General features: G+C 36.1%; 3 protein-coding genes across 24 annotated transcripts; 2 read left to right on the forward strand and 1 right to left on the reverse strand.

Annotated features, from left to right (window-relative positions):
* Positions 1 to 228: 228 nt before the first annotated feature.
* LOC18428445 (binding protein) lies at positions 229 to 39603 on the forward strand. 17 transcript variants are annotated; one of them, XR_016056159.1, is made up of 8 exons: positions 229 to 446; positions 624 to 752; positions 863 to 978; positions 5653 to 5734; positions 34465 to 34524; positions 34680 to 36290; positions 36518 to 36563; positions 39243 to 39603. XR_016056159.1 is itself a non-coding variant. In XM_011622941.3 (8 exons), the coding sequence occupies exons 1-8, from the start codon at positions 384 to 386 to the stop codon at positions 39440 to 39442; spliced, it is 804 nt and encodes a 267-aa protein (XP_011621243.1). In that variant the 5' UTR covers positions 229 to 383; the 3' UTR covers positions 39443 to 39603. The 17 variants fall into 17 exon arrangements, 7 of the variants coding, with proteins under 7 accessions (XP_011621243.1, XP_088723879.1, XP_088723875.1 ...); XR_016056158.1 differs by having other exon boundaries at positions 34680 to 34871; XR_016056164.1 differs by having other exon boundaries at positions 34774 to 34871.
* Positions 39604 to 60765: 21162 nt separating this feature from the next.
* On the forward strand, positions 60766 to 68901 carry LOC18428443 (DEAD-box ATP-dependent RNA helicase 37). Its single transcript, XM_006837760.4, has 6 exons — positions 60766 to 62043; positions 62206 to 62289; positions 64563 to 64805; positions 65174 to 65341; positions 65472 to 65585; positions 67966 to 68901. Exons 1-6 carry the CDS (start codon positions 61249 to 61251, stop codon positions 68473 to 68475), a joined length of 1914 nt encoding a protein of 637 aa, XP_006837823.1. The 5' UTR covers positions 60766 to 61248; the 3' UTR covers positions 68476 to 68901.
* A 3086-nt stretch (positions 68902 to 71987) lies between these two features.
* On the reverse strand, positions 71988 to 119346 carry IYO (RPAP1-like, carboxy-terminal protein). 6 transcript variants are annotated; one of them, XM_088867754.1, is made up of 10 exons: positions 118814 to 119346; positions 115709 to 116852; positions 105908 to 105990; positions 85519 to 85709; positions 81936 to 82041; positions 81507 to 81767; positions 77299 to 77487; positions 73957 to 76233; positions 72593 to 72805; positions 71988 to 72478 (listed from the first exon to the last, which is right to left on the reverse strand). In XM_088867754.1, the coding sequence occupies exons 1-10, from the start codon at positions 119036 to 119038 to the stop codon at positions 72299 to 72301; spliced, it is 4869 nt and encodes a 1622-aa protein (XP_088723880.1). In that variant the 5' UTR covers positions 119039 to 119346; the 3' UTR covers positions 71988 to 72298. The 6 variants fall into 6 exon arrangements, with proteins under 6 accessions (XP_088723880.1, XP_020519410.2, XP_020519409.2 ...); XM_020663751.2 differs by having other exon boundaries at positions 81507 to 81806; XM_020663750.2 differs by having other exon boundaries at positions 105908 to 106035.
* Positions 119347 to 144179: the final 24833 nt, after the last annotated feature.

The following is a 144179-nucleotide window of genomic DNA, read 5'->3' on the forward strand; positions in this document are numbered from 1 at the left end:
AATAGGTATTCATTACAATATTCTAAGTACCGTATAAAATGGGGTATTTATTACGATACTTAATAGATCTTTCTTGGTAATGCGAGTGAAGGTCATTTTGGTCACAAAATACCTAAAATTGAAGAAAAATGGTGTGGATGAAAGTTATGAAAGTTGGTTTTTTATTTTTTTATTTATTTTAAATACACCAAAATTAGATATATTTTTTATAATTTTCCTAAAATATTCGGAAGGTTGGAAAGAAATATAAAATATTTGGGCCGAAATTGGAACCACTTCCTACTAGATATGCCGTAACAGTGTCCATGTAAGGCCGCTAAGAATCTGAAACCTCTCGCACAAACGTCTTGCTCCACTTGAAGGCAGGATTTTCGCTGTGAACAATGTTCAGATATCTCTACAGATCCTCTATACGCCCCACCCTTCTCCCTTTCACCATCCTCCATGTATTGCCACTGTTTCCACCTTTTTCTATTCCAATCTCATGCAAATTTTCCATCACAACAATACCTAATTTTTTGTGTTCTTTTTTCTCTTCCTCTTCTTTTGGCTGTTATTTCTTTCTGTTTTGTCCTTGATTGAATTGTTGTGTTTTTGTTTTTTTGTTTTTTTTTCTGGAGAAGAGGGATATTCATAGTAGGAACAAGAAGGCAATGGAGTTCATAGCCAAAGGATGGAGCGCGTTGCAGGAGGTTGACAGGGTTATCGATTATGCAGATTTCAATGACCTAAGACTCATCCCTCACCTCAGGGTAACAAAACCCACAGACCTGTTATTATAGTCTCTCTCTCTCTCATTCTCTATCAATTTCCTTTCAATTTGTCATAATTTAGTTTCTAAAATCATCAAGTATAAAAATAGGCAGCAAAGGAAAATTTTGAACTGGCATTGGAAGCCGATAACTCGAACACCCATGCCAGGTACTGGCTTTCTCGGCTGCATTTCAAATACCATGTGCCAGGAGCTTGTAAAGTAATGTGAGTTGCTCATTGGTTCTTACCTCCCATCTTCTTCTCCTCTTACATTTTCCCTTTGGGTTTGTTTATCGAAATCTTTCTTTCGTATTTGTTAGTTTTCTTTGTTTTCTAGGCTTGTATCGAAGTTCATGATCCACATTTAATTTTGATTAGGAATTCATGCATTTTCCCAATTTATGTGTTGAAATTGGGATGTCAATTTTGAGTAGTTGTTTGATTCTTTAAAAGGAAATTTTTCTTTTATGTTATTTGGAATCGTATGCATGTCATATGTTCTTTTTTTACATTGATGTTGTGTAACTAAAGTTTCATAGAAAAAGATTGATCCGTCAAATTAATCTAGAGGTCATTTCATGTGGTAGCCAGTGAGAGATGAACAAACCGATGGGTTTTAGGTAAGTTGGAGAAGGCCCAAGTTTTTAATAAGAAAAAATGTCTAGGAAGTGTTTGAAGAAGTGAGAGGAGAAACAGGTGCGGTCTCAATTTTCATTTGTAGAGCCCTTAAGAGAAGTCGATTATGCAGTCAAAGCTCTGGGGTCGTCATTATCGTATCCAGATTTTTTAATGCATGAGACTTGTGGAATCATTCATTTCCTGCTTGGTATTGCAAGCAACACCGATTGTGAGATAGATTAGAAAAGATCCTTGTTTATATTGTAAGCTTGCAAGTTGGTTTTTAGGGTTTTTCTTTTATAAAGCAAGTGTTGGACAAGAAAAAGATAGAGAAGAGAATAATTGATTTTGGGTCTTGTAGAAGATCTTTTTGGGTGGACTCTTTAGATCCAAAGAGAAGGTATAATCTCTCAACCTTGTGTTTTTTCTTTAGCTCATATAACTTTCTTTGCCCTACTTCCTTCCATCAATTCGTATTAGAGCCTTGAGATCCATGCATCATGGTACCATAAAAAACACGCAGTTATCCATTTATGGAATGTCATGGATCAAAAATTTGAGAGAGACAAAAAAGACCTGAAAGAAAGCCTTGGAAAAATAATGTAATAACTATGACCAGAACTACTCTAACAAGAATATATAGAAGTAGAAGACAGAAAATCAATCTCTAATCTCAAAAAAAAAAGTTAATCTCTAATCAAAGCATTAATCAAACATTTGTGACCTTTTTGTTGTAGAAAACTGTGGACTATAATTGGTATTTAAATGTTAAATAGATTAAAGGCTGGGATTTAATTGTGTTTAGGATTTCTTAAGAAACAAGTTAGGTTTTAGGCTTTTTCTTCTATAAAATATATGCGCACTGGACAAGTAAAAGATAGAGAAAAGAGAAGAAGAATTGATTTTGGGTCCTATAATTAGATATTTTCCTATGGTAAGATCTTTTTGGGGAGGACTACCATGCAAACCTAGAGAGATGGTCAAAATTTGTCAACGTTTATGGTGGACTCTCCTACAGACCAGAGAGGGTATAAAAATCTCATCTTTTATTTTATTTTTGTTTTTATGATTTATTTATTTTGCTTGTCCCTCTTCCCTTTATCAATATTAAAAAAGAGTGAGAAAATGGGTTGAGGGCAAAACCATACAAAAGGAAAAAATTCTAGAAAAAACAAAATATTACTTGAATATGTCAGGTGAGAGATCTAGGTTTGCTATGGCCTTTGGGTGAACATTGTCCTTCTAGCTATTAGCCTGTTTCCCTTTTTAATATTCATGTTAGGCAATGTTCAGAGAGGAAAAAGAGGAGGAGGGGGGGGGAGGGGGGTTGTTGGAGTTTGTTCTAAAGGGATTGCACTGACAAAGAGAGAGGGATTTACGGAGAGAACAAAGGAATTTTGAGAGAGGCCCCTTTGTCAATTGAGAGTGAGATTAGAGGTTGGTTGAGTGAGAGTTTCACATACACACACACACACACACACACAGATAGGTTTTGTTGAAGAAGTTGAAGGTGGAGTTCAATTTATGGTTTTTATTGTTTTGAGTTTATCTTCTTCTTCTTCTTCATTTTTTTTTTTTTTTTTTCGGTTTTGATCTTGGAATTGGTTTTGTTAGTTTTGAATTGGATTTGTTAATATGAAATCAATTAGTTTTGTTAATTTTAATGATTTTGAATTGGTTTTGTCAATTTTAAATTAGATTTATTTATATTAATTTTGAAAGTTAGTGAAGAAATAATTTTAAAGTATTACATATATTAAGAGAAATTTACACTAATATCCCCCAAATTACCGATATTGAAAAAATCCCGTTCAAAATTTTGTTATTACGCTCATACGAATCTTTTTCTTTTCCTTTTTATTTCTTTTAAATTGGCCTATTTTTGGACCTTGCAGTTCCGAAATTGAGTTTGCGGTTTCTGACAACTTCGGACCTTCAAGGTCCAAAGTAAGGGCAACATGGAAAAAGAAAAAAATAATAATGAAAAAGAAAAAAAAATAATAAAAAAAAATTGGTATGAACGTTATAACAAATTTTTGGGGTGAAATTCTTAAATAACTGATATTTGGGGGGATGTTCGCATAAATTTTGCTATATTATGTGATCTATAATACTACATAACTTATATAGTCTATGGCGTGTGTATATATATATATATATATATATATATATATATATATATATATATATATATATTCGGGCTGGGCCAAGGTAGGCTTGGGCCCCACCCAAACTTAAAACATGCCTTTGAAGCCCAGCCTAAAACCTTAAATTTGGTGTGAACCCTGCCTGAATACCACGCCCTTCCCAAAAGCCTGCTGGCAGATCCAACACCTTGGCAGTGTTACTCATTACTTGTCATAAAAAATCTCAAGTCATCTTCTGCAAAAAATTACAAGAAAAACCTTCTTGATAATATACATTTTTTTACATGCATACATACACAAAATGTGAATGCCAGAATACATGTATGTATGTGTATATGCGCATCTATGTGTATATGTATGTACATGCTCATGCACACTCACACAACTATGTATACAAGTAGGTATATGTGCATCTATGTCTCGGTATATGACTATGAGTATTTGATGAGGTATGTTTAACACAAGAAGAAAACCATCATGCGAAGTATGTATTTGAAAAAACAAATCGCACTCTAGGCCAATTGGTTATACAAAAGCTTATATAGCATAATAGTTGATGAGCTATGTTTCATTGATGTTCATGTTTGCAATTATATGTGATGAGCTAGTTTTTGCCACTGTTGAGAAACTCGGTGACCTGGCTCAGGACTTAGCTGGTCTGGGATGAGTTAAATTGTCGAATACCAAGTCAAATAGGCAAGTATCATCTTGTAAGACTCATATAATCTTCAGAACGTTCTGTAATTTCTTGAAGGACTCAGACGAGATCTGAGTAATACCCAACCGACTCATATAAGACTACGTCCTGCCAAAAACTCAGTGAGTTCCTAGTTGAGTCTACTTGTTTTAGGACTATGTTAGGTGCCCAAGCCAAGTTGACTGAAGCAATTTCTAACTCCTAAATGTAGGGTCTTTGAACAATAATATATTGTGGATCTCATATTTTTCTCTGCAATCCACATGCATGTACTTGCATCTCTCTCAATCGATCCTGTTACCATAGGATCAATTTCTGTTGTCTCTTAACAGATTGCTATTGGTATGCCTCCACTTTATTTTATATGACATGCACATAATGCATACATACTTTTGCACAAACATACTTTTGCATTATAGTTGATGAGCTATGTGTTTCGTTGATGTTCATGTTCGCAATTATATATGATGAGCTGGTTTTGCCAGTGTGGAGAAACTCATGACCTGGCTCAGGACTTAGCTGGTCTGGGATGAGTTAAATTGTTGAATACCAAGTCAAATAGGCTAGTATCATCTTGTAAGACTCATATAATCTTCAGAATGTTCTGTAATATCTTGAAGGACCCGGACGAGATCTGAGTAATACCCAACAGACTCATATAAGACTCAGGTCTTAACTACGTCCTGCCAAAAACTCGGTGAGTCCCTAGTTAAGTCTACTTGTTTTAGGACTATGTTAGGTGCCCAAGCCAAGTTGACTGAAGCAATTCCTAACTCCTAAATGTGGGTCTTTGAATAATAATATAGTGTGGATCTCATATTTCTCTCTGCAATCCACATGCATGTACTTGCATCTCTCTCAATCTATCCTGTTAACATAGGAACAATATTCTGGTGTCTCTTAACAGATTGCTATTGTTATGCCTCCACTTCATTTTATATGACATACACATAATGCATACATTTGCACAAACATGTGTGGTTTCAAGAATATCAGAGTGGTTATTTGCATACAGCCACTAATATGTATGCTAGTAGTTTGTGGAACTTTAAAATACAAGACAAACAAATTACTACTCTGCAAGTTCACACCACTCTTTAGCTGTTTTACATCCCACAATACTTGATTAAATGGGTTTTCCAATAGGAGAGGAAAACCATAGTTAATGTGTGCTCTGCATCAGTAAATATTTTGATTGTGAAAACTATTTTTAAATGACAAAAAGGAAGCCTTCAGTGGAGATATCATGCTCCTTGTGAGTCTGTCAATGACTGTTTACACTGGCTGCACCTTTATCTTTTGGTTGACATTCACAACGTTTAGTTTGGCATGTAGATTTGCACTTCCCTTTTTATAATTGTAAACAATCAATATTGTTGACTGATATTTTGAAATGTTTACATCACTGATTTTGTTGTTATCATCCCCATTACATAGTGGGGCTGCACTACTTGTTGATGCTGCGGACATGGGGGATGCAGATTCACAGTATGAGCTTGCTTGTCGTTTGCGAGCAGAGGTTGGTAACTTGAAGATGGTTCCAACTTCAATAATATGAGTCTTATTTTGCTCCCTTAGATACAATAGGTTTGATATGGTAATAGAAATTCATGAGCCCAATTTTCTTTATTCAGTATGGCTAAATGCTTTATTCACTCTTATATTGAGCGTCTTACTTAAATTTCTTTTTGATTGGAAAAGGACCTCTAACTTCAATTTCTATGCTACTATACCTAGTTTTTGTCAGACTTCAACTTATCTTGATTTAAATTTATGATATATGACATCCATGTAATATATTGGATCTCAAAATGGAATTGCTTTGCATGGTCTCATTCTGTAAGCCTGTAATAAAAGCCTTGAGAGGTTTAGTTATGATAAAACGAAACCTCTAATACTTATAGTGAGACCTAGAGCAGGATTTGTGAAATATTTGTCAATAAATATCAATTGCCAATAAAATGAGAAGGAACATAATTTGGAAGGCTAGATGATAGTCGGTGGGCTTCACTATTCTTGGAAGCAGTACTTTGTCAAACATTTCTAAGGCTTAGAACTAGAAGGATAAACAACATTTGATATGGGAAGGATATGCATATTGGATATTGCAAGTGTGCTGCTATTTTGTACCTTGGGGGTTGTTTCATTGTATTTAGGGAATTATGAGTTATTTTGTAAGATTCCCACTAAATGGACGAATTACATTCAGGATTTGAGTCCTACCAGTGTTTTAAAATGCGGGAAGTGGCCCGATGCGTTGGGGGGCTCAATGCGGTCTAGATGCGGGTGCATCACCCCGATGTGGTCAATAAATATAAATAAATTCTAAAAAATCTTAAAAAATAGGTTCATGCATAGAAAAAAATATGGAGGTGATTTATGTGATAGTAGGCATTTCGTTTATTCATTAACTCCAAAAGTCCTAGCTGTCGGAGATTTTGTATTCACTATCCCCTGACAGATCATAGAAGACATTAGAAAGTAGAATTTAGAAACTTGAAACTAGCTTCATAAATCATTCAACAACCATAATCACAAATTTGCAACTACAAACTTTAAAGTTACAAAATACAAACCAAAAGTCCATGAAGATTAAAGAGTTCAAAAGTAAAAACAAATCATCATCATTCTCAAGTCTTGAGATTCTAAATTTCAAATTCAAATCCTAATCTGACAAGTCTTAAGAGTTTCCATGTGCATCATCATCATCACTATCATCCTCGACAGCCTCCACATATTGTGTTTCTTCCTTGGTCTCCTATGAGTCAGCCTCCTCCTCCTCCTCCTCCTCGACCTCTAGAGTTGATGTGCAACTGGAGCCAACTCTTCTCCTTTGTGCTCTACTGGTAGAAAACAAGGAAACAAGCAAAAGTAACAGATGTTATTGTCTTGTTTCTACTTTCTACTTTTACATTTCTTAGATATGTTAGATTTTAGAAAATTGAAATTTGAAATCCAAGAAATAAGGATTAAGGACTTACATGCTCAAATGCACTCCAATTGCGTTTGCAACCAGATGAGCTACATGTGAGACTCAACATTTGAATACCGAGACATTGTAAATTTGGTCTCGCTTCCATATTTTGCCCACTAGTACCCGTATAACATTTTATAATTTAGATTTTAGATAAATGTTTAATTATTTATATAAATGGAACTATACATTATGCAAGTAAAAAATTGTAAAGCAAACAAAATAGAAATTAGAAAGGGTACTTTACTTTTGGCCTTTACATGGATCTGTAGTGTCCCTGTTTAGAGTAGCAATCTCTCTCCCAAAGTTTCCCAATGCTAAATTGAACTAAATCAATTCTTGGCTCTGGATATCATCTTAGATATCTTTGTTACGGACCAACCTCTCAAGCACATATAAGAACCCACCATTTTTTACACAATCAGACTCAATGGATGGGTGCTTGTAGTGAAGAGATGGATTTAGAAAGTAATTGGCTGAATGTAGGTGCCTGTAAAGCTGGTTATCCCATCTCCTATCAATAATTCCAAGTATAGCTTTGTATTTATTTTCATCATCCTTTAAAGCGTTTTTTATCTCTCCTTTTACCGTAGTCATTGCCTCATGTACGTAGCCCATGGTGGGCTTCACTTCATAATCAACCAATCAAAACGCTCTCACTAAAGGGCTAGCCACCTCCAATGCATGACATATCTGATTCCAAAGACCTGTATTGAGAATAATTTGTTTAGCCTTTCTCCCATCCCGATGCTTTGACCACTTACCTTTACTTCATTGCTTTAAATCAAACATAGTCCTCAAGGCATTTTTTTGCTTGCATAGGCTTTGAAGAGTGAGAAATGATGTGGCAAATCTAGTGACACCCGGTCTCACTATATCTCATTTCTTTGTAAAACTCGTCATCATGCTAAGGACTGTGGTGTGATTATAAATAAATCCAACAACAAACATAGCTTTTGAAATCACCCCACTAAATATAGATGTTGTACCCATTTCCTTAATTATGAGATTAACACAATAAGCTGCGCAAGGAGTCAAAACATATGCGTCCTCTTCAAAGTCAAAAAATGCCCAGCTGCAGCGTAATTGGTACCATTGTCTGTGACAATTTGTACCACATGTATCTATCGAACAAACTCTACAATCTCATCCATCAAGTCAAATAAGTAGCATCTTGTGACTTGTCTGATGCATCAACGGACTTGACAAAAAAAGTACTTGTTGGATAGTTAACCAAAAAATTAGTGAATGCCCTTGACTTTCCATCGGACCATCTATCACACATAATAGTAGCCCCAAGGTTATTAGGCTTAGTATATCTGAATAGGTCAAAGAATAAACTTCGCCAAAAAAAAGTTAGCTTTATTTTCTCTGCTCTGTTGTTTTTTACTGCTTCGAAGGGCTTTGGCCAGCCTTTCTTCCGTGGAAGAGCCAGAGTACTTCTCCCAACCTTCTCTTTGAGAAATCAAAATTTTATTAACATTGGATATAAAATCCTTCAATAAGGGCTCCCTAATTTCTTGTAGTGTAGGAGGAATAAGTCTTAGGCCAAATTGCCCAATTGCTTGGACCATACATGCAAAACTATCAAGGGCTAGAGTATTCAAATGAATGCCAGCCATGTAAAATCACTTTGCAAAGTACTTACATACGTTTCTTTCTCTCTTCTTTCTTGTATCGATTTTCAATTGTGGTTTTTTTTTATTCCCTCCTCTCTTGAACCACAATTTCGGGGTCAGGGGTGAAAAAATTATCCATTGGCCCCTTAGAGAGGTTTTTTTTTTTTCTAACATTACCACGAATATTTATAGCCCTCTCTGTTGACATTTGAGCACACCTTTGCCTCATTCCAACTTCTAACATTTCCGCCTCATCTTATCATCATTAAATAATTGAATTTCATCAATTAATTCTTTTCGTTTCTTTTATTTTCTTCTCTTTTTAATTTTTTCAAGCTATCCATGTATTCTCTAATCTCCTTTTTTGCTTTGGTAACTTGTGGGCATGCTCTTACATTCCCAGAAATACCGGCTAATTGTTCTTTTTGCCGCAAAATACCCCCATATAAGTATTTCCACAAAGCATACAAATAACACAATTTCGGTCTTTCTTTTGGATTTTTTAGTTTTGTATATTTTGAAGCCGGATCCTTGTTATTAAAACATAGTGAAGAAGACATTGCCCCAAAATAAAGTATTACTATAGTAGGAAAACAAAATTACCGATTACTTGAAGCAAATATTGATTGTTTCTCGGCCCTTGAAACCCTCAATGTGTTGTCAAAACTTAGCTAAAACTTCCTCAAATCAACACCCAAAATACACATATCAACATTCAAAGATCAACCAAGACGAAAATCTAAGAATTTCACCAAAATAAATTTCCTCTTTTTTTTTTTTTTTATTGATTTGATGAAGTAAAGGCCATGGATGTGGCTATTTTTGGTTGTTTGGGGGGTTTAATACCCCCCCCCTTTTTGGAGATCAAAAAGTCGAAAATACCCCTTCTTGAGGGGCTTTTTTTAACATCACTCGATGGCCGCATATGTGCCCTATGCGGAATGCGACCACATATGCGAAGGGATGCAGCGCATCCCTCCAGAGCACATATGCAGCCTCATGGACTACGGATTTTATATGGCTGCTTTGTAAATTTAGGCCGTTTAGGGAGTGAGATCCACACTAGACCCTTGTGATGAGATTCGAAGGGTTGTATTCAAATCATATGGTCTTTGATTGAGCTGAAATTTGGGATTTTCCCTATTTCCATCATACCTTCTTATCATAAAAGCTTTGAATCATTTGGCCTTGGATTTCATTTTTTCGAAACTGTTAACTCTTTACTGAAATGAAAGTGAAGATACAAAGGCAGAGCCCCCCAAGTTGGGGGCAAAAATAAAACAGACTAGGATAGGTAACCCCAGAGAGGACCCAATAAGAAAGCTGTAAAATCTAAAACTCGTAAATGAGACCGAAAGATCCTTCCACATGCTTTCCTAATCTTCCGTTGTGGAGGTGCTAGAGAATGACACATGGGTGAGCGTGGTGGTGTTCGTGGAAAGTTAGAGAGAGAAAGAGTGTTAAATTCAAATATCAACGACTACCTAGAGAGAGAGAGGGGGTGTTGTTTAGAGAGAGGAATACTTTGTCTTATGGTATGTGCTAAAGTCAAAAAGAAAAGGGACAACTTCTAGAGAAAGAGAGAAGGAAAGAGGGTGGGGTTTAGTCTTTAGAGTGAGATACACTCTATCTCCATTGGTTTGTTGGTCTTGAGGGTCTTGTGGTAGAGTGGTGGTGGTGGTGGTGGTAGCTAGGCGATAATGATGGTGCAGTGGTTTGGTGGTGGTAGAGTGGTGGGTAGGAGGTGGTGCTGGTCGTGGAAGCCAACATGCAACAATGTTGGTGGTAAGAGTAGCGGCTAGATTGTGGTGGTTGGGCTTGCAGCGGTGGTGATAGTAGTGGTGGTGGGGTGGGTAGCAGGATAGATGTGGCTAAGTGGTGGTGGAGGCTTCATTAGGGCCTTTGGTAGTGGTAATAGAGTGATGGTGGCAGAGAGCGAGATGGGAGTGGTTGGTGTCAGGGTACGGGTCGGGTCTCGGGTCCTGGGTTTCATTACAGGTACAGGTACGGGTACTAGTACAGGTATATGGTTCTTTGGACCCATTGGGTCCGGGTCCAGGTCTGGGTCCTGGTATGGGTCCATCACTGCCTATTCGGATTAGGGTCCGGGTTCAGCAGGACCCGACCCATTGCCACCCCTAGTGCTACCATCGAGGCCCAGCATATGACGTTGCTAGAATCTCCTTCGACGATGAGGGGGCAAGTCCAATGCTCGACAAAAATTCACAAACCTTCAAGACGGGCAAGGGCTTCCGCTGATTGGGCGTCGGAATGACTGATTGATTTGGAAAATGACGCAAGAATGAGGCCCTCATTGTTCCGGAAGAGGCCACCTATGCCTGCCTGACAGGGTTACTCAAGGAACGTGGATTTCGTAGGGACCCTTTGTAAATTGGGGGCTGATTTGGATATCCACACTGTGCCTTTAACTTCACAGGGGCAGATCTTGATCACCTAGCGTGGGATTGGCCTGATTTTTAAGGGGCAGCCTTGGATTAAATATCCAACTGTCAAATTGCGGTCCCGAGCAGGATTGACCCAAGTTTTGAGCATACTCTCTTCTAGGCCGTCTGATTGCCATCCTAAGCACCTAACTGGCTCCGATTTTCTTCATTCTTGGCTGAGGGATTCCTTTTATCCTCTTAAATGCGCCACTTTGAGCTCAATCTGAGGTTTTTTTTCTTGATTGTACCCAATTATGATGGTTCATTCAATATTTTGGCAGTTATCGTGCTTGGTCTTTGTTCGGCTGATAGGCCTCATGGGTTTCTCCTAGCAGGCTACCATTTTGACTTCTTTCTTTATTTGGGGTGACAAAAAGGCCCTAAAAGAAAGGTAGGAATCCGGGGTTTCACTTCCTTGGGAGCATAGTCCAGTATTATGCTCCACAACGACAACTACTACCCCACAGTGACTTTATTTTGCTTCAAAATGCCCCTAAACAACTGGTTATGGACATCCTTCATGTGTTTAATCATACTGTTAGCATCTAAGTGTCCTTGCCCATTAACTAGTAGAGGAAAGTCCTAGTGTCTCTTCTTGTCACCTACTATGCTCCAAAGTAGGTAATTAAGCGTTTTGCTTACACCTCAGTTTGACCATCAATTTGTGGATGATAAGCGCTGCTGAACTGTACTGTAGCTCGGTACCCATCTTGTGCCATAAAGTTCCCCAAAAGTGGCTAAGAAATTTGATGCCCTTATCCAATGCAATCGCTTTTGGAGTACCATGAAGTCTCACCATTTCACAGAAACATAAGTTGGCCACATGAGTAAGTATGCCATGGGCAAACAAGAAGCAATCTACAGTCGTGTTGTCATCCACAGAAGCAGAATATACAACGGCCATGATGACCACATGCGAAAGTACGTGGTTGACATAATTACTTAAAGGAGTTTGGAGAAGCCATGGACTACGATGTTCTAATTCATAACGATACCATCAATTCGATCATGCTAGCATCAAATCTAGTCTTCAATAGACACATGAAGCTCATCGAGGTGTACTATAACTATATTCATGAAAAAGTGTTAAGTGAGGAGGTTGACTTAATACACAGTTCAACTAATGAACAAGTAGCTGATATCCTCACTAAAGCATTGAATTAAGAGAAGACAATAAAATTCAAAGCAACCCTTAGGCATGATAGATACTGAAACAACTTAGCAATGAAGGGGGGTGTTAAAGATAAGCATTGCTAAGATTAAGGTGCTTAGGGTGGAAGTTTTGAGTGTTGACGGATACGGATGTAATGCACAACACAAGAAAAAATTAGTGCGGAGAGAGAATTTTTATTTCAATAATTCTTTGGCCTTGGTGGACTGTTGCACACTCTTTCTCTCTCTACAATTTCTATCTAGGCTCAATGGCCTCTCTCTTTCTCTCTACAATGGCATGATGGCCTCCCTTCTCTTTTATCGAATTTTCTCTTTCTAGGCTAAGCCTCACGATGGTGCTCCCCATCTATCTACATGACCCAACTTTGACTCCACAAAACCCATGCATCTCCGTATCAGCCTCACGTCCCTCCACCTATATATATACTTCTAACTTTTACTAATCCTAGTAGGATTAGGTAGAAACCCATGCTTATCCTAATCCTAATAGGACTTTATTTAAATAACCCTTGACATATGGACTTCTCGTGAACCCGAACTTTATCTTGTACTAATTATCCATGGCATAGATCTCTTTAATCTTATCCATGTTTATCTTTAACGCCCCTTTCATTGCTAATTTGTTCCATCATCTTTCATGCCCAAGGCTTACTTGAATTATCTTTCTTCTTCTGATTCAATGTTTTAGTGAGGATATCAGCTACTTGTTCATTGATTGGAAAGTGTATCAAGTCAACCTCCTTGCTTAACTCCTTCTCACAAACGTAGTAATTATGTACCTCGATGTAGTTCATGCGTGCATGGAAGATTGGATTTGATGCTTGCATGATCTAATTAATTTTGTCACAATGAATCGGAACACTGCAGTCCATGGCTTCTCCAAACTCCAATGTGTAAACCACATACTTTCGCATGTGGCCGTCATGGCTGCTCTATGTTCTGCTTTGTGGATAACAATGCTACTGTTGACTGCTTCCTACTTGCCCATGACACACTTGCAAAATCCAAATTGAAATTGCATCTAGATATTGAGCGACAAGTGGTTGGGCATTCTGCCAATCTGCATCACATTGACCTTTTATCTTGATAGGAATTTCATGTTCTATAAAACATGCCTTCATTGATGGTTGTCTTCACATACCTCCATATTTGCTTCACTGCGTCCATGTGTGGTTTCCTTGGCTCTTGCATAATTTGACTCACAATCCCAACTGGATATGCTAAGTTTGGTTGGGTTATGGTTAGGTAAATCAGGCTACTTACCATCGCTATATTGTCTAGCATCTGCAATGAGATCACTATAATTCTTTGACAACTTGTAGTTTGCATCAAGTGGTGTTGCAATTGCCTTTGAACCCATCATCCTGAGCTTTGCAAGTCGATCTAATGTGAACCATTGCATGACCAATATGCCTCTTTCATCTCTTATAACTACAATCCCTAGAAAATATTGAAGTTCACCTAAATCTCTCATTTCAAATCTTTGAGAGAGAGACTCCTTAATTCTTTCAACTTCACTTGGGTTGTTGCCCACAATGAGTAGATAATCAATAAAATCACACAAGTATTTGTTCCTCTTGAAGAATGATTGATGAATTTGCAAGAATCTCGTGTGGAGAGAATAAATCCTTGTGAGTGAAAGAACTCTCTTACTTTGTCAAACTACGCTCTAGTGCTTTTTTCAAGTCATATAGAGCCTTCTTTAACTTGCACAAATATTGAAGCTTCATAGGATCTTATATCTTGCTAACTGATGCATATTCACTGCTTTGTCAATTCTCCATTTAAGAAAGCATTTTTCACATCCATATGATGGAGCTTCCAACCTTTCGCTGCTGCCAAGGCAATGATCACACAAACACTTGTATACTTTGCAGTTGGGCTACGTGCCTCTTCATAATCCTCCCCATATGTTTGAGAAAACCCTTTGGTCATCAACCATGCCTAATATTGCTCAATTTAATCACTGGATTTACATTTTATTTTGTAAATCCACTTGCAACCAATTGCTTTCTTGCCATATGGAAGAGGACCCAAATCCCTTGTTTGATTCTTGGAAAGTGCACTCATCTCTTCTTCTATAGCATGTTGCCACTTCAAATTACACGTTGCTTCCCCAAAGCTTTTTGGTTCATGCTCATCTATGACCTACACCATGTATACATAATGCATAATATAGACATCATACTTATTTAAGCCTTTTAATAAAATACCGATGCCTTTCTGGATATCACTTGATTTGTTCTTGAGTCTAGGAGCTTGTGAGAGTAATATCCTTTTCTTTTGATGGTGAGGGAATAGCTGGCTTCGAGGGGGACTTTGGATTTTCTGTGGTTGGTGAAGATTCCTCTTCTTCTTCAACTTCTTGTAGATCTTGATGCCATTGTGCCTACTCATCGAATTTCATATCTCTGCTTTCATAGATGTGGCAGGTTACTGGATTTATGGATCAATATGCTTTTCTTTCTGATAAATATTCTAGTGGCATTGTCATCAAGTTTTTCATGATCCTCATCAATGCGCTTTACATAGGTTATATACATGAAGATGTGTGATATATGGTTTCTTCTTGTAGAGTACCTGATATGGCACCTTAATTCCATCTCTAAGAGGCATGCGATTGATGAAGTACACTGCATTGCGCATTGTTTCGGCCCAATATACATTAGGCAGATTCATTACGTTCATCATTGCACGAGTGGCTTCCATGATGTGGTCATTCTTCCTTTCAGCGATCCCATTTTGTTAAGGCATCCCAGCATATGTCAGCTGCCTTCTAACTGTTCTTTTTCAAGAAATCATCAAATCCCTCTTCCATGAACTCCCCATTATTATCTGTCCTGAATTTCTTGATTCTTGCTTTGAACTCATTCTCTACAAGTGGTTTGAATTCTTTGAAGTGCCTAAATACTTAAGATTTGTTTCGCAGAAAATAAATCCATGTATACCTAGAATAATCATCAATGAAAGTGATATGGTGCCTCATGCACCTATGAGATTCAACTGAACTTGGATACCACACACCACTATGGATGTTCTCCAGTAGGTATCTTGTTGTAGTGGATGATTGGATAAATGGATGCTTTGTAGCCTTTGCAAATGCATATGTTTCATAAATATGATTCCTATCAAATTGTATCATAGGCATATTCTAGTCACTAGTTCTTCCCTGTCATATCTTTTAGCTTAGGAGATTGCAATGCCTCATTCTCTTGTGCCACATGTCTGAAATATCAGTAAAGGAACTCTTCATAATAGAGGGCAAATCCATGCTCATAGTAAATAAACGACCGACTTTCTTTCTATAAGCAACAATCCTTCCGTCTTCTTTTAATCAGATTTCACAACCTCTTTTACCATAAATTACGTTAAGCCTTGATCTACCTATTGTCCCCATAGACATAAGTTTTTTGGTAAGTTTTGGAACATAAAGAACATTGGAAAGGTGCTTGATATTTCTATTGGGCACTTGTAATGTAATGTTTCCTCTGCCTTTAACTTATAGAGTGTTGCCGCCCCCCATCAAGACTCCAAGCATATCAGACAAGGCTTCTTTGGTGGTGAAGAGATAACCTCTTGGTGTCATATGACTTGAATGTGTTGAATCTATGTGTCACTATTCTTTGCTCTCATGTCCAACATTAACACAAAGTACTTCAATTTTATCCTCATAAGCTTATTTTTCGTCCTCTTGTTTTCCTTTGGCAACATAATTTCCTTAGTTGTACCAACAATCTTTGGCATAATGTCTGACTTTTCCACAAGTGTTGCAGGAATTTTCCCTTGATCTAGGGCTTTACGAGACTCACTTTTCTCATTATTTTGTGATTGTGGTCAAGATTCTTTATTATTTTAGGGCCTTCTTGAACTATGATATCTTCCTCTACCTCTTCCATGGGAATTAGTAAATAAGGCCTCATTCTGGTCTTCCATTTTCTTGAGATAATTTATTTACTCTAATTTCCTCCTTTCAAGTAGTGCTTCCTCTTAAAGCAATAGGCTTATAGCTTCTTTCATGTGTGGCTTGGATTTTTGAGTCATCACCTGCATTGCATCAATCCCAGTCCTTAGATTTTCAAAGATGATAGCACGCGGGTGTCATTCTCCATCTTTATACCAATTCCTTCCAATTGATCACTTAGATCATTCACTTTTCGGGAAAATTCTGTGATGGAGCCATGATCTTGCTTATATGCCTGTAATTCTGCTTCCAACAATGCCTTCCTAATGCCGCTTGTCTATTTGTGCACAGTGGCCAACTAATCCCAAGTTTCTTTTGTTGTTTCAACATTCCTCACATGCGAGAACATATTGGCACACATGCGATCTAAATTGGGGGCAGAGCGGTGCCATTCTATTTCTTCCATGACACAAGTGTATCATGAGCAATTGGTCTAGGTTCAGATCCATTCGCTACATTCCATAAAACTTGCCCTAGCAAATAGCTTCTTAACCACATTTTCCAATCTCCATAATTCTTTGCACTTAAAACTTTGAGAACAATGGCACTTGATGTTGACATGGCAATATTTCCTCTCTTTTTTTGTCGTTTCCTTCCTTGTTTTGGAAATAAAAGAAAACCAGCTGCAAAATATAATTGAAGATTTGAATGAACAACTAACTTCTAATCACAACTCCCGTATCTTAAGAAGTTGGCTTTGACACCATCTTAAAAGTACGTGCGAAAGCTTTGGGTGTTGGTGGGCACGATGTGATACACTCAAAAAAAAAAAAAAAAGGCAAAGAAAATTTTTATTTCAATAATTCTTTGGCCTTGGTGGCTACGTACGCTTTCTTTCTCTACGCTCAATGGCCCCTCTCTCTACAATGGCACGGTAGCTTCCCTTCTCTTTTATCTAATTCTCTTTCTAAACTAAGCCTCACCCTCACACTACCCCTCTTCTCTTTTCTTTACATTACCCAACTTCACCTCTCTTACAAAACCCATGCAGTGTATCAACCTTATGTCTCTCAACCTATATCTATACTTTCCACTTTTCCTAATCCTAGTAGGACTAGGTAGACCCCATGCTTATCCTAATCGTAATGGAACTCTTTTTAAATAACCCTTGGCGTATGGACTTATCTTGATCCCAAACTTTATTGTAAAGATAACCATACACTTTGTGCACGAATAGTGTGCGTTGAGTGGCTTGTGTTGCGCATGATGCGCAAGTGCACAAGACTGCGTACTAAGTGCACTTATTTAGTATTTCATGCGCATCTGTTTAGGAAACATAGTGCAAATCGTATAATGCATAAGTGCGTAACGCTCGTCATAAATGCGAGCAACATCGCTACACTTTGCACACGAATAGTGGGACTCTATCTAAATAACCTTTGGCTTATGGACTTATCTTGATCCCAAACTTTATTGTAAAGATAAGCATTGCTAAGTTGGGAGTCCTATAAGCATGAGGCTAGGATCTAGGATGTAATGGGATTATCTAGTTGCAATTCTATTGGTATTAGGATAAGCATAGGGGTCTACCGAAGCCTACTAGGATAAGGAAAAGTAAAAAGTTATAAATAGGTGATGTGGGTCGTACATGAGGTACAAGGGCTTATGGAAAAAGTAAGAGAGAGTATGGTTTAGAGAGTTGTAATGTGAAATGAGGTAAAAAAGAGGTACGTGAGGGTCTAGTGTGAGACTTAGTCTAGAGAGAAAATTAAATAAGAGAGAAGGCTAGCTACCGTGCCATTGTAGAGAGAGAAAGGGAGGCTTTTGAGCCTAGAGAGAGAATGTCGTAAGAGAGGTGTGTAATAGCCCATAGAGGCCCCGAGGGTTTTTGAAATAAAAGTTCTCTTTCTACCTTAATTTTTTCTTGTGTACATCACATCGTGCTTGTCAACACCCAATGCTTCCGCATGTACTTTCAATATGGTATCAAAGCCAACTTATTAAGATTAAGGACTTGGCATTGGAGGTTAGTTCTTCCTTTAGATCTTCAATTATTTTTTTGTACTTGATTTTTTTATTACCAAAAAAATGAGTAAAGAGAAAAAGGGGGAAGAAAATGAGAAAAGAAATATTGCCATGTCGACCCCAAATGCCATTGTTCCCCAAGTTTTGACTGCAAAGAATTATGGAGATTGGAAAGTGTGGTTGAGAAGCTATTTGATTGGACAAGGTCTATGACATGTAGTCAATGGGACTGAAGTACTGAACTAGACCAACTGCCCATGATAGACTCGTGTCATGGAAGAAACAAAATGGCATGGCTCTAAACGCAATTCAGATCTCATGTGGGCAACATATGTTCTCCGATGTGAGGAATGTAGAAACAACAAAAGAAGCCTGAGATTGGTTAGCCACTGTGCACGAACATGCAAAAGTAGTTCTAGGAAAGCATTGTTGGAAGCAGAATTATGGGGATTGTCAGCAAGGTAATGGCTCCATTGCAAAATTTTCTTAGAAAGTGAGGGATCTATGTGATCAATATGAACGTTGTAGAGATAGAAAATGACATACAGAATTGTACGAACTATCAAGGGATCAAACTTATGAGCTATACAATGAAGCTCTGAGATAGAGTGATTGAGCAACGACTAAGGCATGAAACGAGTTTATCTGGAAACCAATTTGGTTTTATGCCAGGAAGGTCAACAATTGAGGCTATTTTCCTACTTAGGCAATTGATTGAGACGTTTAGGGCGAAGGGAAAAGACCTTCACATGGTCTTTATTGATCTAGAGAAAGCATGTGATAGAGTACCTCGAGATTTGATTTGGCAGGTGTTGGAAAAGAAAGGAGACTCCAGACATTGCATCGACTTGGTGAGAGATATGTACGATGGAGTACTAACTAGAGTACAAACAACTAGTGGAGAGACAAGTACGTTTTCAGTAGGGTCAGCATTGAGCCCGTACCTCTGTTTTAATTATGGATGCCTTAACTAAGCACCTACAGGTACGGTGGTACATGTTGTTTGCAATTGACATAATTTTGATCGATGAGACTTGAAACAACGTCAATACAAAGTTAGAACTTTGGAGGAATGTCCTAGAATTCAAAGGTTTTAAAATTAGCCGAACTAACATATAGCATATGGAATGCAAGTTTAGTAATAATAAGAGTGGAGATGAAGAAGTAGTTTAGATTGACAGTCAGGAAGTACAAAAAAGACCACATTTTCAATATCTTGGGTCGAAAATCGAGAAAAATGGAGAGATTGAGGACGATGTCGCACATGGAATTAGAGTTGGGTGGGTGAAGTGGAGATGTGCAACTGAAATTTTATGTGATCGCCGCATACCAATGAAGCTGAAGTACAACACCTGTTAGGAGGTGCGAGTTAGTTCAAGTGAAAGGATTTAAAAGGGTTAGGGGTAAGCCCAAAAGGACGTGGTTGGAAGTAGTCCAAAAAGATATGGGGACTTATGGCCTCATTGAGGGTATGGCCTTTAATAGAGCAGAATGGTGGACTAGGATTCGTGTCGTCAACCCCAATTAATTGGGAAAAGGCTATGATGATGATGATAAAAGATAAAAAAATGACACTCGAGTTGACATCATCTCTGAAAATCTAAGGACTGAGTTTGATACAGTGTGGATGATGATTCAGAAATCCAAATCACCCATGGAAGAAGTGTTAAGCCTATTAATTTAAGAGGAATTACTACTTGAAAGGAAGAAATTGGAGTCAAATAATTATCTCGAGAAAGTGGAAGGCTTGAATGAGACCTTGTGTACTAATCTCTACAAGATGTCTCATGATAGAGGAAGATGTCGTGGTTCAGGAAGGCACCAAAATAATAAAGAATCCCGATCACGATCTTAAAATAATAAACAAGGTGAGTCTCATAAAGCCCAAAGATCAAACAAAGCTTCATGCTATACTTGTGGGAAACTCAGACATTGTGCTAAAGATTGTTGGCGTAACAGAGGAAATTATGTTGCTAAAGGATAATAGGAGGGAGAAAAAGATGCTTTTGAGGATAAAATTGAAGAAGCTCTTTGTGTTAGTGATGGGCATGAGAGTAAAGACAAGTGGTAAATGATCTCGTCACCTCCAAAGAACCTTTCTCTGACTTGTTTAGAGTCCTGACATGAGACAACACTACTCTACAAATTGAAGGCAGAGGAAACATTACACTACAAGTGCCTAATGGAAACATTAAGCACCATTTCAATGTTCTACATGTTCCAATACTTATGCGAGTCCGATTAAGAGATGGAAGGATTGTTGCCCGTGAAAAGAAAGTTAGATGTTTATTTGCTATGAGCATGGATTTCTCATCAATTATGAAGAGTTCCTTTACTTATATTGTGGACTTGTGGCAAAGGAGAGTAGGGCATTGCAATCTCCCTAGGGTAAAAGGCATGGCAGGGAAGAAGCTAACAATCGGGATGCCTGTGATACAATTTGATGAAATCATATTTGTTTAGAATGTGCCTTTGCAAAAGCTATAAAGCATCCAATCATCCTCTACAGTAAGATACCCAATGGAGATCATCCATAGTAATATGTGAGGTCCAGGTCCAATTGAATCTCATGGGCTCATGAGATAGTATGTCACTATCATTGAAGATTATTTTAGGTACACATGGATTTATTTTCTGTGAAACAAATCTGAAGTATTTGGGTACTTCAAAGTTCTTTAAAGATTGAGTTCAATGCATAGATTAAGAAATTCAGGTCAGATAATGGTGGAGAATTTGTGTTAGAGGAATTTGATATTTTCTTGAAAAAGAAAGGCCCTAGGAGGCAACTGACATGTGTTGGGACACCTCAACGAAACGGGATTGCTGAAAGGAAGAATCGGCACATCGTGGAAGCCACTGGTGCATTGATGAACAAAAAGAATCTGCCTAAAGTATTATTGGGCCGAAGTGATGCGCATTGCAGTGTACTCGATAAATTGCATGCTACTTAGAGATAGATTGAAGATGACATATCAGCTACTCTACAAGAAGAAACTAGATATCACCCATCTTTGTGTTTTTCGGGTGCATAGACTATGTGAAGAGCAGTGATGAGTATCATGATAAAAATGATGGCCAAGTCATAGAGTGTATTTTCCTTAGATATTTCATCAGGAAGAATAGCATATCAATGCATAAATTCAGTAACCCGCTGCACCTATGAAAGCGGGGATGTGAAGTTCGATGTGCAAGCACAATGGCATCGAGCTCTATAAGAAGTTGAAGAAGAAGAGGAATCTTCACCTCCCAATGAAGATCCAAACTCCTCCTTCAAGCCGGGTACACGCACACCTTCAAAAGAGAAGAAAACTTTTCCCTCAAGCTCCTAGACTAAGGAGCAAGCCAAGCGATATCTAGAAAAGGCATAAGTATCCAATTAAAAGGCTCAACAATTATTATGTCTATAATATGCAATATGCGTACGTAATGTAGGTCATAGATGTGCAAGAATCAGAAAGCTTTGAAGAAGCAACATGCAATCCAGAGTGGCAGCAGGTATTGGAAGAAGAGATGAGTGCACTTTCCAAGAATCAAACATGGGATTTGGTTCCTCTTCCAGATGGCAAAAAAGCAATTGGTTGTAAGTGGATTTACAAAATAAAATGTAAATCCAATGATAAAATTGGGCGTTATAAGGTGCGTTTGGTGGCCAAAGGGCTTTCTCAAACTTATAGGGAGGACTATAAAGAGGCATGTAACCCAATTGCAATTGCAAAGAATACAAGTGTTCGTGTGATCATCGCCTTGGCAGCAACAAAAGGTTAGAAGCTCCATCAAATGGACGTGAAAAACACATTCTTAAATGGAGAAATTGATAAAGAGGTATGTATGCATCAGCACGAAGGATATGAAGATCCTATGAAGCATCAATATGTGTGCAAATTAAAGAAGGTTCTATATGGCTTGAAACAAGCGCAGAGAGTGTGGTTTGACTAAGTAAGAGAGTTCTTGCACTCACAAGGATATATTCTCTCTACAACAAATTCCTACATATTCCATAGTATTCTTCAAGAGAAACAATTATTTGTGGTGTGGTTTGATGATCTGATCCTCACGAGCAGGAGCCCAAATGAAGTTGAAAGAATTAAGGATTCACTCTCACAAAGATTGACAATGAAAGACTTGGGAGAACTTCAATATTTTCTTGGGTTTGAAGTTTTAAGAGATGAAAGAGGCATATTGGTTATGCAGAAGAAGTTGATACTAGTTCTACTGCAAAGTTCGGGATGATGGGTTCAAAGCCAATTGCAACACCACTTGATTTGACCCACAAGTTCTCAATGAATGATGGGGTTCTCATTGCAAATGCTAGACCATATAGAGAGATGGAAGGTAGCCTGATTTACTTTAACCATAACCCGACTTAGCATATCTAGTTGGGATCATAAGTCAGTTAATGCAAGAGCCAAAGAAACCACACAACCATCAATGAAGATGTGTTTTATGAACACAGAACTCCTATCATGCATGCAAGTCATTGTGATGCAGAGTGAGCAGGATGCCAAACCACTCATTGCTCAATATCCAAATACAGTTTCAATTTGGGCTCTAGGATTATGTTGTAGGCAAGCAAGAAGCAACCTACAATAGCATTATCATCCCCTGAAGCAAAACATAGACCAGCCCTGGTGGCCACATGCCAAAGTGTGTGGTTGACAATTACTTAAGGAGTTTGGAGAAGCCATGGACTAAATGTTCCAATTCACAGAGACAACATAGTTTGATCACGCTAGCATCAAATCCAGTGTTCCATGCACCCACAAGGCACATCGAGGTATACTATCATCGTATTCGTGATAAGGTGTTAAGCAAGGAGGTTAACTTGATACACATTCCAACCAATGAACAAGTTGACTAATATCCACCCTACAATGTTGAATTAAGAGAAGGCAATAAAATTCAAGCGAGCCTTAGACATGAAATATGCTAGAACAACTTAGCAATGAAGGGGTTTGTTAAAGATAAGTGTTGCTAAGTTAGGAGTCCTATAAGCATGGGATTAGTATCTAGGATTAAAAGAGTTCTATTGGTATTAGGATAAGGATATAGGTCTACCTAGTCCTATGAGGATTAGGAAAATTAAAAGCTTATAAATAGGTGATGTGGGTTGGGCGTGAGGTACAAGGAGCTTATGGAAGAAGTAAGAGAGAGAAAGACTGTTTAGAGAGCAATAACGCGAGATGAGATGAAGAAGAGGGGCAGCTTGAGGCTTAGTTTAGAGAGAGAAAATTAGGGAAAAGAGAAGGGTGGCCACTGTGCCATTGTAGAGAGAGAAGGGATGCCATTGACCCTAGAGAGAAATTGTAGAGATTTTTTGAAATAAAAGTTCTCTTTCTGCTCTACTTTTTTCCCGTGTGTGCACATGATATTGTACCCATCAACACCCAAAGCTTCCACACGTACTTTCAACTAGATTTTCATTTTACATGAGCCATGGTCCATAGTGTGGCTCATATCATGGCCTTCTTGTCTCGCTAATTTCTGCCAACAATAAACTGTTTAAAAATGAAGTTGCATAATCGTGTACCTCATTCCTTACTGCTTTATTGCCTTTACAATATTGTATTGAGAATATGGCATGAGCATATAAGGATCGAGCATATTATGCTTTCTCTATTATTGGGCGTCAGCTTTCCATCTCTGGCCGTTTTACTATCATCAAGCTTGCGCCAACTCCACTGCTCCACCCCTTCTATGCCATGCTTATTGTGATAAAGAGGTGTGTTGCGTCCTCTTTCCATTAGCATATATTGAGCCTCCAAATCCTCTTAAAAGTTATAAATTTCTCTTTTACCTGCCCCAAAATCAATCTCAAAACGTTCATCCTCCTAGGTATGGGACAAACTTCCTATTACGTGTCATTAACTCCTACTTGTTTAGCGTATATTACTTAATGGCCACCATGGATCAAAGCGAACCAATAAGAATAATGTGCCATTGTAGAGAGAGAAAGGGATGCCATTGACCCTAAAGAGACATTGTAGAGATTTTTTGAAATAAAACTTCTCTTTCTGCTCTACATTTTTCCCGTGTGTGCACATGACATCGTATCCATCAACACCCAAAGCTTCTACACGTACTTTCAACGAGATTTTCATTTTACAAGAGCCATGGTTCATAGTGTGGCTCATATCATGGCCTTCTTGTCTTGCTAATTTCTGCCAGCAATAAACTGTTTAAAAATGAAGTTGCATAATCGTGTACCACATTCCTTACTGCTTTATTGCCTTTACAATATTGTACTGAGAATATGGCGTGAGCATATAAGGATCGAGCATATTATGCTTTCTCTATTACTGGGCATCAGCTTTCCATCTCTGGCCGTTTTACTAATGTCATCAAGCTTGCGCTAACTCCACTGCTCCACCCCTGCTATGCCATGCTTATTGTGATAAAGGGGTGTGTTGCGTCCTCTTTCCATTAGCATATATTGTGCCTCCAAATCCTCTTAAAAGTTATAAATTTCTCTTTTACCTGCCCCAAAATCAATCTCCAAACCTTCATCCTCCTAGGCATGGGACAAACTTCCTGTTACGTGTCATTAACTCCTACTTGTTTAGCGTATATTACTTAATGGCCACCATGGATCAAAGTGATTCAATACGAATAATGTGCCATTGTAGAGAGAGAAAGGGATGCCATCGACCCTAGAGAGACATTGTGGAGATTTTTTGAAATAAAAGTTCTCTTTCTGCTCTACTTTGTTCCCATGTGTGCACATGACATCGTACCCATCAACACCCAAAGCTTCCACACGTACTTTCAACTAAATTTTCATTTTACATGAGCCGTGGTTCATAGTGTGGCTCATATCATGGCCTTCTTGTCTCCCTAATTTCTGCCAGCAATAAACTGTTTAAAAATGAAGTTGCATAATCGTGTACCTAATTCCTTACTGCTTTATGCCTTTACAATATTGTACTGAGAATACGGCATGAGCATCTAAGGATCGAGCATATTATGCTTTCTCTATTACTGGGCATCAGCTTTCCATCTCTGGCCGTTTTACTAATGTCATCAAGCTTGCGCTAACTCCACTGCTCCAGCCCTTCTATGCCATGCTTATTGTGATAAAGAGGTGTGTTGCGTCCTCTTTCCATTAGCATATATTGATCCTCTATATCCTCTTAAAAGTTATAAATTTCTCTTTTACCTGCCCCAAAATCAATCTCCAAACCTTCATCCTCCTGGGTATGGGACAAACTTCCTGTTACGTGTCATTAACTCCTACTTGTTTAGCGTATATTACTTAATGGCCACCATGGATCAAAGCGAACCAATAAGAATAATGTACTAGAGAATGGTCATGGGTATGCATAGAGATTATATCAGCTTCGCAGATCATTTGGTTGATTCAGGATTGCTGGGGTCCTGTATGAGAATTCTGGTGGTCTACTTTTGCACTTCAGTTTATGTAATCCCTCACCATTTCACTTACCAACAATAAATTGATTGAACTTTACTTGTATATTGTAACTTTCTCTGGTTGGCAAAGAGTATAAAAGAGCTGACATACTTCCTAAGTTGTTTTGCGTACGTCTATAATTGATGACAATATGAGGGATCACTGATTAAAAGCTGCGCCTTCATTCAACACTCTTACAGTTGGAATTTGGATAGAAATAAGTTAGGAGCTCCTATGGCTATTGATTTTTATTTCCAGATACACGAGATCAATGAGGGATACCATAGACAAGGTTTATGCCTATTTTGTATATCAAGTTTGGGAAAATTATATGATAGTCCAATGGGTATTGAAGACCATACATGGTTTTGCTCATTGCATTCCAATGAAGTGATAAAAGTTGATGGCGAAAGAGTGGTACACACCATCCTGGTAATTGATGAGGACATTTCCCTTTTTCCTTTTTTAGTTAATTATTTTTAGTTTCCTAAGTGTATATTTATCCTTTAGTCCTTTAATATTTTATTTTAATTTAGGGTATTTTATGTTATTATGTTAAGAACATATTCTATAAGAAGGGAGAGAGGAACACCAGCCTCTAGGATATTTTTTTTTTTAGAACTTCTATAAAAATAGGAAAAAGAAATAGAGAATGGCTTCTTGAACTCTTTGATTGAAGGTAATTTTTTTTCCCTCTATTATGACTAGTGGGTTTATGTGCTTTGCATGTAAAAAAGAAATAAGCAACAATGTAATTAATCACGTAAATTTGCAATCAAGACTATGCAGATATGTAGTATGCATTCATGTAAATAAACTCGTAAATATGCAATGGAATAGTACATTGATATGCATTAAACGATCACGTAAATAATTACATAATTTTTGAATGGGAGAGTGCGTTACATATAAAATATATTCAATCTTTAATTATGATTCTAATTATATTTGCATAATGATTTTGATATTTATTATAATATTACAATCACATTATTAATGTTGATTCTAATATTATTATAATAAAAAAGGTTAACTATAATAATGAAAATTATTATGTTATAATTAAAATAATTATATATACAAATTTATATATATATATATATAGATTGTATTTGTATTATTTGAATATATTAATAATATTTAATTCTAATTATAATAATTCTGTATAACTATCATAATTACAATTAATGAAACTATACTTATTATGTCATAATACATGAATTACTACATAAATACTAATAAAATTGTAATAAAAATAAATATGTATTGGAATATTTATAATTAGAAACATATAATTATGATGAAAGACATCCTCAGGTTAAATTGGTTTATTAATTATTTTATTTTTAATTTTAAGTTATAACTATAATTTTCATAACACCTATAGTTTTAAAGAATTTGAGTTTTTAATAGTATGTTCATAAAATTTGCATCTTTTAAAATAAATATTGGAAAATAATGTTTATTTTGGATTTTATTTTGTACTACTTTATTTATGTGTGATTAGGCCTCCCATGTTTTGAATGTGAACATCCCTTCATAGATGGCCCTATATAAAGGCTTTATTCCAAATATCATTTCAACTTCAATTTTCTGTTCAAGATCCATTTTAACTGGGATGACAGTTAATTGTAATATTTTCCCTTTGAAATTAATTTTAACTTTAACTTAGAATGTTGGAGGAGGTTAATTGTAATATTTTCCCTTCTTTAACTTTAACTTGGAAGATTGGAAGAGAGTAATAGTAAGTCTACTTGGAATCCACCTCGTAAAAAAAAAAAAGCTAGAACTTATCCCTCTAAGACTTTCCTCTCTTATCGCACAACCTGATAGTACTTTCCCACATCCCCTATTTCTCTCTTGAACTTTCTCCTAAATCAATCTATTCTTTAAGATTTTCCTGTCTCGCACCTTCCCTTCCCACATTGAATTAAATCCATATCCCTCTTGCTCCCTTGAACTCTCTTGTTCTATCTATTCTATTCTCTCATACAGAGGGACCTAGAATTTAAGGAGAGAAAACTAAATATGCATTTTCAACCTTTTAATTTTATAAATAGGTATTTTCAAACTTTCTATATTTTCACACTGAGTTCTAATCCTTTGAAACTTACTCTATTGTTACAAAGAAAAAGGAATAGAAAATCAAAGCATAGTGAAGAAAAAAACCTTTTAAACTTATCTGTTCTGGAAGGTTAAAAAAAAACGGAATAAATATTATAGGAAAAAAATAAAGGAAAAAAACCCTTTAAAACCTCTTCTTGAACTTCCAAAAAAAGAAGAAGAAGAAGAAGAATGATGGAAAAAGAGAAACAAAAAGAGAAGAAAATAGTTTAATAATTATCACACATTCCCTTCCCATATTAAATTAAGACTTAATGTAGTCCATAACCCCTCTTTCTCTCGTCAATGCTCTCCTTAATCTATCTATATTTTCTAATATAGAGGACTCTAACCAAACCCTGTCCATATTCTCTAATATAGTTATTTCAAACTTTTATTTTTATTGCCGCTATTTTTAACCTTTCAAACTTAACCTATTCTGGAAGATTAAGAAAGGATAAAGGAATAGAAGATCAGAGGAAAATGACGAAAAAATGCTCTTCAAACTTCCTCGGAAAAAGTAGAAAAAAATCATAGGAAAATAAAATGAAGGAAAAGGCCCTCTCAAACTTCCTCTTGAACTTAAAAAAGAAGAAAAAGAAGTAGGAAATCAGAGAAATCATGAAAAAAGATAAATTGAAAAAAAAGAAAACAAAATAAAAGATCAGATAAAATGATGGGAAAAAAGAAACAAAAAGAGAAAAAAGAGAAGGAAGAGGGATAATAATTCAGAGAGGGGTATTAATGAGACTTTGTTTTCCACTGCAATCTCTTTCAACTCTCCTCCCCGTAAAGGGAATAATAATTCATAGAAGGTATTGATGAGAGTTTCTTTTCTATTGTAAACGCTTTCAACTTTCCTCTCCTTAAAGGGAATAATAATTGCGAAGGTATCAATGAGACTTAACATGTTTTCAACTGTGAACTTTTTCAACTTTACTCTCCTTCAAGCTTCACAAATATCTCTTCTTTGCCACTTCATTGGGCTTTGAAATTAGGTTTTGCAATATTAAAACTCACGAATAAAATATGATTAAAAGTGTTTTTCAAAATGAACGTTTTCCGAAATGAACATATTTAAAATAATAGAATATGGTACATATTATAACAAAATGGTAGCAATGGCTCTCTCTCTAGGTTGGCAAGGAGATGCAACGATTTGAGGAAAAGCCCTTTCTTTCTCTCTAGATAGCAAGGAGTTGTAATCCTTCGAGGAAAGGCCGTGACTCTACGATTTTAGAGTTACCTAATCTTTATTTCTATATATCTCTAAAAATGGTTGGTCTCTCTAAAACTGTTGGCTTCAATATTCTCTCTAATGGTTATCTCAATTTCCTAAGCATCATCTCTCCCCTAATAGTTATCTCGATTTCCTCAAGTAATACCCTCCCTTAACTCCTCCTATCTAAAGTTACTTGTGTACCTCTAGGAATTGAGTCCTTTTTTATTTTCTTGATGTGCGTCCACCCCTTAACTGTGGCTTAATAATGTAGTATAGATATTCTTCTTTCTTCCATTTTCTTCCCTTAAATTCTTTTATCGTCTTCTTTCTTTCCCTTATTTGTCTTATTTTTTTATTTCTTCAAATTTTTTATTTTATTATAACCCTCCAAACAGCAGACCTACACTATTTGAAGAATCCATTATAACCTAAGAAGTAACCCTTATGTTCTTCCTAGAATTAATGCTAAGTAAAATCCCTTGAAGCCTTAACCCTATTTCGCATCTAAAGTCAAAACCTAATTTCTTTGCACACCATTAACTTCAAGACCTTAGAACTAGTTATGGAGACTCTTGGGTATTAATTTAAAGTTATTCTAAACCCACTTTTCTCTTGCAGGAGAGCTTTAAATTTTATTGGGAAACAATTTTCTTTAGCTGATTTTTCTTAAATGACTGATTTCAATCTATTACCGATTCAAAATCTCATCTTTTGTGCATTAAAACAAATTCCTAAAATTGCATGCTGATTTACACAAGCTTGCTTATTTAGTTTTCTGGATGAAAACCTGCTGAAACTGTTGATATTTAGCCTTATTTGAAGATAAATTTTTCTCCAACCGTGTTCTATGGCCTTTTAATTGAAGATTAATGAGTGGTTGATCTTAGGTTAGATCAGTTTGGTATCAGAGCAAGTTGTCCTACGGCTAGAGGTCTTTTTAAATTGTTTAGGGTCTGTCCTACAGTTTTAAGGTGTCCATTAGGTCTTTAAGGTATTGTCCCTTAGAGTCTGTCCTACTTTGTGGTATAGCCTTCCTTAGGATTTTAGGTGATGTCTTAGGATCAATAGAGAGTTTGTGAGTTTTTATGGATTGCTACCTAGGGTTCCCAGGTTAGGAACATTGTTCATGTGGTCATCTAGAGCATAGGAAGAGTCCCTCCTTAAGTCTATGAAAGTTCTATCTTTAGGTGAATTTACATTCCATGGCAGATCAAGGGAATGTGACCAGGGTCGTTGTCAAGGCCATGTCGTGGCCAAGCCTGAAGACATGGTGCAGCCAAAGGTGATCGGAAAGAGTTCATCCTACAACGACGTGATCATTATGACTCCCTCGAGCAGATGAAGGAGCAAGTGACGCAAATTGCGGAAGCTGTAGGTATTTGGACTATGCTTCCCCCTAATCCTCCACCGAAGCCTCACGAAGATGCTACTTTGCATGGTTCTGAGAGGAATCAAACACTACACGAAGAACATGGAGAGAATGATCGTGATTCCTATGAGGATCTAAGGCAGTATCATGAAGACGTATGCATCTCGAGGATAGATTGAATAGAGCTGAACAGAGTGTCATCTGAGGTGGAGAGTAAGGAGAAATGGACAATGTAACCTCTTGTAGCTGAGGAAGAGATGGAGAGTCCACCAAATGCATGAGAGCTTCAGCCCCTCTAGGAGGAATTCAGTGAGCTCACTCCAGAAGAGCTTCCTTATGGCCTTCCTCTTAAGGGAGATTTAAACTTTGTACACCTGGAGCTGGCCTCCTACATATGGCCCACTACTTGATGAGTCTAGTGGAGCATATAGAGTTGCATAGACATGTCAAAGAATTGCTAATAAAAGGACTTATATGATAAAGCTTGAGTCTGTGCATGGTCCCTATACTCTTAACACCAAAAAATGATGGTACCTAGAGACTGTGTTTTGATAGTTGCGCAATCAATAACATCACCATCAAGTATCGGTTCCTAGACCTAGGCTTGATGACATGCTGGATATGTTAAGTGGCACTCAAATTTTCTCCAAAATTGACCTTAGAAGTGGACGCCATCAGATTTCTATTTGACTTGGTGATGAATGGATAACAACCTTCAAGACTCATGAGGGTCTTTTGGGTGGTTAGTCATGCCCTTTGGTTTGTCCATTGCACCCAGCACACTTATGCCCACAAAGGACCAAGTTTTATGACCATTTGTCGAGGAATTTGTGGTTGGATACTTTGATGATATTCATACATGGAATGCGAAGGGACAAGCTCTATGTCAATATTAAGAAATATTCCTTTTTAACCAAAAGTTTGATTTTTCTGGGCTACATTGTTTTGGCAGAAGGGACTAAAATTTATTTAACTAAGGTGGAAGACATTAATAGCTAGCCAACCATGAGTTCCATGGGTGATGTATGCAGTTGTCACAGTCTCACTTCATGCTATGGGAGATTTATCTGAAATTTTAGCAACACGATTGCCCTGGTCACTAATTGCATGGAGAAAGGGACATTTAAATGGCCTCCACAGGGCAAAGTGATTTTCCAGCTCTTAAAGGCCGAAACGTTGAGTGCATCGGTGTTTGTGCTTTCCTGATTTTGAGAAGGTCTTTTAGGTGGATTGTGATGCCTCCCATGTTGGGATAAGAGTTGTTTAAGCCAGGAGGGGCATCTGTGGCATTCTTTAATGAAGAATTGAACGACATTCATTCCTATCACTCTGCACATGATGTTGAATTTTATGCAATCATTCAAACTCTTCGATGCTGGAGGCATCGTTTTGTTCACAGGGAGAGGGATTGAGATATATTAACTCTTAGCATACAATAAATAGTCAACATGCCAAGTGCATCACATTTGAATTCTCTTCACGAGACATCATTATTGAGCTACCTAGTGGGGGTATTGTTGGACTTATTGATCTGGCTAAGACTATTGTGTTGGTAGAGAGGATGTATTTTTGGCCTAGATTGGGGCATGACATGAAGCGGTATGTGGACCATGGTCAAGTTTGTTAGATTTTTAAAAGTCAGTCATGGAATATTAGCCTCTACGCTCCACTTCCCATCCTAGATGCTCCTTAGGAAGATGTCAGCATGGACTTTGTGTTAGGTTTGCCTAGAACTTCCAGGAGGTATGTTTTTCTGTTTGTAATGGTAGACCATTTTTCAAAAATGATCCATTTCATTCCCTATCAAAAGACCTTGAATGCATCTCATGCTGCAAATATATTCTTTAGAGAAGTGTGTCTTCATGGTGTACCTAAGTCGATCACCTATGATCGAGATACTAGATTCCTGAGTGAATTTTGGAGAACGTTGTATAGTTGAATGATCATATCATCCTCAATCTGATGGCCAGACTGAGGTAGTCAAATTGTAGCTTGTGAAATTTCTTGAAATATCTTGCAGGTGAGAGGCCGAATTAGTAGGATCTGAGTCTTCCTCAAGTAGAATTTTCTTATAATAGCTCGGTTAACCAATTGACCGAGAAGTTTCCCTTCATGATAGTTTATGGTCACTCCATTTCTCATACATATTAGATTGTGTTCATTACCTTGTGTGGGGAGGAGGAATGCCAAAGCCTGTGATTATGACCAACAATCAAGGAAATACAGAAGGAAGTCCTTGACAGGTTGACAGCCAATTATGCTGAGTATGTTGCAGATAAGCATTGATACGGTAGATGTTTTTTGTGAGGGACTCTATCATTGTACATCACAACATCTAAGGCATGAGAGATGTCCAATCGATACCTACAAAATGTTAATGAAGGTTTGGGCTATTCCGGATCTCAAGAAGTTAGATGACATGCTTATCTCTTAGACTTTCCTGGGTATCTTCCTATCTAGCCAATCTTTGATATTGCTGATTTTTTACAAGTTTGGCTCCCTGTACATTTGGTATTGGTTTGCTGGGGACTGCAGAGCTACTGAGAGCAACTCAGGACAAGATAGAGGATGTGGTGGATGTTTGGACTGCCGATACACGTCGTGGTTCATAAAAGAGACACTTGATTTGTTGGAAAGATCACCCATTGGTTGACTGTTCCTGGTATGGAGGATGAGGAAGGATCTTTATCAGCACTGATGGAGGTGTGCTCGACCGGGTTGAGTTTTTGGAGAGTAAAAATTAAGGTTATTGGTCTTTTAATTTATTTAGTGGGAAAAAGGCGATGGCAATGATGACGATGATGATGATGGTCTTTTAATTTATTTTAGTTACCTATGGGAATTTATGTCTTGGGGAGTTGAGAATTCGAGGCTAGTTTAGTCCATGTGTGCTTTATTTTAATTAAGGGTATTTTTTATCTTTGTGTTTAAAACAAATTGTCCAAAAAGGGGAGAGAGGGACAACCATCCTCTACAATTTTTTTTTTAGAGAGCATTGTAAAGGACAAGAAATAAAATAAAAAAGAGTAGATAAAGGGCTTCTTAAACTCATTTATTGAAGGCCATAAAGAAGGCTTGGTAGCACCTCCCAAGGCGGCAATATAATACTCTTTGAATTCTTTAATATTCTTTCTTTCTTTTTCTCTGTCTCTGTTATTTTTTCTATTTTTCATCTTTCTATAAATTTGTTTCCTTTTATTATTACCCTCCAAGCACAAACCCATCCCATTCAAAGAATCCACCAAAACCTTAAAAGCAACCCACAGGTCCTTCCTAAAATTAACCCTAGATAAAATGCCTCAAAACCTTAGCCGTAATTTTGCATCAAAAGGCAAAAGCCTAAATTCTTTACACCATTAACTTCAAAACCCTAGAACTAGTTGTGGAGATCCTCCTGAATCAATTCAAACTTATTCTACACCCTCTTTTCTCTTCGGATTGTAGGCTAGTTTTAAATTTGATTGGAAATCAATTTTATTTAGGGAAATTTGCTTAAAAGACATATTTCAATCCATGACATATTCAAAATCCCATCTTTTGGGCATTAAAACAAATCCCTAAAATTGCATGATGATTTACACAAGTTTGCTTATTTTGATTTGTAGATGAATAGCTGGTGAAATTGTACATGTTAAGCCTTTCTTTAATTTAACGTGTTCTCTAAGCGTGTTTTAGGGTCATTTAATGGAAGACGAATGAGTGGGTGATCTTAGGTTACGTCAGTGACGATATGACCTGCTGGGCTCCACTCTCTCACCATCATCCCTTATTTCATTTTATGATGATAGCACTAATTGATTATGAGTATACTGTAGTCCATTGGATTGTAGCATAAACCTACCTATAATTTTTTTTTTCTTTTTTCCTCTTTTTCCTTTTTTTTTTTTTTTTGATAACCAAATCCAATAGTGCCTTCAACTTGATAGTTATTTGTACTTTTATTTTTGTGATTGTTTTCTTTGAATTTATGAAAGCATTTCTGGTGAAGCTAATTGTACTTTTTTATCTGGATAGGATGAAGCTGTGCATGCTGATCAACAAGCTTTCTATTATTTGGAGAAAGCTGTTGACCAGGTATGTTTCATTCTTTAACTCGCAGAGAATAACTTTTTGAGAACCCAATACATGAACTTACTTAGCTTTGAGGACATCGAGACCATGTATGTCTTGATAATATTGATTTGTTTTGAATATTTGATGTTGTAATATTTTACTTTTTCATTATACAGGAATGGGGCCCTAAACCTGCATTTTATACAAGAAAAAGAATGTTACTATTCATTCATTACTAAGAAGGACCTTTTGTGCTCTAGTTGCATCCAGGGGCTTTATACCTACTCGGTGCAGTGTATTTGACTGGGGACTGCGTGAAAAGAGATCTTGCATCTGCATTATGGTGTTTCCATAGGGCATCAGAGAAGGTGATTGTTCAAAATGCTTCATTTGGCCAAGAGAAGTGGTTTCTTGACCAGCTTAACGTGTTGGCTAAGCATGTGTGTTTCGTTTTTTTTCTTTTAATAGCTGAAAATGATAGGAGTATACATCAAGGCCCAGTTCATTTGGACCATTTATTTGGAACAATTCAGTGCCTTTCCCTACCTATAATACGAAATGTGTTGTCCACTCTAATATTCATGAGTAAGGCCCCTTCCTTTCTCCTACTTATTAAGGAAATACCATAAAACTTCCCCCACCCATTTAAGAAACTAGAAATACTCATGTTTATAAATATAAATAACCCATCCATAACAAGAAAGATGGGACCATTGAAACTGGGCCACAATTGCACTTAGTTCATACAGATAAGGAGATGCAAATGTAAATCAACCAAAAACAGCTTAAAGACAAATGGAACTTAGTGTTTGTTATGTACAACGTGTCAAAAACTGACATATGTCAATGTCCTTTTCACAGAGTTTGTGAGTCAATATCATCCAGGAGAGAGAATGTGGAAACATCAATCGAGCCCAGCTGAGCTGTTTGAAGCTGAATAACAGTCAGCTCTTATAGGGAATATTTGCATGTCCTCTTGGATGTGATGTGGGTTTAATAGAGTGGCTAGTTTGGCCACCCACCTTTTTAGCAGTCTCCCAATCTAAAAACATGGGTAGATAACTAGTAATGGAGTTTTGTTTGCCATCCATTGCTTTGGGTGGATTATTAAAGGGATATGTGGCCAAACTGGGCACCTTTAAGAAGTGCTTGAGAATTCATAGGATTTAATTATTGTCCAAATCAACCCCACTTGATTGTTTAAGAGTTGGATTCAAATCAAACTCAGGGTGACTTGTGCAACTCATCTGCATGCTGTGTACTCAGATGAAAAGCCATTAGTATCCTCGACAAATCACATATTAGTATTGCGGTGTCGAGATATTTTGCATTCAACAAATGTGGAAATATTATTCTATAGTGAATTAGGAGGCACTTATCCTGATTTATCAACCTTGTCATTTTCATGAAATCAACAATGTATGTGAAGAGTTAAATGGATATTTGTTAGCAATAGACATAGGGAAGCCAGCCAAATTGGGGACTACCTTCTTAACCAACATGTTGATTGAGTGAACTCTTCACTTGGAGAAGCATAGTGTACTTTTGTATTCTCTCTTCCATGTTCAATGCTCTTGATAAGATATCCAAATTGTTAGCCTCATTTGGATACATGCCTTGAGCATAGTGACTGATTTCTGGCTTTAATTGTTGGTTTACATGTGCCTAGTGTGCCTAGAAGTTTGATAGACTAGGTATACTCATAATCCGTCAGGTCACCTATGTCCAATGTAATTTATGGTGATGGAGCGGGAGCAGGATCTGCGAGAGCTGGGCATGATCCAAATGTAAGTCTAGCCTCTCGCAATCACCATCCATTATTTCATTGTATGGTGATGTTCCCAATGGATTATGGTTTCCCAAGGTCCTTTAAATTATATTGTACCCATGTCTTTAGCTACAAATTGGTTTGCAAAAAAGCATCTATTAAAGTTTGGGCAAATAGAAAATCGGATATGAGGGAAGCTATCATTTAATCAAAGGAACTTTGATTGTGAATTTTGAAAATCTGCAGGGACATGCAGGTGCTGCAATTGCATATGGATCACTTCTTCTAAAAGGTATGGTTTTAGGCTGTTAGCATTATGTTCTTACAACTTATTTCTTGCTGAAAGTGAAACAGAAAATAAGATCCAAATTTACAATGGTATTTAATTTTTTTGCTAGTGATAAGGCTCGGATAATGATGATGATGGTGATTTAATTTTTTGCTAGTGATTTATGTCTCTATGGAATTATAATTCCAATATGATAGCCAATTATTATGTGCTAGAGAGGCAATGTATATCAGTTTTTTTTTTGGGGAGTAGAAACTGACTTTTATATTAAAAGGATGTGCAAATTGTGATTGATATTTGATGTAGAAAACTGTGTTGGATATAGGTGGTTTTTGCAAAATGGGGCTAAAGGTGAAATTATCCTCATTAGGCTTGAGGCCTGTGGATTGTGAGGTTTGTACTTGAAGCTGTCTTTCTTGAGGGTGTTTGTAGCTTGTTTGTCTCTCTCCCGGAGTGTCCAAAAGATGCTTGAATGGGGTGGCATTTGAAAATCTTCTCAAAAATGGGGTTCAGTCTCCAAGGATAGGGGGCAGTTTCTTTGCCCAGTATATCATGTTCTTAGGGTCCCCTTCGACCAACAAAGGGTTTCCCAACTACTCAAACAGTTTGAGAGGGATATTGGCTTCAGCAATGGTGGAGTTGGCAAAATCGATTGTACCTATGTAAAATTACTTGGGCAAGCAGGTTGATACCCCCACTCCCAGCCAGACTAGCATTGCCAAGAGAGCAACCATCAAAGTTGAGTTTGATTATGCCTAGGGTAGGTGGGATCAATTGGTGGCTCTAGAGATGGGCTTCAGTTTGGACCATAGGAGCTGTTGCCAACTTGCCATTGCTGTTTGAAGTCCGTTATTGAGTATGCACTAACTCTTTGCATTTGTGTACCCAAAGTCAACATGGGCTATAACACAGCTTTAATCTCATTGGTGCGGGATCTGTGACTTTTGAATATGCACTTGTTATGCTCTAGCTAGATCGTCCAGACTAAAGCTAGGAGAGGAGCCCACCAGAGTAGGAGGCCTGAAGAGGAGAAAAGGGCTGAGAGAACGAGAAAAGGTGTTGGGCGGTCTTGGGTGTCACCCAGACCCAGCCAAAAAGTTTTAGAACAAAGTCCCAGATTTTGCTTGTTACTTCCCAAAGAATTAATAGATGATCTTGCTGTCCTTGCACATGGTGCACCTGTCGGGAAGTGGATTCCTTTTTCACTGAATTTGGTTGAGGGACTTTCTGGATGTGATGACCAATTAAAGGCCTGAACTTACGTGGGATGGAGGGAAAACCAGGCTCTTGATGCTAGTGACATCGTCAGGTTGGTTGGGATCAAGTCCAAATGGAAGGATATATAGAAAAGTCCTGTGGAGAAAGTCAATATTTTTTGAAGTAAATATGTGAAGTGGAATACAGAGAAGATGTTGTTCTTGGGGAACATCATTAACCATATATTGCACTAAAAGGCATTGTTATAAGATTCTATGCTTCCATAGAAGCATTTCCTCCCTCACTCCCTCACTCTAGGAGTATTTCTAGGCCCCCAATTATGGGGATGTAACCTCTTCAAACTGGTGACCAACCTCAAAAATAAAAAGAAACTCAAAACACTGTGTGTGTCTTCACAGAATAACATCTTAATATTAATGAGAGACCCCGATTTTTGGATGGCCAGACAGAAGTGTAAGTAACTCAAAATTCAAATTTTATTTTTTTGACAACATTTGGTGCTTATGTGGGTCCAAAACTCTCTGATTGAAAAAATTTTCCAAGTAGGTATTTCACCCTAGGGAGTAAGTGAACAATATGCTACTGAGGGAGCGTAGTATATGGCCTCAAAGGAATTAGTATGTAATTTTATCCCAGCTAATGGCAACTATGACCATTCGAAGTCTCAAAATCAGAAGTTAAGTTCATTTTTCTTTGTGCCCATGTTGTTCAATTTCTCTACCAATGGGCACGCCTCACTATGATCACATATCGAAATGCACAATTTTCCTCATATTTCTTGTGAACCCCACATCCAATAAATATTAAAACTAAGGAGATTATATCTAATTTCAAATAACCCACCACATGACACATTAAAATGGGTTTTGAAAATTTTCAAATTGCAGTCAGGGTAAAATTTAAAGTACAACTTTTTGCTGTTTTTTTTCCATTCTTTTAAAATATATATATGATAATACATTTATCGCAAATGGGACATAGCTTAGAACGTATTTCATTGATAGACCTTAGAAGGATAAAGAGGACATTGCCTTGTTGGACACTACATATTAAATATCAAAACAATTGGTAATGCCACAACAAGCAACTCAAATTGAACCATCATTTGAATAAATTTTGTCTACATTTCATGTTCCTCAGTATATGTAATTACCATGAAGAAGCCAGTTGCATATTGGTTAAAGCATGTTATAGAAGGATATCAAATCAAAATCTATCTCAACTGAAATTATTAAAAGAACAAAAATATCTGGTTTTCAGTGCCAGAATTTGTGTGTGTGTGTGTGTGAGAGAGAGAGAGAGAGAGAGAGAGGAACCTATTGAGTGGAGTCATGATTGAGAAAGAAATCAAGCCAACTGAACTTTTAGAATGTGGTCTTGAAAACATCGGTTCCTTTTCATCAGAGAATCTTTTACTCTTCCTGATTTCTTATTGTTTAGTGATGCCCATGGTGAATGTTTCAGGTGTTGAAGTCCCAGAAAAGATCAACAAATTGGGACGTAGGCGAGGCCTTCCAAAGAGAGTGATGGAAAAGAGTGAAGAAACCTGCGGTGAGTCATCAGTCGAACAAGCAAAACGGCAATTCCAAATTGCTGCAAAAGCAGGCTGTGATCTTGGTTTGCAGTGGCTTAAAAGACTTGAAGAGAGAGAGAAGTCAGTCTGAATTGCTTGTGTTGCCTAAGATGGATGTTAGAGAGGTGTATTATTCTATTTTTCTAGTTATGTTAATGATAGTATTGTAATTTGGATGAGTTTTTGTGTTCCAGCCGACCCACCCTCTTAAGGGCCCCTTAAAATCCATCTTAGGTAAATTTTAGACCTAAAGTTTCACTAGTCAATAATCTCAACCACTGCAACCACACATCTTTAAAAAAGAAAAACAAAATGATGAACTGTGTCTCTGGAATGTTCATCTTAATTCTTCATGGATCACCAAATTTGCTATATTTTTTGAAGTTGCAGAATCAATGATCTGATGTAGAAATCTGTCTGAAGTAACATAGGATGCGTTTCATATCCTAAATCTATCACTAAGATTGAATTTTTGACACGCTTCCACAAGAGTTTGTATATCAACTCCCTGGGGCTTTATCGGCCATTGGTTAGAGAAGACTCTTCAAAAAAAAACAAAAACACTGGCCCAGTTGCCTCTCAAAAATAAATTGGGTGCAAGCAGTGTAGGGAAAAATGGCCGGTCTATCGGGAACCAGCCCGTTGGAACGGAATTGGGACCTCCCAGTTCTGGTTAGCACCAATTTTGGGGTACTGGCTTAAGGAAAATCTCCCCTCCCCCTCCATCGGTTTTTTAACTTATCGGTTGGTTTTTAATTGGACTGGACCGGTTATTTTAAAAACACGTTATAACATGTTATCACACCCGTTAGAAACAATGTTGTTATTTGCAATAGAGCTCATGATTTTTTTTGTTTAATTAAATTTTTTCACCTTTTTCAGGCGTTTTTAGTCAAATATTGAGTGAAATAATTGATTTTCTAGTATAAAATGAGGGATTTGCAACAGAAAACACGTCAGAATTCAAAACTTTTGAAGCTGTTTTTTGGGTGTTCTCGATGGTTTTTAAAAAATCTGCCGAGGTTGAGATTTTTGGCCTCGTTTTTTAATTGTTTCTCTGTCAAATTTTGGGGATTTTGTAGATGTTAGAGTTACTTAGTTTATTGAAGTCCTAAATTCTTCAAAAAGCCGAAATTTTTGACATATTAAGTTATCATCGCAGTTTTTCTTGACTAAGTTGAAAAATCTGCCGAACGCGAGATCTTGGGCATGTTTTTTATCCTTTTTCAATCAAATTTGAGGGATTTTGTAGATGTCAAAGTTATCCAGGAGATTGCATTCAGTATTTTTTATTTTCTTTTTTGTCAATCTACTTGCTTGTAAATTGAACTACATATTTATGTGTGTCCGTCACAAGGGCCTTTTATGCCTCAAGTCATTTCTTTCTACTTTTTCCCAATGACTTTCAAAATTGAGTGCAGAAGCCTTCAGCTCAATGACAAGATTCAATGATCTTGGTTGCATGTACTGCGAACATATTAATAACTATTTAGTCTTGTGATTATTGTTTCTTACCCTAAGGGGTATTTTACTCATGTACAGAGTTACCTGTATATGTTAACCATATGACTAATAAGAATCTTGTTTCACAGCTTAACTCTCTACTCATAAATGACAATGCAATTTATTTGCATTAGTTAGTTGTACAGCTACTTTAAGTTCACCTTTTATACACTATCTCAATGAATTTGAACTGGGAGTTAGGAGAATGGGATCATTTCATGTCAAAATGAGTGTTGGATGAATCTTTTGTGTATAATTGGATTGTTGGGATGGAAAACAACAGATGTTTTCCTAGAAAATTAAGGAAATGATTCTTCTTTTTCAGTCAGAAAAGGTGATCCACCTATACATGTGCATGAAGATTTGGTACCTTAAGGGGAAGCCTAATTTATCTAGATAACTGAAGTGTAGATTAGCTTTTAGAGTACTAACTTACATGGAGACATATTTCAGGTGTTCATAGAAATTTGTAACAATTTATTTACATTCTCTGACAATGCATTTTGAAATGTACATGTAACTTATTTTACTGAGTGGTTAAATCATTTATTTTTATTATTCTTTTGGCCATATTTATATTTTGAACTTTTACTGCTGCAGGTAAGTCTTTACTTTCTTTTATCCCACAACTATGTGCTCAATATTTGTAGTTGAACCTTTTTTACTTTGTCATCTTTTGATCACAGTTTGTAAGATCTCACATAATTGTCTTGCATTGGTATTAGAGGCAACCTTTTCTAATGTGCCTGCATCTATGCATTGATAAATTTATTTTTCTGTATGTATTTTAGTTCTCTCATGACCATGGCATGTTGAATATTCATCTCTAGGTATCACTTTCTTAGTTCTTACATGAGGCTCATGATTATTATGCATAAACTTTAGATAATATTTTGTGACTTAGAGCAAGTAATGCAATTCCACTGAATAACTACACTGACATGGATGCATCAGTTGATCCAAATTCAAAGAAAATTCGGTTTGCAAGTCCAATTTAGTTGCAAGAAAATTCAAATTTGGCTGCTTGTCCAATTAATTTGGTTGGGAAGTGAAGTCGTTGGGTGCTTCAATTGATTCGAGGCTTTAAAAGTAACATTCTAGAATTTGAGGTATATTTTGGCAAAAATGATTTAAAAGTATTTTAAAAAAGAGATATTTAAAAATATTAAAAAAAGTAGTATTTGCCAAAAAATGATAAAAAAAAAAAAAGTTAAAAAAATCAAAGATTGGGGTATCTTCGAAAACATCCAAAACATTGCGAGACTCGGTATTTATAGCCAAAACACTTCCCAATAATTGCCAAAAATCATATAAAAGTTTTAAAAAAGATAATCCCAAATTATAAAACATATCTCAAATAAATTTCTTACTTTTTTAAAAAAAAATATTAATTTTTAAAATTTTATTGATTTTTTGAAATTCCTAATGAGCTTCAAAAATTTTATAAAACATTTATCTAGGCTAATATATTAATTAATGAAAAAATTTATATATTAGTCAAAGTTCTATCATGGTTAATAAAATAAAATATTATATTAAAATTTTCAATAAGTTTTAATGAAATTTTATTTTCAAAACAAGAAAATTAAAAGATGAGGGAAGATGTGGCAAGGAAATATGACGTGAAAGTGAATGACAAGAGAAAAGTTAGATATAATTTTTGTACCAAGAAAACGGGTGACGGTATAATTTGCCTGAAAGAGCACCTTAATAGGTTACGGGGTAGCATCACATGTAATAACAATATACTTGCGGCAATAAAAGAACAAATGTTAAAATTATCCCATAGATGAGGTTGAGGACCAAGAAGACAAATGGAACTGACTAGGATTGTCAGACTCCAAGAATTAAATTAAAGAGAAATGAAAATTCAAGAGATGTATGGTAAAAGGGATGGTGCATCCTCTAGCTGCCAACTTCAACAACCCGTAGTGCTGGGTATGGTAGGATGCGGACCTTTACTGCTTAGGTTCATATCTAGTTAACTGAGGCATAGTTTCTCTAATCATCCATCCTCTTATAGTCGGTCATCTACTACTCACTGATCTGAACCCATAGATGTGCCACTAATGCCCTGTGAACACTCTAGACTTGACCCCCACATGCAAAAATACCATCAGAATAAATAAAAATAAAAAACATCCATCACCAGGGAAATTCATGAAAAAGGCGAAAAAGATGATTAGTATATTTTGATATGGCAATGCTCTGCCACTTAATTCTCTGGACTCAAAATACTGCCCACAAATGGTATGTGTTATAACTGATGCAGGGCCAAGTTCTAGAGCCCGAACTGCGAAGGAATTTGTAGGGTCATATTTAGAAGATATTGTCCATAGAGTATATAATCATAATGCACAGGTCAAGGTCTGCTGGCCAAGCACTGGAATGACCATCATGACAGACATTTGGAAGGACAAGGCACAAGCATCTTGTCAAATTTTTAATAAGTTCCCTTAAGGGCATTGTTTACCATTCTAACATGATAAAAAGTAGACTTCAAGACTGTTATGCACGCACATGGACAAGATCGTAGATGAGGTTGGGGCAGAAAATATTGTCCACGTAGTGACTGACAATATTGCGAATTACAGAAAAGCATGTTATTGATAACAAAGAGAAGACTCGATATTTATTAGACTTCATGTGTTGCTCACTATATTAATTTGATACATAAGGACATAGGGAGCTGAAGAGGGTTAAAAATTGTATTTTGAAATGCAAGCTTATTACAAGATTAGTATACAATTACACCTACCTCTGTGCTATGATGAGGGAACATTGCACGCGAAAGATAAATCAATGATACGCACTGACGAATGGCAGATTGATAGGGAAGTAATGAGTTAATGTGGAAGGAAGGTTGAAAGCATCCATGTTGACCAGAGGCTCTGGGTTAGATGCAACCATACTGTTTTCGTAATTGAACCTCTAGTGCAAGTGTTGAGGTTAGTTGATTCCAAGGTTTTAAAATACAGATCGGCAACTCGAATCGGTCACACTCATACCCATGTCGGATCGAAAAATCGGTGGATCTAATCGAAAAATACGCAGAATGGGCAATTTTTGTCCCAAAAAATTTCAAAAAGTCATTATAAATCTTTAAAAATAATGTTCTTTTAGTTTCTAAAAAATATTAGGAGTGGTGTATTATGTACTTTCGTTACTTTGTAAACATAGGTGAACACTGAGATACAATTTTCCTGTCTGGATGTATAATTAATAAATAAAATACAAAATTTGGTTATCAATATATAATTATTAATTATAATAAACATGATTCAAGAATTTCTATATAACAACTTAATACAATTAAAAATTATATCAAAATTTTATTGTTGTACAAAATAAGTTATTGTAATAATAACAAATTAACAATAATTATTTGTTAATATTTGTTGAAATATATTGTTTAAAAATACAATCTAAACTAAATATGAAATAACATAATCTATATAGCCATAATAATTTGTTAAAGAACATAGCAATTTAATATATTGAATTATGTGATGTTTTAATATATTTATAATAATAAAAATTTTGATATAGCAATAAAAATTTTAACATGATTGTATTAAATAAATTAACAATTTTTATATAATTATAGTCATTCAATATAATAATATTAAATTAATTTTAATGTGACCATATTCATATAATTAAAATTTTAAAGTAGATTACTGGAGAGAGACGTGCTAAAGTATTTGGGCAGGGTGGCCATGGGTAGAGGCATGAGGGGTGGAGAGATAAATATATTAGTTGGTCGAGGGTGGTCGTGGGCGGAGGAGTGACGAGGGTGGAGAGAGAAAGAGCTTAGTTGGTCGGGGGTGGTAGGTGGAGGTGTGAGGGGGATGGAGAGAGATATATTAGGTGGTCAAAAAAGAGAGAGATATTATTGTGAATGAAAATGGGAAGAATGAGACTTGTCCCACATCGAAGAGCCACAAGAACTTGAAAGTCTATAAAAAGCTCACAAATAGCTTTATAGATGTGCACATGAGGTGTTAGGTGGTTGGTGGGTGTGTTGTTGGGATTATAGCCCCACATGATCCCATTTGGAAGGGGCACTTTGTTTTATAAAACATCCAATCCAGTTTCATGACGTCAAATGATGTTAAAACCAGTATAAATCAGTGATGTTTTCATTTTTCTATATAAAACAGTTGAATCTCATTTTTTCCTTGGATTCGGCACGGTCTTGGTGATTCCTTATCCAGATTGCTTGATACCAGATCGGGTCACCAATATTTAAAACATTGGTTGATGCAATGAGACTCGCAAGGGAAGCCATAGTTAAAAATGACATATGGACTGATGAGATATTAGCGATCGTTGATCGTAGATAGAGACACCGACTACATCGTGATATTCATGTGGCAGGTAATTTATGATTCATCGCCTTAATTCATGTTTCTATCTCAACTTTAAGTAAATATATCGTAATTAATAATATAATGATTCATCACCTTAATTCATGTTTCTATCTCAACTTTAAGTAAATATGTCGTAATTAATAATATAATAAACCATATGCAGGGTTTTTTCTTAACTCACAAAACTTGTACTCCAATGGTACGTTAGATGATGCAGACATCATGAACGGGGTGAGAAACTGCATTTACAAGCTTGAGTCTGATCTTGATACTCAAATGGAGTGTATAATGCAAGTAAACCTTAAGCAAAATGGCCTGTAGTAAAAATTTAATTCTGAATAACAAATTGCAGTTCTATACTATACTAATTTCTCATTTACGCCTCTTGTTCTTTGTAGCTTATCATGACACGAAAAAAAGTTGTTAATTTATATACAATAATGCCAAAAAAGTAGCTGCAAAATTGCACCTAAGTTAGTTATAACTTATAATTGTTTAATGTACTACTATTTGTAATATATTACTATTTTTGTTTTTTTTTAATTCATTATTTTTCTATTATTAACTATTTCTATGTTTAAATGCTAGACGATATATGGAATTCGAATAAAGCAATTAGAAAATATTGCAATCAGAGTACTGAGTCAAATATGTGCTTCCTCGATGTATGAAATAAACTAGAGTACATTCCAGTGGATATATATACATGCCCTTAAGGAATAAGTTAAAGACTCAGATGCTGCACAACCTGGTGTACGTCCACTACAACTTAAAATTGAGAGAGAGACAAATGAGGAAGACTCCCACAGACTACATGTCGGCCAACCTCGATTACAACTTCCAATAGGACCTCGTCGATGAGTGGGTATTGTTGGGTTTATGTGGCCTTTAAAGGCTTTTTGAGTGATTGTGATGAGACATTTGATACAGTGGATCATGGACTCAATGAGAGTGTGATCCCTCATAAACCATACGATATAAACGAGGTTTGCAGATAATGAACTGTGCTTGACGATCTAGGACAGTCAGTTGGGAAAACCCATATCGCCTGGATATAGAAAATAAATCGAGGAGGGTTCTAGTGGGTTATCCCTTGATGAGGTCGGAGTATGCTTAGATGAGAGAGCCGAGGGACTTTGTAACCCTTATGTGTGATGGTGGCCTACAAAGACAGAGGCCAAAGCCTCATCCATGTACCATCACACAGTATACATATTGATAGACCGTTCGGAAAAGCAAGTAAGCCATCTTTTAGGGTGAAGCATGTGCATGTACGAGAGATGCCCCTATGCATCATAGAGCTGTGGTCGCATTAGGTCTAGGTGACATTGACTCGTCTCTATGGGAGAACTTGAAATCCACATACTAGGATTGCGATCCTTTGGCTCATCAGCTAGAATTTGGTGACCCACTAATGAGCCCCTGCTTAGACTGTAGGTCATGGGCAACGCTGGGTCGGCATGATAAAGCAAGCGTGGTCACTAGTCCACAGTTGAAGGTGGAGTGCCCCATTATTGATTTAATTCCTTAACCATATGGATCATTTTCCCATCAAATTAATTTAATTATGTTTCTTTTATGGTAGATATTATTTTAAAAATATGATTTTAATTTTTATAAACCCCTGGATATTTTATTTATAATATTTGAGTTTATAAAATTAAAGATATTGATTTTTAATGCTTTAAATATTCAAATAATATTTTAAAATTTATTTTATTATTTTTAATATATGTAAAATTTTATGGGGGTCTATTGTGAATGTGGGCCCACCATATTCTAAAAGTTGGGCTCATAAGTCCATATCTTATGTGGCACGCCACCTTTTGAGGGGAGGCTTATCCCATGGGTAGCACCTCCACCTCTTTATGAGATTTGTTGATATATTTTATCTCAAATTGATTTGAGTTGATAAAGTGTTTTATCATTAAGAGATTTGAGTAAATCTTCTAGAAGGCCTGATAAGGCTTATAGATATATTTTAATTAATTTTTAATTGATAGAATAATGATCAAAGGAAATGGAGATAATGGTTCAGCACATTTCGTAATATTGATGGCCCATCTATGAAATGAATGGCTCAGATCTCTCACCCCACAAGTTACCATTAATCAACGATTAAAATTCAATCTTGTGCGGCAAGCAATGGAAACCCTAGACCATTCTCTATAAATAAGGGTCATCCCTCTTTATTCCAAAATAATCCATGCATCTCTCTCTCTCTCACGCCCCGCTTCTCTCTCTCCCTCAAGAACATCTTTAAAGGGGAACAACCCATTTATTCTCTCTCTTCTTTGGCTTCTGAATTCTCTCCTCTAGAAAGGTCAAGAATATATTTAAAAGGGCAATTCCCATCTATTCTCTTTCTTTTTTAGCTTCTGAATTCTCTCTTCTGAAAATGGGAGTATGTCTCTCTCTTGCACATAGAAAATTCTCATCTCTCCCAATTTTATTCAAAGTTCTAGGGCTTAAGAAAAATAAAGAAGGAATAATTTTTGGCTCAGTATTTTGGAGGATTTATCCCATGAATATAGTGTGTGCATAAGGGCTCCATTGAAGCGCTTAGCCGAAATTAACTTTCCCGATTGACATTGAAGAAGGACCGTCGATCACACGTCATCGGATGGTGGTGACTCGGTGTGGGGTGTAATAAGCCTGGTTGAGGTAATCTCCGGCATTTTTCTTTTGTTTCTTGTATATTTAATCTTTACATTCTCAAGCACAAGATTTGTGGTAATTTTCTTTGGTTAAAGAAAATTGGTTTAATGGGGTCAAAGTTCTCAAGATCTTGGATTTGTAAATTTATATTTTATTTGAAGCAAGAGCTATTATAATAAGACTATTTACAAGTGATCTTTGCCAAAAGAAAAGAAAAGGGGTGAAAAAAAAGAAAAGAAAAATCCTCGACAAGATCACATTGATAAAATTTTCATTGGTATCAGAGCAAAGCTGATATTTGATACCATTAAATGTGTTTTCTCTTTATTGAGTTAAGATCAAGCTTAGGAATGAGACATGAGAAAGTTAATAATCTTTGTGGTCAAGAAATACACCTCGCTTAAGAATTATGGAAATATTCAACACACCGAGAAAGGTACTCTGCAGATTGAGTATTTTGTGTTATTTTGGAGCAGTTATATGAATAAGATAATGAAGTATTTTTCTATTGCATATTTCAAGAATTTTTTGTGTCTTTGAGAGTGGAAACTACCTACAAAATTTCAATGGGAGATCCTAAGGGAATTGAGAGTTATGGACTCATGATTGAAGGGTGTCAGTTTTAACCCTGTAAAATCCAAGAACTGTCCATTGAGTTCCATGATCTTATTTCTTGCTGAAATTTTACTATGACTCTTAAAATTGAGTATACTTTTAAATAAAAAACGTTTTATGAAGAAATTCTTTGTGGTTTGAAAGATATCGATTGATTGAAGGGTCAACGAAAATTATTTCTATGACTTGGAAGTCAAGATTTTATTTATATTTTTAACAGAATGTTTTATGGCTCACACTAAGTTTATAGACTTCCATTCTAAGTCTACTTTGTAATGAAATTTATTTGAGAGAGAAATATCTATGGGAATAGAGGAATAAAAATTTTAGATTGAAGATAAGTCATCCTGAATTTTCTGCAATTATGATGTGCTCTTCATTGAGACTTAAAAATCTATAATTATCAAGCCTATTTAACAGAGTGATATGAAGCTTGTGGAGATAAATGTACTACCATTATGTGTCTACTTTTAAACAAAATTAGTTTGAAAAGAAAACTCCACAAGGGTAGAGAGAAAATACAATTTTACTAGACAATGTTCATCTTGGAATTCTGCAATATGAGTTATTTTATGATGTGTAGGTCAATTTATTTATTTCTTTGAAGGAAATTATTATTTCGGATTCACACCATGATGTTATGATTTGATTTTGAGTCTAGTTTTCAACACAATAGATTTTAGGAAGAAATTCTTTGAGGTTTGAGATAAACAAGTTTTTTATTGAGAGATGCTCAGCCTGATTTTCTGCTGAAAAAATTACATTGTGATGTAAAAAGTCCCTAAAAGGTAGACTCAGTAAATGGTGTGATTTAGGGATGGAACTGAGCACTATTTTATATCTTTGAGTCTATTTCAGTACTCAAAAGGATTAGAGAGAAACTCTTTATGAGTTGAGAGATATCATATTTTTATCATGGGATGTTCATGTTCTATTCTGCAGTAAATAAAAAAGATGTGGCATATTAATGCATATATTTGGATTGCCAATAATCGAGACCTTTTGAGGGCTCATTTAAAGGGGTTTTATTGTGTGCCATGCATATGGTTTACTATAATAAAACTTCAGAGAGAGGTAATACAGAGTTGCCAAGGTACGACACTCTATATGAAGAATATTTGATTCAGGAATAGTAGAAAGATGGAGAAACACAATACCTATAAAAACATCTTGGTTTCTTCGAAATGAAGGGATACATAGAGGGGCTTGGAGGTAACAAAGAAAAGCTAAAGATCAGTGGGAGAATCAAATTTGTGATATTTGAAATAATGGGATGAAGAATATGTTCTTTTCACAGTGTGATACAAAGAAGAGTCCAAGTGCTGAAGAGATAGACACATAGTGACATGTGAAATCGAATATTAATATATTCTTCATCAGTTGTATGCTCTTCCAATATTGTCAAATGATTGTCAAAACAATGAATCAAGAAAGCCCAAAAAAAGCTCAGGTACCACACTACATGGTTTTGAAGTATGAGATATATCTCATATTACATGATAAGATCATATAAGGAAAGAGGATTCAGTAACTTTTTATATGCTTTGGTTATATATTTTGGCTAATCGTTTTATGAATATGTATGGGGTATATGGACATTGAGTGATATGTGCTAACAAAATTTGAAAGAGCCTGTTTATGAATATCATATGTTATAGTGCCTCCTTGTGCTAAGAGTACGAACTACTTAAGGTAGTCATACACATGGAAATGTGATTTGATTAAGAGATTTGAACCCTAAGTATGAGATACGAGATATGGATATGATTCATTCAAATATATAAGCATAAAAGGAGTGTTCTGATAGAACTCGGTCTTAGTGGCCATCCTACCAATAATGTCCAGTAATATGATATGTTGCATGTAATTGTGATATCTTCAAAAAGTCTCCATATTTGTCAAAAATAATTTTTTTATCAAGATTTTGATAATCATTATTTAGTCATGCTTTGTTTTAGATATAATTGGAATATGGACTTTATGGCTTGTTTTTATAGTTGTAAACATGACTTGATAGGTGAATACGGTAAAATGATTTTTGAAGACTAAACATATATTTTAATATTAAATTGGATGTTTTGACAAAGACCTGAGTCTTTATATAAGAAAATCATTTTAAACTATTATACTATTATCTAACCACTGCTTGTGATATATATATAACAAGTCAATTTTTAAAAGGGAGAAAGCTATTATGCCTTCAATGTATTTATAAAATTAGGAGAAATTATGTCATGCACAAGTTTTTAAAATACCCATATGTCTTCACTTATTTTTATTGTTATTTAGAATCCTCTATTACTTAAGACCTTGAACCTTAAGGAATATTGTAGGCAGGTAATGTTGCTAGGCTTCCTTCACATATATTATGTTAATTAGATAACTTGGTTTGTATGAATTTACCACCAAGATGACTAGTGTGGTTGAACCTTTTTGTAGTTCATAAAGGTTTCATTTAATTTGAAACCAATAGGCATTGAATTATACTTTGCATGAGACTTGCTATACTACCTCATGATATAGGCATAAGAATGTTGAGATTGTATATATTCTATGTGCAATAATTGAGTGGGAGCTGCTATAGTCCCATATTTTTTTGCTACTTGGATATTCAGATATACAGATACAAGCTCTCTCAAGGATCCAGATGATGTGAAGTGTACATCTAGATACGTGTTCATGCTTGGAGGGAGAACAACTTTTTGGGAATCAAAGAAACAAGATGTGGTGGCATTATCCATCCTGGAGGCAGAATACGTGACGTGCTATTTCGCAGCCAAGGAGGTCGTATGAATTAAGAAATTTTTTAATCGACTTGACTTTCAACCCATGCATTGTAAGGCAGTGAGGATTTTTTGTGACAACAAGGCAGTGATATGCATGTAAAAGGGAGTCACGATTCCATATTAACTCCAAGTGTATAAAACTAATATTCTAGTGGGAGTTCTTAGTGTTTGACACATCAACTTGAACAATAGATTATGGCATTGTTCACCCATAGAACCCAGATGTGTGGTGCTGGTTGTATGGCTACAGAAAGAAACGACTTGTTTGAAGAACTATTTTGAGCCCATGAGGATACGACCCCATACGATGACGACACATGATGATCTTTTATGACAGTAGGTCCATGATTCGCGACGCGATGTGAAAGATGGACTACCACCACTTTCGGGATGAGATCCGAGCAGCAAAGAGAAGGAGTGTTGCCTCTATGAGTCCTTTCGTGAAAGGGTTGATAGTGAAAGCCATGATTCACATATTGAGAATGATTGTGATTGGGAGAGACAGATGTGGATGAGAGAAAGTGAAAAAGAGATAATGTAAGGCCTTCAAGGGCCAAGTGGGAGATGTTGGGTTTATGTGGCCTTTAAAAGCGTTATGAGTGATTGTGATGAGACATTTGATACAGTAGATCATGGACTCAGTGAGAGTGTGGTCTCTCATAGACCATACATGCAAACGAGATTTGTAGATACCAGATTGTGCTTCACGATCTTGGCCAGTTGGTTGGAAAAAACCCATATTGTCGAGGCATAGAAAATAAACTGATGAGGATTCTTATGGGTTATTCCTTGACGAGATCGGAGTATGCCCAGATGAGAGAGCCGAGGGACTGTATGACCCTTATGTGTGATGGTGGCCTATGGAGACAGGGGTCAAAGTTTCATCTATGTACCATCACACAACATGCATATTGATAGACCGTTCGGGAAAGTGAGCAAGCCACCTTTTAGGGTGAAGCGTATGCATGTGCGAGAGAGACCCTTATGCGCCATAGAGTTGTGGTCGCATCAGGTCTAGATGACATTGACTCGTCTCTAGGGAAAAACTTGAAATGCACATATTGGAATTGGGATCCCTTGACTTATCGGTTAGACTTTGGTGACCCACTAATGAGCCTCTACTTGGATTGTGGATCATGGACAACGCTGGGTCGGCACAATAAAGCAAGTGTGGTCTGTAGTCCACAGTTGAAGGTGGAGTGCCCCATTATTGATTTAATTAATTAACCATATGGATCATTTTCCCATCAAATTAATTTAATTATGTTTCTTTTATGGTAGATGTTATTTTAAAATTATTATTTTAATTTTTATAAACCCCTGGATATTTTATTTATAATATTTGAGTTTATAAAATTAAAGATATTGATTTTTAATAATTTAAGTATTCAAATAATACTCTAAATTTTATTTTATTATTTTTTAATATATATAAAATTTTATGGGGGCCCATTGTACACGTAGGCCCACCATATTCTAGAAGTTGGGCCCATAAGTCCTCATCTTGGGTGACACGCCACCTTTTGAGAGGAGGCTTATCCCATGGGTGGCACGTCCCCCTCCTTATGGGATTTGTTGATATATTTTATTTCAAATTGGTTTGAGTTGATAAAGTGTTTTATCTTTAAGAGATTTGAGTAAATCTTTTAGAATGCATAGATATATTTTAATTAACTTTTAATTGATGGGATAATGATCATAGGAAAGGGGGATAATGGTTCAGCACATTCCGTAATGTTGATGGACCATCTATGGAATGAATGACTCATATCTCTGACCCCACAAGTCACTCTTGATCAAGGATTAAAATTCAATCTTGTAAGGCAAGCAATGGAAACCGTAGACCATTCTATAAATAGGGGTCATCTCCCTTCATTCCAAAACAATCCACGCACCTCTCTCTCACATCCCTCTTCTCTTTCTCCCTCAAGAATATCTTTAAAGGGACACACCCCATCTATTCTCTCTCTTCTTTGATTCTCTCGCTTCTTTGGCTTCTGAGTTCTCTCTTCTAAAAAGGGGAGTATATGTCTCTCTTGCATATAGAAAATTCTCATCTCTCCCAATTTTATTTAAAGTTTTAGGGCTCAAGAAAATAAAGAAGGGAGAATTTTGGCTCAATATTTTGGGGGATTGATCCCAAGAATATAGCGTGTGCATAAAGGTTCCATTGAAGAACTTAGCTAAAACTAGCTTTCCCGATTGAGATTGAAGGAGGACCAACGATCCCGCATCATCGGATGGTGGTGACTCGGTGTGGGGTGTAATACTCCTGGTTGAGGTAATCTCCGACATTCTTCTTTTGTTTCTTGCATATTTAATCTTTACATTCTCAAGCACAAGATTTGTGATAATTTTATTTGGTTAAAGAAAATTGGTTTAATGGCATCAAAGTTCTCAAGATCTTGGATTTGTAAATTTATATTTTATTTGAAGCAAGAGTTATTATAATAAGACTACTTGCAAGTGATCTCTGCCAAAATAAAAGAAAAAAGGTGAAAAAAAAGAAAAAAGAAAAAAGAAAAATCCCCAGCAATATCACATTGATAGAACTTTCAAGTATTGCAAAGGACCCCACTATTAAACCAAGATTTTCTTAGGAGAGCAATTGTCGATATTGATAATAATACAGATGTTGTAGCACCCAATTAAGGAGACATGGCAGAGGACATGGACACTGACTATGATGACTACACAAATGACAAAGATGAGGAGCAGGATGAAGAGAAGACAGATGGGGCAATGGAAAATGATTGCAAGATCCAGTCGTGGAGGAATGTGAAGAGGTGCATGATACGATGTCCGATGTAAATGAAGATGATTTACTGAGATTGTTTCGGGTGGAAGTCCAGACATCAAGGCGTAGCGGCTACTCCACAAGGAAGAGACAAAGCCGTAGCCAGCACTATAACTAGGTTGTTTCTGATGACGACAATGTCGAAGCTACTGAGGGTCATAACACTGAACAAGGTGGGGGCAACCATGAAGGCTGGACTAATTTAGGAGATTTTGGCCAAGCAGGCACCATGGGAAATGTTATTGACTAGCGAGGGTGCACAACTGTAGCACTACAGGTTCCGTCAGGGCTTACTCATATTTTTTGCCTAGTAATCCCTAATAGTGAGACACAACAGTACCCTGATCCCCCTCACCATTCTCATTACTACTAGCCACTACACATTGGACAGTATAACTCCCTCAATTCAATTAATGTCAAATTCTAAATTGTTTTGCATATCTCCATAATCTTCATATAACTTATATAAATAGTTGATGTAATTTTTTGTTTAGATAAATGTAGGTAATAAAATAGTATACACTTAATATATATTTACAAAAAAAAAAATTTGTATTTTTGACCCATTTAAAAAAAAAAAAAAAAAAAAAAAAAACCTATCAAACCAAACTGATCCAATTAAATGCCCGGTTTGCTTGGTCCTAATCGAATAGCTTCCGACCCCATGTCTGATTAAGTGTTGATTAAGTGTTCTAGTTCATTTTTTTCTACACTAGGTGCAGGTGTATGGATTCTACACCTCTTCTTATTTTGTTCCTTTTATTTTCTCCTTTTCTCTGTTCTCTCCTCTTTCATTCTCTCCTCTTTCATGTCATTTCATCCCTTCTCTATTCTCCTTTATCCTCTTCCTGACCTCTCTTGCACTCTCGCTCTCTCCCTTGACCCACTTTCTCTCTCCCCTCTCTCTCTCCCTAACTCCATGTCATGTTTTGTTATATTATCACTCTCTGTCTTCCATGGCGCCCGCAATGGTGTGATAGGAGGAGGTGGCTCCTCTAAAATCAACAACTAGCAATAATCAGGGCTGCCACTGGACTGGGTCGGGGCGGGCCTGAGGAAAGCCCGAAAATGTTTTGACCGGGCCTAAAAATCATGGTAGAAAACCCAGACCTGCCCAACAGTTTTTTATTTTTTTTAATAACTCTCTTCTCAAACTTTCTTTGTTTTTAATGAAGCCCAAAAACAAATGCATTAAACGTATGTTAATTTTTTCTCTAAAAACCTGTTTTTTCCATTCACCATCCCCTCTTTCTCTCTCTCTAAAACATGTTTTCTCCGCACACCGTCCCCTCTCTTTCTCTCTCTAAAAGCCCATTTTTTCTTTATCTAGAAACCCATTTTCTGGAACTTTCATCCCTCTCTCTCTCTCTCCAAAACTCATTTTCTCTAGCTTCCTTAAGGAAGAGGTCAAATCTCTAGTTTTTGTTCTTCTTTTGTCTTACTTTTCGATATAAAAGAGATGATTCAAACTCTGTCTCTCTCTCTCTTTCTCCATGATTCAGACTTTGGTTCTCTCTCTACTTGGCGGATTCAAACCGTTTACTACCTTCACATTCTAGCCATGGCTTTCAAATTGATCAAGATCAATGACACTTCCGGCAGAAGCCTAATATGCCAGCCCTTTTCTTTGTTTTCCGGTGCAAACACAAATCCCGGTTAAATTCCATCGAAGAAAACTCTTACATTTGTTGTTTGGCAAACTTTCGGAGAGGAATAATGGGAACGTGACTCCTACATGCATCAATGAACCTCATTCCCCCTCTTATCTCTCTCATGTTTTTTTGTTGTATTTGATTGTTAGGTTTTTCCCAGTATTAGATGAACTGCCCGAGTTGAATTGGACAAGGCCGGGTTACTTGGAATCGGCCTATGGGTGGGGTCCATTTAAATCCGAATTAAATTTATAAAAAAATAATTAATTTCTTTTAAAAAAGAAGAAATTTATTTGTAATGTGTTTTTATATATTTTCTATCATTTGATAAAGATTGAAAAGTATTTTTCTACGAATATTTATTTTTATAGTTCCTTCTTTTTTAGATGATTTCTAAAATACCCTATGGTCATAAATTTAATTTTCAAAATCGATTTTTTCTCTACTTTTTAACCTTGTTTAGATTTGTTTTATTTAAGGGTGTGATTTGTATAAGGTTGTGACCTAAACAATCCAAATAAGATGTACCTCCAAATTTTATTATAAGATGCAATTTTAGTGTAAAAACTTCTTAGGACGGCCTTATAATATATTTTCATCTCTATTTAAGAATTTTTAAACTTCAATAATGGATCAAATCAAGTAACCATTGGAAATGACACTCATTCCCCTCTCTCTCTCCTTCTCTCTCTCGCTCACACACATTATTTACCAGGGTTGATTGCTGGGTCTTTCCCAACTTCAATTTGGGCTCTGTTTTTATGCAAGTTCCTTGTGAGAAGAGGTATATAATTCATTATCATCAAATGGTTTAGAGGCAGCATAGATGGTAACCAATGTGAATAAATTGTAGGTAAGTTGGCAAAGCAACAACCAATGCAATAATAAATTGGAAGTAAAGCAACGTGTATTTGGATTCGAAAACCACAGCAGTGACGACTGGCTATACTCTCTCCCTATTAAAAGAAAGTAGTTTTCTTTTTAATGTCTAAATTTGCAATAAGTCATGGTTGAATGCTCTTTTGATATTTAGAGGTTGTCAAGGCTCTAAATTCTACTAAACTTATTAATTAATGATATCTACGTTGGAAAAATACTATCATGATGATGATGTTGCTCAACGCAAGTTGCAAGTTTCATTTTCTGTTTTTTCTTTATTTATGAAGATGGAACTGCCCTATCCGGTTTTTGAAATAACCATATGTTTAAGCATTTTGATTTTTCAAAAACCGAAAGATAAGCTTTTTGGTCTTTAGAAAAACCAAAAAGTAACCCAATTCGGTTTTCAAAAATCGAAAACTAATTTTCATTTTTCAGTAACTTAATGGAAAATTTACTGGAAAGAGATAGATTTTTGGTTTTTGAAAAACCGAGATTGTCATGTTTTCTATTTTTCAAAAACTAAAAATTGGATATTTTCAATTTTTCAAAAACCGAAAACTACTTTTCATCTTCTAGTAACTTGCTGGAAAATTTACTGGAGAGAGACGGAATTTCGGTTTTTGAAAAACTAAAATTGTCATGTTTTCGGTTTTTAAAAAACTGAAAATTAGATATTTTCGATTTTTCAATAACCAAAAATTATCTTTCATAACTTACTCGAAAGAGACAGATTTTCAATTTTTGGAAAACTAAAAATATTGTGTTTTTGGTTTTTTAAAATAACAAAATTTGGATTTTTTTCTTTTTCAAAAACTGGAAAATAAAAGATAGTTTTTGGTTTTTGAAAAACTGAAAATATCATGCTTCGGTTTTTCAAAAACTGAAAATTATAATTTTTTCCAGTTGTTGAGGGACGAAACCCAATTTAAGTTGTTGAAAAACCAATTTGGGTTACTGTTCGATTTTTCAAATACCGAAAAAGTAGATTTTCCTATTATTTGAAAAACCGAAACATTTAAACATTTCAATTTCTCAAAAATCGAAAAGGGCGGTTCCATCTTTTAAAAAAAAAATGTTATGAAGTTGAAAAAGCTGATGCACATATGATAACATAAACTTCGTGGTAATTCCATCATAATTCTAAATATAATAAATATATACGATATTTTCTCTAGAAAGTAGGGTCCATCTATTATCCTCCCCTAATGGGTTGATTTTTAATCAAATGGTGCACAAGGCGGAGTATGCTCACGAGCATGCTATATGTGCTTTTTAAGTAAAGAAAAATCGAAATAAACCTTTTTCCATGGAAAATCACTTACACACGAAATAGCAATGTCCGCATTTTGGCGGCTTCTTTGATGGTTTCTTTTCACCATGTGTATAGCAGAAACTCTCCTTAAAAAAAGTATTATCTTTCATTCTTTGATCATCTCTAATGATGTAATCTCTATGTTTTATTAATAAATTTTAATAACATTGTCAAAAAAAAACAATTGACATTTTACTAGCACGGGAAAATGTGAAAATATTCAACGAAGGGCTAAATGAATGTTTATGGAAATCTTGGTAGTTAATATTTTGTAAACTGGATGCTCTCATTTTGTCGGAGCCTCTTATAGTTTCAAAATATTTTCCCTGAACTCCCGTAAAATGCTAAAAATTATGGTAAACAATAATGGCACGTGCGTAAAATGAAAAATAAATAAATAGATAAAAAAGAAAAAGCCAAGTCACGAGATATTTTTCCACCGTACTAGACGGAAAGCCACTTTTTGCACCACCACCGGAAGAATCTTTGGCGTTTAGAATCTCTATGTGAAAATGATTAAATTGCCCTTACTTTTGATACAAATGACCAAGTAATACGGCTTAAAATTTTCGTGGTGTGTTATGCTTTGCATAAGGATGTGGTTTCTATAAGGTTGCAATATTAAAGTATCCAATTAAAGCGTACCACCAATTTTTATCGTTAACATGTAATTTTAGTGGAAAATGTTTTTAGAATTATATGGAAATCTATTGTCATATCTAATTATAAAATTTTAAATTTTAAAAATAGTTAAAATCAAGTAGATCTATAAACATATGAAAATCTAGAAAATATAAAGTCTAGATAATGTGTTGCAAGATACACTATTTTTTTAACTTAATTTTTTTTTTTTTATATTCATACATCTTGATGTCAAGATGATCGATTAGAGGGTTTTTAATATTAAAATAACCTTTTTCGATAGATTTTTTAGGTATATTATTATTTTTACATTTTAAAGTTGCAACCTTATATAAACTTTTTTCTTTGTTGTGTAATGGGGGTGTGGCTTGTATAAGGTGCACCACGGAATTTTAATATGAGATATAATTTTGGTGTCGAAATTTGTTTGGATGGTTTGAGAATCCACTTTCATCTCTAATTATTAAATTTTGTATCCTAAAAGTGATTCAAATCAAGTAGATCTATAACACATGAAAAATTTGAAAATTGACAGTCTAGATAGTATGTTGAAAGATGCACTATTTTTTAGACTTAATCTTTCTTTTTTCATATTCATACATCTCAATGTCGAGATAATCTAATTAGAGAGTTTTCCATCTTCAAAACAACTTTTTACGATGGATTTATTAGAAATACCTTAATTTTACATTTTATGGTTGCAACTTATATAAACTTTTTCCACATAAGAAACCCCTTGCATTAGTTTTATTCTCATGTGTTATTTTATTTTTTATTGTATATTATAGGACCATTTATTTTTAATACAAGAAGGTCACAATAAACTTTAGTCATCCGATGTGAGATCCAATAGCTTGAGTGTGTCATACAATTCGAGAATTTTTATTTTAAGTTTTATGTCTATCAATCATTTATCAGGTGCAGTTTGCATACTAATGCATCCGTAGGTGTAGAGGTAAGGTGCACCTTCAAATTTTATCATGGTATATAATTTTGCTGTAAAATGTCCTTAAGATTATCTCAAAATCTATTTTTATATCTAATTATAAAATTTTAAATTTCAAAAATGGTTAAAATCAAGTAGATCTATAAATATATGAAAATCTTGAAAATGGACGGTGTAGATAATATGTTGTAAAATGCATTATTTCTTAGACTTAAAATCTTTTTATTTTTCATGATCATATATGTCGATGTCAAGATGATCAATCAAAAGGTTTTTCAAAATTAAAATTACCTTTTTCGATGGATTTTTGAGGTGCATCCATAGTTCTACATTATAAGGTTGCATCTTTATATAAACTTTTTCCTTTATCTAAACCATCCAATTTCACATCTAATGACACCTAAATTCTTATCGTTCACTTTGTTTTCTCTCTTTTCGATGCCCCGTCATGTGAAAGAAATAAATGATTCACTGGGTTTTAGGGTGATTGAAAGCGTGAAAATTGGGAAGTTTTAAAATTGTATTTGGATATGTAAAATATTGCATTTGATAGATTCTCTGGAATTAAACATGCTATGAAAACTGTGTTTGATAAATTATAAGTCTCCAAGTTGGGAGTATTCCAGATTTAAGAGCATGTTCAAGTAGTTCAATTTTACTTCTTTTTTTTTCCTTTCTCATATTGAAATAAAATTTTACTTAACAATGTTTTTCACCCACAAGCACCTATTAAAATATACTAAGAATAAATAAAAAAATTAAATGACCAAAATATCATTAAAATGTTAAAGGCATTTTATCGACCATCTTCACCGTCTTATTTTTTTCAATTATCATTGATCATCTTATTTTTTATTTTTATTTTTTTTTATGTTCTTATTTATGCTATCTTAATAAAGTTTCTTTTCATACTTTGTTTTCATAAAACTTAGGCCTTATAAAAATTATATTTTTCTTCAGGGCTAAGTTTCAGGACATATCCGGTATTTTTATTGTCAGATAGAGCATCTAAAATAATGATAAAGACAGAAAAGTGCTTGTAATTTCGAATAAATGAATACCCATTTGATAATTGACTACTGTATTCGTACGTAAGTTCTCAAAATAGTACGCGGATTTAGGTTTCAGGATTATCTCGAAATTAAAGAAAAAGTTGGGATTAAACGTGTCATTTTCCATTTCTGATAATATAAAATTACAAGTAATAGTAAATAAATATAAATAACGCGCAACTTCCCGCCTAGCCCTATTTTCTGTTATAAAAAACAGGCAGAAGAAAAACAAAGCAAAAATATTCTCTGTTTCTTCTCTCATGAGCGGAGTGCGGTTACAAGAAATTGTTTCAGGTTTGTTTAAATACTCAGTTTGATTGATTATGTCGTGATTTCTCTGCTCTGTAATAGTTAAAATTGATCTGATGATCCATCAGAGCTTGAGTTAGGGTTAGGGTTAGGGTTTTCTCTTTCTTTCTGTTTTTGCAGCATTTGCTTGTGTACATGTTGGCCATTAGGGCAGTGGGAAAAGGCATTGGAGGAAAGAGAGAAACATGCATTAGGGTTTGAATACGCCAGAGTGTTTTACTGTAAAGGTTTCTTCTCTTTTCTATTCTTAGCTGGTAGGACAAATTTAGGGCTTCATTAAAGCGGCAAAGACAAGCAAAGCAGTCTATTAGGTTAGAGCTTTAGGGGTTTTCGGAGCAAACAGTTTTCTTGGATTGGAAGAATTTTCGACATGGCTGCATCATGGGCTGATGCTGTAGCGAATGAAGACTTGACTGGTAAAAAACCTAATCGTGGTTCTAGGGATTCTTATGTGCCTCCTCATCTTCGAAACAAGCCCCTCTCTGCTGAAGCAGCCCCTTATACTAGCCCTAATGCCAACCCTCATGGTGCTTCTTCTGCTAATGTACCTGCAAAAGTTGTAGGTTCTGCTTCCCCTTTTGATAATTGGCCGGGCTGGGACATGGCGAACATAAGCCCTAACTATGGTAATTACGGTATTGTGGACAATGTTCGCAACAATCGCATCAACGGATGGAGCAATAATAGTAACAGGCAAGGGAGCTGGGATCATCGGGGTAGAGAGAGAGAGCCTTACCCATTCGAGAAAGAGACTAGAGGTAGAGAAAGAGAGCCGAACCCATTTGAGAAGGAGAGTGTTGATAACGAAAACACAGGTATTAATTTTGATGCCTACGAAGATATACCAGTTGAAACAACAGGAGAGAATGTTCCTCCTCCCGTGAATACTTTTGCAGAGATAGATTTGGTTGAGGCTCTTAACCAAAACATTAGGAGGTGCAATTATGTGAAACCCACACCAGTTCAAAGACATGCGATCCCAATCTGTTTGGCAGGTAGAGATCTCATGGCATGTGCTCAGACTGGTTCGGGTAAAACAGCAGCCTTTTGTTTCCCTATAATTAGCGGGATTTTGCGATCAACCCCGTCCCAGAGGCCACGGGGAGCAAGAATGGTGTATCCTTCAGCTCTTATCCTTTCGCCCACAAGAGAGCTTTCATGTCAGGTTACGTCCTTTTCTTCTTCTGAGTCAATTTTTGTAGAAGAGATGAACCTTGAATTTGGGCTTATTAAGTGTTCTCTATAAATACTGTTTTTGAATAAGTTTTATGTTTTTTATTTACTAAATTTCTTTCTCTCTTTCTTTCTTTGGGTGTTATTTGTGCAGATACACCAGGAAGCTAAGAAGTTCGCCTATCAAACAGGTGTCAAGGTGGTTGTTGCATATGGCGGGGCACCAATCCATCACCAGGTTTTCATGATGTCCTATTGTGCTTTCTTGATGTCCTATTGTTGTTTTTGTGACTAATTGGTGATTTGTTTTAGTATTTTTCCGGCTATGTAAAAACTTTATTATTTAAGACTTGAAAAGTTCAGTAGAAACTCAGATTTGCATTTAAAGCATCTTTTCCGATAAAGTTTTTAATGCTGATTTCTTGAGGAGCCTGGAGGATAATGGAGGCTCAATGGTGTGGGAGATATGATCATCTGTCTAGGTGGATGGGAAGTTGTGGATGCAAGTATCTCCTAAAAGTTCTCATGGGCTTTGTGGGCTTTAAGCATAAATTGAAGGATTTTAGCAAGGAGATTACATTCAGAGTTGGTATTGGTGTTCGGGGCAAGTTTGCTTATCATATTGGCATCATGGGCTTCGCTGGTTGGCTTGAAAAGTGTATTCTTACATAGAGGATCATCTCAAAGCTTTTGATTGGGCAGAGTTCCTTTTTTGTTTTTGGTCTTTTCTTCTGCTGTTTTCTGAAAAATTCATTAAGAGAGATTAAAAAAGTGTCCATCTTGCGATCAAGTTATAGCTGTTGCCACCCAAAATATGGGGTTTAAGCAATGGAAGAGCGTCCCCTCAGATGGAGCTTTGTCCAATTAAGCAGTGGACTTCAATTTGGAGTTCATTTCTCTAATAGCATGAATGTTCTAGTTTCATCTGAAACATTGAGATTTTGAAATGTTTTAAATTATAAGGATCTCATGTAACATTTCTATCAGGGAAAATAAAAGTTATATATCAAACTTGTAACTAATGTTTTGCTGACCTCTCTTGTCTATCCCATGTAATGACATCAAGCAAATCGCATTCTGCCACTAGGTGTACAAGCTGTAGGTACACCTTAAGGCATAGTTTTAGCCTCTTGTAATGCAGAGTCATGGAATTAATTAGGCAAAAAAACGTGCCATGGTGATCAATTTCCCATGATTCTCCAACGAGCTGCCACAGAAGTTGAGGTTGGGTATCTTTTGGACAGGGATCGCAACTGAGGATTTCAGTTCCCAAACTTTTGTGTTATGTACATGGAAGATGAGGAGACTGTGGACCAAACTTTACTTGCCATGCTGGCTAAGACTTTCCTTTTTTTCTCCCCATAAGTGGGAGATGGTATTCTATAGATCTTTTTGGAGCAAGGCCTTCTTACAGGTGGGCTCCCTCCTTTTCAGGGAGGTTGCCTGTAAGATTTGCCTCTTGGACATCTCCTAGATAATACAGAAGAAGCAAAATAACATGATATTGTGATGTAGATTTCGAAGCTTAGAATTAGGATGTGACGTCCAATAAGGGATTGTCTACATAGAGATGATTTATTTTTTTGTACATGGAGCTCACAATCAATCCCACTCATTAGATATCAAATTGGATGGCCTGGGGTGAGTCACGAAGTCCGAGAAATATTTTTTTGGAACTTTGTATCAATCTATTCAATGGCACTTTACAACCACCCATTTTTTAATTTAAGGGACAAAAATGATTGTGACCTCCATGTACAAAAGATAAATGGTCTCTTTGTAGATAATCCCATATAATCCTTGTAAAGTTCTAAGGGGCATATTTGGATATGTAAGTGGAAATTAGTGTTGTATCCCACAGGATTCTTTGATAGACGCTTAGGGGTCCATGATGTGGAGATTTTGTATCAATATACATGCAAGTATCACGTCATCAATTTAACATGGGTGGATGAAGTATTTATATCGTAATTAGCAATTGCTTCTGTTGATACTTGAAGTTCATATAAAACTAGGTTCATGAATGATCCAAGGGCTGAAGCCAATTGGCTGTATGATGCTTACAGCTTTGTCAGCGAAGGTTGCAATTCTGTATTCCTTTTCTTGTGTGAAACTTTCTTATCTGCTTCTTTTCTTTTCATCTTTCTCTTTTTATTTTGTTTATTTGTTTTCATATTGGAAGCGAGGGAAGATAAGACCCAAGTCAAATTCTGTTGTTGTGAACATTCACTATGTTATTTAAGATCATCACTTTCTGCCCCTATCTGCCTGGGGGGTAGGGAATATTTGTTTCTGATTTATAAAACTTAGAAGGCAAATGGAAAATAAATAAGGAAACTGATCAAACTTCTAGATAGCTTCATTCGTGGTGATGCGTGACCTTATTATTTTTTATTGGTTAGGATGTGTCATGTTTTTCTATTAAGTTATGCATTGTCCAGATAAACCTATTTAGTTCATTATAATTTTTGTTCAATTGTTGCATGCTTAACTAGGACGTGTTTTCTACAGTTGCGGGAGCTGGAAAAGGGTGTTGACATCTTAGTTGCAACACCGGGACGTTTGGTGGATTTGCTTGAAAGAGCTAGGCTTTCATTGCAAATGGTTAAATATTTGGCTTTGGATGAGGCGGATAGAATGCTGGATATGGGTTTTGAGCCTCAGATTAGGAAGATAGTCAATCAGATGGACATGCCCCCTCCTGGTATGAGGCAGACAGTACTTTTCAGTGCCACTTTTCCTAGGGAGATACAGGTCTGTTTCTTTGAGCTCTGTTGAAATATAATTAGTCATTTTATTGTATATAGATACTGATATGATTGGAGCATGCCTTGAAGTCAGTTTAAATCCTTTGGCAGCTACGGACAGTTTGAAGATGAAATGATATTATTGTATTGTGATCTTGTATATGTTATTACCCTCTTTGCCTTAAAACCACTGAAGAACATGTACCTGACCACTTGATAATTTGATTAGTACATGGTTATTAATGGTAGCGGATCATATTGTACTTCCTCATAATGCTCTTGCCTTATTGCTTAGTTGCTTAAATATGACCCTTTCTTCACTTAATTTACAATTACACATGTTTTTCCTTTGTGTGATTAATTGTTTTTCTCTAGAGATTGGCTGCGGATTTTCTTTCGAATTACATCTTTCTAGCTGTTGGAAGGGTTGGTTCCAGCACTGACTTGATAGTCCAAAGGGTTGAATTTGTTCAAGAAATGGATAAGAGAAGCCACTTGATGGATCTTCTTCACGCCCAAGTATCAAATGGAGCACAAGGAAAGGTATCAATGAGCTCTACCCTAAGCTGTTTTCAGAGATATGGCATCATGTGTTTATATTGTGTATATTGGATGGGTGGCACCCCTTGTTAATTTAATGCAACTAATGTCTTCTTTGTGGATGCTACTGCAGCAAGCCTTAACTTTGGTATTTGTTGAGACAAAGAGAGGAGCAGATTCACTGGAGCACTGGTTATGTACAAAAGGGTTATCTGCGACGGCTATCCATGGTGACAGATCGCAATATGTGTGTTTCTATCTGCTTGTTCTTTTCCCTGTCCATTGTTTTATTTTCTATCTTTAACTGTTCCTCTATCTTGTTTACTGGTTTGTTGTGATTATTAGTCCATTTTTTTTTTATTTGCTGATTTTGAATATGAATACCTGCACTTAGGCTTCTTAAAGTTATTAATTTATTTTCATGTATTACAAGTTGCAACCTCCCCAAGGATAGAATTCAAACTTGTGATTTTACTCATCTATTTGTTTGATAGGCAATTACTCTGACTTCTAGGGAGAACCATGTGGTTTATTTCCAGAAGTTGTTCATCTTGGGAGTGGATGTATGACTGTCTGATTTATTGTGCATTGTAATTTACTTTCATGCTTATCCGTTATACTTTGTGCTTGTTTAATATTTTTCAATATTCAATTTTTGTATTGAGACTTGGTGCACGATTTATTCTGTCATCATATATAGCCACAATAATCATATACCATGTTAAATTGACTTTGGTATGCTATCAATGTCTTTGCAGATTTAAGTTAACATTCTAAAAAAAAATATGTTGTTGTGGCTCGATGTTCAGGGCAATATTCATAGTTCAACACAGATATATGGAAATCACTGTTGCTTTTGTCTTTATAAATGAAGGAAAAGTTTACATAGGACTAAGGCTTTTTAAAACAGAAGCTCAAATCTCACGAGAGAAGGATGTTCCTACTCCCAAAAAACCCTAAATTTCAGTCTCAACCTCGACAATTATGGATATGGAAGTAATGGATTTTTAAGTCCTAAAGGTAGTGTATCTTGTGGCATGTTATATGGCTCATCCTTTTAAGTGTTCTCAGATTTGCCAGATCTGTGCCACTTTTAGAATTTCAAATTTCATGGGAAGAAATAGATTTTTAGGACATCAATGGGCTTCCGGCACCAGAATTGCATTCTGGTAGGGTTTCAGGGTGCGGCTTACTTTTTATCATAAAGCTGCTGCCTCATGTTAACTGCTCCCACAAATAAAATGGATTAGACCTGATGTGATTCTTAGAAGAGAGGGTCCCTGAAAATTGAGCAAATTTTGTCTTGGCATGATTGATCGCTCTGAATTTAATTGAACCATATTAATTTTGTTCTCCAAGAAGTCTTCTTTACCCGTTTGCCCTACTTCGCAATATTCAATGACAACCTGCCTGCAGCTCTTCATAATTTTAAGAGTTTTTCAACTCAAAATCTTCTTTGTAGAAGTAACTTTGCATAAACCTCTTATGCATTTCAAAGCAATGGCCTATTTGGCTTCTATGAAACTCCTATGTCTCACCTCCCTGCATGATTCCATTGAGCTATTATCTGTGTATGTACTGTAACCCGCAAATCCCAACATGGTACGTTGTGGACTTGGAACTGTGCATGCCTAACGTTCTCTGCTCATTTTCATAAGTGACTGAACCTTTTCTTTTATTTCATTCTTAATGAGGTTTATAATGTCAAAACATGTTTGGCACAATGAGAAACAGCCCTGTAGTGTGTGTTATGGTCCTTTTTCCTGCTTTTCACCTTCTTTCTAACATGCTTCTTTCATCTGCCAAGGCATTGCTGCATTGGTTGCTATTTGAGCAGCCTATGGCCATAACCAACCCTGTCTTGGCCTCCAGTCCGTGTCTTGAGAGTCTTCAATAGTGATGACTCAGTTTGGTGCTTCTTCAAATAAAATGACTCAGTTTGGTGCTCAAGTGACCATTTTATAATAGTTTGGTATTGTCTTGTTACCTTGGTCACCTGGCTTGACCAAAACTAGTTCTTAATGGGTCCACATGCTTAAAGAACTGGTCGGAATGCTAGAATATATTTAGCAGAACCTATCAGAAGTCATTTTCCATTAATTTTGATCTTCTTGTAAACTGCATTTACAGCCAAGGTCCTGTTGTTTCAGTTCTTTTTTTCAGAATATAAAAATATACTAGCAGATCCACAGCATCTCATGTCTTCTAGTAGACAAATGGATTCAAGGCACATTGGGGGTTGCATGATAGATGCGCTTCTCTGTATCTGGTGAAGATAGCTATGGTTTTTTTCTTGTCATTTTAGCCATGACCATTTTTTTTCCTTTCAACTTTTTTATGACATCATCTATGTAGTAGAGAGACAGGTATACGGATACCTGTTGGATCTTATATGTATAGTGTTGAAAACTAACCATCTTCAAACTGATATACTTGCAGTTCATGAATAAATAATTCAATGTCATGGTTGGTTGAAGCCAATCCTGTGATCAAAATCGGGAATGATGCTTTTCATGTTCATGTGTGGTTTTAAATTGAGCATCAAAAGCCTCGTTCAACCTTTTTTTTTTTTTGAAAAATAAATCCACATTCAACTTGATTTGTAAAACACAAGGTTTGTTTTGTAGGAGAGGGAGCAAGCACTCAGATCCTTCAAGAGTGGTGCCACCCCTATCTTGGTCGCCACTGATGTTGCTGCTCGTGGTCTCGACATACCTCATGTTGCTCACGTCGTGAATTTTGACCTCCCTAAAGACATCGATGACTATGTTCATCGCATAGGGCGTACAGGTCGTGCAGGTAAGTCAGGGTTAGCAACTGCTTTCTTTAACGAAGCAAACAGCCCTTTAGCAAGGGCATTGGCTGATCTCATGCAAGAGGCCAACCAAGAAGTGCCCTCTTGGCTCTCTCACTATGCCAATTCGAGATCAATGGGTTATGGAGGAGGGAGAAACCGCAAGCCCGGTGGTCGGTTTGGAGGTCGTGATTTTCGGAGGGGTAATGACTACTATTCTCACTCATCATACACTCCTCATTCATCATATGGTGGTGGCCCCAACCTGGGGGGTTATTATGCTTCTCCTGGCTACGGCGTTGTCGGTCCTGGACATGCCATGACCAGTGCGTGGGGGGATTAGACCCCCATGATTTAGTAATTCTTACTCTCTCTCTTCGTCTCTATCTCTCTCTCAGGCCTATTATGGAGTTGGGTTCTGGCAATGTCGTGACCGGTGAATGGGGTCTGACCCATGATTAGGAAAAAGAAGATATCCTCTCTCTGTTCAGATTAGGAAAAAGAAGATATCCTCTCTCTCTCTCGCTTTCTCTGGAATTATGTCTAATGAAGTGATATTCATAGACACTAGTATTTTGGCAATGATCCTCTTTGCCCCTCGTTTATTGGGGGAGCACTGGTGATTCTATATTGACCACTTATTTCGTTTACTACTAACTGGGAGTATTTGGGGGGGAAGGGGTTTGGTTTTTTGTCCATAGTCCATACACATATCTTGTATTATGAAGATGTTGATAAAAATGGACAAGAAATTAAATTTTGAACCAAAGATGTGCGGCCTGGCCTTGGTGTCTTTGCATCGTTCCTTTTTTATTTCTTTTAAGTCCAGCGTCTTTGTAGGTATACTTGTTTTCATTTCTTTTTGCTGGATTTACAGTTACATGGACATGGTTTGAATCAGGATCCAAGGTATTGGTTGAACAAAAATGATTAGCTGGTCGTTCCAGAGCTGACTGTAAGGACCCTAGGTGATTTTTAAGACCCTAGATTGTAAGGATGTCTTTAGGACAGCCAGGTTAGGGTTAAAGAACACAAAATTTGATCATTCTGCTCAAAAAGATCTTCTAGTGGTTTCATAGTGGATCCCAAAATTTCACATTTAGGTAGCTTTTTTCATTGGCTTTTTGACCCAAGGGAGTAAATGGATAGTATGCTCCTGCACAAGCATAAAGTAGATATAATTAGTTGGAGATGATAAAATTATTTTTATTTTTAATTTTATTCAATTTTTAAGAATGCATTATAGTTTGGGTGCTATTTCTATAAGGATCCAACCTTAAACAATCCAATCAATGTGCACCTTAAAATTTTATCATTGTGTTATAAAAAATTCTTAGTATTATGTTAAAATCTATTTTCATACCTAATTAGAAAATTTTAAATTTAAAAAATGGTTAACGTCAAGTAGATCTATAAATATATGAAAATCTTGAAAATGGACGGTTTAGGTATTGTTGCGTTAGATGCACTATTTTTGGGATTCGAATTTTTTATTTTTAATTTTTTTCATATTCATACATCTCAATGTCGAGATGATCGATTAGAAGGTTTTTCAACATTAAAACAACATTTCCAATAGATTTTTGAGGTGTCTATGGGATTCTACATTTTAAGGTTGCAACTTTTATAAACTTTTCTTTTATGGTTTTAATTTTAAGGTTTATTTTTAGGGGGTTTTAGCATTTTAGGAATTTTAGGATGTTTTGTGTTTTGTTTTATTTTTTATTCATGGTTACCATTCTTAATTGCTCTTTATAGGTACTATTCATGACTATTGTTTATAGAGATAAAATTATCATTATAAAATTTAAGTTTAAGTTAGGATATAAGAGTAAATATATTATTTGTTTGGGCACTTGAAGAGGTCAAGCCCTTTTCAAGCCCACATGACTCATGACTTCTAGAAATTGAAAGAGAAATCAAGCCCACATGACTCATGACTTCTAGAAATTGAAAGAGAAAGGAAATATTGGGCTTTGCAACTTTAGTTTGGTTATGGAGAATAAATCTTAGGTTTTTTTGTGCTTGTGTTACGTTTTTTGTTCTTGTTGATTTTTATTGTTTTTTGAATGGAGAAAGTTTATATAAGGATGCTTCTTTATAATGTAGAACTACGGATGCCTTTCAAAAATCCATTGGAAAAGGTAGTTTTAATGTTGAAAACCCTTTGATTCATCATCTCGACATCGAGATGTATGACTATGAAAAATAAAAAGATTTCAAGTCTCAGAAATAGTGCATTTTACAACATATTATCTGCACCGTCTATTTTCAAGATTTTCATATGTTTATGAAACTACTTGATTTTAGCTATTTTTTAAATTTAAAATTTTATAATTAGATATAAAATTAAATTTTGAGGAGATAAGAGAAATGATCCTATAGGACTTTCTCCTACCCATGTGTGTAGGATCTATAGAAAAGTCAACTCCTACACCCATGTGATAACTTTTTTAGAAATTCGTGTCAGTTTTAATGGTGATCCTTTGGGGTCTTACACATATGAGTGGAGGAGGGTCCTATAGGATCATTACTCTTAAGATAATCTTAAGAATATTTTACATCAAAATTATATACCATGACAAAATTTGAAGATGCATCTTACCTCTGCACTTACGGATGCATCCGTATGCAAACTGCACCCTGATTGAAGTTACCCTACATCAATCTTGAAGATAAAACTGATGTGAGTCCACCCAAACATAGGTATAACTTCAGAAGAGTTCGAATACATATAAGCAATGGGGCCTTTTGGTGGTGCTCTCTGTTGATCGTGGCTCAGCTTGGTGAATAGAACTTTGAGAGCATGGTGTAACATCAATGGTTCCGGTTCCACCCGCTCTTAACCAACCAAAAAAGAAAAGGCCATATTCTCCAGGTTTAACAAACTTGGACGCTTGCTTTTATCTTCCTATCAAAGTTTGAAAACTGATGCTTCATGCCTTCCAATCAAATATTAAATAGCGAAAGCTTAGAAACCAAAAAATGTGATCGATTTAAAATTGAGACTTGTAATTCACATTGGGCTATTTGGATCGTTGGAAGTCCAAAAAATCTATTTCTTTTCAATATATTTCTTGATAAAAATATTTCTTATAAAATAGATTTCTGCTGTTTGGATGGTGTCCCTTTTTTTTTTTCTTTTTTTTTTTTTTTTTTTGTACCCTCTAGATCTTAGAATTTGAGATGGTTTCTGTCTAAAATTTTTGAGATAATTTGTTTAAAAATATTTTATATAATTTCTCTCTAAAACTTAAAAATTTGAGAGATATCTTCTCTTGCAAAAATTTTGAGAATCTCTCCAAAAATTATGATAAAATTTTTCTAAAAATTAAGTGCCTTTCTTTTGAAGTCTAAAATTTGAGATAGTTTGTCTTTAAATTTTGAGATGATTTCTCTCTAAAAATATTTAGGTACTTTCTCTCCAATATTTTATATAATTTCTCTAAAATTTTAAGATACTATTTTTTTTTATAAAATTTTAAGATTATCTAAAACTGAAAATATACTTTTTCTATTGTGTGGGGGTGTTTTGGTGGGATTAATTGAAATTTATAAAGTGGGCCACTCTCTTAGGATAAAGACAAGGATATAAATTTCTTTATTTGCATTTGAAATGAGAAAAATAATTTCTGAAAAAAATACTGTTCCCCATAAATTTCAATCCTCACGCCGGAAATATGCCATCTACATGAAAAAATATTTCTGAAAATATATTTTCAGGTACCCCAACAGGCCCTTATTTCAATTTAAGTATGATTCCATTTCCCCTTTCGAGGGGCCAATCGTAAAGGCACTTTTCTCTGAGCACGTTTCTCTGAAAAATATGTACATATGTACAAATGAGCATCAGAGTGCAGCTAAAAAGATTTATAGACAAATAAATTGCCTGCAATATTTGCCCAAATGCTGTCTTTGATCATGGTCCTGAGTTTCTCTTTACATACATCAAAATTCAATTTACACAAACTTAACTTTTGGGCCCTCTACCACTTAGAAAATATTAAAAAAAATTGGGCATTTACTTACCCAAAAAAAAAAATTTAATTTGCACTGATGCCTTTGCTTCCTTCATCATGCATGACCAAAACCTATCAGATTAAAGGCCTTGTTAGACTTAAACAAATGCTTCAAATGCTGTTTCTCTCTCCAAAACTGTTGTTAGGTTACAAGAGGGCTGATTTCAGCTTGTCAACCTCAGCTAACATAGACGAACTCCCGTCACAAGCTTCACATATGAATTCTAATCTCCTCGTAACCTCTTGGGCATCCAAAGCAATATCTTCTACCCCAAATCCATCTCTAGACATGAGCGGTTCATATCGAATCAATTTCAGTAGCATTCCCTGTAACTCACAATAGAAAGCAAATAAAAAACCATCAATCTAACCAAAAAAAAAGGAAGAAACCTTGGAACCAACAATCTAATTACCATATAAATGGGTTGTTATTCAATGTACCTGATGCTGAGTTTTTCGGGAGAAGTCACGAAGAAGAGACTTTGCAAGCCTTTTCTTCAAGAACAGTTTTTCACCACCTACTTCACTGAAGAACAGGAAGGATGAGAGGTGGTGCAATGTTACTGTGAAACTAAGAGACCCTCGAGTCGCTGCTCTGTCAAGATCTCCAGAGACCCAAGACTTCAAGTATGCTTCGAGTATCTCTTCATTATCCTGAAATGCATTACCAAAGATAAGGAATGTGTGTCAATCTTTCTAAACATCTTGCTAGTATCAAATCTTAGATGAACAAGGGCTTGATAAAGCTCCTCCCTTCTGCCCTCCCCCTATATTCATTTCTTTCTTTTCGTATGATAACTAGTAGCGCAGAATGCTCAATTTTCATGCACAAGAAAATATAGACTGCAGTGAGGCTTTGGATGCAAGAAAATGCATCTTACATGGATGCAACCTAATGCAAGTCTTCATTTACAGACATGCATTAGGATGTTTCTGATAAAATGAACTGGGAACGAGAGGAAAAAAGCATACTACAAAGCACATGCAAATGGAATCTCTATTTGCACCGTGTCATTGTTATTTTCATGAAATTATAAGCAGGGATCACAAAAATAAAATGGCTAAAATTTCCACCGGTGTGCATAGGAGCAGATAGCAAAAACATTGGTGCAAAAAGTACCGAGGCATTCACACGTGCCCATATTCTGAAGGAAATGATTTCTGCCAAACTAGATACTTAGAGCAATTATTCATAGAATCCTTTGTTTGTATTAATACATACATATTTGGAAACAGAAATGAGAAAGTGAAAAGAGCAGTATTCATTTGTTTCCAATCTGTGGAATCAAAAGCAAACAGCGCAGAAGCTATTCAATACATTAGAAATATCTCAGGCTACAAAAATCAAACATTTTCATAATACATCGTGGCTTAACAAAAGCAATTGTAGCATGTTATACAAGTCATCCAACCCTCTTAGGCATTAGTATCACAACTAAATGGCATGTTCTATATGCTCCATGACTCATGTATGACACTGCAAGATTATTCATTGCCTGAGCTGAGATAAATACCATGAAAGAATGCAGATCCATTCAAACTCTATTTAACAAATTTCTATGAGGAATGGATATCTAAGTAAGAAGTAACCTCTATGGTATACCAGGAGAACTGCCAGTCATAAAAACTACATACTAAAGAAAGAATCAGTGCACAATAAGCTAAGTGCATTTGGGATAGCTTAGTTCATGCACAAGCAGCCATTAACAAGAATATCAGTCAACATATTGAGTAACTTTTTGTCAAAGGATGACAGTATTAAGTAAAGTCGGGGCATGGAAGCAAACAGAAGTCCAATCCAGTACCTCAAAAGGGATCAGATATCCTTCAATCTCGCCAATGCAATCATTTATAGGTGGCAAAAGTTCCAAAATATGGGCATTGGATAGTGCTTTCCATGCAAGAAGTCTGACTGGCACTTCTACTGTACGGTGGAGATATACACCTAATTGCCGGCCAAAGAGTACATCACCATAGGATACAGCACTGAATTGCTCAATGAGGATCTCAATAAATGAGCCATAACTTTCATGCACCTCTTTTATGAAGTAAAGAATTTCTCTGCCATATACACCAGAGGATTTTTCATTTTCAAGAACGACTACAGGTCTTCTTTGTCTCAGTTTGTCCAGACGTTGCCCATATATGTCCTGTAAAGTTTTGAAAGTATCTCTGGTTTGCTTCTCTTCAAGAATGTCATTTCTTTTGAGGAAAACCATTGACAGTGCATGTAATTTCCAAACCAAAGGTACTTGTAAAATTGGTGAACTTGGATTTTCAGAGCATAATGAAGACATAGTTTCAAGACCCAACAGAAAGAAAAGCCCACTCCTGGCGACATCTATACTCTCAGTGGCATCAACAGTTGCCAAAGGACTCAGGAACCAATGCACAGGAAGTGGCAATCTCTGGTTTGCCCACTCTATTTGCAATGTGATGTACTGCATATTTCCAGCTGAACTACTCGGGGCATCAACAGTTTCTTCATAAATTGTATCCAAATTACCAACTTTAGTTTGGTTTTGTCTAGGGTTGCTTTTGTTGTCCACTGCATTGTGTGCTTTATCCAGCGATTTTGTCTTTCTACTTAACCACCTGTTTCTGAAGTGGGTGTTCAAAACCTCACTGAATTTTTGGTAGTCATCTTCCTTGTATACCCAGCAAAAGTACTCCATTCCCTTGTTCTTACGAAGAAAGTGATGAACACATAAACCAAGGTATTTCATAAAAGGAACTCTGAGCAATACACAGGACAAGATACTTTCAAACATTAATGAATCTCTTGGTCCTAAAACCAAGCATATCCCAAAAACAGCATTGAGCTTTTGCAAAGGAATAGCCACGGAAACTAGAAATTCATCATCTTGATGGCTTAGTTTATCAATTTCTTGAACTTCTATGGGAAGGACTTGAAGCAAACAAGTAATAACTCGTGCATCTACCTGACACAGAATGGCAGTTCTTGACCAAAACCCACCTTTCGGAGCACCCCAACCTAACCCAACACCTGGGGCAGGACCACCTCTACCAAACATCTCAAATGAGTCATGAATATACCATTCAGAAGCAATGTGTTCCATAAACATAAGTAGTACAGGTTTCAGTTCGTTTTGGGACCATTTAGTTAGCCCATCTAGCAGTTCTACAACCTCTTTCCCAATACCATCAATTGAGCCAAGTTTTTTGTTCTCAGCTTTCACACTCCACATTATTTTATCCACCAAAATTATAGTCTGGAGTAATTCATGAAGACAGCATCCAGACGATAACGATGTCTCATAATCACTATCATTTCTTAAAGAACACAAAGTCTGCACAAAAGAATGCCCCCTAATAGCCAAGCCTGCCTTATCAACCTCTGAAGCATTCAGGATTCCATTTTCAAAGATGAGAAGGCCAACATGAAACACAAGTTCCGTTAGCCTGGAGATATGAATATTATTCTTCTTGATATAGGTAACACCTTCTTGGGGTGCTATCTTTTCGAAGACCCTTGAAAGCATGCGCAGTACAGCTGAAATGACCCAAATCAAGCTACTTCTGTAAGAATTTTGAATAACAAACCCAGCACTGGTAACATGCCTATTGAGAACTGAAGAGATGCAGATGTCAGTCTTCAAAGAGACCCACTTCAACGCTGTGTCAACCATTGGAAACACATGATTCCAAGACCAATTACCCAAATCATCTCCAATTTGATCTTGAGCTTGTTCAACTGAATAAAAATTGGGTAGTCTTGCAGAGAGGGCCCCAAGAACAAGGTACGCTTGCCTTGTGACGGATGAAAATTCAACAAAGAGATCGGCTTTCATAATTCTGTCAAGTGTCAGAGGGCTCAACCAAAAGCTCATTGCAGGAAAGAAGTCTGAGAAAGAAGTTAAGCAATACCCATAATTTATGCAGACCTCCCATAGAGAAAGCTGCCCAACCAGCATAGTAGAAATCATTTTACACTGCTCCCGATCAGTAGTTAACCAGCGTTCTAGAGAAAAAGAATGCATATACAGGTGCCTCAAAGCATTCTGGAAAATCCCATGTTCGATAAGATATACACAATTATTCCTGTCAGATTGAGCCAATACCTGCAAAAAAACAAAATGTTGAGGACCAGAAAATCAAGAAATCAATAATTAGAGTAAGTGGAAAACGCAATAACAACATTATGGAAGTATAGAAACATAAACTGGCAAATGCAATAATATCATTATGAAAGTATAAAAAAGCAAACTTAGTGACGTATTCACCAAGTCATAACTGTTCCATCTTTTAATTAAATTAACATAAATGGCACATGCTATAATCAGTTCATGATAGTTAGATAGCCCATGAACCACCAAATACCTCATAACTTCTCAACTAGACAACACATACTGCAAACATAGTATACAACAGTATGATTCTCTCTAGCTTAATATGAGCTAAGCATGGGAAACTTGCTATTCTCGCATAGACATATAAACCTTGCTTGAGGAGATTTTTTTATTTTACTTATTTATTTATTTTGGAAAGTGTTAACTGTTGTATTAAGAGAAAAGATATACAAGAGGTTGATCCACCAACATTCCCAGTGACGTGTACAAAAACCCCTTATGGAGCCCAAAAAATGCTCGAGTAGAGACCAGATGCATATACATTTTTGAGTTTGCCTCAAAGACCATCCTTGAATAAAATCAGAGTACACATTTTCATGTTGGGTGTAGTTCCCAAGATAACAATGTCGCAAGAAATATACATTGTGCTTAAGCAATCATTTCTTTTCTTTTGATAGTTTAAAATCCACTAATTATAGAAGAACAGTGATTAATTAAAGAAAAACAACACAAAAAAGAGTACAAATCAGGATCAAGGAGCACAATACTTACAGAAACATAACAAGGCCCAGTGATAAACCTCTGTGTCCCTCAACTAGATGGTGCAACCCCCTTCCTTCAAATCAATCAAAGCCCTGATTTTCCCATAACTACTGCTCATATTACTAAACAGAACCTAATTTCTCAGAACCCTAATTACTCTCATTAGAAGATGATTCTACAACTCATCCCCACTGAGTCACCCAGAAAAGAAAAGAAAAAAACGATGATTCTACAACAAACCTATCATATAAAACGAAGTCTAAAAGAGAGGAGATAGGAGACAGTCTTACTTACCCTCAGAAGGCATACAGATTTTAGATCAGCATGACTAATATCCATAGTGCTTTTCTTAATGAATCTATTAACAATGGTTTCAAGTAGTCTGGGGCATTTCACTATAGCATTTGCGCAAGTTGGGGAATGCCTGGCCAATGCCACAAGTATGGACAGAAGGCATTCATCTGCTGCAATTATCTGATCCACCTGAAGCAAAAATATAAAGAAGAAAATCATAACAATAATTTAGCTAAAGTATGTTACCCAGTAAAGAAATTAGACTCAGTTGATCCTTTTAAATTTTTAATGATACAATGGAGTCGTTAAGCAAAGAAAATTTAATTGTTTTAATTAATTGACCATGAGAAAATGTGGCATGTCAACAGAGAATGCAACATAGGAGTCATGCTTGAGGAGTCTGACAGTCCGCTGTTTCTTCAAGAAACACAATCAATCTGGAAGAAATAAATTCATTCGGTAGATATCACTAAAAGCATGCGTCTACCACCATAAATTAGTGGACTTGGGGTATTGCAATCAAATCTTATATACACACACACACATAGCATGTCATAATGATCTTATTATCCCCTAAGACAACGATGTGTCAAGGGACCACAACTATTGTATGTTAAGCTCCATCTGCTTTGAGATATGGGATGAACAAGAATCTATATAGACACATAGATCCTGATGATGCGGGATAACTAGCATCCGGAAATAAAAAAGCCCATTGAAATACACATGATCATGAGTTGGATTATGGCATGCCCCCCAATTCATCTTACTCTTACAGGTAACCTTGTATGGCAAGGACCATCTTCTCTGTTCAAATAGAAGCTTTTCATGGTATCAAAATATAGGAAAACCTCAAAATGGATCTAATTGGTAGACTAACCTCTTATGGACTGGTACAAGGAGGCACCATCGTTTCAGAGTTTAAAGATAAAGTCATCATGGGTTCTTGTCTGACTGTCCCTATTCTTAATTGAAGCAACAAGCTTGCACAGGCTAATATTTTGGTTCTGCACTAAGAGAGGAATTGCAATGGGTGCATCTCTCTCTCACAAAATAAACCTCGACACATTCGCAAATCCGGGATGGACAGGTAAAGGGGGAAGCATTTTTTTTGTGTGTGTGTGTGTGAGAGAGAGAGAGAGAGAGAGAGAGAGTTTGATGAGTTGAGGATTGGGAGACTGGGGAATGTCCAGTCCCTCAATCCTCTATTACTGTGTATTGGCAAAACCACGTAGGGCCTAAGTCGTGATACTCCTAAATTAGTGACTATGATCAAGAGAAGCACGGTAGGAAATCTGAATTCCAAGGATCCTAGAAACTGATAATAGTAGCTCTCCAGGAGAGAGATGAATGCCACCCACCTCTCACATGGGAGATCGGCAAGGCATGGGCATATATATAAATATATATATATATATATATATATATATATATATATATATATGGTGCAGTTGTTATAAAGCCGAGGCTCAAAACAATCAAATTGGAGCCTACCTTCAAATAGTGTCAAGAAATGTGGTTTCAATAATGGAAATCTTTGTGTTAGCCTTAAAATATATTTTCATATTTAATTATAAAATTTAAAGCTTCAAAAATAGTGTAGATCAAATGGATCTATAAAAGCTTGAAAATCTTGAAAATTGACGGTCCAAAAATGCTTTACAAGATGGACAATTTCCAAAACTTGAAATTCTTTTTTTTTTCTCGTGTTCATGCATCTTGATGTCGAGATGATCAATTTGAGGATATTTGGGCATCAAAACAACCTCTTCTAGTGAAATTTTTAAGGTAGGCTCTAATTTTATTGTTTAGAGCCTCGACTCTATACAAACTTTTTCCATATATATATATATATATAGGGAGAGCAATGTTCGCAAAATTGAACCGAAACGATTACCGGTTTTGAGGCTGGGAGCGGCTTGAACAGGAACCGGACTAACCGGGGTGGTTAACCGTTTTAACCGATCAAGTAGTTTTTTTTTTTTAAAAAAAAGTAAAAAACGTCCAAAAAAATAAAAAACAATTGAAAAAAATAGAAAAACTTAGATTAAGTGTATACTAATATATTACATACATTTCTCTTACAAAAAAAATTGAAAATACTTTTTATATAAATTAAGATATGCTGCCAAAACTGAAGATATGATAAGATATGATGTCAAAACTAAAACCTCTATAAAAATGGGCTTTAAACACAATTAAAGTTGAACAACTAAATATATCCATTTTTCATAACATTACTGCATACATAAAGATATAAAATCTTAAGGCTTTATGACACAATTGCATAATGAAGTATAGCCAACAGGTAGTTCGATACTTAAAGAATACTGAGTGTTTTTTTAATCAAAATGACTCCCCAAAATCAAATCATTCGTAAAAAATGTCCCCCTAAAATTTAAAGATTACTTGGAATACAAGTTTTTTTTATTGAACATATATATATATATATATATACTCATATTCATCACAAAAAACATATTTTTATAAATATATATATCACATAACATTAAAAACAATCCTCACAAAAAAAATATCAATTTTATTTTTCATTCAATAAACCCTAAAATCCCCAAAATCTCTAAAATCCCCAAAATCGACCTCCAAATTTTTGTTTTTGTTCTAAAATTTGTTCATTTATTTTATGCAATCAATAATCTCACACAAATACTGTTTATATATAATCTCATATTCATCACAAAAACATATTTTTATAAATTTATATATTATATAACATTAAAAACAATCCTCACAAAAAAAATATCAATTTTATTTTTCATTCAATAAACCCTAAAATCCCGAAAATTCCTAAAAACCACAAAATTGACCTCCAAATTTTTGTTTTTGTTCTAATATACATTCATTTATTTTATGCAATCAATAATCTCACACAAATATTGTGTATATATATTCTCATATTCATCACAAAAAACATATTTTTATAAACATATATATTATATAACATTAAAAACAAAAAAAACCCTAAATTCCAAAAATCGAGCTCCAAAAAACCTAAATTCTTAAAATCGAGCTCCAAATTTTATTTTTGTTGTTAAAAAATCGTTCTTTTATTTATTGCAATAAATAATACTAGTCAAATATTGTCTAAAAAATCCTAAAAAAGCTGCAAACATAAGAAAAAAATTTGGGTTCGGGCTTACCTTGTTTGCTTCAATCTCAAAATCGAGCCCCAAATCTCTCCATTTCAATGAAATCAGGAGTCTTGAAGTATATGTATCTCTGTGATCATTAAAATCCCCAACTTTTTATCGAAAAAAACTGAAAAACCAGGTCAAAATCAAAGGAATGGCGGATTTTTCATAAAAAAACTCAAAAACACCAAAAAATGCACCAAAAATCACCAAAATCGATCTAATCTTGGAGTTTTTGATTCAATATTGATAGATTTATAGAAGATTTGAAGGTATAGTACAATTATTGAGCCAAAAAAAAAAAAAAAACGGCAAAAAAAAGAATCAAAAAGCTGCAAAAAATGGCGGATCACGGGGTCTGCTCAAATAACAGGCACTGTTACAAATAACGGTTGTTATTTGTTGTGTCGTTATTTCGTTATATCGCCCGATATAACGCCAAACCGGACCGGTTTTCACAGAACCAGCCGGTTTTGTCAAAATTTCGCCAGTTCAAGGCCAAACTGGCAGGTTTTTTAGCCGTTTTTTTTCAGGACGCTGTGTTTTTTTACTAGTACACTAAAACCGGACCTAACCGGAATCGTCACCCCACAGGTAGCGAGCTAACCGGCTGGTTCGGGTTCCGACCGGCCAGTTTTTCGAACACTGAGGGAGAGAGAGAGAGAGAGAGAGAGAGAGGTGACAGCATGTGGAGAAAGAGAGTGTAGGTGATGGTACCAGAATAGGCATGTAGAGTGAGAGGTGATGACGGAAGAAAGACACAGACAGAGAGCGCTGAACAAGGGCACAGAGAGAGATGGATAGGGAGGGTTGGACCGTTGGTTACAAAATCAAGGGATTTGATGGTTCACAAAAAAGTAAAAGAAATGCTGTTACTGGGTTACTTGGTTGCCAGTTTCATATGACATTTAGAAACAGATGGAGATTGATGGGCAATAATTAGGTTCCTATGAAGCCCCAGTGGATGAGGAGCTCAATGATCATTTCACACGCAATTGAGTGCACTTATACACCAAGAAGGGACAACAAGTTTAGTGCCACAAAGGAATAAAGTACCTCTAAAAGAAAACGCAATCTTGGAAGTATTCCCATCCTGATCAGTCCTGCCACAACATCTTGTGCTGCTAAGGTTACATCATCTTGAATAGTGTGATCTTCATCATTACCATCATCTACATCATTATCTTTGAAGGGGAACATATTTGAAGGTTTTGCACTGTATTTCCAATATCCACCTTTGAGGAAACCAACATTGAACTCTGGTCGACTCCTAAACACAGGAGCAGTGTACATATCCTTAACAGAAGCTGTCAACAACTGCGAAGAAACATGGAGTCCCATGTGAAACTTAAACATCTGGACATAAAACAACATCAAACTCATAAACGACAACTAAACCCAAACACCGAGGCCAATGATCAAAACATATTAACCAGGCCAACTTTACATCTTATGAACAGTAAAAAACGTCATAAAAAAACCTACCTTTGTAAGATCGAAAAACTGCTCATTCATTTCATAACTGAGTACCCGCTGAATAACTCTTGCACAGGCCAAAACCACTGAAACATGATTATCATCCAATGCCATCCTGTTTGGAAAAAAAACTTTACATATAGTTGACTATAACAAACAAAATTTCTATACATCACCTCGTACTGATGGAAATTGTGGCAAAAACAAAAGCACATAAAAGAATAAAAGGAATGTTTTTCTATAGTTGAAAAAAAAAAAAAAAACCTTTTAATAACTACCCAAACACTATGTTTGCAGTTCAATTAGGAGCGCGTATCCATAAATTAAGTAGATCACCCTACATGATGTCAAGACTTCCAGACTTATCTCGTAAAGAGTAATATGTGTGTGACTCGTCACAAATCACATTCCAATATTCAGATAGATAATGTAATGCGAGAGTACTATGTCTCTTCATAGTAGACAATCATATCAGCCCAGAACACTAATATGCGAAGAATACATCCTATGCCCATCAGAACAACTGCGATTTAGAAACAAAATACATTCCTCAGTAGCAGAAAGATTATCTGTGCGCTTCATCTACATGGAAGTTTCTTTTCAAATTAAGGAAAAGGTGTGCAAACTATTATAACTCAGGAGATCTCATCACTCTTATCTGCCTGATTATAAACCAAGGCAACAAGTGAATCACGAATCAGAGAATCTCTATGTCAATGAATTATGTTAACAACCTCTATATTTAAAGAACAAAATTCTCTTCATAAATAACCAAGAGCTGTCATGGAAAATCCTTTCTTTTGGTAGTACACCTCATATGAAGAATCACCATTTAGAAATACTAATGAAAAACAACTGATTATAGGGAAATGATCATACTGACTTCTTAAAAATCATTCAATTCTATGGCAGCCCCTCCCTTATTCTTCCTATCATATGGCATTAGAACTTAGAAATATCTATCATCCCACCCCCTCTTCAAGTTCCTCCCCTCATTTGCTTATTTTTACCTCAATAAATGCTCTAAACAAAACATAAATTTCTTTGCAAATCCTCTCTCTCACCCCTCTTTTGTAACCCTATCTTTCCATATCTCTTTCGATAGACCTTCCCTATTTCTCCCTTCTCATGCCCACGTTGTGCTCTCTCTCTCTCTCCCTCTCTCTCTCTCTCTCTCTCTCTCTCTCTCAACGTGGGCAAGAGAAGTGAGAGATATGAAAAAAGAAAGAGGAGGTCTACTGGGAGAGAAATGAGAAGAGAGAGGGTTGTAAAAGAGGGACAAGCTAGAGAACTTCGAAAAGAATGTAATTATTGTTCAGGGCACTTATTGAGGTAAAAATAAGAAGGGAAGAGACATTAGCAAGGGGTGGGGTGATAGATATTTCTAGGTTTTGATGTCACACGATAGGAGCTACTAATAAAATCAAATGAATTTTAAGGGTTCCATACAATATTTCCCCTTCATTATGTTCTTAAACATATGTGAAGTGAATATATAAGTTAACCTTCATCAAAAAAAACATATGTGAAGTGAAAGATTCTCAATCGAAGCAAATCATTTCTTTTTTTCAATCATCATCATCATCATCCGAGCCTTAAACCAACTATTTGGGGTCAGCTACAAGAATGTTGCTTCGCCATTCAGCTCTGTCAAGGTCCATACCCTCAGTAAGACCATAAGTCACAATATCTTTTCTCACTACTTCCATCCATGTCCTTTTGGGCCTTCCACCTGAATCAAATTTCACCTCCTAACTGGTACTGTATTAGGCCTACGCTGCATATGGCCAACCCACATAAGTCTACTTTCCCTCATCTTACCGCCTATTAAAGCCACACCTAAATTCCTTCGAATGTATTCATTCCAAAACATATCATTTCTTGTCTTGCTACTCATCCATCTCAACATCCTCATCACTATTATATTCATCCTATGGGTATATTGTTCCTTAACCGCCCAACACTCTGCTCCACAAGGCATGGCTGGTCATACAGTTGTCCCAAAGAACCTCCCCTTCAGATTCATTGGCACAAAAAACTCTGGATACACATCTCCACTTCGCCCACCAAACTCTAATTCTATGCACGACATCTTCCTCAATCTCTCCATTCTTCTAGATTATCAACCCAAAATATCAAAAATAATCTATTTTTGGTCTTTCGTAGCCATCAATCTTAACTATTTCTTCGTTTTTACTCTTATTATTGCTAAAGTTGTATTCCATATATTCTGCCTTAGTCCGGCTAATTTTAAAGCCTTTAGATTCTAGAGCATCTCTCCAAAGTTCTAACTTTGCGTGATGCGTTTAGTCTCATCAATCAAATCTGTCATCTGCGAACAACATACACCACGTTACCTCATCTTATAGGTATCTAGTTAACTTGTCCATAACCAAAACAAAAAAATATGGGCTCAACACTAACCCCTGATGTAGGCCGATTGTGACTAAAAACTCAATTGTCACTCTACTAGTTGTCCTTACACTAGTTAACGCTTAGTCGTAGATATCTTTCACCATGTCAATATAAGCCTCTCAAGACTCCTTTCTTTTCCAACACCACAAATTAAGTTTCTAGGTACCCAATCGTATGCTTTCTCTAAATCAATAAATGTCATATGGAGGTCTTTTCCCCTTCTCCCTAAACTTTTTAATCAGTTGCCTAAATAGGAAAATGGCCTCAGTTGTCGACTTCCCTAGTATAAAACCAAAATGATTTTTGATACGCTTGTTTCAAGCCTTGGTTGTTGCTCAATTACTCTCTCACGCAGCTTCATAATGTGACTCATAAGTTTAATCCCTCGATAATTCGTACAATTCTATATGTCTCATTTGTTCTTAAATCGATATCATAGTAAGTTTTCTTCATTCGTTTGCCATTTTCTTTAAACAACTTGGTTAGCCACCATATGCAATCTCCCCCATGTGCTTCCAAACCTCTATTTGAATACCATCCGGTCCTAAAGCCTTTCTTATCTTCATCTTTCTCAAAGCTTCTTTAATTTCAGATTTCCTAATCCTGCGAATGTATTTATGACCTCCACCCTCATTTATGTCAAAAGTTCCTCCTAATGATGTGTGCTCATCATTTAACAATTTTTTAAAATAAATTCTCCACCTTATGTTTTTTTTTTTTTTATCCTGCAATTCTCTGCCTTTTGTTGGCCTCATCATCATTCACCAAGACCTTCTGATCCTCACTCTTAATGTATTTAATATGATCTAGATCCTTACACTTCCTCTCTCTCATTTTTGCTAGTTCGAAGATATCTTTTTCATGTTCTCTTTTCCCCAGTTTATTGTATATGCTTTAAATTTAGTATTATCTATTATTTTCTGTGTTTTTCTTAGCATTTTTATATTCTTCTAAGTTTTGATCATTTCTATTATATTGCCACGCTTGTAACGGAAATGATCAAAATGTAGAAGAAATTCTTCTAAGATTATCATTTGCTTTTTCTAATCATTGACCAAAAATAAATAAATCAAAAGATTATTAAATTAGACATGGCAACAAAAAAGCACTTTTATGTAGAAGTGAAAAGCATCAATGATGTTTAAGTGCAAATAGGACATGAGGGCACGAAAAATACCTTAAAGACAAAGCAAGTTGAGGTTCAGGACCCAGGGCATAAGACCAAACAGCTTGCCAATCAACTAACTCATCTGGATAGTTGGACCTTCCAATTTCACGCCCACCATCATTTTGTACTAGTAAGCCATGTAAAGCTTGATCAAGAACAGAAGCAAGAAGCTGTAACGCAAGAGCTCTTTGCCCAGGAATCTAAAATCCAATGGCATAAATTTTTTTATAAAAATCAATATCATGGATAAAATGTTGCTCTCCCAATTTCTAAAGTAAATAAATTAAACTAGTACAGGGCTTTGTCAATTACTAGAGCTCATGTAAAGAAAATAACAATATAAAGTGTAGCTACACAAATATCTAGATTAATTTCATATTTTTCAGTATGGCCGGCAACATGCCGGGCAGCCTTGCCCCTAGCTCGGCCCTAGACCGCCCAAGGCTTGCTGCGGCCCGAGCCAACCCTGATCGGGTTAAAGAAGCCCTGGCCCAAGCGTAGCCCTATCAAGAGATTGGGTCGGGCTGAGAGGGCCTAAATAAAATATAAATAATAATACGAGGAACCTAAGAAAAGGAGGGGGCTAAGCAAGGCCGGCCATGGCCTGGCCCTATCCCTGGACCATGGTTGGTTTGCCCTGGCCCATCCCTCGAGCCACAAAATGTAGCCCGGGCCCTAGTTTTCTAGGGTCGGGATCATCGGGCCAGGCCAGGCCACCTAGCCCACTGCCACCCCTATTTTTCAGATACTATTTTCAAATCATTTTCAATAAAATCAACAAGAATCTTTATTCAACAATAGACCGTTATAACAACATTAGACCATCACCAATCTAAACAAGAAAAATAGATTCTAGGATACATAGGATGGAATGGGAGATTAAAAAGGAAGAGGAATATACAAGGAGTATGGAGCATAGTTACTGGGAATGGGAGCGACAGTAGCTTTGGGATCGGGAGCGGAAGCGCAGAGCGCGATAGGCTTGAAGATCCGTGGTTGGGGGAACAAGGGTTGTACATACTCAAGTAAAGGGATCGAGATCCCTGACTTTAGGGAGCGTGTTCCATATCTTCACAAGAATTCTTTACTAATTGGGATCGCTTTCCTCCATGATAAAGATCAAGGTTTCCAAAGTTCACTTATCAACTTTATTGTAACTTGGGAGCGAATTCCATTGAACAATATTTTTAACTTTCTTCAAATTCACAAACCCAGTATCAATGTGAAAAAAATTCATGGCATTGAAATTCTCTTTATCATTTTGTTGTCATTGGAGTATGATCTTACACATTACGATAATAGCAATCCAATATGGTGATGTAATACCTAAGTCCTCAATTCCATGCTAACAATGGGAATGGAGGGTCATAAAAACAGTTACTTAAGCATGAATCACTATAAAAAATTAATCATGTGGGTCCATTACAAAAATTGCACACCTACCTATTGGTCTGCCTAAAACGCACACGTCCTCAGTTTTGGCACCAATCAATTGGATTGGGCAACTCCCACTTGAATATGAATTGATAATTTAAGAATGTTCTAATAGATTGTTTTCAAAAAAGAAATGCCTCAATAGTTAAGTTCTCCTTTTCAAAGTAAGAAAAATGAAAGAGATAGCCATATATAATTCCTAATAGCTCTTCTCTTACAAAGATTGCTATGGGTTCAAAAACATATAATATACATGAGAGAGACCTCACATTTCCATGTATACAGGTTATTCTGTCACCCATAAGGCAATCTCATGAGTGGCTTGATTTGGTTAACCAACCCTCAAGCGATAGAAGTCCTTCAGGAGGTAGACAAGACCCGATGACCTAGATCTAAGGAAGTTGAGCATATTGACATTCTTCAATACCAGTGAACTAGCTCCAAGGAAGTTGAGCATACTGACATTCTTCAATTGAACCAAACGCGACTAACTTTGGTATCTTCTTCCATCTTGCTTCTCTCCTTGTCCTCTATTTTGTCGCCTTTCTTTGAAACTAGGCATAAATCACGATTCATAAGGTGTGTAAAATTGTGAATTGTAAAATATGTAGAAAATCATGGAGTTCAGAAAGTTTGTAGGTCATAAAAAATTGGAGGTCCACACTTGGTTGTATATGAACCAGAAAATGTGTCGGTGAAACTCACTCGCAAATTAAAGGATACTCGATTCCAAGTTGGTGGAATCGCAGTACCACTTACTCATGGAACCATGATCTTTGGCATAGGGATATGGATCCCATTAGATGGGATCGAGTTCCCTGATTTCCTGAATGGCGATCCCACATATCAAGGAATCGCCCGGAATCGAGATCCCGTATCTCAGAGAGCTGAAGCGACCCCCTCCTTGGAAGATCCCGGTACCGATGGCATGGAGTCTAACAAGTAAGGCAATAATTTAGAAGTTTTATAGGAGTTTCAAGGGCTAACCAGAAATATGATTTTAGGCTATAGATGGTCTTTATGAAGCAAGGCCTCATTCTATATTGCACTCGGTCAAATTACAGCAGTTAGAGGCATAAATGGAATAATTAATTTTATAGGATTATATGTGAGTTATGAACTTACAAGTGTATTTTCAGTAAATTTTGAATATAAACATGACAAATCCAAAAGTGGCCTCGCGTCTCTCTCTCGCTCTCTTCTCTCTCTTTATTCCTCTCTGTCATTCTTCCCTCTTATTTTATTCCTCTCCTCCATTAAATACTTACAGATTAGTTTTGAACTTGGTATTAGAGCAAGGTCTTTGAAGAAGTGAGTTGACTAGTGAAACACTGGCCATGTAACTGCTGGTTTCAACAATACGACCAGACAATAGATGAATGTTCAGCAAGAAGAAACCCTAACAAAGCTTTTTCTTTTCAAGATCATGGTGAGAACATACTTTCACTTCTTCTTTTTTTAATAAATTGTGTATTATATTAATTACAAAAAAATGTACAACCAAGAGCATATACGAAATGGGCAACCCATTAAAAGGGCACTCGATACAAAAACCCAATATGGGCCTAAAAATTGCTCTAGACCAGCATCAAGAGAGAAAAAGGAGGTTGCAAGCCTAAAAGATGCCCACAATCCCCATGGAGTTATGGCTAGCTCCTTCCCTAGCTAGAACATACTTTCACATTTTCTTTTAATGAAAGTGCTATTTCTAGAATTTGTTCTCTGATATGATTTTTTTGTGAAAGTTATCAATTTTTTTTGGGTTTCTTCCCAAAATTTAGGTTTTTTCGTATTCCATTGATGGGAGATCCAACGATCAATCAGGTTGCATAAATTTGTTCCTCCCTGAGAGAAACGTGAAATATATTTATCAAGATTTATTTATCAGGGATTGATAACAGCTGTTTGATGCGTATTGACTAGCCATGCAGCCATTTTACAAATGAAATTTGCAGCCATGAGTGTATAATTTACTGGCCAATGCATTGTCACATGCTTTGGTGTTTACTGAAAGTGTTCAGAGAGAAATCTAAGGGTGTATCCAGATTTCAGCAACTCTATGATTTGTTTTCTGCCTAGAAAAAGGAACAATGTCACAACAAATATCAAGTATGGAGTACTCTGGACTCCAAATCACTTCAATTAGATTTGATGGTACGAACTACATGGAATGGGTCAGATCTATTAAGTTATTTTGTGGAGGTAGAAAAAGTTGAGTTATTGATGGTCGTATAGTAAAACCAGATATCTTGGGTCGATTGATGGTCGTATAGTAAAACCAGATATCTTGGGTCGATAATCCAGGAAAAATTACAAGACTGAGAAAGATATCACACATGGAATTAGAGCTGGGTGGGTGAAGTGGAGATGAGCAACTAGAGTTTTACGTGATCGCTGCAGACCAATGAAGCTGAAGGGTAAGTTCTATAAGACAGCTGTGAGACCAGCTTTGCTTTATGGGATGGAATGTTGGGCGGCCAAGAAACAACATATTCATAGAATGAATATTGCTTAGATGAGGATGTTGAGATGGATAAGTGGCAAGACAAGAAGGGTCGAATTTGAAATGAATACATTCGGAAGAATTTAGGTGTGGAACCAATAATCGGTAAGATGAAAGAAAGTGGACTTAGGTAGGTTGGCCATGTGTAGCACAGGCGCAGTACAAAACCTATTAGGAAGTGCGAGTTAGTTCAATTGGAAGGCTCAAAAAGGGTAAAGGTAGGCCCCGAAGGACATGGTCGGAAGTAGTGTGAAAAGATATGAGAACAACCTCATTCAAGGTATGGCCCTAAAAGAGAAAAATGGCGGACTAAGATTAGTGTAGCCGACCCCAATTAGTTCGGGAAAGGCTCTAACGATGATGGTGATGATGATGATGATAATGATGAGAGTAACCCCAGATGTAATGGAGCCTTCTTTATGTTGGCTGGGAAGTTGCAAAATGATTATTGTGAACTAGATTTAAGCTCTATGCAACCAGATGCAATACTTCAACGAACTGTGGGATGCAATGGCTTAAGCTAACTCACAAAAGAAGAATATAGCAAGACTCTATGAGTTGGAGCAACATATCAGCAAATTTCAAACAAAACGACTTATCAGTTAGTGGCTATTATGCTGCTTTTCGGGGTCTTGAGGATGAGCTAAATCGGTACTAACCTATAGAATAGTCCTATTGTGCAAAAGAGCATAGAGAAAGGGTTGAACACAAGAAGATATTCAATCTTTTAGGAGGCTTAATCCCGAATATGAAAACATCAAATCCAATATTTTGGATGGCGAAACATAAAAATCACTTGAAATGGTTTTTTTCTCTCCTCCAACATGAAGAAACTCGCTAGAAAATTATGGTTGGTTCCATTGGTCAAACTAAAAGATCTACCTTGATTTCCAATACTTTTAATAATCATCATAGTGGTCATGGAGGAGGTCATAGTGGTGGTCGCAGGAGCTTCACAACTGATGAAAAGGATAAGTTAAAATGCACCCATTCTGGAAAATCCCGATACACCAAAGAACATGTTGGTAGCTCATTGGACGCCCTAAACGCAATACAACTCAGGCCTATGCTGCTATGACTAATGAGGAGATTAGTCATACCGAGATTCAACAATAAGATGTTGGTTAACCACTTCGTGACTATACGACCTTTTCCAAACAAGAGTTTCTTGACCTTAAGCAGCGTGCCTCCACTGATGATCTTGAGCCATCTCCTTCCTCCAAGTCCCTTCTGTCCTAATCAGGACTGTTTGTATCTGTACACAATGTTTCCATGACTCCTCAAGCTTCTTGGTCTATTGATTCAAAAGCCACTGAACATATGACTGGCAAATCCAATCTCTTTTCTACTTATGCTACATGTTCCAATAACTTCATAGATTTGTTGTCCACTTTGCATGTTCACAAATTATCTCATAATCTCTTATCTGTTGGTAATCTTACAAAAACCTTGATTGTTTTGTAACTGTTTCCCTGTCTTATTGTGTCTTTCAAGACTTGGTGACAGGGACATATGGGCATGGGCGTAAGGATAGAGGAATCCTTCTAGAGACACGAAATAGTAGAGACACGAAATAGGCTCCTACAGAAACTCAAACCACTGCCTTGTCATGCATTGCTAATAAAGAACAGGTGTATTATGGTACACTCATCTTGTTAATGCTCCTTTGTCTATTTGTCATTCATTGTTTCCAAAGACTTTTTCTTCATCAACTCAAGTTCCATTAAAATGTGAGATTTGTCAGATATCAAAACATTGTAGAATGTCCTTTCTTATCAGAAATAAAAGGAATGATTCTCCCGTCTCTATTATACATTTTGATGTGTGGCGGACCTTCCCCAATTGTATCGTTTTTTGGTTTTTATCACTTCTCTTCTTTTTTTGAACTTTGTGGATGATTGCATTACATTAACCACAATTTATTTAATGAAACATACGGATGAAGTTGCAACACTTTTCCAAGTTTATCATAAACTGGGCAGAACACAATATAATGCACGTATCAAAGTATTTCGCTCAGACAATAGAGATGAATATGTCTCTAAGGATCTCAGGAATTGTTTGTGGGATCAGGGTATAGAGTTCCAAACAACATGTCCATACACTCCTCAGCAAAATGAAGTTGGTAAGAGAAAAATTGACACTTGCTGGAAGTCGCTCGATCTCTCTTGTTTGCAATGAATGCTCCAAAAACCTTATGGTCTAAAGTTGTTCTTACTGCGGCATTCTTGATAAATCATATGCCATCAAGGGTTCTTCAAGGCAAGTCTCCGATCCAAACAATTCTTCCTGATACTCCTTTCTTTCCCATATCTCCCAAAGTTTTTGGTAGTGTGTGTCTTGTTTATGTTCTGGGTCCTAAAAGAGACAAATTGGACCCTAACTGCTGCGTTTGTTTTCTTATAATACTAGTATTCAGCAAATCAAAAAGGATTCAAATGTATGACCCTATTAACAATTTAAAAAAAAAAAAAAAAGTTTGTTGTCTTTATCAATGTATAAAAATTCGACCGCCCAGCCGCCAAGGCAGGCATTTCTCAAACTGCCTAGGTGTGGCCTAGGCAGTAGGTCCTTGACGGGTGTCATAAGGCACCCGCCGCCTCGAAATTACGAGGCCAAGGGCGGAATATGCCTCCCGCCAAATAGGTATTTTCGACATGTGCCCCTAAAAGGGGGAAAAGGGTTTTGGGGGCCATTCCTTCCCCCCTCCAAAGAAAAACCAAAAAAAAAACACCACCCCTTTCTAGTGACGTTTAAACAAGAAAAAAAACCCTCTAAAAAACAAGATTTGAAGATCTATCAAGATATCGAATTTTTTTTCAACCTTCTCAAATTCTCAAATAATCAAAAGATATTTATTCCGAATCTTTTTTAGGCTTACAGTGGTTGTAAAATAGGAGATTTGGGAAGCAAAACCTTCCGATTTGGGCCGATATCGATTCCATTTTGAGAAGGTTGGTATAGTTCAATATTTTCATTAGGGATTTTTTTTTTTTGCAAAATGTATTATGTTATTCTTTTCTTTTTATTTTTTTATTTTTGATACTTCATGATATGTATTTGATATGTTATCAGCTATTTGGATTATTCACCCATTTTGTTTTTCAGTTTAGGAGAGCAATTTCAATGGAAAAAGTCCATTGCCCCCAAACCAAATCAATAATATTGTTTTCTTCATGCACGAGTTCACTTGTATGATTCATATGTTTTATCCCCACAATATTTTTTTCATGAGCTAGTTTAATAACTGCCTTATTAAATAATTGGAGGAGTAATATGTTTTTTTAATTTTACGCATTAAATCATCGCAATTTTGATGTGTAGGATTTACCCTTTCTTTTTGCCTTGATCATGCCAGCTTTACTCCTGCCTTGGATTGTAGAGAACTCAATATAATAAAGGGTCAATATATTAATTCTTTCTCCTTCATTCCCTATTTGTAATTTTTAGCCGATCAATTTTTAATATTCTTTGGATGATTAATTTGAAATTTCAAATATTTAGAATACATCATAGTTGTTAGAGACAGAAGCGAGATCGGTTCGGATCACCGAACTGCCCTAGAGTGGAAGCTCCTTGGGGTTAAAATCGGTGTCCGTACAATGAACAAGGCAAGGATCGAGATCCTTAGGTTTATGGGAGTGAGATCCCATGTCAATGGGTTCGATGTTTTGACTAGCTGGAATCTAAGCTCCACTATACATAAAAATAAGGTTGTCAAGTAGAGCTAGTACGAGTTCCCATGGTTAAGGAATCAAGGTTTAAGTATGTCATATGCCGGGGTTCCTCTTGTTCTAATATCGAAATTCTTAAAAGTATAGGAATCAAGGTCTTCAGCTGGTTGGCCCCAGTAACCTAGAATCCTGTCACTCAAGGGTCATATTCTTTGAATGTAATCTCCTCTGCTTCTATTGTTTCTCAAAGGCTGGCTCTCCGAATGGGTAAGAGGACAAGATGAACTACTCTCTCTGTCTCTCTCTCTCTCTCTCTTGTAAAAAAAGTAGTTTAAAGCTTGAAATGAAAGCATATATTCTCATCTCACAACTAAGAGGATTCATCATTGTGATTTAAGAATCTAAAACAATTGGACATCATAAATATAAGATTTTAAATGAAATATATATTCTCACAACTAAGAGGGATGGCTTACACAATAGGACTCAATAAAACAATAGGCCACTCTAGACTATGGCTAGTTCAAATTAAGAATCTAAAATAATAGAACTTTGTGCTATGCATAAAAAGGGATTGGGTTTTACCATCATGGAACCTATGTTTCTTAAATAATGAGAACTTGGGACAATGGCAATCTCTAACCTTGTATAGTCCGTTATTGAAAGTAGATTCCACAAACATGGAACCCAAGATTTTAATGAACCAAAACCTTGGCCCATGGTAGTGGGAATCTATTTTGAAACGGAACTGGATTCCACTAATAGATGGAATGTGATCCTCGTTTTTTGGGAGCGAGATCCCAAAATCGAAAAACCAGGGTCCTTACAAGATCCCTTGCAGAAACCGAGGGATCGAGGTTCCGGAGCAGGATCGTCACCTTACCTACAAGGTTCCCTTGACTATGGAATACAACATAGTTGTAAATTACTCTTGCTTAATTTCCACTTCTTGTAAATGTATTTGAGTTTGACTTTGTTGTTTTTGGGTAATTTTCAGTATTAGGTGATAAGTTGATGCATGATAGCCAAGGGTTGTAGGTGAAAATGTGTTCCTCCAATTCAAGTAAACAAGTTGATCCAGGTTAGATATATGGACATTGTCCCAACCCTAATGACAAGAATAGGGTAGCTTGCAAATTTTGCAAAAAAGAGTATAATGCTGGCATTAATCAATTGAAGAAGCTTTTGGCCGGTGATGAAGGGAAAAACCATTCTTATTCTTTATTTTTATCCAACTTTAAAGGATGTGCATTATTGTTTGCTTTTAGGGTTTTTAGTGTTTAGGAATTCTATGGTTTTTATTGTTTTTTTTATTTATTTCATGAATATTATTCACAAGTACTATTCACGAATAGTGTTCATGGGTACTGTTCACAGGGGCAAAATAGTCATTACGAAATTTAAGTTTAAGTTAGGATATATATGTCACTTTAATCATTTTATGGATATGTAATGTTTTTTAACATTGAAATGTAATTATAAGAGGTGTGGGGGCCTTGAGAGGGGTCAATTCCACATGATTTTTAAAATTTCAAAGTGAGAAAGGCTTAGGCTTTTGCAACCTTAGCTTGGGAGGTTTCTTCGACTTATGCTTGTGTTTAGCTTTGTTTCTTGCTGATTTTATTGTTCCCTCAAATTTTCCTACATCAAGTAGTATCAGAGCCCGCGATTTACACAGAAGTTATTGTAGCAATTATGGAAGTTACTGTAGCACATACGGAGTTACTGTAGCACCATTTTCTTTGGTGCCCTAGGTCAAGAACACAGAGGTGACGTTATAGTGGGGCCTAGGCTTTTGCTGATTTTGACCAAAATTTTGCCAAAACAACCTAGATGTTGGTGATTTCAACAATTTTGTTGATTATTTATCTAGGGTTTGTTATTTCAACGAATCAATGGTAGCGAGAAGGGATTGGATAAGGGGGATTTTTATAGATTTACTCTGTGATCCCATAGATGATAGAATTGAGGAATTTGAAAGGCAAGTTCAACAACTGACGCAGCATTTTGCGAGCCTCAATAATGGACAAGACGGTAATCTTTCAGCCCAAGAGGATCTCGAGTACAAGCCTTTTCACTTTTGCGCCCCGTGTGAGGAGTCGACTGATGAGAACAGTGGTAGAAGACCTAGATGTGAGGAACATCACTCTAAGGTTTTCGATTTGGAGGATGAGATTTTTTATTTTGACACAGATTACATGGAAAGTCAGCAAATTGTAGATTGGGATTCACACCAATCTTCAATATATACTCAGATAAAAAACAAGATTTCTTAAGAGATCCAATCCATGATAAGGATCATGATGACGGTGACGATATTTTGGAAGAAAGTGAAGTTGTTGGTTTAATCGCTAATCTCAAGGATGAACTCGTGGTGTGTTCTGGAGCTGAACCTTGGCACATTCAGCAGGGTTACATGGCTGAAGTGTTGCAAATTCAACATGTTTATGTGATTAAAAATATTACATCGATATATAGTGACCCTTTCCTCGAGGGTTTCTTAGTTCCAATGCCCAATCATCGTGTTTTGATCAGTTCAATAACCCACAAGCCCCTTGTTCATGTTTACAATAATTGTGGTGAAGAATGTTACCAGATTAACGCCAATTTCATCTTAGCACACTTCAAAACTCGAGGATGAGTTTTCTCCAACCAAGAAAGAGTGATGGAGGGAAAATTTGTTCTTATTCTTTATATTTATTCAACTTTAAAGGATGTGTATTATAGTTTGCTTTTAGGATTATTTTTAGGGTTTTTAGTTTTTAGGAATTCTATACTTTTTATAGCTTTTTTATTTATTTCATGAGTATTATTCGCAAGTGCTATTCACGAGTACTATTCCCTACTGATCATAGGGGCAAAACTGTCATTACAAAGTTTAAGTTTAAGTTAGGATATATAGGTCTTTTTAATCATTTTATGGAATTGAGAGGGTCAATTCCACATGATTTTTAGAAGTTGAAAGAGAGAAAAGCTTAGGCTTTTGCCACCCTAGCTTAGGTTTGGAGAAGAAACATGTGGCGTCTTCGACTTATGCTTGTGTTTAGCTTTGTTTCTTGCTGATTTTATTGTTCCCTCAAATTTCCCTGTATCAGCCGGCAAGAGAGAGGACATAGCGCCATGTACTCAAGTCCCTATAGAGGTCGGGAAAGAGATGTTGGATCTTTTAGAAGGGTCCAAAAGAAGGAAGACTAGACGAGGAAACAATATGAAAACATTAGAGCCTATGTAGATATCTATGGAATAGATAAAGAAGATGAGGATGAAGAGGGAGGGGCCTCCATATCTAGACCAAGTAACATTGGGCATAAGAGACCTCGAATAAGGGGGCCTATTGATACATTCTCGCCCCTCGTGGCCCCGAGGGAGTGATTTGCGAAAAGGAGCCAGTACAAACTAGTCTAGAAAGTCATTTGAAGAAGCAAGATAGAGAAAGGGTTAATCAGTATGCGGCTCGAAGGTACTTTCAAGCAGGTCTACCATTTAATACTCTAGTTTGAGGAGTTCCCAAGCTATGTTAGAGGCAGTAGGGCATTTTGGCCCAGGACATAGCGCCCCCTACAACTTATGAGCTCAAAGGGCTTTTGTTGAAGAAAGAGATGGATTTATAACAAATGATTGCTTGAATACCCACAAGGATGTTTGGGGCAGATGTAGGGTGAATGTTATGATAGATACTTGCACCGATAGGAAGTCAAGGATTGGGGAGTTATCACAGATGTAGCTAACACCAATATGGTCGCTAGGAGATTGTTGGAGAGTTCGAGGCCACACATTTTCTAGACGCCTTGCATAGCTCATTGAATCAATCTCATGCTTGAGAAAATTGCCAAGAAAAAAACGGTGCATAGGATATTAGAAAAAGCTAACGTTGTAATAGTTTTTATTTATAGTCACACCAATGTTTGAGCCACAATGAGGAAGTTTACAAATGGGACTAAGTTGGTGAGGCCGGGGGTCACAAGGTTTGCCACTTCATTCTTGTCTTTGGATTCTCTGAATAAGCAAAAAGATAAAATTCAAACCATGTTTATTATCTCCTCAGATTAGAAATCGAGCAAGTAGTCCAAGGAGGCAAAGGGAAAAAAGTCTATGACATTGTTATGACACCCAGGTCTTAGATTGGGGTTCAGTTTTGCCTCCATATTTTTGAGCCATTTGTAAAAGTGCTTCGCCTTGTGGATAGTGCAAAGGAACCGGCAATGGGTTTATTTTGAAAATTATAGATGAGAAGTTATCAATAGAGGTTGCGAGAGAAGAAATCAAGCTGAACTTGAAGCAAGGTGAAAGCAAAGATGGCCCTATTTTGAAAATTATAGATAAGAAGTAGGATATGAAGTTGGAGACCCCTGCACCTAGTAGGGTATTTTCTCAACCCTGCTTATTTCTATTCTAATCCTGAGATAGAGAGAATGTTTCATTGAAGCAATTACAAGTGTTTTGTGAGGATCCACCCCAACTCAGATGTCCAAGACAAACTGTCTATGGAACTTGACTTGTATCATTGCTCTATAGGGATGCTTGGGATGGACATCGCAGTTATATCCATGTAAGTTGAAGACGTATTCTTACTCTAATTTTCTAAATTCTAATTTTATATATATATATATATATATATATATATATATATATATATATATATATACACACTCTGCTTATTTCTATTTTTAAATCTATTATAGCTTCTTGGTGGAGCAACCATGGACAAACTGCCCCCAGCTTACAAAGTATGTATGGGGCAATGGATTTTGATCTTGACTTGTACATCGTCTGGCTGTGAGTGCAACTTCAGCAAATTCAAGATGGTAAATTTTCCATATACCCTCATCTCCTAACAATTTACTATACTAACGTTCTCGATATCTACTTCATGCCACGAATTCTAATAGTTTAGAAGAGACTAAACAACCTTGTTGTCGTTCAGTATAATCAGTGGCTAAAGGAGGGCAATCTAGAGCAGTTTCAAATTGAAGACCCCATTCTTGTGAAAGATTTAGATCCAACAAGCGAAGCCGGATGCTAGGGATGACCATGTATTCGAGAGAGAGAGATTGACATGGACCCAAGTGCAACAAGAGGTGGCTAGTATGGCATTGAGCCCCATGAGAACTACTATATCCGGCACTCAGACTAAGGTGAAGGAAGTGGCAAAGGAAAAGGGAAGGAGGAAGGGGGAAGGGGGAAGGGAAGGAGAAGGTGCAGATAAAGAGGAGGACGATAGTGGAGGAGGATACAGACTCAGAGAAGACAAGGGAAGAAATTTTTATATAGAGGATGACACTGATAATGATGGTTTCACATCATCATCAGATCAGGTGCACTAGAATACTGGATGTCGACCTCATATTACTACTGATAATGAAACTCAAACCTCATATTTGAGTTCATCATATTTGTGGGGTGAAGAAGATCTGAACACATTTCCCTATAAGCAACTTTGTTTCTTATAATGTTTTGTCAGCTTCTTATCATGCTTTTCTATAATCTGTCTATTTTTAGCATTCCATCTTTTATAACAAAAGTTCTATCACAACCTCAATGGAACACTACGATGAGGGAGGAAATGCAAGCTCTTAAAAAGAACAATACTCGGGAACTCAGTTAACTTCTTAAAGAAAAGGTGGTAGGATGCAAGTGGGCGTTTATAGCGAAATACAACGCACATGGCATGATCAAACAATACAAGGCAAAGTTGGTTGCAAAAGGTTTTATCAAATTCATGGTATAGATTACAAAGAGATTCTTACCCCCTTTGCGAAGTTAAATAATGTTAGAATCATCCTCTCATTGGATGTAAATCTTGGTCAAGGCATCAACTCGATGTGAAAAATGTCTTTTTACATGGAGATCTTCATGAGGAAGACTATATGCCCATTGTTTAAAAAAATGGTCCGCTCGGTGCCTAGGCGTCTAGAGGACCTCAGGGCACATGCCAAGGCAATTGGGGCCCTCCCTAGACACTCGCTCAAGTGGCTCAGGTGGGTGCCTAGCGCCCTATTCTAGGCAGGCACCCAGGTACTAGGTCCATTTCTTTAAGAATAAAGTGCCCCCTAAGGTCACTTTGAATCATTTTTTACCCACGTTTTTTTTCATAAAAGGCTATTGGGGTTATTTTAAACCCCCAAAGTGAAAAACAAAAAATTGAACCCCCCAAATGGATTGATTTTGATATTTCTGTAAACTAAAAAAAGAATTTGACGTTTGAGGAAGCATCCAAAAGCTTACCCTTCATTGTTGAAATTTGTGTATTCCATCTTGTCTAGTTATCATCGTATTCATGTGTCAGTATGGAGTAAGCCACACTCAGTTTGGATTGGATAGTTGGAGGCTAATACATGGACTTGTTTACGTTTTTTTTTTTTTCACTAAAGTTTCAATGATTTGAAGTTTTCAATGTATTTCAACATTCATGCATACATATTTTCATAGAAAAAGTTAGAATACATGTGTATATATATAGATAGATAGATACACACATAGGGTTATGTTAGGGTGCTAATGACCAAAAATACCCTCATTAAAAAAATGCTCCGAATACAAAACAAGGGTATAGAATTGTCCAAAATTTGTTGAGTACGATAATAAATTACTCCATAATGTGAGCACCCTAACATACCCTATATATATATATATATATATATATATATATATATATATATATATATATATATATATATATATATATATATATATATATATGCACAAACACACACAAAATTTACATTTCAACATTCATGCATACGTATTTGCAATTTTGCATAGAAAAAGTTAGTTAGAACACATATAAGTGCATATTCATACATACATATATATATATATATATATATATATATATATATATATATAGAAAAAGTTAAAATACATATATATATATATATATATATATATATATACACACACACACACACACACATAAAATTAACATTTCAACATTCATGCGTAAATATTTGCATAAAAAAGTTAATTAGAACACATATAAATGCATATTCATATATATATATATATATATATATATATATATATATATACACACACACATACATTTATGCAATTTTGCACCTCAAGGCACCTGAGGTCCTAGGATCCCACTTAGGCACACCAAACCAGCCGCCACCTAGCAATTTTTGAAACATTATATCGCTATGGCTCCAGCTTTTCAGCTTCAAGGGGAGATAGGAAATGCGTGCAGATTGACAAAGATATATGGACCTAAACAATCGCCAAGAGCTTGGTTTGAAAAATTCAATGAAGCCTTTGCAAGAATTAGGTTTAGGAGTCGAGCTGACCACACATTCTAAGGAAACAAAGCTTCGCAATTACAACACTCATTGCATACGTCGATGATATTGTAGTGACAAGGAGATAGCTTAACATATATTGAAGATCTTAATTTTATCTAAGTAAAATGTTTCACATAAAATATTTGGGCCCACTCAGATATTTTTTGAGAATTGAAGTAGAAAGGTCAAAGAAGGGAATTGTTATTTCCAGAGGAAGTAAGTGCTACATCTATTGCGACAAACCAGTATATTGGGAGCCAAATCGATGGAGGCATCTATGGAAACCAATCATAGACTTCATGACATATGGGAGAGTAGCTAAAGAATCCTTGTTATATCAAAGGTTAGTCAGCGAGCTTATACATCTCATAATTACACGACAGTGATTCAAAAAGCGGACCGCTCAGCGCCTAGGCGGTCCAGAAGGCCTGTGCGCAGCGCCTAGGCCTGTGCGCATCGCCTAGGCCTAGGCAGCCAATCTGGGCGGCAGTCCCTGGGCGGCTGCCTAGGCGGGTGCCCAATGCCCAGCCCAGGGAGGCCGCCTAGGGCCTGTGCCCCGCCTAGGCGGTACGAAACCCACCTAGGCGGGCGCCCCGCCTAGAGGCGGAATTTTTTTTTTTTTGTATTGATTTTTTAAAATAATATAAAGGGTTAGAAGGATGGTTTTAAATTCATTTGAAACTTAAAACTCATTGGAGCCCATTTTAGAGAGAGAAAGCCTCCAAAAAACTAGTTTTTGGTGATTTCTTTAGGATTGAAGGGTTTCTCAAAGTTGACAAAATTGGATCAAAACATCACCTATTGATATTAGACTTAATTTTTGATGTTTTATAAATCGATTGGGGTGTTTTTTAAAAGATTTTTAATCCTTAGAAGAATCTTTGAGGTGAAAGTTTGAAACTGAGAAATCAAACTCAAAGTGAGTGCCCAAAATACCTAATTTTTATTTTTTATACTATATATCCTTTTTTTATTCTGGGCTGCCCAAGTTCTGGGCACCCGCTTGGGTGCCCGCCTAGGACCCACCTAGCGCTTTTTGAAACATTGTTACACTACTAGACATATCTTATGTGATTAGTGTAGTTAGGCAATTTATTGATGCCCCTCTGAAAGTTCATTTAGATGTTGTCCACTGTATCTTGAAGTATCTCAAATCATCTCCTTGTACAGTCATCGTTTACTAATCACAGTCATATAGGTGTTGCAATCTACACTAACGCAGATTGGGCTAGTATAGAGACTGGTAAAAGGTCAACTATAGGTTATTGTACCTTTGTTGCAGGGAATCTGGCTTCATGGAAGAGTAAACAACAAAATGTGGTGGCCAAATCAATTGCTAAAGCTAAATACAAGGCCATGGCACATGGAGCATATGAAGTGAAGTGAAGTGGACGAAAACTATATTGGCTGAAGTGGTAGTTAAAGCTCAATCATCTATGACAATGAGGCTGCCATTCACATTGCTAAGAACCCATATCTCATGAGATAATAAAACAAATCGAGGTAGACTGCCATTTCATAAAGGAAAAAATTGCAGCCAGAATTACTTGTAATCATGTGAAATCAGGAGATCAACCAGCAAATATCTTCATTGAAGTAGTTGTCAGTGATAGACTGGATGATATAGTTTTCCAGCTGAGCACGACTGATATCTATCTTTCAGCATGAGGGGGAGTGTTGAAGTAAGTTAGGCACACAAATGGAACAATTCATTCTAAAGGGTTATGTGTGAGTTATCTCTCTCTCCCTCACTCTCTCTCTCTCTCTCTCATATCTTCCCTCGATATTTTATTCCTCTTCCTCTATCAAATACTTGACATTAAGGGTCCATTTGGATACCTAGAAATCTATTATATGACAATAGATTATAAAGAAATAAAACATTTCCACAGTTTGGTACACTTTAATAGTAAGGAAATGGAAAGACATTACCCGAGATTTCTCCAAAAATCACGAAATCCATTACGCGTGGTGAGGGGTGAAAAATCTATTACGTGCCTTGATGGGTAATCTTTGGAAAATCTTTTGCGCACATCTCTCTCTACTCTATCCCCGCATAAAAAAATATCTATGGGAAACCTTTGCCCCCTCTCTCTCTTGAGTCCTAATAACTGGTTTGCATAAGGTGATCCCTCTCTCTTTAAGCCCGCTTCTCTCATCTGGACTTTTTCCTTTCACCTGCTAACTTGAAGTGAGAGAAGTAGAGAGTCGCTGCTGCTAACCTAAAGAGAGAGAGGTAGAAGAGTTCTGGTAAGCCCTACACAAGCATAATAAAAAATTCCACACAACATAATCTTCATAAGAGATTAGTAAAAGCTCAATTGAAATAAGATACATTATTAGTCTCCTCCAATGCCTCAAACTTTTCTACGGCAATTACCAAACCTTCTAGTTTATTAATCAAACTTCTTCTCATTTCTTAACTTGTACTATAAAATTTTTTAATTTGGTATCATAAATTTAATGTTTATTTGAAATTATATATAGAGACATTTAAAAGACTTCTATAATAAATAAATAAAAATAAAGCTTATCACATTAAAATCATGTTATTCCAATCATATTATTCCGATGACGTATCATGTTGTCTAATCATGTTAGAAGACATGTGATTCTATGTCATGCAAAATAAGTAGGAAATAGTGTCATCATGACTTTAGAATGGTACAAGTTATTATTAGAAAATCTTTTTGGAATGGTGATGATGTTATTATTAGAAAATCTTTTTGAAATGGTGTGATGATGACTTTAATTCCGCATTTCAGTGGAATTTTGTAACAAAAAGAAAGAAATGATAGTTTATAGGCAAGTGCTGGTAAAATATTGTTAATGCATTTCCCATATTTCTTCCAGACATAATCAAACAGTGACAATGTATTTTCCAGGTTGCATCTAAATACTATGCAAACGGTAACAATCCATTTGCAAGTAATGTATTACGCAATAATGTAAAGTAATATATTTCCCAGACAATATATTTCCAACTATCCAAACGGCCTAAGTGTAGATCCAAATTATATGAATGTACGAATAGGGTGCTATGAGACTTTGAAAGATGTTTTGGATTTTTTCAATAAAATTGATGTACAGAAAGTAGGGTTCATTCTTATTGAGGAGAGGGCAGGAGGGGAGGGGGGGAGAACGGAAGGATGGCAGCTTTCTCACAGCAATGCCATAAATGTAATTTTGCGTGTGTGTGTGTGTGTGTATATATATATATATCCTAAATAAGAAAATTATTCAAAAATCAAAACATGTAATTTCCTAATTTTCTCACAACCATGCCATAAATGTAATTTTGTGTAGATTTATGGATAATTTAATCATTTCAAAAATCAAAACATGCAATTATCCAAATGTAGCGCCATTTTAAAACTTTTTTATTTAACAATTTCTTAATTTAGGCTGATTGGGCAAACCCCACCATAGTTATTGGGATCTCCCAAGAAGGGGGTCACTCCAATTCCGGGACAAGGGACTTCTATTTCAGACATTTTCTTGATTTAGGGATCTTGGCCCACAAAATTGGGGATCTAGATCCCTCTCACGCAAATCATGGTTCCATGAGTCACTGGAATCGAGCCTCCGCAACGTGGAATCAAGTTTCTTTTACATCAGTATCAAATATTACCAGCACATTTTAAGCCTCATGCAGTGACCCCCCTCTCTTCCCCCACCAATCCTCTCTCTTAACTCCTTTAGCCCATAATATCTCTCTCTCTCTCTCTCTCTCTCTCTCTCTCTCTCTCTCTCTCTCTCTCTCTATATGCTTGCAGAAGCATATTTCTCTAGGAATTCTGAAATGAATTGGCTTTTAGTGCAGAGACCAACCAATTGAGAAACAGTACCAATGCCCACAGCAGCAACCAGGGTTTGCAACTTGGAGTTTGAAAGTTGAACGTGTAATTTACAAAAATAAATTCCATAACATACAAGCTGCTGCCATATTACATTATGGAAACTGTAGTGAAGCAGAGCAATTGCAAAGCTAAAGCTTCACCATGTCCTACCGTAATTCCTTTTCATTTCACTTAAGCTTGATACAATTGATCTTTGTCTCTAATCCCCTCTCTTTGACCATATGCACCATTACAGAAACCTTTGCAGGTTGTAACTTTCTTTGCCTCTGGATCAACTTTTTTTTCCTTCAGAATCTAGAGGGCATTTGAGCAGCCGCATGCCCAATCACATGTAAGAACCCAAACAAGGGAAAATAAGGACACCACATTTTCATCAAACACTAGAGCTTCTTTCATGCCTGACGACTGAAATTTGAATCCTCATTTTGGGTTCTCTATTTCACTTCCCAATTAAAAATGAGATTCTTTGTATTTAATGATTATTTGGTTTTTGAATCCAAAATAAACATTAATCATATCACTTAACAGACTTTATTCCCGAGCTGGAGTACCCTAGTTAAGTGCACTTGGTAAGCCTCGATTCTAAGCTGAACGGATCTCAATCCCATACACATTACCATTCGATCCTAGACAAATTTGGAATGCTCTCCCTTCATATTGAGATCATGATCCCTTTAACTCATGGTGTATGGATATCAATCCCTATCCGATAGATCTTCCTACATCTCTCGATCCCGATCCGAGATCTGACCTTGCTATTGTTCCCAGGTAACTATGACCCATACTTTTATTAATATCAATGGTAGGTGGCCAAAGCAAGAAAAAACAAATTATCTATACTGAAAGACATGGATTGGCAGATCTGTCAGCGACACTTCAACTTCCATGAAGCCTTCTCTTCGTGTTTGCTTGGAAGCATATGTATTTGTCACAACTAAGGTATATAGATGACTTTCAAATGTCATCAATTATAATCAGGTCATAATTTGTATACAACCATATGTCAAAATGATATATGCATCAATTTCTTGCACATATGTGAATGTATAAGAATATTAAAATCCTGCAACAAGCACAATGGATATTTAACCTCTTCCTAGCACAGACAACTCAAAGCCCACAAAACTACCTCAATGATATGATTCTAGCTTTCATCAGTTCATCAATTTCCCCCCATAAGTGACATAGCATCCAGCAGGTGTGAATCTAACTCATCTCCATCTTGGAAGCCACATGTAAACTCAAGCAAATTCAATCATTCCCAATAAAAAAATTTATCATTAACTTTAAACCAAAGTAATAGCCACTTCAAGCTTACCATAAATTTCAAAATAGAGGTTTTGGATTACTCTTTAGTCTTTACAAATTACCTAATGACCAAAGATCAGTTTCAAATCTAGTTGGCCCAGTTCATTGACTCAATTTTTTCTCTAACAAGAAATGCAAACACAAAAATGAACATTCAAATCAACATATATACAAACATGTAGACAAGAACTAATACAAACATGTAGACAAGAACTAATACAAATGCATATATCATGGATTGTTGCAAATTATACCATCAAGTTCTCGACAGAAATAAGAGAGGAAAAAAGTATCCAACAACATTGGCAATGTATACATAACACAAAAGTTTGAACAGACCGTGCTTCTAGTCAGTTCCATCGCATCCTTTATTGTGTAGCCCGCACCACCAGGATCACCCTCAGTTCGCAAAAAGTCACGCTCTGTAACATTTCCAATATTATATAGAAAGCTATTTGCGATAGTACCTACCAAATAATTATAAAAAAAAATTATTTTTATAAAAATAATGGAGGGCAAAATTCTTCTTATTGGCATTTTTATTCAATTTCAAGGATGTATATTGCAATTTTAGTTTTAGGGTTTATTTTTAGAATTTTTAGTTTTTAGGAATTCTACGGTTTTGTAATTTCTTTTATTTATTTCATTGCTGGGCCAATTAAAGACTTTTTAGATATTTTAATTAAAATTAGGGAGTTTAGTTTCAAGTTATACTTAAGTTAAGACCTTTTGGTCAAAAGTTAATTGTATGAACAAATATTGTCCAAAACAATAATTTTCCAATATAAATAAGGGCATAGATGGGATGAAGAGTCATTCATGTATTTCTCTTTAAGAAAAGAAAGACTTTGTCTTGTAAGAGAAGCCTACGGCTTGCGCCCCAAGTGGGAGAAAGCCTTAGGGTTACTCTAAAATTGCTTGTGTTTGGCTTGTTTCTTACTAATTTTATTGTTCCTCAATTTTCCCTGCATCAATATTATTTACCAACAAAAGTAAAGATAACAAACAAAAATATACAAAACCATTAAAAACAATACATATGAGAAATTAGAACAATAAGTCAATAGAAACACATTATATTTGTTAACTGCATCTTTGCTTATCAAGAAGGAAAAACTAACGAGAAGAATAAAGCTATGAACAAAGTTCTCCTTTAGTATCATATCATCAGAAAGATATATAAAATAAAGTTATCACGCAATAAAGTGCCAACATTGTGCACTGTACCATGTTACTGTGTCTAAAAAAGGAAAAATAGAACGACAACCAGAGAACATAGACTTGAGAACAATTTGTGGGTGTTACAAAGTCCACCACTAGGAATGCAATTCTATGAGTACTATATTGACGATCTTACAAGGATAAAAATCAGTAGTTTTCCATTTACTGATCTCTATCTTTCGCAAAATTGATCCCCCTTGACTGTACAAGAATATGTGGAGCTGAGCATGTCTGGAAGTACGGGAGAATGTTCTTTTGCTGATATTATTACCAGTATTCGATACTAGGTTATTCATAGCATTACTATACCTTCCCTATTCATTGCAAGTTGGTTATTCATCAGCACAGGCTTAGCTTACGATGTGTTTGGAAGCCCTTGACTGAACGAGTATTTCACAGAGAGCCGACAAGGGATTCCATTAATAACTGGCTGTTTCGATTCATTGGAACAACTTGATGAATTTAGTAGATCCTTTTAGGAGGTCCCAACGACCATAGATAGAACCTATCCGATTTTTACAGTGAGATGGTTGGCTGTTCACGAACTAGCCAACCATCCGATTTTAAATCATGTAATACCAAGGATTACATTATATCTAAAATGAAACGGATAATATTATGAAAATCTCATCTTCTAACATTGTGACAACCTTAGCAAAGAAATTGACGCAAGCAAAAGGCAGGCAAAAAACACTATAGGTAAGAGAAAGTATCCAACTAAGACTTAAAAATGTATGAATAGTACAATAGTAGGAAAAGACCAATAAGGAACCAAAACAGCTTGTCAAGATAGTACTCTATTATTAATTTAAGATGCCGTAGTTGGAATTTGGACACAAATTTCCTAGATGTTAAATCATGAACAGTGCAGATACCATCACCTAGGCCCACCCAAGCTTATTGAATTTTGTAACTCATTTACAAGGCAAAAAAGTCAAAGCTCTCATCGCATTCAAGTTGAAGCTATGAGTTCTACGCACATACATACATTTGGAATGATAAATATACTGTCAATGGTAAGCATATTAATGATGCGGCATTTAAGAAAGGAAGAGTTTTGTATAAGGTTGCCTCCTAGTACTGTAGAAGTAAGCTCACCCCAAAATTTTGCTTAGAGATGTCCCAATGTTGGAAACTTTATCATGGTTTGAAAATCTATTTTCATCCCTAGTTATAAAATTTAAAATTTCAAAAATGGTATAGATAGAGCAGATCAATAAACACTTGACAATCTTGAAATTAGATGTTCCAGATAAGTTGCTACTAGATGCAATGTTTTTTGGACTTGTAATTCTTTTTTTTCTTATGTACATACATCTCGAGGTCGAGATAATCAATTGGAGGGTCTTCAACACTGGAACACTCTCTTCTATAAAAGTTTTGAGGTGCACCTTACTTCAATAGTATAACATTACAACCTTATATAAACTTTTTCCTTTAAGAAATAAATAAGAAACTAGTGATTGCTAGAGTTCAATGAGTCAAAAGTCAGAGTGCTTTCAGACACTACAGTTAGCAAAAAGTTTCAGAATTACACACGTCATGCCCGATGTGTTAAGCTGCCAAAGGCCTACTAAAACTTAACTTTAGTCAATAGGAAACCAATGCGAATACGAATACTCTTGTCATTTTCCATTACAACAAATGGATATGGACACTCTGGAGCTTAAGAAAAGTAAGGAAACTTACACTTCTGCAAGTGTTAATCATTTGGTTTTGAACTGCAAGGGGTTTTTGATCAGAAGGTGTAGATCCAATTCATATGTACCACTTGAGCTGCACCAAGTGCTAATGAGGGACCCTATAGGGAGGGTCTAAACACATGGAACTTAATTTTTTCCTCATCATATTTGTGAGGCACACCATGTCAGTTGGACGTTCTTCATGTACTCCACTGTATTCATTCTATTTTTAAAAATATTACAATAGGTGGGACCCTCATGAAACCCCCACCCCACTCATTTTTTTTGCTTTGAGAATGGTTAACTTTTGCATTGCTATAAAGAGTTGGAGTACAGTTGTGGGGTAATCCGAGAGTACCCACTAGATGGGTCTCTCGGTAAAAAATAAGTCATCAGACCCTGTACAAAAAATGGGCTTATAGATCTACTCGATTACAATCGATTTACAATGGGGCTACAAAAAATGGGCTTATAGGTTTGCCCGTTTACAAAGAGATGCTCTACTTCGTGTACCCTCTGTGGTCCAGAGCAAAAAAGAAGATGGATTGGGTTTGGTCTTGTACTTGGGCCCTAGCCCCATCCTTCGCCAGGAGATCGGCGAACTCGTTTGACGTCCTCGAGATATGCTTCCAGAAGACGACCATATCCCTGCAAATGTAAGCAATCTCATCAAAGATCGAAGCGGGGTACCATGGAGGTGTTGACCTCCCGGTTACCCATGAAATAATATCATATGCGTCTCCCTCCACTATAAGGTGTCGTCCCCAAGACTGATTGAAGCATTTGAGGCCCAACAGCAAGGCCATGGCTTTGGCATATTGAGAGTCTATGTGGCCTAGGTGCCCGGAGTAGGCGAACAAAATATTGCGATGATGGTCTCTGAAGACACCACTAGCACCTGCAGGGCCGGGATTCCCCAGAGAACACCCATCAAAGTTAAGCTTGATGGTACCTTCTGGAGGTCGCAGCCAGTTGGTTGTTCTTTGTACCTTTCGTGGTTGGTGGTACAAGATGTTTTCCCATTGGCTAAGAAAAGTATTCGCAGAGATACCCGAAAAGATCCTGTGGTTGGAGGCCCAAAAAGTTACTAAGGACGTAAACTTGTGAAAAGTGCTGAGCCTTGAATATTATGGCTTTGGAATATCCTAGCGTTTCCTTCTACCCAAATCACCCACATGGTGGCTGCCACAGCAGCCTTCCATAACGTTCGTCCAGCCTTCGACCAATGTGATGCGTGGTCCGAGGATATAAGGTCCTTGACCGTCAGAGGTATAACCCATTGGAAGCCAAACAACTGCAATATTTGACCCCAAAGGTTGTAGGCTAGGTTACAGTGAATGGAGAGGTGAGGATTCAATTCCTCCTCGGTCAAACACATGGCACATCTGTTGGGGATTGGAACCCCTTTCTTTTGAAGCTGGTCAACTGTGAGTGCCCTTTGGGAGCACACTATCCAATTGAAAGTCTGCACTTTAGGAGGGGTTATAGTGGACCAGACATTGGATAGGACAGAGGATGGGTTAAGAGGTCCCTTAGTGGCGTGTGTCCTAGCCAAAGATCTGACCAGAAGCGCACTCTTGTTCCTTTTCTTTAATGAAACCTGATGAATATTTTTAATAGTGAGAGGGAGGAGGTGAACAACTTCCACGCTCCTGAGGCCCTGTTCAGAGGTCTCCTCTCAGACACCCAAGTTCCTTCAAAAATCCTATATTTAATGCGTAGGACCTGAGCCCATAGGGAATCAGTCTGAGTGGCTAGGCGCCACCACCATTTCCCTAAAAGGGTCAGGTTATGTTTTCTTAGGATCCTGATTCCTAGCCCTCCCTGGTGCTGGGGTAAGCAGACTTTATCTCAAGAGATTAAATGGTATTTTGTTCTCTCGGCATATCCCGACCAAAGAAAATTCCTCATTAATTGTTCTAGGCGGTTGGCAACTGAGGTTGGCATGTGGAAAAGAGACATGAGGTATACAGGAGCTTTAGCCAGAGTTGCTTTGATCAAAGTGGTACGGCTAGCCTGAGAAAGGTATCTCCCTTTCCATCCTACCAGGCGCCTATCAACCTTGTCTATTATGTGAGACCATTGTCTCTTTTTAGGTTTTCCCAATCCGAGAGGCAGACCAAGGTATGTTGTGGGTAGATCCTCAACTTTGCATTCCCAATTTGGGATAAGCTCTCTGATTTCAGCATTGGCGAGTGCCACCCCATCATTTTAATTTTTCCATGTTGACTTTGAAACCTGTAGCCACTTGGAAACATTTGAGATAAAACCTCAAATTCTCAATTTCTTGTGAAGAAGCGTCCAAGAACACCAAAGTGTCATTTGCGTATTGCAAATGAGACACTGTTGGACCTCGGTGACAAGTTTAGAAGCCCTTGAGGAGGCCTGCCTGGTACAAGTGGGAGATAGATCGGCTGAAGACTGATGTTGTAATAGCGAAAAGGAAAGGGGAGAGAGTGGGTACCCCTAGCATAGCCTCCTCGAGGAAGGGAAGAAGCCTTTTGGGGTTCCATTGATGAGGATCGAGAAATGAGGATGAGAGTAGCAACCTCTCATCCATTTTCACCAGCAGTCTCGAAACCCCATTCTTGCTATTGACTCATCCAGAATGGACCAATCAACATGGTCATACGCTTTCTCTCAGTCAATCTTCAAGATTAGACCGAGCTTCTTGGACAAATGCCTAGAGTGAATGCACTCATGTGCTACAAAAGCTCTGTCTAGGATTTGCCTATCTTTGATGAAGGTAGTTTGTGACGGAGATGATAGAAGGAAGGACTTATTGTATTCTAGAAGCTAACACCTTGGCCAGAATTTTGTAGGAGGAGTTGAGCAAACTGATTGGGCAGAAGTCCTTTAGCTCCTCAAACCCTTCTACCTTGGGAACTAAGGCAATGAATGTAGCATTGATGGCGTTGTGAAGAACTCCCCGATGAAAAAATTCCTCGAAGAAAATCATGAAGACTGAGCGGAAGGTTTCCCAGAAGATTTTGAAAGGTGCTATAGGGAACCCATTCGGACCGGGGGCTTTGTCTTTGGCTAAGTCGTCTAAAGCATTTAGGATTTCCTCTTCAAAGAAAGGTCACTCGAGCGAAAGAGCCTGGTCTTCTGTAAGAATTAAGAAATCAAGGTCGGTTATTTTTGGTCTGGGATCCAAAGGGGCAACGTAAAGGGTTCGGAAGAAGTCTAGAATGGCCGATTTGATTTCCCCAGGTTGTACCAAATAGTGATTATTTGACTTGATTGTCGAAATAGTATTGTCTCTCCTGCGACAATTTGCTATCTGGTGGAAGAAACTTGCATTTTGATCCCTGCTTTTAGCAAATTAACTCTAGACCTCTGGAACCAATATAATTCTTTTTTGAGGGTGGAGAAGTATTCCAACTTTGTTTGGGTTCTCAGGTTCGACTCAGTGTCTATCAGAGGTCAGGACTCCCCAATACGGTCAAGGTCTTGGATGGACCTAAGTAGAGAGGACTTGATAAGGGAGTAATTACCGGGGATGGACTTACTTCAGGTCTTTAGGGAGGCTTTGAGAAGTTGAATTTTGGTTTGGAGCCTATAACCAGCTCTTCCCGAAACCTGACCGGAGAAAGAGTTCCACCAAATAAGAATCGGAGTGGGTAAAGACTCCTCTTGAAGCCAAGCTAATTCAAATCTAAAAGGCTTCGATCCTCTTCTGATAGCTTAGGTGTCTAGAAGGATAGGGCAATGGTCAAAGGTTGGTTTAGGCAGCGCCATAGCATGAGAGCCCGGAAAGAGTTCCTCCCAATTCAGGGATAGGAGGAATTTATTTAGTTTAGAGAGAGTAGGTTGGGGAGAGTGATTGGACCAAGTAAAGAGTGGTTGAAAAATGAAATCCAAGAAGTCCGTCATTCCCCAGGAGATGATAGGGTTGGAGTTTCTCTCATGAGACCATCTCGTGATGTTGAAATCTCCACCCAAACACCATACATGGTGGGGTAGAGCGGCGACACAGTCCAGTTCTGCCCAGAGACGTGGTCTGAGAGAAGTTGAGCAAGGGCCGTAAATGGCCGAGAATTTCCACAGGAAGCCATCTAAAGTACGTGAAAGAAGAACGGTGACGGAGAACTCCCCTATATGGGAGGAGAGGAGGAGGTGATATGATGGGTCCCAGATCACCCATATACCACTTGAAGCCCCGTCCGCAGGAAGAGCGACCCATTGGCAAGGCCTTCTACTCCAAACCTGGCAAATTAGATGGAGAGTGGGCTCGGGTAGTTTGGTTTCTGTGAGGCCTAAAATCGCAGGAAGATTTTTCGAGGTCAAGTCCTTGACTACCTCCCTTTTGGACAATTGTCCCAAACCTCTTACGTTCCATGTATCTTCATGATTTGGAGGTGGGAGCTGAGGAAGAGGCTAATCTGGCAGACCTCCTCAAGGAGGGAGAGGAGGTTGGGAATGGGGGGCCTTCTAATGGAATTCCCTCATAGGAGATTGAGGAGAACAGATTGAGTCCCTTTGTCCTCTAAAACTGACCTTCAGTCGGCTCAAGCCCAAGCAAGCTCAGGCCCAGCAAGGCCCTTGAATACCTGCCTTGCATTTGCTATAGGTGATATCATCAGTTGATAATATTCATCATTTGTTACATTGAATGGAATTGCAGTGTCATGACACCAAAGTGCTCCTGCCTTCAGAATTTTTTTCTTGATCTGCTCTACTTCGGGCCTATACATAAGGAGCCATTCGACCCTAGGTAGGCTCAGTGAAGGCCACCGATAGGGCAGTTTAGCTTAGGGCTGGAAGGGTTTAGAAGCTGTAGAAGGCCCTCGCCTCTCAACAAAGGTGGAAGCCTTGAAGAGTCCTAGGCCTCCTAGGTGTATTCCTCCCACACAAAGTACCACTAGTTCAGGAGCAACCAAATGATTGCTTCTCATGAGGACCCCACCCCATGTTGGCTTGTCATCTAGAACACATGTCTTCTAGACTGGTCCTCCTTGCATGCCCAAATCTGGCTTTGAAATATTCCTCGCAAGAGGTTACATAATAGTCTCTGCGCAGCTCCTCAGTTGCCCTCTAACTTCACACCATCTTTCCTTTCACTACCTATTGAATTGCCCCATCTGTTGCTTCAATTAGGCAGGGCACACTTGGACAAGGCAACGAGTTACCCAAAACTATGGCGAGGCAATGTTTTAGGCAATTAATATCGCCCTACATCCCCTTCCCATATATGCACCACACGCACCCTTTCGCAGATCCAGTCTCACCCGATACTGCCATGATGGATCTTATAAGCCCCCTCATCATCAACATAATTAAGCCTACAAAAGCATTAATTACTACTTTGTTTGAGGGAAAATATTACTCTACAGGCAAAGTAAGCATGCTAAAGACATAAAAAGAATTGATTTATTACATTTTCCAAGAGGAAAAATTACTTTAAAAATAATTTAGGCCCACAAGAAGCATAAAAAATCCCATTAGCAACATTAACTTTAAGAGAAAACCTCAATAGCATCACTAAGTTATAGCATCCATAGAAATATCTTTTTTCCTTTTAGAATCATAGAAATATCTTTTTATGCATCAAAATATGAAGAAAAATGTAGATTTACAGAATTTTTTAGAGAAAATATTATTTTCAAAATATCCCAAGCATATAAGAGACATTAAAAATTAAAATCAAACTAATTCAAATCATCAAAGTTAAAAACAAAAACTAGATTGTAACAATAATAAAGCTTATCTCGGTATACATGTAAAAAGTATCTCCGTATACACAAAAAAAAGTTGAATCTTACTGTTGTTTTAAGAAAATACAATAAGTCAATATAACTAGAGCTAATGATAATTGTCCAAAAAACTTTTTTATATGAATTTAAGTTGAAAAATAAAATCCATTTTTGCTTATCCGAAGTTTTGAAGCTGATCTTCCAATTATTGTGCCTAGTGCAAATCAATGCCTCCAGTCTTTGTGAAAAGGGCCTCCAATACCCCAAATCGAAACCCCACAACTAGATTTTGGATTTGAGTTCAAATCTAGTTTATCAAACTCTTGAAAGTTTTGGCCAAATGATGCTTCAGTGTCCCAAATCTTGCAGATCTGAGATTTTGTGTGGTTTTCTCTGAAAACTAAGCCTTTCATTCCATAAAGAACTTAAAAGCACGCCTCAGGAAGAAATTTCCGGCAAGATAGCACTAGGATTGCAAAAATTTCGCGAGTTTTCCAACTTCAGATGAACCCTAATTTGAAACTCAAAATCCCACAAATCTAAGATTTTTTTCTCTCAATTTTGATTTTTGAGATCATTAGAGGATGCAAACAGGACACCAAGGGGTGAAACTTCAGAGAAAACAAGCTCAAAATTACAACAAATTGGAAGAAAGAGGGATCAATTCCCTACCCCCCACCACCCCCTCCCCACTGTTAGAACTTCTCGAGTGACTACAGTAACTCGCGTGAGCTGATCTAAGTACCCTTCCTTAACAAGTTGGGGGTTTTGGGCTGGGCAGGCTGCCAAGACCAAGAAACTTAGGCATGTCTGAGTCAGACTCATGAGCTCTAGAATGATGCTCCAAAATATTTATCTAAGGTTTCAATTACTACATGGTACATCCTATTGTTTTACTCCGAAGAGCAGGGCGCAATGAGTATGTCCTTCTATTCTTGTAGCATTATGTGCTTACTTTCCATCAATCATATCCTATTTACAGAAAAATGCATCACTTGTATCAAAAATTCATTGTTTAGGAAAAGATGCCTTATTGGGTTTGGAGACAACCGGTTCATTACGTTATAATCAGAAAAACCAAAAAGTCTTATCAGGTTCAAGAACAACCAAGAAAGGCTTGAAAGAATCAAAACAATAATCCCAAGATCCAAACTCACATATAGAAATGTGTGTCCGATAAGACATTACTAGAGATCTTAGAGATATGCAAAGGAATCTATGAAATAAATGGAAAAACAGCAATTTTATTAGGTTTGGGAACAGCCATGACAGATGTCAAGGAGCCATATCTCACTAAAAGAACCATATCTCACTAAAAGACAAATGATAGACTACAATAATCCCAAGATCCAAAACTACATGAAGAGAACTGCATTCAATAAGATTATAAGACACTATAAATGGTCATAAAGATATGCTCAGGAACCTAAAATGACAAAAAAGGGAAGATTTTCTATGAACGTAATCTGTACTCAAAAACGTCATACAACAAGCAAGTGTATCCAAGACAAATGGAGCACATAGAAAAATGGAGCACATACTATTTGTTTCTGTAGGTAGCTGAGTGGGATATTCTCTCACAACAGTCCCATGCAATGAAAATCTTAAAGCCCTAACAGCCTCAACTCTATCAGACCAAGATTTCCATGAGCTGCTACCAACCACTGGTCTGCTCACCATAGGCGTGGATGATTTTAAATCCATCTCATCATATCTATTTTTATCCTCTTTTTTTTCATCTGCTGATGAAGGTTTTCGAAGGCTATCATCTTCTCCACATTTGACAGCACTAGATGAACTATTTGAAATTTTACTCAAATCATTACCACCAGACAGAGCATCAGGAGAAGAGGAGGCATTCTGGAGTGGTAGGTTCCCACTTTCCTTTTCCAACTTCTTTCTTCCACGCTCCTTTAGCTTCTCCAATAAAGAGGGTTTTATTTGTTTCGTGATTTCCGCCTGTGCTTCCTCAATCTCTTCACGTGACATTCTTTGCAATAGGGCACGATTTTCAGCATCAATGTCCGTGGATGACAGTGGGCCTTCCTCTTCAGGTTTAAAGTTTCTTCCCTCAAGAACTAATTTGTTGGCCCCAATATCTTTAGGGGCTCTACTGAAAACATGAGATGAATCTATAGAAGAATGTTTAATATCTTCCAATGAGCTAGATATCCTATTATCATGTGAAACAAGTTGAGTAGAATCTCTAGAATTTGATGGCATGTCACTTTCCATATTTTCATGAGGACATGAATCCCATCGATTTTCAGTCTTACGTGGTGCAGTTTCAACGTCGACATCCATCCTTTCAGCTTTGAAGTTACTTGTTTCAGTAATTAGGAGGCCACCCCCAGTATCTTTAGATGCTCCATTGAGAACATCTGATGAAATAATATGACTTTGTTCCATATCTTCTACTTGATTTGAGATTCTACTGCCATTTGAAACAAGACTGCTTCTGTCTTCTCCTTTCCTTTTTCCAACAAGAGTCTGTAAATAATTTGGATTCATTTTTTTGTGCACAAGATCTTCAGGCAGCAATTCTCTCCACTTGCTGAAGTCCAAATCTTTCTTTGGTTTTCGTTTTAATGGCTTTGCAAATGCGGATTGATGATCTAAATTCATGTCGGCTTCATCATTTGCAGGCTCCTCCTCACGGCCCTCATGACTTAGTGGTGCCCAATGCTGTCAGAAAAAAATATATCGCATCAACAATAAGTGAATTGCAAAGGAATATCTCATGAAAATGAAGCAAGACACAATAACAACTACAAAGACAGTGGCCTTTGTTTACTTTGATACAAGCAATGGAATGACCCCAAGAGGATCAGAGAGCATCAAAAAGGCAAAGACTGTTTCTAAAAGCCAGTGGAGCCGGTCAAGTAGCCCAAGAAAAGACAACAAATCATGAGGGCCCTTAGTTGGGCCCTTAGTATGAAAATAGTTCCCTTATGGAAAGTATGAAAATAGTTCCCTTAGTTGGGAAAAACATATTCTGTTAATGCTCAAATATATATAAATATATATATATATATATATATATATATATATATGTGTGTGTGTGTGTAAATTATTTTTTTATGCCAACTATATAAGGTGCCCACCTTATACCATACAAGGAAGACACACCACTAAATTTTGCTGGAAGATGTAACTTTGGTGCCAGATACTTACGATGGCTTGAAATCTATGTTCAACTCTAATTATAAAATTTAAAATTCCTATGTATGTGTATGTGTGTATGTATGTATGTTTATATGTATATATGTGTGTGTGTGTGTGCATATGTGTGAGTGCGTGTTCTAATTATCAAATTTAAAATTCCTATGTGTGTGTGTATATATATATATATATATATATATATATATATATATATATATATATATATATATATATATATATATATATATACACACAAACACACACACACACACAAATTAGGAACTGGTTTCCAGCCAATTGATGTGCTAGTAAAATGGGCCCATACATCATGTTCATCGGTTTAACTCAAGAAACATATAGATGTTTAATTCAAATAAATCATGGGGCGGTTTTGGCAATCTCCATTCTCAGTACTTAAAGCGAGTGAAGACTAGACCTAACAAAGCCAACACAGTTATAAGTCACTATTTTAACAAATATTTCCACTAGTATATACATAAGCAAGTTATTCTAGGGAACAGGCAACATTTATTTATCTATTTAAAAAACCCATTTCCAATTTGAACTCCATGGCAGATAATTCTCATAAAACTTAAGAGCACATTAATGAAAAAATTGGCTATCCAATTTTAAGTAGGTAACAACGAATAATTGCAGCAAACAACAAGTGATTATACTCCCAAAGCTAATAACAGTTATTAACATGAACAAAATGAAATTGCATAAAAGAATGGGAATTTCCTTTGCAGGTGAATAGAAAGAAAATTAGAACAATAGGTTGTGATAGAAACAATACAAAATTGAATAGTAAGCACCAATAGACTATGCTGAAACGGCATTAAAAATGCAAATTTCTTTTGAAAGTACTAAGAAAAAAAAAATGATAAACTATTATCATCATCAAATCCCCTTTCTAACTAATTGGAATCGGCTACACGAATCCTAGTCAGTAAAGAAAGCCCCCGTATCGTTTCTCACTACTTCCAACCGTACCTTTTTGGGCTTCGCTCATGCACTTATTGAGCCTCCACTTGAATGAACTCGTACCTCATAATACATTTTGTACTCGGTCTATGCCACAAATGACCAGCCCACTAAAGTCTACTTTCTCTCATCTTATCGCCTATTGGATTGGAGGAGAGAAAGTAGACTTAGGTAGAAAAATAAGAATGGGTAGTAGAAAAAAAACAACATCAAACTACAACAATGGTAGATAAAACATTGATTATGCCAAAACACCCCTGAAAAATTGGGACTTTCATTGGTGGGGAAGTGCGAGACAGAAAAATGAAACTGTGTGTAGTGAGAGAAAACACCAAACAACAACAATAGTTGCAAAAACATTAACACGCGGACACCGCATAAAACAATGGAATTTTATTTTATGGGGTGGTAAGAGAATCATGGGTAGAAAGACAAACAATATGAAACCCGGTAGTAAGATAATCATGGGTAGAGAGACAAACAATATGAAACCCACTTACAGGACCGTCAGAGCGGTGGCGAGCAACCGGAAAAGGAAGGACAGTGGGTTGGGGAGGAGCAAGCGAATGGGGATTTTGAGTTGCAGGCGCGAAGCCTTTCTCGATGATTCTCCCCACTAAACTGGATACAGCTGCAATCTTTTCTGGCTCATTTTTCATGCCTGAAAGTCGAATTTCTTTTGGAAACCGTTTGTTGGAAGAACTGGAGTTAGGTTCATTAGCCATTACAGATACTTCTTAGCGAGATGGACACCAATTCAGAAATCAATCAGAGAAGGAGAGGATGTTCCAGAAATGGGGGTCGAGATGTGGAGGGATCAGAGACCGCCGGCTCAGACAGAGAAGCCAACGTCTGTACCAGTGAGACGTAGAGCGATATATGAAGACTACGGTGGTTTCCACGAAAGTGACGAGCCCTTGCGTAAATAGCAGCGGTCTCTCTCTCTCTCGAGTCGACCCGACGAGGTCTGTATTTGGACTCAGACAATGGACCCCGTGGTTGGCAAAGTTGGACACAAACCCGGACAAGACTTAAGTTGCGCAAAAATTTGTCCGAGTTTAACTTGGATCCTGTGGGTTGGGGTCGGGTCATGTCCAGGTCAAACCAACCTGACTCAACCGCATTAACCTAGACCTGACCAAACCCAGCATATACTAGTGTAAAATAGATATAAGTTAAAGATTGTATACAAGACCATTTATCTTTGATATGTCACAACTCCTTACAACCATTTGATATGAATTTGATAGCTTAAATGTGTTGCAAAGTTCGAAAAAAAAAAATTTGAAGTTTGAATTTGGTCAATGGTCAATTTCACATCTAATGATTAAGATTAATGTAATCACCTTGTATTAAAGGTAAATGGTTTTATTGTATACTTTCCCTATAAATAATATTTAATATGTATAAATTAATTTCTTATTTTTTATTTTTTTAACCTCCATTTAAAGGATGTGGATAAAAATAATGAAAAACAATATGGCGACTTATGATCCGACTAAGGATATCGCCTTTGGTAGAACAGAATAGCAGAACAAAATCTATATAGTTAGTCCAAATAGTTGGAATAAGGCCCCGAGAATTATGATAGACCTTTACTTAACTGGGTGGGTCGATTTTGGGTCCAAGTTACCTAGGTCTTGAATAGGTCGAGGTCTAATTTAGACCAGTTGGGTGCAACCCAGGTCCAATCTAACTTATTCCCACCGCTGTTCTTGAAGTTGAAAGCAAACAAGTTGATCTATGTTAAACGAGGAAGAGAAAAGGGAAACATTATTGGGAAAAGTTTATATAAGGATGCAACCTTATAATGTAGAACTACGGATGCTCCTCAAAAATCCATCGGAAAAGGTAGTTTTAATGTTGAAAAACCCTTTGATTGATCATCTCGACATCAAGATGCATGCCCATGAAAAAAAAAAAAAAAGTATCAGAAATAGTGCAATTTACAACATATTATCATTTTCAAGATTTTCATATGTTTATAGATCTACTTGATTTTAACCATTTTTAAAATTTAAAATTTTTTAATTAGATATAAAAATAGATTTTGAGATAATCTTAAGAACATTTTACATCAAAATTATATACCATGATAAAATTTGAAGGTGCACCTTACCTCTATAGCTACGGATGCATTCGTAAGCCAACTGCACCCAAAATTATTTAATAATTATGAGTAACTACGTCACAAAATGCACATTCACATTACATGTACCATCCTACCTAAATGATGAGAATGAGCTGGGGCATTAGCGGTAGTACCAATGAGCCTTATGATGAAGTCTCTAACTCCATTCTTTCGAAGAAGTAGCGGCTCAAATCTCGACTGACTTTCTCTTTTTTTTTTCTCTACCTAAATGATTGTATATGCAAATGAACCTCCACTAATGGCCTGCTTAGAACCTTGTACATGCAAATCAAGTTTTGCTTATTTTGGTCTTTGAGGTTGAAAGACTGTTTGGCACAAAATGCCTAGCTACATATCCTGATTTTGCACATCCATAAAATATCTCAAAGTGCATGTTGCTCAATTCTTGTTTTGTTCTTTTTTTAATATCTGTCTCTTACTCACTCTCCCCTACCATTGCTACAAGCCCAATCGAGCCCACTCGCTCAACCTTGCGAATTGATTGAAGCTATAAAACGACCTCAATTGATTCGCCATCTCTCGTACATCATTTTGGGCCCCATTGTTAGCGTCTTTTTTTTTTTTTTTGTAGATCTATCATCTTTCCATCACTCATCTTGGTTTTGCTTGCATCATCAGATATATGTATGATGGATCATTTTTTTTTCTACTTTTGGGTTTTTATACTCTTGGTGCATATGAAATGGAGGACATTTGAATCTTGGGGCCTTAACATAGTTTTTTGTCTTTCTTTTTGAGGTTTTATTTATAGTAGGTTAGGTTTTTCTATGGTTGTTAAAAATTAATTGCTTCAATGTGCTACAAAACTTTTATTGCTTGTTGGTTACATTGATCTTAGATGTTTGAACATCTTTTTCTTTTTTTTGGTTGGGGGGGTGCGAGGTTTATTGATCAAATGTTACAAGTGTGTTTTGGAGTTTTCATTGGAGTATATTATTTTTATCATAGATATTTTTTGGGGTTTTCATTGATTGTAGAGTACAAGTTTTTTGGGAAATTATCGCTAATATACTTATAGTTTAAGGAAATTGGAAAAAAAACCCCAACTTCTCAAACCTCGCTTACACACTTTTTTCCCATTTTTGTAAATTTTTGGACGAAACTACCCTTTATGGTATTCTTTGTACCGTAAAAAGCATTACGACATTTTTAATACTATAATGTTTAGTTGCCTCTATACAGTAATGGGAATACCGTATTAATAAATAAAATGTGTACGGTAATATGGTTACCGTATTGTTTTTACAATGAATTACGGTACTCGTAATACCGTAATACTTCCAAAATTATATGCAGTAATAAAGTTAACGTAATACTTCCAAGATTATATTTTTTTTACCAAATTTTTCATAAAACCCTCTTTTGACTAATTGTTTAGCACTTTCATCCTTTTTTTATCTCTCTCATCCATTTTTTATCTCTCCCATCTATTTTCTATCATATCATCTATTATTTATCAATCTTTGAAGGACGTCTCAGAGAGCATCAAATTTACACACCAACTGATTTTTAGGTATGTCATCAAATTATTATGTTGTTTTTAGCATCTAAAAAAAATATTATGTTGCATAAATAAGTTTTAGATTTATTTATATTGTTGTATAAATAAGTTTTAGATTTATTTAATGGTTGGCCACCAAAATAATGTTTTCCTATAATACTTGATGTAGTTTGCTTGGCCGTTGTAATTTTTTTGTATATTATGACTTGCAATCTAATGTCCCCCATGCAACCTCCTCACTATTTGTAAGTATTTTGAATTTTTTATAAGTATTTTATTTATGTTTCCATCTGAAATTTTTATAGAGTGATTCGACTTGTACACAACAATAATGGATGAGAACATTGTGAAAATCGTTTTACACTTTGATGGTTTTTTCAATAGGAAACCTAATGATATAAGTATTTTTTATGACGGTGGGACGTAAAGGTTATATATTTCATTATAGTTATATGATTCAGAGTATCATTTCCTATTTTATCCCTTTGAAATGCATATTCGAAGTTGCTATCGGATCTATTCATTAAAAAAAATCTCTTCGATACATTTCTTATGTATCCATAGGTCCTATATTGGATATGAATAAGATTTCGGATCAATCTATATTGATTGACTGCCTCCATTATGTTGTTGCTAGCAAATACCCCTATTTTTGGATCTTCGAGATCTCCTGCATTTTTAAGGGGATCTCATCATTTGAATAAGTCAAGGATCACTTGTCAAATATATCAAATTATGTCCCAAGTACCATGCCTATTAGGTATACTGACCCAGGATTACCAAGTAATATGATACGTAGTGAAGATGATGACGACATTGTCAATATAATGGAAGAGTCTTTTCCCATCGCTATTTACATATCAAATAAACCTATTGAGTCTAACTGCATTGAATATCGACTATCAACAATGCCCGATATTGGTCCGTCTGACTGCACTGAATATCGACCACCAACTATGCCCGATAATAATCCATCAAGATTGGTCATGTAAGAAGTTTGCAATGGAAATCATTAATTTTCTTATTTATCAATTTTTGTTATGGGTTAGGATAATTTTGATTTGTCTTGAGTTTTTTTTTTCTACAGCACATCTCGACCAGAGCAAGTAGGTCACAGTGAATGTGCTGATGGTATAGGCGTACAAGATGAGCATGAATCAGAAATCGAACGGCATCTGGACAACGTCAATCAAATAGAAAGCCCCTTGAGGATTAACCGTTACGAAGTTGTATTTAAAGATGGTCAGGATTGATGTACATGCATGTCGTAATCATCTTATTGATTATGCCATATCACAAAACTTCAATATGAAGTGTATAAAAAGCGAGGGGAGACGTGTATAGGCAAGTTGTGCTGCAGATGGGTGTGCATGGCAAGTGTGCTGTTGGAGGGAAATACAACAAACTTCTTCAGGGTGAAGACGTTTGTAAACATGCACTCATGTGCCGGCGGTATAGGTAGCGTTCATCAGCAGCTTGCTCAAAGCCACTGGGTGACAAACAAGATCACAGACCAGTTAAATGATATGCTGATCTTACACTTGGAGATATGGTTAATGATATACAACGTAATCACGGTATCATGTTATCTTACCAACAAGCATGGTGGGCAAAAGAGGTTGTACAATATATAAATGAGAGTTCTCATGTGAGGTCATACGAGGATCTCGCTAAATATCTATATAAGATCAGAGTAACTAACCTTGGAACGTTAACGATTATTCAAACATATGATCATGATAGGTTTGAGCGTATGTTTATAGGCAATCGTTCATGTTTGTATGGTTTTATGTTTGGTTGTAAGTCGCTAATAGGACAAGATGAGACATTTCTGAAGGGAAGATATAAAGGGATATTATTGGTTGCAGTTGGAATAGATGCGAATGAAAATATATTTCTTATAGCATATGCAGTGGTTGAGAGTGAAAATACACTAAGTTAGACTTGGTTCATAGAGTTTATGAATGAGCAGTTTTGCGAGAGGCCTGATTTTCCAGCATTGACTATTGTCTTAGATCGTCGGAAAGGGTTACAAGCTGAAACAATATTTTCAACCAGTAAACAATGCTATTGTATAAAACACCTGGCCGACAACTTCAAAAAGGCCTATAGAAATTCAATGCTCACAAAGCTTTATTGGAAAGCTGCATGTGCATTGTATATATTAGACTTTGATGAGTACCTGACAAAAATTAAGAGTGCAAATGCTGAGACCTATGACTGGATCATGTTACAGCATCCAAAATATTGAGCAAATGCACATTTAAAGAGGTGTAGATGCAATCATCTGACATCGAACATCTCTGAATCATTTAACCGATGGATCTTACAGGCTCGGGAGAAGCCCTTTATTAAACTCCTTGAATACCTAAGGGTTAAGCTTATTAGAGAATTTTCAAAGAAGATGGTCATGTCCCTAGAATTGACCGGCGTGCTTACACCGAAGGCCCAAAATGTAATAGACACGAGGAGGGATAAGTCCAGATTCCTTCATACAGTCACATAGGCACATGATGGTATGTATGAGATCAATGCGGATAAGAAATATGCTCTTAATCTGGCGACTCATACATGCAGTTGTCAAGTGTGGCAGGTTAGTTAGTTGTCGTGCAGTCATGCAATTGCAGATATAGATCATAGGCATGAAGATGTTACAAACTTTTGTGTCGTTTATTTCACAGTTCAAATGTACCGTAGAGCATATTCCCTTCTCTTCAACCCATTGCCTGATGTACTAGAGTTGCTAGAGATTGTCTATACAACTGTAATGCCGTCAGCTGCAAGGCGAACCGCGGGTAAGCCAAAGAAACGTCGCAGGCAAATAATGTGCAAAGACATTAGACCTCTTAAGTGTAGTAGATGCAGAGTTGTGGGCCACAACCGGAAGACATGTAAATCAAGTATATAAAATGATATAAATATGCCATTAGTGCTAGTTGATCTTTTTTTGATATGTCATTTTGTAAAGAGGCAATTGCGTACTGATATTACTGATATCAACCTATCCAATTTCACATCAGATGGTTATAATTAATCAAGATATCCCATTTCAAGCTAATTGGTCTCATTCTATCTATATAGTTAATGGTCCCATTAAGTTATCCAATTTGAAGGGCACCTTACTTTCATTGTTTAGGGCCTTAACCATATACAAACCACACCCTTACCTGATTCATCTACAGTTATGAAAGTCTAACAAAAAGAAAAAGAAATGGTAAATGAACCACGTGTAGGTCAAATATCAAGCAAGTGATTCTACAAAGTAAATGCACTCTATACCATTTTAAGATGATGATGAAATCACAATATAAAGTTTTTTTTTTTAAAAAAAAAATTCTCATTACGGTCTTGTTAGTACCGTAATGAATGTGAAGATCATTACAGTACTAACAATATCGTAATGAGCCTTATGGTATTGTTAGTATCGTAATGCTTTTAAACTTCAATACGGTTATAAAAAGATTGTAATGGTCAAAACTCCACTGGAAAAACCATTTCCAATGGACTTTTGACCATTACAATGTTTTAAGACAATAATGTATGTGAAGATCATTAAGGTACTAACAATAACGTAATGAGCATTTGCGGTATTGTTTGTACCGCAATGCTTTTAAACCTCATTACGGTCATAAAAAGACCGTAATGTATGTGAAGATCATTACGGTACTAACAATACCATAATGAGCATTACAATATTGTTAGTACCGTAATTCTTTTAAACTTCATTACGGTCATAAAAAGACCGTAATTGTCAAAAGTTCACTTGATTTCCAGTGGACTTTTGACCATTACGGTCTTTTTAAGACCGTAATGTATGTGAAGATCATTACGGTACTAATAATACCGCAATGAGAATTACGGTATTATTAGTATCGTAATGCTTTTAAACTTCATTAAGTCATAAAAAGACCGAAATGGTCAAAAGTTCACTGGTTTTCCAGTGGACTTTGAATGTATTTGAAGATCATTACGATACTAAAAATATCGTAATGAGCATTACATTGTTAGTACCATAATTCTTTTAAACTTCATGACGGTCATTAATAAAGGACCGTAATGGTCAAAAGTTCACTTGATTTCCAGTGGTATGTGAAAATCATTACAGTACTAATAATACCTTAATGAGCATTATAATATTATTAGTATCGTAATTTTAAACTTCATTTAAGTCATTAAAAGACTGTAATGGTCAAAAGTTCACTTGATTTCCAGTGGACTTTTGACCATTTCAATATTTTTAAAGTTGTAATTTATGTGAAGATCATTATGGTACTAATAATGCCGTAATGAGCATTACGATATTGTTAGTACCGTAATACTCTTCACATGCAGTACGGTCTTAAAAATACCGTAATAAGATTTTTTTTTTTTTTGACTTTATATTGATATTTCATCATCATCTTATGGTATAGAGCGTATTTACTCTGTAGAAGGGTGTGGTTTGTATCACTTGCTTAATATTTGACATTTACTTTGTAGAATCACTTCCATAACTAAAGATAAATCAGGTAGCTTGAAAAATCTTTATGGTAGCTTGAAAATTTATTTTCATCTCTAATTATGAAATTTCAAGCTTAAAAAATAGTGTCTATCAAGAAGATCTATGGACTATGTAATGCATCTTGAGGTGTTTTATGAGTTGCTCCATCTACAAACTATAAGATGACAAACCTTGCTGACTTTAGAATGTCATGCATGTGATGTACCTAATATTGATATATAAAGCAATTCACATAAATTCACATACAAATAAAACTTCTCAACTATGCATCCAGCCATGTACATAAAACAATATACACACTAATGACCTCTTTACACAATTTAAGCACTACTAGCTTATTTACAACCATCCATTCAACCATGCATCTAGCCAACTACACATCATGAACGCTTTCGTCGTACTAGCAGCTTCTCAGCCCACTGTGGGAACTACAACTCTGTATTAGAGTTGTTCTGCTACTGTGAGCTACTCTCCTCTCGTAGTACAACACAAAGACGCAACTACCATCTGGGCTCCTCTAGTTGAATCAGTGTGGGGATGGGTTGTGTATTACTTGGCCCATCATATGGTCGAGAAGGATATCACACTGGCACGTTGTCATCCATCTCATCATCGAACTCTAATTCTTCAAAAGCTTCTTCCCCTGCAACTTCTGAGTCATACATTTTAAGCATGTCTAATGCTTCCCCAATTAAGTCCCAATTTCTTGAATTGTAACCTTCACGTAAAAGTTGAGTTGCATAGCTAATGTCCCTAGGCTGCATCAAGGTATATAAAATATGAAATTAGATTATTGAGACTTCTAAACTGCATCAATTCATATGAAATATGAAAATAAATTATTATCATTCCATCTTCATCAATATAAGGTGCATATTTGGAGGGACGTTTTCTAAATAGATTATAGATCAGGGGCCTAATCCTTAGCTAGTACCACTCGATATATTTTCGTGTAGGCTTCCTATTGAACATATCTTCATCTGCTTAAAAAATATAATCTAAGCAGTTCGTTCACATATCTATTTCATCTCTAAGCTCATCTCCCCAGATGTCAAACCTCTTCCCCATTCTCTCCATCCTCTCCCACTGCAAGGGATCTCCCGGTATCCCTTGGTGAAGTCCAAATTACAGCCGCACACGATCTGGCATATACCCCTCACAGATGTGTCCACATATGAGGTATGTGCGACACAAAGCAATTTGACATATACGAAGCTCATAATCTCTGCCCGCTGCAGTTTCTTCTCCTATGTTAGGATAATCATCATATGGGGTCCATATAACCTATGACAAAAATAAGACAAATTTTAATATAAATAATATGTACCTAAAATTAATTAAATTATAAATAAACGAAACAAAATATAATTATACTATACTAACATCATTTATCTGCACGTTATCAAGCTCCTGTAGCCCCGCGAGATCAAAGTTGTGAGTGCTATCACATTCTCTAGGAGGGGCCCACCTGAGGGATCTAGGTTGCCATGCCCTTATTTCTTTTGAAATTGGGCGCAACAATTTGAAATGCTCCTACACCCAATACTAAATTACATGTATAAAAAAATAAAAATCACAACAACAACAACAAATATCTATCGAAATTTAAAAAAGGTATCAAAACACTAATATACTACTATTACAAGCAAAAGAGTAATTGATCCACTTCGGTGTTGATGATCAACATGAACAACCTTAAACAAGGTTTGAAACAAAAACGCTAACGTAGTTGCACCCCATGCATATTGACCAGCTACGTCGATAACCTCAAAAAGTTGTAAATAAATGGTAGGAACCATACCATCTGTGGAATTTGCAAATATTGTGCACCCGACTAAATATAAGAGGTAGGCATGGTGCGATTATAGTTCTATGGTAGCCGCTTAAACGTGTTCTTCAGCCATGTCAGTCGGATAATAGAATGGCTATGACCAGGTGGCAGTTGTCCTATCATATGGACTATATGATCCTCGTAGTTCTCCACTCTCCTCACGGTTACAGCTACACCAGTCACTTTTAACCGGAGAATTTTTCATGTATCTTTAAGTGTAGGCATCATTTTTCCGATGTCTACATTAAAGTACCCCGTGTTCATCTCTACACGTCACCTCTCAATAATTGTAGATAATGTGCCGCGGTCATGCTGACTCATCAATAGTATGGTCAAAGGATACAATCCTGATCTCCTGACCAAATCAATTTGATTGTTGTTTGTTAACGGCCATGAAGAATTTGCATTGGGTTTCTCATCAATCCTGAGGGTATTTTCCTGATCTTGAAATATAATTTGTCATTTCAGATACTAAAATAAATATATTGATTAACAAACATGATAGACTAATAATATAATTTTAAATACTTGTACATACATCTCCTTCCCAGATCTTCTATGATATATGTTCTCTTTGTATAGTGAGCAATGTAGGAATCTCAGGATCTCCAGGGAAGGGTGCATCTTCTGTCATGATCACTGTTCAAAAATCCATCATACATCAAAAAGGCATCATAAATAAAAAAAGCCATGAATTTGGTACCTATATTTAAAACCACTATATCTGCAACTTACACTCCATTCCAAACAAGAACTCATGCGATCAAAGAACTCATGCCATAAAAGTTGAATGCATGACATATGATGCTAATTCTACTTAAAAACATGCCTAACTTGGTGTACATTTATGCCAATTCTACTTAAAAAATGCCTAACTTTGTGTACATTTATGCCAATTCTACTTAAAACATGTCAAACTTGGTGTACATTTATCACATTCTTAAGAGAAAGACATATTTACTTTCTAGAGACATAATATGAGATAAAGATCATCATGTTCTTCAAATGGTGTGCCCTTAGTTTTAAGAGCAGTTTTAATATAACTCTTATTTCTACTTATCTTTCTGTAAGACTAGGATTTTTGTATAATTACTCATTCTTATGAACATTGATATCATAAGCAAAAAGAAACAAATCATTCAAAGATGACCAACAAGATGCATTAGTGGTTAATGTCTACAACTTACATATTTCGTATCTTCAGCAATATGGACAAAGTTCATTGACAAATCATTTGACATGGAAGTTATCAGGTTTGTGTTGAGAGGTGATTCTCCAAATATAATTAATATTAGAAACCCCACTATTTTGAGATATAAACATTGATTTTTTTCACTCCTTACAAACATAAGTCGGCAAGGATTTCGAAACATTTCGAGAATGATTCATATGATCGATTTTTATTTTTATTTTGTCTTATTGTGATTGACATATGCTAGTTAGGTTGCACAAAATGCAGGGAAGGATTACCAAATAAGGTAATGAACTCATTTTTCATCCAAAATACATGATACCATCACACAAGCTTGAACAATATTTAGTTTCAAATCAAATATCAGAAGATGCCATCACACAAGCTTGAACAATATTTAGTTTCAAATCAAATATCAGAAGATGCCATCACACAAGCTTGAACAATATTTAGTTTCAAATTAAATATTAAATTTTTCTTGATCATAAAGCCATAAAAAAAAACCCAAATTTTGATCTTTAAAATAAATATACATCTTAATTTATAAATTCAACAACTATTTCTTACCTCGAATATGTGATGAGGGAGAGAGACATTGAGCTTTAGAAGACCACAACCAGTAGCCTTCTAATGGCAGAATGAAGACCGTAACTTCTTTGAACAAATACGGTATAGCGGCAGAATGGGAGTTTCGTCGTTAGGGTTTATACGCCAAACAATTACGGCAATGCGATTGACGTAATGAATGTTGAAAACATTATGGTATTAAGAATACCGTAATGCTTTGTTTTCTCAGTACGGTACTATACTTACCGTAATAATTTTTTAAATTATTATGGTATTAAAAATATTGTAATAATATCTTTATTTGTAACGGTAATTACATTACCGTAATGATTAATGATTTATGGTACAAAGACTACCGCAAATGGTAGTTTCGTCAAAAAATTCGCTAAAATGAGGAAAAAGGGTGTCGGCGAGGTTTTGGGAAGTTGGGTTTTTTTTTTTTTTCCAATTTCTTTAAAATATAAGTGTATTAGCGATAATTTCCCCTTTCTATGGGGTTTTCAATGATCGTATATATTTTTGATATAAATGAAAGAAATATAAATATTTTGGAAGACACTACAAAATGTCTAGAGGCAAAAGTGAACAGTGATTTCGCCTATTCTCATCACCATCCAAACTTCATCGCAAGGTCACAGTTTCTGGTAGTGTTTCAATTTTTATTTTTTTTACTAATCAGAATTATTTGAAATTTGGAGAGTGTGTACATCTTAGTGAGGCACCCCTAATAAAAACATGAGAAAAATAATTCGTAAAATATAAATTGACCAAAATACCCCCCAAAATTTATGAGGGTATTTTGGCCAATTTATATTTTATGAATTATTTTTCTCATATTTTTATTAGGGGCGCCTCACTAAGATGTACACACAATCTAAATTTTAAGTATTTTAGATTTGTAAAAAAAATAAAAATTGAAACACTACCGAACAATTGTGATCGTGCGATGAAGTTTGGATGGTAATGAGGGTAGACGAAATCACTGTTCACTTTCGCCTATAGGAGTTGGGAAGAGTTTTCCAAATATTTTAATATAATTAGTATTTTTATGAAAGTTTTCCTTTCTTATGCATCTTATTAACTTCCTGCGAATTTTTTATTAGGGTGTAATGCAAATATGTCATCCATTTCTAGTTTGAAATCGATATTCTTGATGGAATTTTTACCTCATGATATATTTTGGGTTTTTTATATTGCAGCCAATTTTGCTATGAACTTTTTCAATCGTCTTCTGTTTTTTTTTTTTTTTCCAATGTTGATGGTTCCTGACTTTGTTGCCAATTTCTGGTTTTCACAAGTAAATAACGTTGTTTTTGTATGATGCACAGCAAAGATGAGTGGGAAACTTCAGTTTTAATATATTTTTGTTTATTATTCGCTTAAGTATTCCAAATCCTATATACTGAATGAGAAACAAATAGATAACATCATGCTGCTGATGACATAACAATGTCACACACACATAAACATGTGTTACATTTGTGTATGTGATGGTCATGCATCTGCAAATGACATTAATCAATTTTAGATTAAAAGTAACAATGAAATAACTTCTTTATGATTTTGTATAAAACGTCATCAACATTATTGTGAATATTGTGCCTCATAATTACAATAAAATTTGATTAGTTGATTTGATTTTGATGTGTACATCTTAAGTTTAATTGATCATCATCTCTCTTGATGTATATCTTGACTCAATTTAACTGAATTTATCAATTTAGAGATGATCATATGCTGTGTATAATAGATTAACACCACATATAGAAGACACCTTTATGTTGTTTTTGCATCAAAGAAATGCAACAAAATGGGCAATGGATGTTACTTGCATTGTTTTGAGCTAATTTTTGCATGAAATTCATCATGCTCGAGCAAAGCATATGAGCATAATTTCTTGATTACAGTGATGCATTTTTTTACAATACAAGACCAGTAACAAATTTGTCATTTTCCAATCAATTTCTTGTCATGTAAATATGTGCTACAATTGTGTACATGATGGTCAAGCTTCTACAAATTGCATTGACCAATTTTTGGTCAAAATTAATAATAAAATATCAACCTACTTGGAATGTAAGCCAAATGGGATATGCTCATGATATGAGTTTTATGCTTTGTGAACTAGTTGATTCCCTTTTGACTTTTGGTGATCTAATAAGTCGTTTGAGTCCTTGATATGTGTATGTATGTGTGTGTGTATGCGCGTATCCAAATATGGTGGTATGTTCTTTTTATAAGCTCTTTGGTGCTTGAATTTGGTGAAGTCTGTCTTGATTATTGGTGAAAATGCACTTGCACCTCTACAAGCACCTTCTTTTTCTCATTTATATTTTTTTCTCAGTTATATTTTCTATTGTATGAAATTATATCTTTATTCATTCATTTTGAAATTGATATATATAAAGGTTCATTTCTTTTGAAGTACCTCTATCTTCATTATATTTTTCTCATATACATCTTTTATATATGGAGTAAAATTTGGTCACTTTGAATTCAATATCATAAGCCAATGTTGCATAGGAGTTTGGCCAAAATGAAAGGATAACTGGTCCCTAAATTTAATTACTGAAACTGGGAAGACATTCAATAAGGACTCCACTGAAATATGAAAGAAAAACAACAAAAAACATTTTAAAATCATGCTTTTTATAGTCAATCCCTCTTTATTTTGTTTGGTGGAGTTTTACTTATTGTTTGGATTTATTTGCTACCTCAAATAATAGCATCGTGAAGATTATGTGCAAACTTTGAGAGGTGAGATTACTATTCAATACTATAAATTGATTGAAAATAGACATATATATTAGCTTTTTCTCATTCAATCTAACCTGATGATACAAGTATGGATAGAAATGTGTGTGTTTTTTATGTGAATCTATTTGGTTCACGCCTAGTTTCTTTTTCCCACATATGCACGTATTATGAAATGCTTTTTCTATTAAAAAAACTTTTCCTTAATGACTACATAGAGTTTTCCTATTAATTGTATCTTCTATAATTCATTTCTATATATAACCTTTGGGAGGTTTCTTCCTCTGCTTCTTATGAATTGTTAATTTTAGTTACAATATTGCATTTTCATATCTGAGTCTTGATGATTGTGGTCACTGAATTGGGTTGTTGGTTGTTGCACAGCTTATACCAATGATGCTTAAAGGCAGACCATTAAAGACGATGGCATCATTGCAAGATAAATGTTGCTTGTATCATTAACGAGCCAACTAATGCTATTGTTGTTTATGGGTTGGACAAGAATACAGGGAAGAAAAATATCTTAGTTTAGAATGTTGGTAGTGTTTGTGGGGATGGTGCAAGGTGTTTACTTTGGAGTGAAAAGAAAATGTTTTATCGGTTTTTGCTTTAGTGCCCTATCCATTTAAGATAGAATCCCAAGTACTTTCACTTTTATGTACAAAGGAATACATTACAAATCAGAAAGTTGGTTTTATAATTTTTTTTTTTATTAATTAGTTTGTAAGTTTAACCTTGAATAGACATGCTCTTGCTTGGGCATAGAGGGCAGTAATTTGGATTTATGATTTATCATATATTCATACGAATGCAGTTTTATATAATTGTTCATTCCTATTGGGATGATTCAATAAGGATAAATAGATGTACTTACACACTAATGTGCTATTTGTGGAAGAGCAAGAAAGATACAATGTGAGAGAGGTGCCATATATTGCAAAATCATTGGTAATTCGTACATGATGGGTAGGTTATTGGATCTTTGCTCTAAAGTGAGTTGATTTAATGATCATCGCAGAATAGTTAATTCACAAGCTAAATGCAAGAAACCCTTATTTCTTATCATTGTGGGGATGATTTATGGACTTGAAGAGGTTATTGCATTCTCACTAAGGGTCATAAGACAACCTAAAACGATGATTTTTATGCTCTTTCTAGAATTGTGGCATATTATGGTTATAATATAATTTTGGGATCACTCTCAACATGAGATCTCAATATGGATAGAAACATATGTATCGTGTTCTTTCTGCTAAAGTGTATTATCTTATGTAGTGTGTATAGATAATTTTATGTTTAGCTTTTTTTAAACAATCCCCATCAATGTAGAGAGAGAGAGAGAGAGAGAGAGAGAGGCCAAATGTATTAGAGAGTGTATATATAAAAAATTAGCCTCAAATAAACTAAAAAGTATGATCTGAACCATCAAATTTGTTTAACATATCATGGATATCTTATTTCTAATAAATCATTTTTTATTGGACATAAATTACTGTGAAAGCATCAACTTTATGAAATGAATGGCTAAACTAGTTTAACAACAAGCTTCTAAAACCTAGTTTTCATCGTAGTAGAGCCAAATAGGGGATTTTCATATAATGGTTTTTGCTAGAAGCTACCCAAACAACATTGTTGCTAAAAGTAGGTTTTCAATATACTAGAATTTGCATACTTAGGTTTTGAGGTATATCCAAGATTTGTGTATCCAACGACCCAAATTACCCATAAAGTTCTTCTCCCACCAATTCCTTTGGCACCATTTCTTTATATCAAACCTTAAGTGAAATTCTTGCGCAATCTAGGACAAAAATAACACTATAATCAAACATAATGATAAACTAATATTTGGTTTTTTTTTATTTTATGAAGTTTACACAGAGTTGCAACCATCTGCATCATACATTTATTTAGATGGTGTGGATTATTTGTAGAGCCTAATGAGGAAAGCCGAAGCGTGAAGTAACCAATTACCCTCTATATCCACAATGAGCTATGTAGTCAGAGCCAAAACTTTGTCCAAAAATGTGTTGCTCATTCTAGCTCTTACACCAGAAAAATATTTTTGGCCTCGAAAAAATTGTCCCGAAAAAAAAAAACTAGCAAATTTTAATCCCTATCTCTGATTTGTCATTTAATATCACTTAAAGCTTTAGTTTTTACTTAAGGAGGCAATCTTCAGGGCTTTCTTGTCTCTTGTTCCCCTCCCTTTCTCAGTTTCCCTTTCTAAGAACCTCTCACTCCAATAGAAACAAAGCAAAACCTCTCTCCATAAAAGGACCTGATAGCCCATATAGTATCTCTCTAAGAAACCCACTTACTAGCACCATTGTCTTCTCCATCTTGTTAGAAACAAGAACTAGAAAGCAAAGTCTTTAAATGAGCAGCCTTATTCTTCTTTCTCACTCTTATTGGTACGATTATAGATTGTATTCTAATTTAATGGATTTTGAGTTGAATTTTCCTACCTTTTGTCTCTTTCCTCTTACACAGGAATTCAAGTTTCAATTCACTTTCTGCTCCCATTCTCCTCGCAATTTCCCATTCTCCTCCCAATTTCATTTAGCAGCAAATCTTGCTTCCAAAACACTCAAGTTCCTCTTTCCCTTGTTAATCGGGTTGGAACAACAAGTAAACCCAATAGGCCGACCTGACTTAGGCGTAGTTTTCAGTCTAGCTTTTAGACCTGGGTGGTTAGGGTCTCGGTTCAAAAGTGTGAACCTGCGAATCAGGTTGGTTCCAAGTCCAATGGAACCCAAGCCGTCAATTATATATATTTCTATAATAAAATAAATGTAACATATATTTTTTACTTTCTTATTTTTTACCAGGACGCTACTCTAACCGATAAACCAAGTCTGGGTTTGATCAACTTAGATCTGATTGGGTTTAGGTTAGTTTTGGAGCTGCTCTTGGACATGTTGGGTCGTGTAACAATCCTAAAATTTAAAAAAAAAAAAAAAAAAAAAAAAAAAAAGGAGAAAAGATGCTTTTAAATAGGTGATGGTCTATTTGAATATGATGGTCCTTGGGGACCATCACTATTTTCAAAAGTTTTTACTTTGTTTAAACTTTTGCTTGCTGCTTTTGCCTACTTTTGCTTGCTGCTGCTGCTTGCTGCTTGCCATGTCCTTTAGTGGACGTGGTTTTCGTATGTTAAAAGCAGACTCTTAACGTGACACCTCAGGTATGAGGTAGAGCGTAATAAAATAATATAATAATACGTTATAATAATTTAAATAGGGGAGGTGAGCACTCCCACCCTAGAAAATTTTGAGATCTCTCTCTCTCTGGTCGAAACACAGTGAACTCTCTCGAACCGAATTTTTATCGGAAGCTCCCTCTCAAATATTTGTGAGTAAGTGACATCGTCTTCCTGAAAAATAGTCTGTTTTTAATAAATAGTGATATTTCCGTCCAGGATCTTTATTTTATAAGTTTTGTGTGTAATTGACCCCATTGTCTAGAAAAATAATCCATTCTTTTTAAAAATGAAATGAAATAATTATTTCTGCTTATTATCATGAATTTTAGACGCGATAAATTTTATGCGCACGTGACCTCATTATCTCGAAAAATAATCTTTTTAATAAAAATTGTGATATTTTATCTATGTTAGAAATTTTGAATGCTGTAAATTAGAAAAATAAATTTATTTATTTTTCTTGTTTATTGTTAGAAATAAATGTGATATTTCTGCTTTTAGTAAATTTGTGATATTTCTTTCTACTGTTCTGAATATTTAGACATTGTAAAATTCATGTGCAAATGACTGCCTTATTATAAAAAAAAAAAAAAAAATTGACATTTTTGCAATTGATTATAGTATTGTTGTGAAATGTTTATTTGTGGATTGATATCCCATAAATTGTGATAATTCCGTATTCTTGAATTTTTATAAGAGTTTTTCTATACATATTAAATTGGCAATTATGCTAGAATGCCTTTACAAACTGCTACCTTTCTAAATTTGAGCCCAAAATATTTGATTGGTTATTTTTGAAATGTTATAGAGAGTGACTGTTATTAATGGTTTAAGTGAAATTCATATTAATGATTTCAGTGATATGTTGAGTACATGATATTGCTGCTTTCGAACGTTTAAAGAGATTTAGAAATAATTTAAGTATGCAAGTGGACTCATCTGGTTCGCCGGTGAAGTATAAGTGGACCTATCTGGGACGCCGGTAGGGATTAAGTGGACTCATCCAGTACGCCGGTGAGGTATAAGTGGACCTGCAGGGATTAAGTGAACCTATTTGGGACGTCGATACGGATTAAGTGAACCCATCAGGACGCTGATGGGGTATATAGATGACCTACTTGGGACGCCAGTAGGGTATTTTGTGAAATCCTTTGAAATATGTACTGCCGTTAAAAGTGTTATAAGCATTTCAATTACTCGGATTATACTTAATTATGCATTTATTGAAAGTGAAACTGTTGATGCATTTCTGTTAATAGATCTCATTTTGGAAAATATTGATATCTTTCAATCATGATTATTTTTAGGATTATGATGATCACTTACTGAGTAGCCAAACTCATCAAACTATGGTAAATATTTTTTCAGGATAACTGCGGATTCATTTTGAGTGCTAGTCAAGATCAACCTTGGAAGATATTGTTGTTGTGCTAGCTTTCTTTATTTACTTTGTAAGACCTCGCCACTGTAAATTTGTCCTATCAATAGATGTATATATGTTTTGTCTGTCACATCTCAGGAATAACAGTACTGTAAGTTCTTGGGGTGTGACAATTATGGTATCAGAGCAATAGGTTTAAGATCCTTAGGAAATTTAAAAAGAATGTACTTAAAATCACATTTATTGTGTGTACAGACCGGGATAAAGTCACGATCCAGAATAGCTGAAGCCAATATGGAAGGAATTCACAAAGCCTTGGAAAATATGGTTGCTGTAATGCAACATCAGATGGAAAACAACAATCCACCCAGGCAGTCAGTTACAGGAAATGGTGGGAGTAATATCGAACAATTTAAGAAATTAAACCCACCTTCTTTTAAGGGTGCTGTAAACCCACTGGAAGCCGAGGGATGGATTATACAATTGGAAAAAATATTCGAGGTTATGGAATGTCCTGATGATAGGAAGGTGGCCTTGGCAGTTTTTATGTTAGAAGGTGAGGCACAACACTGGTGGTGAATGGCAAAAGGAGTATTGGTCAAAGAAAATAAAACATTGACTTGGGAAGTATTTCTAGAGGCATTTAATGAAAAATATTTCCCAGATTTTATTCGAGACAAAAAAGAAATGGAATTTCTAGAATTAATCCAAGGAAATAGGACAGTAGCACAGTATGAGGCCAAGTTTACTGAATTGGCCAGGTTTGCACCACATATGATTAACAATGAGGCAAGAAAGGTGAAGAAATTTGAAAGGGGTCTCAGGCCAGCTATTAGAAGCAGAATATCAGTCTTGAAATTAAGAACTTATGCTGAAATAGTGGATCGCGCCCAAATTGTCGAAAAAGATTTTGAAGATTACCAAAAGACGAAAAATCAGAACAGTCATGTTAGACCTACATCATCTAATCGACAACAGTTTGAAAGGCCAAACAAGAAGCCAAGGCCCTCGCCATTTCAAAACTCAATAGAACCATGTAGAAAATGTGGGAAAAATCATGGATCAAGCCCTTGTTATTGGAATACCGGAGCCTGTTTTAAATGTGGAAAATTGGGACACCAGATTAAATAATGTCTTAGCTTATAGACACAACAGCTTCCAAAGCAGGGAGAGATAGCTCCAAAGCCTCAGATGAAGGGAAGAGTATTTGCGATTACCGAGCAAGACGCTCAGGCCTCAAAATCAGTGATCCAAGGTACTCTTACTATCTTCCAAAAAGTAGCTCATGTTTTGATTGATCCTGGATCTACTCATTCATTTGTGTCACAACACTTTGCATGCCACTTAAAGGTAGAACCAGAACAATTAGAATACATTCTAGAGGTAGCCACATCGATGGGAGATTCAATTAACACCAATATAATGTACAAATCATGTGTAATAAAGATAGAAGAAAAGGAACTGTTGGTTGATTTAATACTCTTGAAAATTCAAGATTTTGATGTAATCTTAAGCATGGATTGGCTTTCTGCATACCACGCAAGTATTGATTGTTATAAGAAAATTGTTACCTTTAGTATTCCGAATCAACCAGTATTTTACTTCAATGGTGTCAAAGAAGACTCCCCATCATATTTAATCTCTTGTATTCGAGCTAATCGCCTCCTTCGAAAATGGTGTCAAGGATTTCTTGCCTATATCAAAGAAGATAGGAAGGAAGAAATAAATTTGGATACCACTCCGGTTATCCGAGAATTTCCTGACGTTTTTCCTGAAGAATTGTCAGGATTACCGCCTGACAGGGAAATTGAATTCTCCATTGAATTATTGCCAGGGGTAGCACCAATTTCTAAGGCACCTTACAAAATGGCTCCTGCAGAACTTAAAGAACTGAAACAACAATTGGAAGAATTATTAGATAAAGGTTTTATCAGGCCCAGTGTGTCACCTTGGGGTGCTCCAGTACTGTTTGTCAAAAAGAGGGATGGGACTATGAGATTGTGTCTTGATTATAGACAGTTGAACCAAGTGACAGTGAAAAATAAGTATCCATTACCTAGAATTGATGATTTATTTGATCAATTACAAGGATCACAAGTGTTTTCAAAAATTGATCTTAGATCTGGATACCATCAGCTTAAGATTAAAAGTGAAGATGTACTCAATACAGCTTTCAGAATAAGGTATGGCCATTATGAATTTTTAGTCATGCCTTTTGGTTTAACCAATGCACCAGCTGCATTTATGGATTTGATGAATCGGATCTTTAAGCCCTTTTTGGATAAATTTATTGTGGTATTCATCGATGATATTTTAATTTATTCCAAGAATCAGAAGGAACATGAGCAGCATGTAAGAATGGTATTGCAAATATTAAGAGAAAAGAAATTGTATGCCAAACTTAGTAAATGTGAATTTTGGCTTGAACAAGTGACATTTTTAGGACATGTCATATCAAAAGAAGGTCTATCAGTTGATCCTTCAAAGGTTGAAGCCGTTGTTAATTGGAAACAACCAAGTAATGTGACTGAAGTTCGAAGCTTTTTGGGATTGGTAGGATATTACAGAAAATTTGTAGAAGGACTTTCTCGAATCGCAATCCCATTGACTCGATTGACACAGAAAAATGTCAAATTTGAGTGGACAAGTGAATGTGAGGAGAGTTTTCAAGAACTAAAAATTCGATTAACTTCAGCACCTATTTTAACTATTCTTGAGGGGAGTGGGGGATTTGTGATTTATAGTGATGCTTCACATAAAGGTTTGGGCTGTGTATTAATGCAATATGGGAAAGTAGTGGCATATGCATCCAGACAGTTGAAAGAATATGAGAAAAAATATCCAATTCATGATTTGGAGCTAGCTACAATAGTATTCGCTTTGAAAATATGGAGGCATTATCTATATGGTGAGCAATTCGTAATATACACGGATCATAAGAGTTTGAAATACCTTTTCTCTCAGAAGGATTTAAATATGCGGCAGATAAGATGGATGGATTTCTTAAAAGATTATGATTGTACAATCCATTATCATTCAGGAAAAGCTAACGTTGTGGTCGACGCTCTAAGTAGAAAATCTACGGGAGTCTTAGCTCATCTAATGATCCAAAAAATGCGATTGTTAGAGGAAATAGTGGATTGGCATCCAACTCCGTCCATTAATGGTGTGGTAAGTATGATTGCCAATATTAAGGCGGAACCCCAATTAATCCAACAGATTCGATTGGCACAAAAGAAAGACCCTCAGCTTATAACAATTATAGAAGAGGTGAAGCAAGGAAAGAGAGATGAATTCTCTATATGTAGTGAGGATTTGCTAAGATTCAAAGGTCGGGTTTGGGTCCCGAATGATAAGAGTGTAAAGAAAGCTATCTTAGAAGAAGCACATCATTCTCGTTATACGATACATCCCGGAAGTATTAAAATGTATCAGGACCTGAAGAAAACCTTTTGGTGGAATAATATGAAAAAAGAGGTAGCACTATTTGTGTCTAAATACCTAACATGCCAGCAAGTAAAAGCTGAACATCAAAGGCCCGCTGGGTTGTTGCAGCCTTTACCCCTGCCAGAATGGAAGTGGGAGCACATCTCTATGGATTTTGTCTCTGGCTTGCCTAGAACAAATTCAGGACATGATAGCATTTGGGTCATTGTGGACCGATTGACCAAAGCTGCCCACTTTCTACCGATTCGCACGACGTACACTTTGGATCGACTGGCTCAGTTGTACATTAAGGAAATAGTGCGGTTGCATGGAGTTCATGTCAGCATTGTATCGGACAAGGATACTCGGTTTACTTCTAAATTTTGGGCTAGACTACAGTCAGCCATGGGGACGAGACTCACCTTTAGTACTGCCTTTCAACCCCAAACTGATGGACAATCGGAGAGGACCATCCAAACCTTGGAAGATATGCTGAGGGCCTGTGTTATTGACCTTACAGGAAGCTGGGATGACCATTTACCCCTGATTGAGTTTGCTTATAATAATAGCTTCCAAGCCAGTATTCAGATGGCACAATATGAAGCCCTGTATGGAAGGAAATGCAGGTCACCCATACGTTGGGACGAGGTTGGTGAAAGAAAGCTTTTGGGGCCAGAAATTGTCCAGATAACCACAGATAAAATAACATTAATTCGTGAAAAGCTCAGGACAGCTCAGTGTCGGCAAAAGAGTTATGCCGATAACCGAAAGAGAGATCTTGAATTTGAGGAAAGTGATCGAGTTTTCCTAAAAATATCACCAATAAAAGGCATTATGAGATTCGGCAAGAAAGGAAAGTTGAGCCCACGTTACATCGGACCATTTGAAATCCTGAAAAGAATCGGAGGTGTCGCTTATAGACTTGCCTTACCACCCGAATTGGCAAATGTTCATAATGTCTTTCATATATCTTTCTTACGAAAATATCAGCCCGACCCATCCCATATCTTAAAATATGAACCTTTACCGATCAGGAAGGACATATCCTTCATTGAGCAGCCAATTTTGATACTGGATAGAAGGGTGCAAGTGTTGCGTAACAAGGAGATTCCTTTGGTCCGTGTATTATGGCAGTACCATTCAAGAGAAGAGTCGACTTAGGAAGGAGAAGACGAAATCAGAGAAAAATACCCCTATCTTTTTCAGTAATCAGGTACACAAATTTAGAGGACTAAATTTCTTTAACGGGGGAAGAATGTAACAATCCTAAAATTTTTTTTAAAAAAAAAAAAAAAAAAAAAAGGAGAAAAGATGCTTTTAAATAGGTGATGGTCTGTTTGAGTATGATGGTCCTTGGGGACCATCACTTTTTTCAAGAGTTTTTACTTGGTTTAAACTTTTGCTTGCTGCTTTTGCCTGCTGCTTTTGCCTGCTTTTGCTTGCTGCTGCTGCTGCTTGCTGCTTGCCACGTCCTTTAGTGGACGTGGTTTTCGTATGTTAAAAGCAGACTCTTAACGCGACACCTCAGGTATGAGGTAGAGCATAATAAAATAATATAATAATACGTTATAAGAATTTAAATAGGGGAGGTGAGCACTCCCACCCTAGAAAATTTTGAGATCTCTCTCTCTCTCTCTGATCGAAACACAGTGAACTCCTCTCTCGAACCGAATTTTTATCGGAAGCTCCCTCTCAAATATTTGTGAGTAAGTGACATCGTCTTCCTGAAAAATAGTCTGTTTTTAATAAATAGTGATATTTCCGTCCAGGATCTTTATTTTATAAGTTTTGTGTGTAATTGACCCCATTGTCTCGAAAAATAATCCATTCTTTTTAAAAATGAAATGAAATAATTATTTCTACTTATTATCATGAATTTTAGACTCGATAAATTTTATGCGCACGTGACCACATTATCTTGAAAAATAATCTTTTTAATAAAAATTGTGATATTTTATCTATGTTAGAAATTTTGAATGCTGTAAATTAAAAAAATAAATTTATTTATTTTTCTTGTTTATTGTTAGAAATAAATGTGATATTTCTGCTTTTAGTAAAATTGTGATATTTCTTTCTACTGTTCTGAATATTTAGACATTGTAAAATTCATGTGCAAATGACTGCCTTATTATAAAAAAAAAAAAAAAAATTGACATTTTTGCAATTGATTATAGTATTGTTGTGAAATGTTTATTTGTGGATTGATATCCCATAAATTGTGATAATTCTGTATTCTTGAATTTTTATAAGAGTTTTTCTATACATATTAAATTGGCAATTATGCTAGAATGTCTTTACAAACTGCTACCTTTCTAAATTTGAGCCCAAAATATTTGATTGGTTATTTTTTAAATGTTATAGAGAGTGACTGTTATTAATGGTTTAAGTGAAATTCATATTAATGATTTCAGTGATATGTTGAATACATGATATTGCTGCTTTCGAATGTTTAAAGAGATTTAGAAATAATTTAAGTATGCAAGTGGACTCATCCGGTTCGCCGGTGAGGTATAAGTGGACCTATCTGGGACGCTGGTAGGGATTAAGTTGACTCATCCGGTACGCCGGTGAGGTATAAGTGGACCTGCAGGGATTAAGTGGACCTATCTGGGACGCCGATAGGGATTAAGTGGACCCATCAGGACGCTAATGGGGTATATAGGTGACCTACTTGGGACGCCAGTAGGGTATTTTGTGAAATCCTTTGAATTATGTATTGCCGTTAAAAGTGTTATAAGCATTTCAATTACTCGGATTATACTTAATTATGCATTTATTGAAAGTGAAACTGTTGATGCATTTCTGTTAATAGATCTCATTTTGGAAAATATTGATATCTTTCAATCATGATTATTTTTAGGATTATGATGATCACTTATTGAGTAGCCAAACTCATCAAACTATGGTAAACATTTTTTCAGGATAACTGCGGATTCATTTTGAGTGCTAGTCAAGATCAACCTTGGAAGATACTGTTGTTGTACTAGCTTTCTTTATTTACTTTGTAAGACCTCGCCATTGTAAATTTGTTCTATCAATAGATGTATATATGTTTTGTCTGTCACATCTCAGGAATAACAGTACTGTAAATTCTTGGGGTGTGACGGGTCGGTTCTAACTGACCTACTTAGTCTCCAAAAATTGATATGTTTAGGAAGAAGCATATTTTTTTGAGTTAAGTCTTAAACATACAACTGCATGAAAAGTTTCGGTGACTTGATGTTTAAGTATAGTCTCATTCTAAAAGCCATTTTTATGATCTAAGATTTTATAATTCAATAATCTTAACCACCAAGATCATAAATTTGGGAAAAATTAAAATTAAAATTAAAGTATATTACTTTAAAATAATTAAAATG

Source organism: Amborella trichopoda, chromosome 5, assembly GCF_054954075.1.
Source record: "Amborella trichopoda isolate Santa Cruz 75 chromosome 5, AtrichopodaSantaCruz75HAP2 v2.0, whole genome shotgun sequence".
In the NCBI taxonomy this organism is placed as follows: Eukaryota; Viridiplantae; Streptophyta; class Magnoliopsida; order Amborellales; family Amborellaceae; genus Amborella; species Amborella trichopoda.

What these genes read in the sequence shown, in the direction of transcription:
- LOC18428445 (XM_006837762.4), top strand. Translation starts at nt 384, where the DNA reads ATGTTCAGATATCTCTACAGATCCTCTATACGCCCCACCCTTCTCCCT. An exon ending in TCCCTTTCACCATCCTCCAT is followed by an intron (nt 447 to 620) that starts GTATTGCCACTG and finishes TTTTTTCTGGAG; the next exon opens with AAGAGGGATATTCATAGTAG. An exon ending in GACTCATCCCTCACCTCAGG is followed by an intron (nt 753 to 862) that starts GTAACAAAACCC and finishes GTATAAAAATAG; the next exon opens with GCAGCAAAGGAAAATTTTGA.
- LOC18428443 (XM_006837760.4), top strand. Translation starts at nt 61,249, where the DNA reads ATGGCTGCATCATGGGCTGATGCTGTAGCGAATGAAGACTTGACTGGT. An exon ending in CAAGAGAGCTTTCATGTCAG is followed by an intron (nt 62,044 to 62,205) that starts GTTACGTCCTTT and finishes TTATTTGTGCAG; the next exon opens with ATACACCAGGAAGCTAAGAA. An exon ending in CAAATGGAGCACAAGGAAAG is followed by an intron (nt 65,342 to 65,471) that starts GTATCAATGAGC and finishes ATGCTACTGCAG; the next exon opens with CAAGCCTTAACTTTGGTATT.
- IYO (XM_020663749.2), bottom strand. Translation starts at nt 119,038, where the DNA reads ATGGCTAATGAACCTAACTCCAGTTCTTCCAACAAACGGTTTCCAAAA. An exon ending in GATTGCGTTTTCTTTTAGAG is followed by an intron (nt 77,488 to 81,506) that starts GTACTTTATTCC and finishes TTTTTGCTTCAG; the next exon opens with GTGGATCAGATAATTGCAGC. An exon ending in AATCTGTATGCCTTCTGAGG is followed by an intron (nt 76,234 to 77,298) that starts GTAAGTAAGACT and finishes GTTTTTTTGCAG; the next exon opens with GTATTGGCTCAATCTGACAG.